The 142,031-nt window shown below is 52.9% G+C and overlaps 1 protein-coding gene across 1 annotated transcript; it reads right to left on the bottom strand.

The window, feature by feature from the left end:
• Nucleotides 1–84,137: 84,137 nt before the first annotated feature.
• Nucleotides 84,138–134,577, bottom strand: HS3ST4 (heparan sulfate-glucosamine 3-sulfotransferase 4). The gene is made up of 2 exons (XM_082064254.1): nt 133,731–134,577; nt 84,138–85,045 (listed from the first exon to the last, which is right to left on the bottom strand). The coding sequence occupies exons 1-2, from the start codon at nt 134,375–134,377 to the stop codon at nt 84,409–84,411; spliced, it is 1,284 nt and encodes a 427-aa protein (XP_081920380.1). The 5' UTR covers nt 134,378–134,577; the 3' UTR covers nt 84,138–84,408.
• Between the last annotated feature and the right edge of the window lie 7,454 nt (nt 134,578–142,031).

Genomic DNA, 142,031 nt, shown 5'->3' with positions numbered 1-142,031 from the left:
GCGGAACAGTTTCCGTGATGCGGGCCAGTGAAAGGCGGGAGGTGATGTAAATAGAGCTGTCGGTGTGTATTTAGAGGACCAGTCCTGCTGACCAGGCTCTGCTCCTGCCACCAGGCTCCTTGCAGACCTCACCCAGCAGTGCAGTGGGGCCACCGGGTTTCCCACCACGATTCCTCCCTTTGGAGGCTCCCAAAGCGGGTGGGATGTGTGGCAGGCAGGGCCCCTCCCCTCCAGGTAACAATTAATGGGAAATATCTTCAAGTGATTAAAAAATTTAAACAGGTTAATTATTTCCAAAAAGAGAAAAGAAGAATTAAAATGGTTTCTGTGAGTACATTTAAAATACAATCAATAATTTATCAGACAATTTTCATTCAACAATGAGGAATTAGGAGGTTTCAAACCCTCCAAAATTTTATCTGCCAGGGAAAATGTTTAAATTGCTGGTTTTCCTTCTCGTGGCTTGTGCCAGGGGAGCTGTCCCAGCAGCCGGCCCTGCCTGCCTGTGCAGGAGTCCCGGGGGCTGCAGGAGTGCAGCTGGGGTCTGGCCAAGGCGCGGGTGCTGCTGCAGGTGACGGTGCTACTGGTGGGGGCTCAGCGGGGCTCCGGGACAGGGTGCAGTTCCAGAGTGCTGTTCCAGGGGCTGTTCCAGGTGCAGTTCCAGGGTGCAGTTCCAGGTGCAGTTCCAGGTGCAGTTCCAGGTGCAGTTTCACAGTGCAGTTCCAGTTCCAGGTGTAGTTGCAGATGCAGTTCCAGGTACAGTTTCACAGTGCAGTTTCACAGTGCAGTTCCAGGGTGCAGTTCCAGGTGCAGTTCCAGGTGCAGTTTCACAGTGCAGTTCCAGGTGCAGTTCCAGGTGCAGTTTCACAGTGCAGTTCCAGGTGCAGTTTCACAGTGCTGTTCCCAGGCAGTGCATGGTTTTGGGCAGGCTGGGTGCCAACAGCAGCAAAGCAGCAGGAGCCCAGCCCTGGATGTAATTAACCCCTGGGGAATAGAGCAGAGCAGGGAATGGAAGAGAAGCCAGCTGGAGTTCATTGTCCACCCCATGAAAAAGCCTGTAACCATAAATACAGAAGGGGCACACAAGCTGCTGTGAAGAATCCTTCATCATCTCTAGAAATATGCCCGGTTTTACAGAAAAAACAAATATAGTGAATTGAAAATAAATGGCATTATTAACAGAAAGGGAGTCCCTAATTAACCAGAGATAGTCCATTACTGTAGCCTTCAATTCATTAAATTGCATAGTTACATAAAAATGCTGTTGACGTGCTATTCAGTATATCTGGTATTGTCTTTCTAATAATTAGCTCTATAATTGTCAGTTTGACAGAGTAATTAAAAATGTTTAAAGATGTTGTGTCAGCCTTTTCTCCTGTGCTGAGCTCAGTGGGATGTCTCTGGAAGATGATTTCCTACCTGACTCGACCACGGTTTTGTTTTGATTTATACCAATGTGCTACAGGAATGACCAGACTCATGGATTACTTTGATGTTCCTGCTAGGCTGATTTTTAAAAGTAGGAGAAAAATAACTCCTGATGTCATTTTAATTTACTTTTGGGAAATCTGTGGTCCCATCCCCCAGTTCATGCTACTGGTGCCGTGACTTTCTTCTGAGCAGTTTTACGGACAGACTGTTGTGAAATCTGACGTTTGTCGCCCTAAATCTCGGTTCTGTTTGCCGTGTAAAACCTTTCATCCCACATGCGTTTTTAATGAATGGGTTGAGAAGCGCAGGACATGGAGCCCGTGTCGGCGCATCGCGGGGCTGTGCCTGGAGCGGGGGTCGCTGGGCTGGGGGCTCATGTGGAGACGCTTCTTGCACCGGGGTGCAGGTGTGACAGGGAAACTGCTGTGGAGAACCTGGGACCAGGTCTGTGTGCCGGGGAGCCCCAGGACCAGGTCTGTGTGCTGGGGAGCCCTGGGACCAGGTCTGTGCGCGGGACCAGAGCCGGGACGTGCTGGGAGCCCAGAACGCACGCGGTTTGTGGGTCACTTTGTGGCCGCTGCTCTTGGTTTTCTTGTTTCAGGGCCATGATTGCCACTTTGCATGGTCAAAACCCTGACTTACTTCCATTTCAACAAAATAAACCCGAATATTCATAGCTCAGAAGTGATAAATAAATCTGTCCTTACACCCAGGAGCTTTGCCAGCTGGGTTTTGGCTGGATGGGAGTCTGTTTGTGAAAGCTTTCAAGGATGTTTGAAAATACACTGTTTGGAATCATTAAACGAACAAAGTGATCTGGTCTTCTGGAATAAACTTCTTTCCTGGCAAGATGATTTCCAACACTTCTCTCTTTCTTGTTTTCACATTTGTATTTGTGTTTATGTTTGTTCTTGGACACTGTTCCTTACACTCCATCATTTCTGCGTGGTGGGCTCTGTGAAGATCACACACCCAGGTACTCACTGCATTCAGCTCCCTCCCCTCGTAGCCAGCAGCGTCTCGAGTCCAGATGGCCCCGTTCCACTGCTCTCTAGCCATTAGTTTGTATTCAGTATTCATAATTGCTTCGCTAACTGAGAAACTTTACAATCTGTTGCAGGCCATTATATGCAAAACCATGCCCAAATAATTGATCCCCTGCCATCCAAATTGCAGAAGTGCTCGAGCGTTTTGCAATCTTACACACAAGGTTTGTATTCTGAGTATTTCAAACGTATATTAAAAGAAAATTGACAATGAGATAACAAGGCATGATTTCAGAGCAGCTCTGTCGTTAAGCGATCACACACCGTACCGGTGTGCCGAGGCGGGTCCTGCCGGGACCGTTATCTCCCTCACGTGCGATCTGGAGCTGAACTGATGCTGTTCGCTCTGTTGTGCCGCATTTGCCAGCCCCACCTCGCCACCGCTGCGGCATGCTCGCCCTTTCGCCATGAAGCCGGCGGAATATCCAACACTCGGGCGGGAGAGGGGCTGCAGCTCCGCCGAGCAGGCGGACGAGCTGAGAGCCGGGGGTTTTGGCCATCCCCCCGAGCCTGGGGACGCCAGCACCGTCGTGCCCTGCGATGTGGCAGCCACCGGTTTCAGGAGGGCGAGGGGCTGGCCCTGGAGAGGGGCAAAGCTTCGTTAGCGCATGTTGTGATCACCCAACGCCTGCCTAGGGCTCTGCCACCGCCAGCGCGGCGGCCGTGGCGCAGGAACAGCCTCGGTGCACAGCCCGTCACCCGCCGTGGCTGCGGTACGAGGCCCTGGCGGGGCTGACCTGCTGGGGCCCAGTTTCAGAACGCTTGTTTATAATGAGCAATTCACGTGGAATGAATCCTTAGGAGATGAAGGCAGGGAATGCAACATAAAGCCTAATAAAGATTTCCAAACAGAGAATCAGCAAGGTCTCTTGTAGGATGATAGATCTCTCCTTAAGTCATAGGAGGAAAGGCTCCTACAAAGAGTAATAAATTCATAAATTCCTCTAGTCACCAGGGTTATTTCCCACAAAAGAATTTATTGCATGGCATACATTTCTCTGCTCACAATAATGAGATCTGGGCTCCAACATGTGACATTTATGACTGGCATTATTAAAAAAAAAAAAAAGACATAGAGTCTTTGAGTAAAACATGTGGGACAAATCTCCAGTTCACACATTCAGTATATTCCTGTCCAGAACAGGGCAGGCTGGGCTGGGTTTCAACCAGGGAACCAGAAGCACAGGGAAGGAGCGTAGCAGAGCGCAGACCCTGGGTGCTCTCCAGCCTGCTGCGGTCCCTGCCGCACCCGAGCTCTGGGAGGTGTCCTGGCTCAGCCGTGCCACCAGCGATGTGCAGCTTGGACATGGGGATGCTCAGTCCCCTGTGCCGTATCTGTGTCTTCTGGGCAGCTTTCAGCGTGGGCCAGTGTCCTCCCTTTGGAGTGATGCTGGTGCCACCATGCTCTGTTTGGGACCGGGGCAGAGGTGACGGTTCCCTCCTTGTCCAGTGCTCCCGTCTCCCTCCCGGCAGCCCAGCAGTCCCTGGGGCACGGACTCCAGAGCCCTGCAGAGGGACAGGGCGGCTGGCAGCTCAGTGCGGGAGGCACGGGGCATCCCTGGCTTCTTCCAGCCAGCGGAACGGCTGACCCGCTGAGGAGGGCTTCAGGTGCTGGCCCAGTGCACCTCTGGCACTGCAGAGAAGCTGCGTGTGCTCTGCACTCCAGAGCTCCCCATGCATCTCCCTGACATCACACGGAAGGACACTTTGAGCTGCACTTTGCCTAATGGGGTAGTTTGGATGTTACAGCCTAAAATTAAAGAGCTCATTAATTACTATGCTGAAAGCCAGGCTCTCTTTAAGCCTGTTCTTTATCACGATTAATGAGGCAGCACCGTCTCCTTCCCCCTTTATGCAAAATCCTGTCCTGACAGAGTGGAATCCACAGTCCTGCCTCCCGCGGGTCCTCTCCTCCCTGCGTGGCAGTGAACGCGCGAGCCGAGCTCAGGGCTGAGCTTCCCCCCGAGCTCCACAGTGCTCATACTATAGAGCTTGGGCTGGTCCTTGCTTGTGCCAGTGCCCCTCAATCCTCCCACCTGCTGGAAATAGCGCTGAGCCCACCCTGGTCAGACAGAGGGACATCACCCACCTGCCAGGGCTGGTGGGGACACCCAACAGCCCTCGGGTACGCGCTGGCTCCCGGCCCACTGGTGCTGGCGTATTTTGTTGGCTTCATTTCATCTGGGACTCATGCAGCTCATTTCCCTGCGGGAGCTGGTGCTCACAGCAAGGCGCACGTACCAAGTCACCCATGCGGGGAGCAGGACCCACAACACTTCTCCTGGTGACACGGCGCTGGACAACTTGGAGCAGGGGAAGCGCTGCAGCTGCCACGAGCTGAGCTCCCTCCTGCTGTTCCTGAGGGTTCCCAGGGCTGCAGAAAAGGCGGTGCCAGAGCTGGGCATGCCTGTCTGCAGGATGGTCACTTACTACCTGGGAGCTTCCAGTTAGACTCATCTGCAGAAAGAAAGCAAAGACATTATTGCACAGCAGGGCTTGTTATGCAGCTTAAACCTGGAATAGTGTTTTTTCAATAAAATAGATGAAAACAATGTTGGTGGCAGCAGCATGCACAGCACAGTGCAGCTGCAGGAGCCCAAGCTGGATTATGCAGATGTGTCTGTTGGAGAAAGAAACCAGCCTGCCTTTGTGTCTTGTAATAAAACTTTACACTTGCTCAGTGCATTTTAATTAACTCTCTCAGCCCCTCCTGCCTGTGGGAGGCATCCAAACCCTCTGCATGGTGCTGGCAGGCTCCCGGCTTTTTGCAGCCTGCAGCAGCTGCATCAAATGCGCTCAGAACCGTGAGTGGAAAACATCTGCTTTAGTCCCTCTGCGCTACACACCCTGCGCCAGGGACATTGCTGCCCCGCGGCAGCCTCTGCCGCAGCGTCCCAAGGGCAGCAAGGGCTGGGGGAGCGGTCCTGGCCAGGAAATCACGCCAGACAAAGTTCCCTCTGCAAGCAGGATGGCAGCAGTGCGTGGGGAAGGTCATGCAGGGAAAACCTGGTTATGGGAGGACTTGAAAGTTTGACCTCCACTCTGCTCAGGTAGAGGATGCAACTGTCCATTTTTGGGCTGGGGGAAGGGAAACAAGAGGCTGCCCCCTCTCAACTTCGACTGTGTGCACACAATGCGACCCTTCCTTTACAGTGTGAGTCTGCAGAGAGGATAATCCACGGGACACTCCAGAAATTGTCAAATGTGCTCTCTGTGTTCATCTCTTCAGTTTATGTACCTTGGTTATATGGACCTCAGTAATGTCAGAAAAAAACCCTAGGAATTATACTGCAAAGTTGTTTGCAGGATAAATGCTTTTAATAGTAAAAGACTTATAAAATGCAATGATGGAACTTGGTGCGATGAAGCCCCTCCACGAGCACTTTGACTAGGAAAGGTCATACCTCCCAGGGGAGCACCGCATGCTCCGCTCACCTTCAGAAGGGACGTGTTCTTGGCTGTTAATCCTCTGATGACAAGGCTGTCAATAATTGATACTTCATGTGTAGCTTTTATACAAAGCTGGAGTTCTTCTGGAAGCCTTGAGATTAGCAGAATGATTGAATAATTGATATTACATGATTTATGTGATTTTGAAAAATTCACAGTGTATGTTATTTGGGGAGGAGTCCAATTATGGTTGCAATTCAGCCAACCCACCTCCCTCCTTGTTCTCCACCTCCTAAATCTGGGAGACAGGCAGGTACAGAGGGAGCACACACATCATTTGCATTGCAGAAAGAGTGAGCTTAATGACTACACTTCATTTGCATTTTTACTGAGCAGAATGGAGATAGGGACAGAAACAAGATAAACTTCCCCGCAGAAGCCTAAGGACATCTGTACTTTCCCACGTGTGCCAGGTAACCCAGACCATGGCGTGAGGTGCTTTCCTGTGCCGGGGCAGCGGTTCCTGGCGGTTCATCACCACGCAGGAGATGCAATCCCAATCCTGCCGCGCAGACGGTGCAAGTCTGCGCTCAGACCAGGCTGCGTGCGAGCAGCACGTTGAGGATGGGATCAGCAGCGGGAACGTGTCCTCTGTGGCCAGAGCAGCCAGAGCTGCCCCGTGTCTGCAGTGTCCCTGTGCCAGGGCCCGGAGGTGGCAGCTGGTAGCCCAGGATGGTGCTGCTGGGGCAGGGACGGTGTGACGGTGGGACAGGTTCTGATGTGACCCGCGCCAGCCCCTGGAGCGCCCCCAGCCCCAGTGCAGCTGCAGCGCCTTTGAAAAGGGGGGAGCCCGGAGCAGCGTTACTATAGTTACTGCAGGGCTGAGGGTAATGGGCAGAGAGATATTTAAAAATTGATTGTTCTAGCAACAGCTCATCCTTGTTTGGCAACATCAGGCACGCAATGTCAGCTTGCTGAGCCAGGGCCCCGCCGCCTCTGACAGCCTCTTGTCCACGGAGCGTGGGTGCTCAGGGAGCTCCTGGGCATGTGCTCAGGAGCTGCTGCAGACGCCGGGATGTGGAGGGGCTGCTGGGAACGCTGCGCTGCAGCTCTGAGCCCGTGCAGAGACCATAACTGCTGCTAGCCGATGCATGAGAAAAGAGCTTTTGTGGTCCCTCTTGATGGTTTACCAGTATGGAGTCTGAGCGGACACTCCAGCAGCTTTCAAGGGTTGGCACAGCAGCTGCCTCCTGCGGATGTGGCCTCGTGCTCTCCTCTGTCCCTGTGGGGCTCTGGCAAAGAGGAGAACAGGGACAAAAGAGCTGGGCTGTGGTGGAGACGCTGGAGCTGCCTTCCCAGCCAGGACCCATCCTGCGAGACCCTGACCTCGAGAGATGGGCAGGGGGCGGGAGCCTCCCACCAGCCTCCTGTTGAGAGAGCACCCGTGTCCGTCTGGTCACGGAACCAGCAACACCCATGTCTGTCTGGTCACAGAGCCAGCAGCACCCGTGTCTGTCTGGTCACAGAGCCAGCAGCACCCATGTCCGTCTGGTCACAGAATCATCAGCACCCATGTCCATCTGGTTGTGGAACCAGCAGCACCCGTGTCCATCTGGTCACAGAACCAGCAGCACCCGTGTCTGTCTGGTCATAGAGCCAGGAGCACCCATGTCTGTCTGGTCACAGAACCAGCAGCACCCGTGTCCATCTGGTTGTGGAACCAGCAGCACCCGTGTCCATCTGGTCGCGGCTCTGCCCGTGATGCCGGAGCAGCGTTTCGGGGTCGCCTGGCCGGGGTTTGCCGTTGCCCATAGCGGCTGCTGAGGCTCAGGAAGCCAACACGTGCCGTGCAGCGCTGCGAGGGTGGCACCTCGGGCGCTGGCCCACCCGGCTGGGCCCAGCAGGGACCTCCATTTAAATGTCCCTGTGGAGAGGACGCTTCAGCAGCCACGAGTAATTTCTCAGCACAGGGGATGCCTAAGAGCACTTCAGAACTGTTTCTAGGGCAGGAACAGCCTGGTTGAAAGAACAACAAATATTGGATTTGTTTTGTGTAGAGAAAATGGCTGCCACAGTGTCAGGACATTGTGTAGAAAGTGTTTTCATTCCTTGTAAATTAGCCCAAGGGCTTGTCCTCCTCCTGTACTTCCTGCAGAGCTCCGAGCTGGCTTTATTCACAGCACTGAGCGCTGTTGCTAGGTGCTGGAGAAAAGCACGAGTATTTTGCCTGTTTTCTTTTCCAGACACCAAAAACGAAAGCTGCCCATGTAGGCTGACCTCTGGGTAGATGTCACCTGGAAAAAAAAATAGCTTTCACTAGGCAGATTCAGAGTTAATTTTCTCCATGTCACGTGGCAGCGTTGGTGCCTTGGTCTGGGATGACAAATACATGTTTCTGTCCGTTTTTCTTTCGCAGTGGTTCTTCCTGGGGCTGTCCACCATCCCACGAAAAGCAGTGTTCCCAGGGGGGAGCGAAGCAGCATCCGCCAGCAGAACCCTTCAGGAGATCTGGGTAAGCCAGGCTCAGAGCAGCCGCAGGAGGTGTCGTGCCAAGGGGAGCTTCATCAGAAGCGCGGAGGCAGGAGGGGGCTGTGCCTTGCCCGGCAGACCCTGCCCGCGGTGTGGGGAACCCCCGGCAGGGTCACCCCAGCCCTGCTGCTGCCTGTGCTCCAGAGCAGCTCCTGGGCCTCACCAGCCCATTCTGCAGGTGTCACTGGGAACAGGTGTTGTCCTCATCATGGCCTCACCGCTGTGCCCTTTGCACCCCTCCTAACACCTGTGACCAATTGTTTGTGAGGAGTTTGGGGTAGTTTTTCCTCCTTCCACAAGAAGAGATAAAGGGAGGTAGGAGAGCAGAGGCTCAGGTGGTGCTGGTGACTGGGTAGTGCACGTGGGGAGGAGGTGAGTGTGCAGAGACTGTCCTGCTGGAGCCAGGGATGATCTGGAACCAGCCAGCAGCGGCGATGGACCAGCCACTGCTCAGATCCGTGAGTCACGGAGCCCTGCAGAACAGAACATGTCGATTATTTGCATTTTATGTGTGAGGAGGTTAATTACAATGATGGTAAAGACAGTCATTGGCATGACGATTTGATTAGAAGGGAACTTTGGTTCTCAAAGAGCTCTTGCTGGGGGCAACGTCTCTCTCTGAAGTGGCAGGTTTTTATCCCAGAGGCTGCAGCCGCCTGTTGGGGGGACTGGGGAGAGCTTTGCTATGATTTCATGCACCAGTTGGAATATCTTTATCTGAGTCACTGCCTGTGCTTATAAATCCCTGACTGTGAGGAGGGATGATAAGATCTTGAGGCATTCCTGTCTGTGCAGTAAGGAATTAGGAAAGATACATTAACAAAGTTATTTAATTGCTATGCATCAGTGCCAGGAGCTTGGATAATAAACAAGAAGATTCAGAATTGCTCATTTATGAGAGCTAATTTGAACTATTTGTTGCTGCTGAGACCTGCTGGGAAAGTTAACTGGAAGGTGAACACTGGAGAACCTCTAACCAGAAAAGTGTTGGGATGCGCGTCCCTGGGGGACAGCGGGGACAAAGGTGGGGAAGGTCGGGTTCTGTCACACGTGGCACTTCTGCTGCTGGCAGCTCAGCAGCTGCTGATCGCAGGCATGTAGCGATGCGTGTCCTGGGGTGCAGAGCACAAGGTGGGGTGGTGGCGGGTGTTTGCTGTGAAAAATGGAACATAGTGGAATGGGAGAATCAGTTCCATGCAAATCTATGGAAAGAGAGAGGAGAAAAGACCAGGTTTGCATGGGATATTTTGCTTGGAGTGATGTGTGCTGGAGGTTCCATGTTACCAGAACTAAAATGGCCTTGACATTTCCAAAAACCGTACACGATAGTTCACTGACTGAGGAGCTGGATCCAAGAGTTCTGCATTAGCCCTCGTTTGGACGGAGGGGGATGGGTCCCTGAACTGAGGGGGTTGTGACTCAACTGTATTTCTTGTTTATGAACACAATAAAATCCACATCCATATATGGAGGTACACTTGGTGTTTTAAGGGGGCTAATTTCACAAAGTTGAAAATAATTACGAAGCGTATCGTTTGGGAGGAAGTGTTTTAGGAGAAAGATGTAAAAGAGTGGAAGAAAATGAAAATGTAAAGAGAATGTAAATGAGAAGCCAAGTCTTACAGAATGTTGATAAAGGAGGAGCAAGCTTTGCTGGGAGGATGGGGAGCTGGACAGGCGGGCTGGCATCTGTCCCGGGTGCTGAGAGCGGGTCGAGGTCGGTGGTGTCTCCTGCCCATGAGGCTGGAGCAGCGTCCCTGGTTCTGCCGCTGTGCCCAGCTAGAGGAGTTTGGGAGATGATTACACAGAGTGAAATCATGCCGTAAGGTGAGAGCCTGCAAGAGAGAGATCTCTTATTTTCTATCAGACAGGCTGCAGAAGCAACTTGTGCTCACAGTACTTGCGTAGGGAAGGGCACTGATCGCAGACAGCTCTGTTGTCTGCAGACAAAGGTCTGTCTAACTAGATACAGCTGAAGACAGACAGGTTCAGATTAGAAAGAAGCTACACAATGGGAACTGTGAGTGTAATTAAGCACTGGAGCAATGCACCTAGGGTCTCTTCCTCGCTAGAAATACTGCAGTGAGGATCAAATATTTTCTTGCTAAAAAGACTTGTGATTGTTCAAATTGGAATTAATCCAAGGCAGTCTGGTGGCCTGTTCTTGGCACAAGGTCAGGCTGGGTGATCGTCAGGTCCCTCCTGGCCTTATTACCCACAAATGTATATGCAGATAGGACACAGATGGTTCTCTGAAAACCAGCTTGGCCAGGGCTGAGCACGTGGAAGCTGCAGACAGGCAGCTGGAGCAGGGCTGTGTTGGTGTGGAATGGCTTGGCAAGCACAGCCAAGCCGCTCAGTCCTGCTGGTGGCTCCGGAGGGATCTGGGGGGCAGGAGACAGCCCAAGGTCAAAGCCAGGTGCAAGGGGGTAGCGGGTCCCTCTGAGCTCGGGGTGATGCGCAGGGGCAGCTCGCCCGGCTGCGGGAAGGCTCTTCCTTGGGAGGTGTGCCCTTGTAGAGCTGCTCTTCGAGAGGACTCCAGCTCTGCTTCAGATGGCATCCCTTCTTGGCTTCATTTTTCCTCTGGCAACTTCTTTTGGAGAGAAGGAACTAAAATGCTGACACTCTGACCTGCTCACTGAGCCCTAGAGCTGTTTCACCATTTCATTTGCCTTCGAGTGCCCAGAGGACTTTCCCCCCATTCCCAGGGCTGGCTCCTATTGCGTTGCACTTTGCAGTGAAGTGTTGGGATCATGTGTTTGTTGTGCCCATGGCAGTATCCCCCAGTTTTTAGTTGCTGTCAGTTTAAGTTATGGCTGCCTAGAATGGATTGTATAGAGTCTGATTTGCATGGAAGAAATATTTGAATACATCAACATGTCTTGAATGTTAAGATTTAAATCACATGGGTGTGCAGGTTCAGTGTATGGGAATAAGGAGGAAGGAAAGCAGCATCACTGCCAGGCAGCTCGTTCAGCTGTGTACAGCAGAGCTGAGCCTGGGGATGCTCGTGGAGGTTCCCACGTGCTCGCGTTGCCCCCGGCACTGACGGAGCTCCGAGTGTTCCCTCGGTTCTCTTGCCTTGGCAGGTCCCAGCAGAGCAAACACGGGGGTTTCTCTGACGCGGTAGGAAGCAGAGCCAGGGTCGCGAGGGGGGATGCTGGGGCAGGGGCTGTCCCAACAGCTGTGCTTCTTGCTGGCTCGACGCTGTCCTGTGCTGCCTGAAATCCCTGCGGGCTCTCGCTCTGTCCTGGCAGTCCCTCGATGCATCAGAAAGGATGACGATTGTTTCAGCATTGCTCTTAGCTTTGGGAAGCAGTACTTTGTGTTCCTGTGGCCCCTCTGCTCCCTGAGATCATGTGTTCTAAATAAATCACAGCCTGGCCTTGTCCTCCAGGTCAGGACATGCTGTGACCCAGGGCTCCCTGCTCTCAGCACCATGAAGCTGAGCTCTCTGGAGCAACCTGTGGAGACCTGGGTTGGGTGCTGGGGTGTCCGAATAGCCAGTGCTTCCCAGGGGCCAGTCCTGCACTGTCCCTTTGTCTCTGCTGATACCAGCTGCCAATAGTCTCTTTTGACAGTCCTCTTGTACATCTTTGTCAGTATTTGCACATTTTGCCATTTCAGTTGTGTTGGACTATCCTCGCCTGTGGCACTGTCCTCTGAACCTGCGTGTGCTGCTCCTCCTGCTTCGGCAGGAGCGGAGGCAGTGAGGCTTACGGCGCTGTTAAACAAATTTGCCACTCCTCAAGAGCCTTGTTTAGTTCTTTGTGCATTTTTGTTCCCTGCACATAAATGCACAGACATCTGGGTCAGTCAGTGCCGTCCTTCTGTTCCAGCTAGTGCACAGCATCTGCCTTCTTACCAGTTGATAAAAACTTCCTCTCCTTTTGTCTCTTACATGCAGTTCTTCATCCTGAAGCAGCTGATAGACTTGTTAGTTCTGGAAGTGCTTAGCACCTGCTCCATGCTCTGTCTCTGCCCAGGTTTCTGAGTGGTTACACTTATGGTATATTAAACTTTTCAACCCTAAGCGTACAGTTACTTTAGAGGATAAATCAACCCTATAGCAATGCCATAGACAGCAGTTTCTTTCTGGCCACTTCTCTTGCTGTGATGCCGCAGTTAATGTTGTTGCCCTGCAGCCCATCCCACCTGGACGCTGCGGCCGCAGCCTCGTAGCACAGAGCAAACCCCTCACGTTCCTCATCCACCTGAGCTGCTCACCTTCCGCACGGGCCTGTCTGGAGACCTCTGATAAATCTGCAAGGATTGCTTTACATTGACAAATACAAAATATGGTACCATGTGCAAATGGCTTTTCTCCAGACTAAATAACTCCTTTTGTCAGATTTTCCTGCTGCATAATCCCCCGTACTCAATTCTCTTTTTGTTTGACCTATATTATTCAAGCTCCAATTCAGTTCTACCATTGTGCAAATCAGGTGACCAGGTACTCTTCTCTGCTGATTCATAGCTGGCACCACAATACCCTCTGACATATGTAAAACATTCCTCTCTGCATGAGCCAGGTTCTCGCTAACCTTCTACGCAGTGCTTGTGGCTCAGAATACAGAGGTGCCGCGTCTGACACAGCCGCTCCTTCTACACTGCGCCGGCTTCTGCAGTGGCATTTAGGCTGTCCTTAGTATCAACATTATTCCTAGCCACATGTACAATGTCTTATTGCTGATAAATGGCAATGTCTTCACAGCTCTTTGCCTTTTCCCGGAGCTACTGAGGCTGGAGGAGTTGATCCAGACAGCCAAGTTTTTGTGCAGAAAAGCTGCTGGGGGGGTTGGAGCGAGCACAGAGCTGTCAGCACCAGTGACTGAGCCCCCACTTTGGCTGCCGGGCAGCCTGCAAAGGTCTCTGCTCCAAGCCTGCCCTGGTGGGGATGGTCCCTCCTGCCCCCCTGGAGAGGGCTCGTTGCTGCCTGCTCCGAGCAGGCCCCCCCAGTGCTGGAGATGCTCTGAACAGGAATGAGCTGTTTGAACACTTCGGGGGCTGTAGCTGCGGAGCTGGCTGGAGACTGAGGCATGAGGACGCTGCACGGAGCAGCCTGCGTTACTGGTGCCGGGACCATGGGGTGTCAGGGACAGACAGATGGAGACGTGTCACCCGGATGGGTCAGCTGGTCCGTGACCAGGGAGAGGAGCTTCTGGAGTGGGGGGTTTCTCCTGCATCTGTTTGCAGGGATGTCTGCAGGCTTTTCAGTTTGTGTTGTCATTAGGACTTACATGAAAAAAACTTGTGACTGTAACGGGGAGGTGAAAGCAAACAGCTTGTCTCGACTATTATTATATGTGCCAGAAGCAGTAATGATTAAAGGGACTGCACTGTGAGGTAAAAAGATGGCATCCTGGAACCAGATGACTGGGTGATACAATTAAGATAAAGAAATCACATATTGTTGGCAATAGGGAAGCAGAAGTGATGAAATGTGTGATTGGAAAGTGTGGGGAACAAGATGAAATTAAAGAAAAATCACAATAAGGAGCAGAAAACGAGCAGGACTTGGAACAAGAGATGCAGTTGTTGAGAAGATAAGAAAAGCAGAAATAAATTGAGAGCAAACATTCTTGGAGTAGAAGAGAAGACATATGAAAAAATCTTTCCAAACTCTATTAAAAATAAGTTGCTGTGCTAAAATGAGAGCATTACAGTCTAAAGGAAGTAACAATATTAAACCGTTGGCCTCTACAGTCAATGCACAAGGAAGGATGGGGCAAAAACCCCTCACAGGCTGAGCTGTGGAAGTGTGAGACGTTCTCCGGAGACCCAAACCTGTGTGGTTATTGCACCTTTCAGGAGTGGAGCAGCTGGGGATTGTTAACAGGGTGTGGTTGTGACGGACCCCCCAGTAAGGGCTTGGTGACTGCCAGTAAAACAGCCAAATGCTCCTCATGCCCACCCGTTCCCAAATGGAGGGGTCTGTGGTGATGAGCAGTGGGGGGTGACCAGGACCAAGGAGTGGGTGGGTGACCAGGCCAGGCACTACAGCCCTGAAAACCTGGGAACACCTGGCCTGGCTCTGCAGACTGCTGTGCAGTCAGAGTTCCTGCTTCTGGTTAAAACAGGTGATGGCGAGTGGTGTAGTTACATAGCTCTGTACCACCAGGAAAGGACTGAGCAGTGCTGTGGAGTGACCCGGAGCAGGCTGAAAGCTCAAAGGGTGCGATGGCACCGTGGGGGGCAGGCGGCTGGGGGTGAAGTGCCCGTCCCCTCGGTACAGCCGCTCATCTGAACAGCCGTGCTCTGCACTGCCTTCTGCTCCTGGATGGCAGAGGCATTGGCCCCGGCTTGCTGGCGGCCCCCCCGGCTCAGCAGCACTGATGCAGCCAGCAGGATGCTGTTGCACACAGGGGACAGGACTGTCACTGGCCTGGAGTCCGGGCTGCGCTCAGAATGTAAAACATCCTTGGCACAGCTTCCCCCAGCAGGATACACGTGTATAGGTATGCACAGTCTCAGGAAACTCCTGTACAAGAGGAAGAAAAAGTACAAGGCCTCGTGAGTGCTATTTCTAAATCCTGGGGAGGCTCTGGGACGTGCTGTGACAGGGCTGCATAAGCAGGTCGGCAGCACTGAGATGTGTGAAAGGAATTAGGTTCTTGTGCTGAGTACAAGATGTCTGTGCTGAGTTGCAGCTCCCAAACCTGTCACAGCAATGGGAAATTGGCTGTCGGCAGAAGGCAAAGGGAGCTGCTGCTGGCAACAGCTTCAGCGGGTGCCTGAGCAGGAAAACGCACTCGCTTTCCCGGAGCCACGGCGGGCAGGGCAGGACGGGGGTGGCAGCACTGGTGGGTGCCAGGAGCCCGAGGGCTGCGGGATGCAGCACCTGGTGCACACAAGCACCGTCAGCCTGGTCCCCCCAGCGTCCCTCCTGGGGACAGCCCCAGTGGTGGCAGCTCTCTTCTCGGAGTCGGGATGCCCCGTTGCTTCAGTGATGTGCTCCCTCCTGGTTTGTGTCTCTCCGTGGCCAAAGGGTGTACCTGCCTGTTCAGCAGATAATTGACATGGTGGTTGGGGAGCCTCCTGCTCCGCCTGCCACAGGAAAGAGTCTGGGCTGTGTGAGGGTGACAAGTGATGGTGTGTCAGGTCCAGGGTGCTGGCGCAGCCCTGGGGGCAATGTGAATTCACCCTGGCAAGCCAGGTCCTGCCAGGTACCTTCACTGCACCAGAGCAGCCTGTGTGTGCCCAGGGATGCTGCCTGGATTCCACAGCACCGGCCCTCGGGATTCCTCCCGCAGGTCCGCGTGGGTCAGCGCGCCATGTCCTCCTGTGTGCTCCTCCCTGCGCCTCCCCCCCCTTACAAATCGCTCATTCAGAGATACTGTCTTACTGGTAAAAACTGAGGCAAAGTAGGTATTAAGTACCTCAGCTTTCTCCTCATCTTTGTTAACTATATTTCCCTCAAAGTCCAACAGAGAATGGAGGTTTTCCTTACATCCCCTAGTCGTGTGCAGGGGGAAAGTTTTATCAAATTACTGAAATGAAAACTTTTGACCTTGGTAAGTCTCCAAGACGGATAAGTGAATTCAAGATTACAGTCCTCAGAAACTTGAACTGCAACCTCCTGTTCTGTTCACACAGAAAATGGGTGTCAGTGGGTGCCGGGCAGCCCTGGAGCAGCCGCAGCCAGCCCGGGGGCTCTGTGCAGAGAGCGGGTCCCAGCCCGGGGCCGCATGGGCCTTCTGGGGACAGTGGGTGGCCCTGGGCTGCTGCTGGGCTGAGCTTTGCTTGCCAGAATGCTCTGGTTGGACAATGAAACTGAGCTTTCTCCATAATGTTAAAAAGTAGGTTTAAACTGGAGTGTTTTTAGCCTGGCAGGTGGAGCTGTGCCACCCGCTGCCGTCCTGGCAGGCTGTGCCTGCTGTTCGCACCCGGCGCCATCGATCCAGCTGGCGAGTCCCGCTCGTCTCCTCTTGCTGTCTGCAGTAACGCGCTTCGGAAATGAATCTTCTTAAACCTCCAGCTGGTGATGCCAAGATACATTTTTCCACCTGTCATTTTGTCCTTGACCTCTGCAGAGAGTTATGGGATAGATGTGAGATTCAAATCGGGCGACTGCTTTATCTGCTCACCCTGCATTTTCTTCCTCGCCAAAGTAAAAATGAGAAAGTACTGACACCTGCACAGATGGATTGAGTCAGGGTGAAGATTTTAAACTTTATTCAATAAAGTGTTAGAGATAACCAGGAAAATATTATTTTATCTCTTTAACACATGTGCTCTGAGCTGCTCAGGGCCTCCCAGCGATAGATCTTCCCTGGGCGGCGCAGGCGTTTGCCGTTCTGCCCGGCAGGAGCCGTGCGACATCGCGGTGCTGGCTGAGCGTGGCAATGCCGGGGCCCGGCGGTGCAGGGCACAGACCAGCCCGGCTCTGCGGCTTCTGCCTCTGCACCGTTTGCTGGGAATCAGCAGAAATGCGGAGGGATGGAAGTGTCTTGGGTAGGGTGGATGAAATCTTTCTCTCCTTTAGTGGTCTCTGTCAACTCCAGCAGTTCCTCCTAGTGAACGATGTTCTGTGTAGAGTACAGAAACCAGAACTAGCTCCATAAGAACTAGCTCAATAAGAATAGCCTCTTGCATATTAAGATCTAAACCGGGGGTGTCACTGTGTGAATGTAGGAGTAGTTACATTTATACAGTCCTAAAATCACATTTGGCCCTTTGAAGGCACCTGTGAGGTTGATGGTGGCCCCTGGTGAAAATGAGGTTGCCACCCCTGGTCTAAACCAAAGCCTGGCTGTGGTGAAGCCAGTTCCCTCTCTGATGGCTTGTAGTGTGGACAGGACTGTTCCTGTGGCTCTGGGAATCACTGCCATTGTCCTGGGCATTTTGTGCCCACAAAAGCTCACAGACAGATGACTGCACTGTTAGTAGCACAATTGCAAACACACAGGGCTTGTCTAATTCTCCTTTTTTTCTCAGTTAGTCGTGCATTACCGCATTTTCTGGCACTGTTTTTGGGAATCCCCCTTGTCTCGTAGGTGACCACACAGCATTAGTACTTGTGACCCAGCACTCTGAGGCTGTTTTTAAGAACAACAGTAAAGTCTGCCAAACAGCAGAGAATGGAAATCCAGTGACCCTCATTCAAGGATCATGTGTTGAATGGGGAATTCAGAGTGATGCTGAATGGGGAAATGTAAATGCCAGAGCAAGGACTTGCACTTCTTTGGGGTTTTTGCTGGGGAAGGAAGTCCAGCAATGTCAAGTGTGCCTAAAAAGCGCTGTGGCTGAGCCTCCTCCTTGTGACTTTGTCCTGCCAGTGCCTCAGGTTCAAATCATTACTATTAGCGAGCTGCTGTAAAGTGCCAGAGCGCAATTCTATTTTCTGCAGTGTCAGAATTACTAAGCAAGTGTCTGTGGATCACAGGGCTGCAGCCTTGCCCCAGGCTGAGCTCAGTGGGACAAGGCTGCTCTTGAGAATGTCCCCGAGCTGTTCGCTGTGCTGGCGGCTCCGGAGCCCTGAGCAAGAGCCAGTCTCAGGTCAGCACATCCCGCTGCACCGATCTCACTGCTCCGACAGACGGGCACACTGGCACAGGGGAGTTGCTGCCAGTCCTCCCTGTCTGTGGGCAGCACGGTGACTGGGGATGGAGGTACAGATCCTCGTGTCCCCATCTCCAGAGGTCCTGGGTACAGCAGCGTTACACCAGCGCTGTGCTGCCTGTGTCCCTCGGTGGGCACTGAGGACCTGTCACCATGCGTGCTGCTTTCCTTGTGGGAGGGATGGGGCTGCTGCCTCTCTGGGGCAATTACAGCCTGGTAGTGTCAGCAGCTCAGACCCAGAAATTGCCTCCAAATGCTGTGGAGAAGGGCAGGGCGGGTGGTGCTGTGCCAGGCTGGCGGGCAGGGGCGGTGCAGCCCCGGTCAGGGTGGCCGGGGCAGCTCACCCGCGTCCTCCCGCCCTCCCTGGCGGCTCTTTCCTTTTCTGTCCTTTCTGAGCCTTTCTGCAGGTTTTGTGGCTGAAGTCAGCACTGAGTTTCCCTTCTTAGAATAATGGAATTTAATGGAATTGAGTTCCTGCCGTGCTAATTTCTGTGCAGCAAAAATAGCTGCAGTGGTGATGCATGTAATGTACATCTACTGCCACCTCCGCAAGGGGAAGTGTGGCTTAGTGGGGACAGAAACAAGGGGCATGGTGACAATTTTTGGCCCATTTTGGTCCTTCAGTTCTGTAGAAGTGCTCATGAGTCTGATTCCTGTGGGGGCAGCAGCCTTGGTGTGACAATGCAGGGTGAGCCGTGTCCCCAGGGCTGCAGCATGTCCTGTCCCTGTCCCATCGCCTGGCAGGCCCAGCTCAGCCAGCACTGCAGCCAGGTCCCAGAGAGGTGCTGCCCGTGGCAGGGGCTGTGCGGGGAGCTGCTGCTGCCAGGTGCTGCTGCCGGAGCCATCCTCCACATCTCCCTCCAGCCGTGGAGTTTCCCACAGCGATCAGCATGTGCCAGCAAAATAAACCTGCGCTCCTGCAAGGATCGTGCTGCTTCTGCTGTGCTGGGTGGACTGCTTGACACGAGTGGAGACAAGACGAAAGTAAAAAAAAGCAAATTATTGGAGAATTGGTTTGTTTAATATAGGAAATTGGGGGTGTCTGATGTGGGCATAGTCTATATGCCTATAAATCTTACCACTCTGGCCCACGCTGTGAAGATGAGTGTCCTGCATGGAGGGATGCAGCACCGCTCTGCTGGTGGCCCAGCCGGGAGCAGAGGTGTCCCCATTCTGCTGGGGCACTGCTGGCTGAGCCAGTGGCTGCGGTGCAGATGTGCAGGGGCTGAGATCTGCAATGCAGATGTGCATGGACAGACATCTGGTCTGCAACGCAGATGCGCAGGAGCAGATGTCTGTGATGCAGATGTGCAACAGGCACCAAGCAGGGGGTACAGCTGCTGGTGCAGTAGCCCCAGTAGCCCAAACTGGAATGAAGGTCTCCTGGAGAAGTTTTTGCTTCAGATGACTTTAAAGCTCTTTATGCAATATCCTCATGCTTTTTGTAGGTACAGTATAATTATTTCATTATGCTTTCCTGTGAAGTGTGAAAACTATCTTTACCAATCCTCCTAAATTAGTTAAATATAATATTCAGTGAGACAGGAGATAGAGAAATGTTAATTGAAACTGGAGAGGTGTTTATAGGGTGATACAGTGTGGCCAACTGTGACTAAAATTAATGTTCAGGGTCCTTGATAGTAATTCATATTCCAGACTTCATTAAATATTTTCAACAGCAGTCAAAGCCACATGGCATAGTCCACTACGTTTGTGAGCATCATCTGTGCAGGTATATAGCACTTGCTAGGAGCAGGCCAGCCAAAACAATTTTTAATTGGATCGGATTCTCCTCAGGCTGCTGCAAGGATGCTCTGGAGCGCTGTCTGTATTAGCTGGCTCGCAGGTCTGTCACACCCCGTGTGCCTTCTGGGGCCAGACCAAGTCCTTCCCAAACCATCCGTGCCATGAGCGGGGCTTCTGTGGGCTCTTTACATACAAATGGAGGCCCCGTTCTTCCCCAGAACAACGAGCCCCCTTTTGATGCTGCCAGGCAGTGAGGTCCCGGTTCCCCCTTGGCTCCGCTGCACGGGCTCAGCCATCCTTCCCTCTGCAGAAACCCATTTCTAATGTGCCGTGGGGCGGATCCCCCTCCTGCTCAGACCAGCCCCATCCCTGCCTCTCCCCCTGCTCCAGAGGGAGGGCCTGGGGACAGGCCAGCGTCCCCTGACACCTTGTTCCTGGCATGGGTGCTGCTGGGGATGCTGCACTGGACGGCAGGTGGAACCGTCAGCTCTGCTTCCCCAGGCTCTGAGTTGGGCTCTGGACGTGGCTGCAGGGGATGCTGCACTGCCTGGGGACATGTGAGGCTTTGCCAGGAGCAGGGACGTCTGTGTCCCCTGGCAGGTCGGAGGCGTCTGTGTGTGGGCAGGCATGTCACCCCACCTGTGGAGGTGTCCGGTTCCTTTAGGGTCATCAGTGACTCTCTAATTGAAGTGTGTCCCTTTCCCTGTACTCAGGTTGTTGTTGCCTCACCGGTCTGTCTCTGAACAGCAGAGCTGGGGCTGTCCTGACACGCGGTCACGCAGCCAGCGCTGGCCTGAGGTGCCGTCTGTAATTCACCGCTGCGGCTGGTCAGTGACACACGCTGCATGGAAAGGAAGAGGAAATGCAACTTAGCGGCTGATGAGTGACAATGATACATCACGGGCGACAGGCTCAGCATTTCTGCAAATCTTCTGCTTGCCTAAGGCACTTGAAAACATTTTAAACTATTGAACACTGCAGCCAATAAGAGGCTGCAGTAATATATTGATGTTCCCAGCTTGCCTTATTCCTTTCATCTATCTTTGTGCCTGCCCTGGAAGGCTGAAATAACTAATGTTGCTATTTTTTAATGAAGTTATGTGAGCTATTGACCTTTCACTTGGAGGACCTGAGCTCCTTTTTTAGGGCCCCAGCAGTAGTGAAGGTCAAGCAGTGTCCTTGCTCTGCCTGTCCTCGGTGCATCGCGTGGTGCAGACGCATCTTTGCAGGGGGAGCAGAGTGCTGGATGCAGGTGGGCTGGCCAGCCTTCCCGACCTGCTGCTGCGGTACTTGCTCATTGTGCGTTGCTATTACTTTCTGTTATGCATGCTGCTAAAAATCCCTCCCTGTCCTAGAAAGCCCATCTGCTCCAGGGATGCTCATCTTCTGTGGAAGCTGGACTTGGCCGCTCTGAAATATTGAAGATGTTCAGGCTCTGTGTGTCTTTTCCGCTTTAGCATAAGGCTTTGGGGCTCAGATCTCATTGCCTTTTCAGTTAAGTCCACGCATACTTGTGTTTCCAGCAAATGCCATTTCACACAGCTGCTGAAAACCGATGAAATGATTCTGCATAATCCCATCGGCAGCTTGTTAAACTGATCAGCACATCCCATCACCATGGAGAGAGCCAGCTTCCATTGGAGAGAATGTACTAAAGAAGAAATCAATTCCCCATACAGCACCATCACAGCTGACACTGAACAAACTCATGTTAGATCGATGCCCTTCTATGAACTTTAACTGGCAGGAGCTGCCAGGGCATGAAAACTCATTGCTGTTTGTGCTGGTTTTCCATCTCTGAGCCAGAATGCTGCTGTGCCCATGTACTGCTCAGGCCGTCTGCTCCTTGTTATTGTGCTGGTGTTTGCTTCTCTGATTTTGGACTGTCCTGCTTGTGCAAGGACTGGTTCATTTGCTTAAAAATAATAGAATGAATTATCCTTGTTGTCACTGCAGTAAATTGGGTGAGCCATGGTGGAAAGAAGTAGCATGAGCTTGGTGTGCCAGGGATTCCTGTCCTTCCAAATTCACAGGCACAGATTAAGTGTCTGCCTCCCTGGGCAGCGTCGGTACCCCTGGACCTCTGACAATGCAGATGCAATGGGATTGGGTTTTCTTTCATGAAGCATTTAAATTATCTGCATTTGAATTATTTTGCTGCTAATATTATGATGGTAAACACTGGCAAAAGGAACTGTCAGCAATTCTCAAATTCCAAAGCACTTGTCACTCACTAGAATATTTGCAAATTAGCTAATGATAGTCCTCAGAAATCAGTAATTATTTTCAGTGTTTCTTTTGAACTTGCCAATACTGGTGTAAGTTGCTGCCTGGTCCCAAGAGTGTCACGAGGAAACGAAATGTCTCCACTGCTGTTGTAGAGACAGTGAATGGGGAATCTCCCCCACGTTTGTTGTAAAGACAACTGTCTGCAAGGAGCCCTGGGACATTAAATGCTGTGATGTATGGTTTTCACACATCATTCTGTCTTCTGAGTTCTCTGCATTAATGCGCTGGGGGTAGAGGAGAAGAATCCCTTCATTACAGCCCATGAAACGTGCTTGTGCCTCTCCTGCCTCTGCAGGTGTGGATCCTGGCTTTGTCACACAAGGAAGCTGTCAGGACTTCTTCTAGGCTATAAGAGGTTAAAAAAAAATCAAGTCCTTCAGCACACAGAGAAAAATCTCAGCAGATAAATTAATTTTCAAGATTTCATGGCAGAACAAACAGCATCTTTGGATTTTCAACTTTGCTGCTTTTCTCTTAGAAAAACCTTTCATTCAATAGGTTGAGAGTTGGATAAATCTGTTTTGTCTGGAAAAGTGTTTTGGTGCAGGAATGAAATGTCACTTCCCCACTGGAAGATGAATCAGCAGAGCAGCTGGGTTGTTACTTTGACCCTTGTGCTAGTGCCCTCAAATTTCTGGACCCCGTGTCTTGATTCCCGACAGATCGGTGGGGCAGCCCCTGCTCCCTGTGCTGTGGCGCTGGGTGGCCGGTGGGGTCTGCGCTGGCCGCTCAGCACAGCTGCTGCCTCAGGACCTTCCCTGGACACGGCTGCAGCTGGGGACAGGGACGGGCATCTCCCATCTCGCGTCTGGGTGTTCCAGCCGCGTCCTGTGTTCCCCATGCAGAGGGACAGGCACGGCTGGGCCGCTCACAGATGTCCAGTTAGCCTTGCGCAACAGAAATTCCACAGATCTTTACAATTCTTAACTCTTGCCACATGTAGCACTTTCTTTTTGTGGTGCTCAGTGTTGTATAGACATACAATTTTACAGATAAAGCATCAAGGCATTGCTTTTGCAACAAGACAGACTACTGGAAATGTAACTTTACAAATTTGTGCAAAAGAAGTCTACTGATCGTTTCATGGCAGAGAATGGAAGACATTTAAACCACTTTCAGGAGAAGTCTTAGTCTGAATCTGAGTGCTGCCTTATGAATCAAGGTCAGTTGGCATAAGCTGTGCAAATGTTCCAAGTCTCTGGAGCTTCGGAAGGAATTTAGGAGGCTTTGAAGTGCTCTTGATCTTCAGAAGGACATCTGCAGCTAATGGTCTGTACAGCACGCCAAGAGCTGTAAGGTTACGCTGCTGCTGTCCTGAGCCTTCTCAGTCCCTGTAGGTTTCCTACAGGGCCCTTTAATTCAAGTTCAGAGAAAAGCAAGTTGTAAAAAAATGCACTCAGGCCAACAACTGATAATCTAGTGCTGGTTAAGTCAGGTGTAAAATGTCATACTGGGGTTTTAACTATGGTGTTTAAATGCCTGATAAAGTATGGTGGCACACAGTATTATAAGGATTTAAATGAAAAGTTAAATAAGCAGACACTCCTCACTCTTTGCTACATGAGTAAAGGTTCATTTTGTAATTGCACAGAATAGGCAAATATCTGTTTATTAGATATGCAAAGTAGCACAGTAGTTGGCCAGATTGTTTTAGTTCCAACCCTAATAAGCAGGAAAACAACAAGCTTTGCTGTGAATTCAGGATTGATCCACGTTTTCAGGAATAGCTTTTTCATCTGACTGCCTTCTCTCATTAGCTGGTGGTGCCAGGAAGGTCTTTGCTAATGAACGGCTGCGAAGTTCTGCTGGGCCTTCAGATGAGATCAGCCCCGCAGCGCAGACACAGTGTCCCCTCAGCGGGACGTGTGGGGCAGAAAGGCCTTGTCTGCCGGGCTTGGCCTAGAGCTAGAGCCGGGACCATCTCCTGGGCTGGGGAAGGCTCTGCCTTCCAGTCCTGGGACTCACAGGTCTACCCCGCGGTCCTGGACATGGTGTGGGGACACCGCTGGGTCTGTGTGACACAAACACCTTCACCCCCACCACAGCGTTGCTGTCCCGGGGTAGCTCTGAGGTGCGCAGCAGGGACATGTGCTGTGACAGAGACAACTTCCCAACCCCCGAATTCCAAAGTGGTGCTTTATTAACTAATGAGAATATTAAGAATGCACAGAGTCACTGGGCTGAGCATCAAGGTCTGTGACAGAAAGACAAATTGGACAACTAATAGGTTATGTGAGTGGCAAGTTTTGGTGACAAGCTGACAGCGTGACACAGCAGAGTGGGAGCAAACAGATTATTTGGTGGTTCCTGAAAGGTCATATTGTCAGTGTCTCTGTCAGCGGCCGTTCATCGCTGCCAAACAGGGCTTCTCTGCCTCGGATGTTAATGACGGGATCTTGTACGTGCTCCGAGCACTTGTGTGAATTACCACGTTTCTTGGTGACATCTCCAGCGGGCTGTCCCGGGTCAGCGGGTGCAGTGTGAGGAGGGGGCTGTGGCCGGTGCTTTGGGAGCAGAGGGGGTTTCGGCAGGCACGGTGAGTGCCATCGCCATCACCTGCTCCTCAGCTGCCGCTGCCTGCCCGCCGGGCCAGCACGCTGCTGCTTTCTGCTCGTGTTCAGCATCAACCACAAGCGACTGGGCAGGAGCCAGAGCCCGGCTGGCCAGGGGAGGGGAAGGGTCTCCACGTGCCAGTTGTCATCTCTGCCAGGACCCCCCCAGGAGGGATGGGCAGAGGACACAGAGCCCCATCTCTGCCCTGGGGCGCTCACAGGCACCATTCACCCGAATGCGAAGCGCTGAGACCGCGCCTGGCTGCCTCACCGCGGCACAGCTGGTGTCTGGCTGTGACCCTGCGCCGTGCAGGGAACAGATGATGGGAGCAGGAGGCAGAGGGGGCTTTGTGCTGGTGTTGGCAGAGCAGAGGGAACCAGGGGAGGCTCTTTGGTTGGAAACGAGAACAGTTTGTGAAGAATAAGGTGCTAGAGGCCACGATTTGGAGCGTGCCCAAAATCCTGCAGAGACAGATGCAAGGCTTTGGTTATCTGGCATTTCGTGGCTGGTTTTGACTGGGAATTGTGAGGAAACCACCAATCCAGCCACCCCGCAGAAATGGTGCAACTATGGAACAGAATAACTTTCTGTAGGCAAGAAGCAGTTACAGAAATAGTGGCCTTCTGAGGGCCCACCGGGGAGGCTCCTCAGCATCCCGGGCTGTGCTGGGGTCTCTGGGATGGGTGGGACACACCACCTGGCTCCACATCGCTGTGCAGCCAGCGAGACCTGGAGTTAGACTGTGCTTGCTTTGAGTCATCAAAAGTTTGAAATTGTTGTCTAATATCTCTTGGTAAATGCTCATTTCCATCCCATTTGGCCTGTTCATCTCACAGGTAAACATTTTCTCTTGGGAGGGACCAACACTGTGGTAGCACAGGGCGATCACCAGATGTGACTCTCGGTCTTGGGAAGCCACCGGCTGTGCTGTAGTTCACTGGGTCCAGGGTGGGTCAGGCAGCCTGGTGGCCTCACCGCAAAGGTCTGTCCCTGTTGTGCTGCCCCTGGCTGTGTCCTGCTGGCCAGGCGCCCGGCCCGCTCTGCTTGTCACCATTCATGCAGGGACAGTCACCAGGGCCCAGAGCTGGGTGCTCCCAGCACCAGAACGAACCTTCAAGCACGTTTGTTTTCCCAACCAGAGCAGGGGCCTGACTCGCTTGGCATCTGAAGGCTGAGAAGGACAGTCTTCCTTGGAGCTGCCGTCCCAATGGCGGTGGGGTGTGCAGACATATGCAAAAGCTGGACCGAGCGCACCAAGAAGAATCTGGCTGGGGAAAGAGCTCAGAGAACTCTCTAGATTCTTAATTTTTTGTCAAATGGTCACTGGAGGGTTAATGTAATTTTGGTTTTAATTACATTGCTGGAGGGCACACATACCCAAGGGAAAAGACATAATTACCAAGACATTTTATTAAGATATTATTTAATTTTATTGATGTGTCACAAGCAAAGGCACAGGAATGTTCCAATCAATATTTACTTGCATCGATGTTTAATCTACTTTCAGCATTTTTGCCTGTTCTATTTATGCAGTTACTAGTTGATAAATTAACTTCCTAGGAATACGTGGAAAATTAATGAATTTCCAGCAAAATCACGCCCTGTGTGTTTGTTTCGGCAGGAAACCAGAATATGAACAGGCTTTCATCTTCTTTCAACAGACTTTTTCGACTCCTCTCCTTTGCAGTTCGTCATTAGAAGGTTGTGTGCTCTGTTTTTTGGTCATCTTTTTTGGAGCAGGTTTTTGGAGCATGTGGGTCACAGCCCCGTGTGGGGCAGGTGGATGCGGGGCAGTGTCCCCTGTGGGGCAGGTGAGCGTTGGGCAGTGTTCCCTTTGGGGCAGGGGCGTGTGGGGCTGTGTCCCCTGTCCTCTGGTCACCGGGGTCTGTGTCCCGCGGAGGCCGGGGGGCTCTGTGGCTGTGCCGCCCATCCTCTCCCAGCACAACAAACACTTCGGGGTGTTTCGTGCAGCACCTGGCACTGCACTTTGCTTGTGGCAGAGAGGGATTTATGGAATGCAAGTGTACAGCTCCATTTGTCACTCATTCCAAGAGGCAAAGTCTGCTTGGGTCTTGTAGGAAACCCCGAGCAGCCCAGGGAAGAGCTGCCCAGGACCTGTCCCCGAGCAGCCCCTGGGTGTCCCCACCGCGGGGGTGACAGAACGTGAACCGTGCAGCCCACAGGGACAGGAGCAGGACGGGTTTGGAAGGAAAATGGAGTTATGGACCGGGCTGTGATACTGAATCCTGTTTGCTGCACTCTTGGTGCTGAGTCTGACGCAGCACAAGGTTACTTTCAGATACAAACAAATTCAAGTTCATGATGAATTACAGGGCAGTGAAATAAGAGCTTATTTTCACCCTGTGTTTGCAGCCAGGAGAAGAGTAAAAATAATCTGAGTGGTCAGAGATACACAGTCAGAAAGAAATGGATGTCTTCATCCTCCTGTGGTTTCTGATATTGCTTTCGCCTGCTCGGGCAGTCTGGCTTGCCTTCTCCAGCCCTGAGCTGCAGGGGGTGGTTAGCCAGCCCAGAGAAGGGACTTGCTGTGCGCCGGGTCTGCCTGCTGTTCCTCTCCTTGTGGAGGCCTTTCCACCCCTCACTTGCGGTTTTCCCAGGGCTGCTCCTACACACTTGCACCCTTCGGCACGTCTCCACTCACTGCTATTTGCATCCGATTGCCTCGTGGGTGAGAAATCTCTGATGTAATCTCTGATCCAGCCAGCTGCTGAATTACCCTGACTCCAAATGATTTGTCACCAGTGGAACGATTGATGTTGGGAAGCGCTTTCAAGATGCCTTATATCTTCCCACATGCACGGTGCTGCAGCACAATTCCTCCGTTGTCTTCATCTATCAGCTGCCCCAAGTCTCTATATTATTTCCTGGTTCAGCTGCTCCTGCTCTCGCTCCCCGCTGCTCTCCCAGGCGCTGCTGGCTCTTGGGTGACAGACTCAGTTTCAGGTTCCCTGTGTGTAGGTGGTGGGCGCTACCGGGACTGATTTCATTAATGCTTCCCAGATGCTTCCTCGTCTGGTCAGTTTTGCAGGAATCCTGGCCCTGGCCCTTCCCTCGCTTCCCTGCTGAATTGAGCCATCTTTTTTCCCAGGCAGTAGCTGCCATCTGCACCAGAAGGTTAATTTGTTCCTCTTCCCCATAAGTGCATTTATCATATGGAAGTGGCTGTTGTGGAAAATATTGATCAAACACCGGCTGTTCCCTGGCTGGACTGAAACTGAGTGTTACAGTTACTCAATTGCTTGGCATTTTGCTTGGTGAGGAACGTGTCTGCGTGTGTGCACGCGTGTGCATGTGGGGGGAGTGCGCAGCAGCTGCTGCAGCCCCTGTTCCACCCTCCAGTGTTCCCAGCGGCGAGGTTCTGGCATTGGGCTTCTGGCTGATCCCGTTCTCCTGCATCAGGCCAAGCTCCGGGCAGGGGCAGCTGTGGGTCCCTGCACACAGGGGAGGCAGGTGTGTGTTCAGAGGAAGGGATGCTGGGTGCTTTGGGTGTCTGTACCTCACCAGTGCCCCCCGCCACATTTGGAGCTGAGCATTTCTTGAGGTGTTTGGAGCCGTGACCTGGCCAGCTGGGATGCTCTGACTTGCTCTGCTCCAGACCTGAAGCTCAGCCCAGACCCCATGGCAGCCCTGGGCCATCATTCTCTCCCAGCTCCCTCCCGCTTCCCAGCACCGCCACAGACGATTGCTACCAGTCTGTGCACCGCAGCACGCTTGTCTCTCTATTAAAGAAAAATACAATAATAACAACTCCTTGTGGCAGCTGCACAAATATATGCTGTTTTGACAGCACCTTATTTCAGCACAGTGCTCTGGAAGGCTTGTGTGAACATTTCTTGCAGGCAGCTTCACGGTGGGAGAGCTGTGCCACAGTGAAAACGAGTCACCCATTGAAAAATCATAGCGCTTTAGAACCAGGACCCGTCTGTGGTCCTGGCCGTCTGCCAGTGATGACGCTCACCAGGGTGCTTTTCAGGCAGGTGTTTACCAAAGAAATAGTGGCTGGGGACCCCTGGTCCTCTGGCAACCTCTGCAGCACGTGCGCGGTCCCAGCCGCCTGCTTGCCAGGGCATGTCTGTGCGGGGGCTGCACACTGGCTGGGGTAGCCCGTGGCCCATGGTCCCCATCACATCACAAGATGCTGAGGGCATTTGGACAAGGGTTGGGGTTGTGGCAGGAGCAGCACAGGGGATCCAGGAGCAGTGAGGCTGTCCCCTGGGCAGAGAAGCCCACAGAGGAGTCAAGTCCTCAGCAAGCAAAAAAGAGCAGCACTACTAGGAAGGGAAAGGCACTTGGCTTCAGATGCACCCCATTAGCAAGCAACCGAGAATAAATAACAAACTCAAATGTGCACATGGTAGACCAGTGCCGTGCTAACCATCAGCCAGGTCCCTGGCTCCATCTCCACTCCTGAAAGCATTGTCCCTCCACTGTGCCATAGTCTTCTCCTTCAGCATCATGGTGCTTATGTCTTTTTTCCTGGTTGCTTTTGCAAACTCCCTCGGTGGTGCCTCCATGTGCAAATGGCAGCTCTGGGAGCTGTGACCCACAGTCCAGCCGGGAGCAGACACGGGTGGCCGCAGGCAGCTCCAGCCTCCTCTGCTGTGCAATCTGGTGCTGTCCAATACAGCTTCACAAGAAGAGCTGTACTCTGCCAGTATATTAAAATTTAATTAGGCAGTAAATGCCTCATGCTTCCAAGCCCTGAGGCTGAAGAAAGCCAGAATGTCTTTTGGTTTCTTAATGGGACAACTGTCCCCTCCAATAGGCTGTAAATGGTTTTAGTGACATTGGGCAAAGCCTGCCTTCTGTTTTACACTTGAGTAATTGCTGGCATGCCCTGTTCATCTCCACATTGCCTCTAGTGCAGCGGGGTGTGCTGGGGGCAACTGCCAAGCCCAACCTTCCCCATGGTCACCGGATACACGAGGCTGCTGTGGGTGACGAGCAGCAGATCACAGCAGCACCAGCTCCTGGGACTTTATCCCAGGCCAGAGCTGGGACCCGGGCAGCAAACCCCTTGTCCCTGCTGTGCCTCCCGTTTGTGCTAGAGCAGTGCTGCCCTCCCTGAGCTCCCGCTGCCAGAGCCCTGCTCTGCCTATGCTAAATCAGATACAGTCCTTTCCTCAGAAAACTCCAAGTTTACAATAAATTATAATGCAAAATAGCAGAGTCCTGTGATGTGGAGATCACAGGTCTGCTGGAGTCACAGCTGAAACTGCCCCCCGCTGCAGCTCGGACAGAAATCTGCTGCTGGCTCTGCCCCTTGATAGCTCAGCTCTGCTACTGAGCCTCCTCACCTGGAGAGCTGTTTGTATTATAAATTCTGAGTATTGATCCTGAAAATGCAGTTCCTCCTTGTAATTTAAAGAAATGAAGAGATGCTTAAGCACTGAGAAAGCTCCCAGTTATTTAAAACCCTTTCAGCTTAAAGTATTAAAAATGAAACAGTTTTTACACGTCTTGGTGTCCCTTTGGGTGAGGGCAGGGGAGGATTGTGCAAAGGCTTTCCACAGGAACCCAAGGGACGTATATGTATCGTGGTAAACTCATTAAAATGCATTTTCAGTATCAAAGGGCCACTCTTAATCACTCTGTGGCAACCTGCTGCTTCAAACAGTATTTCCAGCCTCCCGCTTCTGGAACAGCTCCTGCCCAGTTCAGCGCTTGTTCTCCTCCCTCTTTCTGGGGCAACGCAGCATTTACATCTTGTTCTGAAATGCAGCAAAAACTTCAGAAGCAGACGTTGAGCAAAAGGCTAATTGTGAGCAGCTGGGCTAATTGCGAGCAGTGAGATGTCTGTCTGTCATCTGCTGCTGCAGGATGTCTGTCTGTCTGCCTGCAGCGCCAGGCCAGGGCCATGAGCAGGGTGGTTCTCTCCCCAGCCTGGGGCAGCCCCAGCATGGCTGACACCGCGGGCCCCTGAAAGGAAGAAGCAGAGCCACCCTAAGCCCAGCCTTGAGTTGCGCTCTCAGATGATGAATACAAATTCCCGTTTCCTTCCAACTTTTTTGTATCTGAGATAAAAGGAAACAATCCACAAGTGTTTGGTGCAGCCAGCAGTGGCCTCTGGTAACTTTACCTACCACGCTGGGCTTGGAGAGGGTCCCTGGAATCCTGCTGGTGCTGGTGGGACAGTGCGGGTATTGCACCTCAGGGGCTGGCTGGGGGAACATCGCAGTCAGAGGCGGGAGCTGATGCACGCCAGGCTGGCAGCTGGAACATTGGCACTTCCTTCGTTGCAATGCAGAAAATATTTTGACCTTGGGGTAGCTGGTGGGCAAGGGGAAGTCTAACGGTGAGGGGACCTTGGGGACAACATGACTCTTCATTCTGAGCGTAGGCAGGACCATGCTCCCCCAACAGCATCTGCTCATGAACCTTCATTCATCGCTAAATATGGGGCCCACGAGGAACATCTGGAAAAGCCTGTGATCACTGTGCTCGGCTCTGACTGATCCTGGGCTCCTGGGGCTGTGCAGGTTGCTGCCGAGATCTCACTCCTTGCATCTATTCCCAAGACTTCGAAAAGAGCCTCCCCCAGCTTTTACTATCAACATTTGAGACACTTGTCACTTTAAGAAATGTCTTCATTATTTTAAAATGAGGCTTCTGAGAGAAGCTGTTGTTATTTGTAGTTTTCTATCTGCTATCAAAGCACTTATCACTGTCATATCCCAGAGCCTCCTACCAAATGCTGTGTTGATGGCCACTTTTCAGGTGTGGCTGTGCAGGGAGGACAGTGGCCTGTGCCCCCGCCGCAGCTGCAGCTCCACCAGAGCGGCTCGGTAATGCACTTGGGCTTCAGAGCTGCTCGCTGGGGACGGGGACACGTTCCCTGTGAGGCATCACTGCCACATCAGCAGTGGTGCACGCTGCATTGAGTGCTGCGGTGCACAGTGCACGTTGTGGTGCACCCTGCAGTGTGTGGTCCACGGTGCTCACTGCAGTGCATGCTGCGGCGTGTGGTGCGGTGCACGCTGCATTGTGCACTGCCATGTGCGGTGCACAGTGCTCACTGCAGTGCATGCTGCGCTGTGTGGTGCGGTGCACGCTGCATTGTGCACTGCCATGTGTGGTGTACAGTGCTCACTGCGGTGCATGCTGCGCTGTGTGGTGCGGTGCACGCTGCATTGTGCGCTGCCACATGCGGTGTACAGTGCTCACTGCAGTGCATGCTGCGCTGTGTGGTGTGGTGCACACTGCGGTGTACAGTGCCGTGGATGCTGCATTGCGCGCTGCAGCGTGCACTGGTGGGAGCACCTTGGGTGTAGCCTGGGATGGAGCTGGAGCCTGGGAGGTGCAGGGTGGTGAGCTCGAGCAGCTGTTTTTCATCCAGGGACAATCAATTCTCCTCATGAAACAGCCTGTTAGTCACTCATGCTCTGAAATGAACTGTGTGAGAGCGACTTGGGGGGGGTTGCTGCTGTGGTGCTGCCTTTGCCTGCATCTCATGGCAAAGTCTCCCCAGGGAATCCTTGTCTGACCATCGCAGCCCCATGCAAAGTGTTAACATATAATAAAGAGCAATAAGCATCCAGTGGCTATTATTTTCCATTTGCATGGTCAGCTGGAACAGACAGCAGCTTGGAGTTGGGTTTGATGTGCCTATATTGATTTTTCTTTATAGATTAGAGTGATTCAAGCAGTTATAAGGTTAATTTCAGATGATTAACTTCACCATATTGTAATATTTGATTTAGATTGGCTTTCAAACACTTTCCACTTATTGATTTTCAATATCGTACTTTTAGCACTGCAGCCAAATGTCATTTAAATAAAAAGGGTTGACACAGTAGAAAATAGTCACAGCAGGCCAGAAAATTCCACCACGTGGCAGCCCAGACCTGCCCGACCCAGCCAGCAAGGAGCAAAGTGCAGAGCAGCAGATCTGTGTCCAGACCCGGGCTCTGCTGCACCCGCGCGGGGCTCATGTTGACACTGGTCCCGTGGTCCCCGCGGGGCTGATGCGGCGCTGGGGTGTTGGTGACCCTGGTCCCGTGGTCCCCGTGGGGCTGATGCGGCGCTGGGGTGTTGGTGACCCTGGTCCCGTGGTCCCCGCGGGGCTGACGCGGCGCTGGGGTGATGGTGACCCTGGTCCCGTGGTCCCCACGGGGCTGACGCGGCGCTGGGGTGTTGGTGACCCTGGTCCCGTGGTCCCCACGGGGCTGACGCGGCGCTGGGGTGACGGTGACACTGGTCCCGTGGTCCCCGCGGGGCTGACGCGGTGCTGGGGTGATGGTGACCCTGGTCCCGTGGTCCTCGTGGCCGGACGGGTCCCAACAGCATCGCTGTTCCTTGGCCAGTGCTGCCCAACGCAGTTGCCGCCTGAGTCCCCTTCACACGAGCCATGGGGACCATGGCGTCACTGTTATTGGCAGGGTTGTTGCTGTTTTGTTTGTGACACTAAAACACCTTCTTTATAAAAATCAAACCATGAAATTTTTGGATATGAGGAGATGTTTGACCTGCAGATTTCTCCTCTTGGCTTCAGATAATCTTCCTGTCCTGGGGCGAGGTGCCAGAGTCTTCTGGGGTAAGCTGAATCAAAAGATATTATTTGCATCAGCTGAAGTGGCCGGGGATTTGGAGACTGCAGGAAAATTTACTTATGTGATTTCACAGGGAGCTTCCTCCTAAAATATGCAAATAGGCATTAACATCTCTTCTTGTCAAGGGATTCTCCCTTCCTTGAAAACCTCCCATCCCGAGAGGAGTTCATGGAGTTCATGTTTCTGATAATGACACCAGAGATGTGGCACAGGAACAAGCAGGACCCCGTTCCCAGAGCCCCTGTTCAGCAAATGCTTCTGTGCCAGCTGTCCCCACAGGACCATGCGTCACCTGCAAAATGCTCTTTTTTTTTTCTGATAATCTCATTATCTAATGATCCTGCAGGTTTATGGTGGCAGTGCCCACCTTACCCATCAATGTCACGTGGATCTGGGCTCCCACCAGCCATCAATCTCCCCACCAAGGTCTGACCTTCCCACCACAGGCTGCCCTGTTTGCCACGGCCACGTTCCTCATCCTCGCCATTGACAAGTCTTCCAGCCGCTCTGGTTAAACAAAGTGGCTTTTTGATCCTTGTGTGCTGGAGGATCTTCATCATCCCATCCTCACTAAGTCGTGTTCTTGCTCCAGCCTTTGGTTGTGGGGAAGGGGAGGGAAAGGCAGCGTGTCCAGCTGTTTTGGATGATGTTTCTCATGCTGCTATCGTGTAAAGGAAATGCTCTGTGATTCTTCACTGTTGAGTGTGATGTGGTGCCCTTTATATCCCTTGAGACCAGACTGTAAAAATAATAGAAAACTGACATTTAAGCTATTGGAGGCAAGCATTCGTTTTTTTCTATTGGATTGTTCCGAGCTAAAATGCACAAAGGAAAAGAAATCACAAAAAAAATGCTTCTTCTTGCCTATTTTACATTTCAGTCTGGATAATATGTGCACATCTCAGAGCAGATTATATTAATGTTTCTGAACGCTGATGAGTCCAAACCCAGTAAGAGCCGCACACAGCAGCGCGGGGCGTGGGAGTGACGCGGATACGGGCAGGGAGCTCGTTGCTTTTTTCGTGGCTTGTGTCTCCTCCTGTCTCTCATACTTTTATTTTCAGGAGCTATTTTCTTCCTCACATGTTGGCGATGTGCTGAATACAGATGAGGCACAATATACACGGAGCTATTAGAATGACATACAGTCATTTTGTGGTTTTAGAAAAAAAATAAGCCCAGGTTAGGCTGGCGTAGTTGAAGACGCTGTGAGCCCTGGGCAGCAGCATCCCTGGGCCGTGCTGGGCGCGATGCTCCGCGGCCGCTCAGCCTCCCGAACCCGCCGAACGACGCGCCAGAGCCTGAGGATTTATGATCTGGCCATTCTCTCTGTGCTTGCATGTCCTGAGGTGAAGTGATATTTCTTCCCATAAATTTCAAGGATTTTCATGTATTCAAGCAGCTCTCTTCACAGAGTGCCTGACTGGCCACAGTGGTTCAGGCAGAGCTGATCAAATTCTTATTTGTCAGATGAATTGTCTGATTAATTTTGTCATTTCAAATAATTTATTTATAAGTCATCTGCAATAACAAATATTTATATTGCCTCCTGACCAGCAATTATTTGCTCTTCCTGATTATAAACTGCTGTACACCCGTGGCAGCTGATGCTAGTGGTCCACACTTCGGAACAATAATCCAGGAATGTGAAGAACACTCTGTAATTCCCTCAGCAGTCTGCAGAACATTTGTATTGTCTTCAGCTCTTTTCCAGAGCTCTTCCACACACACTTTTTGACAAAAGGAGATTGCACGGAACCCATGAAGGTCAAAGCTATTACAAATATTTTCAGTGAGCAGTGCTGCAAACCTGCAAACACTTGCAGCTATCCAGGGTAAGTCTGAACTTGCTTTTTTCTCCCCTTTTCAGTCCTGTCCAGCACCCACCAAAAAAACAGTGTGGAAATCAACTTTCTGAAGCACCTGGGTCCATCAAACCAGGCTTGATGAAATACCTGTTGAACCCAGAGAGGTACAGACATCTGTTCAAATAAGTAATGTGGCTGGAAAATGTAGGGCATGCCAGATGTGAGACATTTTAAAATACAAAGGATCATTTGTTCAATATTTTCAGGTGTCTGTTGAATCTGTATCAATACAGAAAATCATGTGGCTTAACCGGGACTTGCAGTGGCTGCTCTGAGGCTGCACTTGTGTGGCAGGATTTTGCTGCCCGCTATCTTCACATTCCTTCACCTCCCTCTGGGACATACCAAGGAAGGTCCCTTCAGGCACTCTGCATCTCAATGGTGTGAACAGTGGTGTGATCTGTGTGCCGAGCTGAATTCTTATTCTGCCCACTGTCTCACTTGTTGGGACGTGTGTTAGATGAAGCTGGTTCCCATACAAGCCAGGATGGCACCCTGCTAATCGCCTTTGTCCTGCAAACACCCATGACTTGTATCTGCCTCCGCGGTGCAGCTGGGGTGGGTCTGGGGAACGCTGCAGGACTTTGCTGTGTGTGACCAGTAATGTCACCCTCATGCCTGCAACATTTCTGAGGTGATGTGAGAATGACATTGCCTGCAGCCTCTCTGTCTGAGCCAATTAAACAAAGAAATTAAACAATGTCTGAGTCAATTAAAAAGAGAAATTAAACAATGTGACAAACAGGAGACAACAGAGACAAAGCCCAGCGCTGCAGTACGTGTGGAGCAGCCAGTGTCGCCCAGAGCTGTGGGGCCTTCCCTGGGTCCCACGGATCGTCTCACCGGAGCGTGGGGACCATCGCGACGGGGCTGGTGGCTGCTCTGAGCCCCGTTCCCAGGAGATATCATCTGTTTGGTCACAAGATATCGTCTCCTTGGTCAGGAAACAGGGACTCCTTGCTCTGGTCTCTCTTCTCCCCCGCGCTGGCAGCGAGTCTGCAAAGCCCCTTCCTGCTGGGCAGATGTCGGGCTGGCCGCTCGGTGGGGACAGCGAGGGACTCGCTGGCTCTGGCCAGGCCAGCGTCCCCCGACTCACCGCAGTGCATTCCCAGGAGTAGGAGTAGTTACATTTATACAGTCCTAAAATCACATTCAGCCCTTTGAAGGCACCCACGAGGCTGATGAGGCCCACAGTGAAAATGAGTTTGACACCCTGGTCTATCGCGTGACTTTTCCAGAGCTGTTAATAGAAGCAACTAAGCCAGACTATGTTTTTGCTCTATCTAATTGGCACTTTCAACTGTAAGTGAAGTGATCTACTAATCATTTTGATCTCTGTTCAGTTCTTTGATCTAGCTGTTGTTCTCAGGTGCATATAGTGACAGCACAATTAATTAATTGCAAGTGTATAATTGTGCAGCTGCAGCACGCTCCAGTTCACACTTGGAGTTATACGAGTTGCGTTGCCAGGGTTTATCATTAATTCTGGCAAGAAACAGTGATCCAAAATACCATTCCTCGACCTTTTCAGTTCCCTCAGTGCACAAGCGGGGTGTGCGGCAGGACGAGCTCCGGGTTGCTGCCAGGGCTCCGTGCGGCAGCGCGGCCGCAGGGCAGGGGCACAGCTGCGGATCAGCCTCTCCTAGAGCTGTTTGATTATTTATTGGTAAGTGCTGTGTGAAGCACATAGTACATCTTACAGAAAAAGAGGAGAGAGCAGGAGAGCACTTAGGGAATAACCTAAAGACCTTTGCTAGCATTAACTATTCTCTATTCTTCAGTTTGAAAGGGAGTTAATTAAACCTCCTGCTGCAGGGTTTTGATCAGTCTCTGCTGCAGGACAAGATGAGACCGAGCAGAGTAGCGGGTTATCCTCCACTGGATACTCTTCTCTGAAACGGCTGGCAGGAAAGTAAAGCAGATGCATCACGAATGTGATTTGTTTGTGCTGCTCCTTTCGCTCCTCTGTTTTCCACACCTAAGAGGTGACGTTGCTCCTCTCACGCAGCTCCAGGGTGGCTGGCGTGTACCTGCATGGTGGGCAGAGATCTGCACGTACCTGTGTGAGGTAGGTCGTGTTGTGGGGAAGGGCAGGAGAACCTGGTTGCTGACACCGGTGGCTGCGGCACCTGCACGGCACCAGCTGCAGCCTTTGGGTGCCGCGCACGGTCCTGCCAGCGCCAGCTGTGCCGCGGTTCTGCTCTGACAGGGCTTGGTCAGCTTCGTGGGCTCGTGCTCCATGGGCTGGCACATCCCTTTGCCAGGAGAGCTGGTGGACAAAAGAGCCTCATCTATATATTTTGCCTCCCTTAAAACAAGGCAAATATTTCAGTATCTGTTGAAGAGTATTTGCATTTTTATGGATAAATTCAAGAAAAAAGGCACCACGCAATCCCAATTTGCATCCCTTATTTCCATAGAAACTACAGGAGCCTTGATTGCTTTCATGTGCTTTTGATGAAAATTGAGTGGGGTATCTTTATCCTGCCATAAGGTGGGAAGAAAAATTGGCATTCACAATAATATCTAATGGTTCAAAGGATACTTTTGCAAAACAACTTGCTGTGATTTATTAAATAACTTGGTGTTTTTCAAATAATTGGAAAAAATCTTTCTAGAAAACTTGTTGCAAGCCTTTGCTAAACCGCTGCTTGTGAGGAACAAGGATTGTTTACCAGTACATGACTGCAGCTTGTGAAATTGGGGTCATTCAGCTCCTAATCAAAGTTCAGGCACTAGCAGGGAGCAATAAAGAATTTAGATATCATCATCTCTCCAGGTGTTTTTAAACTGTAGGGGAACTGCCCAGTGAATGGTGTACGTGTGCAGCGGGAGCAGAGCGGGGGAGGATGGGGCAGCGCCAGGCACCGCTCCCCACCTGCCCACGGGCTGTGTCCATGTTCCAGGGCCATGTCCATGTTCCGGGGCCATGTCCATGTCATGGGGCCGTGTCCTTGTCGTGGGGCCATGTCCATGTCCTGGGAGCAGCTGGCGCAGGGGATGCAGTTCCAGCCCTGGGGCGGCCCAGCCAGCAGCCACTGACCCGCCATTGCTGCGGCTGGCTTTGCTCATGGTTTGTAAATATTGATTGGGCTTTAAAAACTATTGTTTTCCTCTTTTTTTTTGGTTTCCTCCAGCCACCCTCAGGCCCAGCACCAGTGGCACTGTCAGCAGCTCACTGGGGGCTATGGTGGGAAGGGGCTGGGGCTGCTCGCACACCGCTCGATCCTGTTGTTGTGTCCTGCTCGGGAGCCTCCTGGCACTGCTGTGGTCCCGATCTCATTAATGTGGCGAGCGGCTGCTCTGCAGTGTGTCTCCTGGAGCGGGATGGATTTGCTGTGCCTGTACTGCTCATCCTGACACAAGGGCATCTATATTTGATGGTGTTTGGATGAATTATGCACGTAGCCACTAAGAGAAATTTAATGATGGGTTTCGTCGCCTTTTTTATAGATTTCAGCCTTTGAATTAAGCACCAGTTCACTCTCAGTGCTACAGGGGATAAAGGGAATATTTCAGTCCCTGCATCCATCACAGCTGCTCTGCCAAGCGAAGTTAACAAGTAAACAGTAATCGCCCACAATTATTGCCCATTACGTGCTCTCTTCACCTGAGATCACACAACAAAGCCCGAGTGTAGAGTCACAGGAGGAGCTGGGTGGCAAGGAGCTGTCAAGATGAAATAACAGCAAAAAGACCTGTCAAATGCTGGCTCTGTGAAAGACCTAAATCCGCTCCCGATGGCCCCTTGGTACAAGGTACAAGAGCTACTTCTGTGTAATTATAAATTGTCTGCAGGGCTTATCTGAGAGGTTCAGAGTTGACATTACAATAATAGGGTGGGTGAGCTTTATTTAAGGGATAACGTTCCAGGCAGTGGTGTATACATGGCAATAAATGAGTGTGGCGGGTGATTAACACCCACACCGAGCCGGTGTGCTGCCTGGCAGGTCCCGTGGGTCTGGCAGGACACCGTGTGAGTGGCAGGAGCTCCTGTGGGCCTGGCGGGTCCCCAAGTGGCAGGAGGTCCCGTGGGTCCAGCAGGACACCATGTGCCAAGGCCTGTGGGTGACACGGGGCTGCGTGCATGGCCGTGGGGCTGCCCATTGAGAAGGGGCTCCGTGCCGGGGGCTGAGGTGCGTGCGTGCGGGACAGACACGGTCCCATCGAGAGGTGAGAGGGAGGATCCGTGCCGCCTCATGCTGGACAAGTGCCAGTGCCACGTCTCCGTGACACCTCTGCTCTGGAGCGTGGTTTGGAGCAGCAGCCCTGCAGTCTGCATGTGAACTGTTGGGTTGCAGTAAATGACAGGGATCCATTACTGTTTTAAGGGGAAAGGAAATGTCCCTGGTCCCAAACGCACCAGGCACGAGGGACAGGCGGAGACTTGCAGGATGAGCAGGTTCCCAGCTCCCCAGTGACAGGAACGCGGTGCAGAGGTGACATGTCCATTCGCTGAGCCCTGAGCCCGGCACCAGCCACAGGGACCGACTGCCGGGAGAGTTAGTGCTGATACTAACTGGAGGAGATTCTACAGAGTAAGTATTAGCCTTGTATTATGTAGAATTTTTAAGTGCTTCATTAATTTACAATTCCACTTTTTATTAAATTAATTTGCATTTTAATGAAAAAAATAAGTGGATCCCGCTCTCTTGTTGGAGTAGCAGTAACACGCAGCCCGTGTGCGAAGGAGCGTGCCTGAGCAAAGGGCGAGATGGCTCCGCAATCGCGTCCCGGGAGCCGCGACCCGTGCAAGGGGCTGCCCCGTCCCCCGCACCAGTGTCCCCTCTCCTCTCTGCGTCGGTCCAGCTCCTTCTGTGGGGACTGCAACGCAGACCCGGCCTCAGCTGAAGCGTGGGGTTAATGGCTCTGGGGAGATGCAGGAGCAGGACACAATGGTCCCATCTCACCCTGGAAAATGCCTCTGTGGCCAATGTGTAGCTGTGTCCCCCTTGACAGAACCAGCAGCCATCCTGCATCCCCATCAGGCTCTGCTCTTCTCCAAGAAATAGGGCTGTGACAGTGGAATGCGTTGGGACTGAAGAGCCCCCATGTCCCCTGGGCATGCTGGGCAAATGGAAGAGTTCAGCTGAAGGTAAAAAAATAAATGTCATTGACAGTCACCGTTTGAAACGCTGCCCTCTGACACGGGTCAGCCAGCGGCCCTGACAAATGCCCCCAAATCCTGGAGTCTGTTCCTAATTGGGGATCATTGCTCTCCAGGTGTCTGGGGACAGGACACCCTTGGACTGGCAGATATCAGTTGCAGTAAGGCAGAGCATACTTTTGTAAAGTAAATAGCAAGGATTACTCTGAAATCACCGGCACCGAGCAGCTTGACTGGTATTTGAAGTGTGACAAAGGTGGCGTGGTATGTTGTGCTGGTGGTTTTTGTTTGTTTCCTAGAGAGAATTTCAGACATGGTTACAGCCAGGGAAACTAAAAACAAAAAAATCCACCAGCCTCTTTGCCCCCTGGCCCTCAGATCGATAGGTAACATCTCCGGTGCCTCCACAGGCTCCTGAACTCGTTACTCACATACAGGCATTTCCTTCAAGGTCCTTCTGCACTGCTTCAGAGAGTAATAATTTAATGATTCTATTCTTCAGGGCTTTACTAACATAAGTTGACCGAAAATGAGATGCTGTCTACCAAACCGTCTTTGCTTCCAGTCTCTTTTATCATCAGATTTGCTGATAATCTCACAAGCAGCAATCCCACATGTTCCTTTGCCTTTTTAGACAGGTTAATTTAATAAGCCTCTTAATTTCATTTTTTTTCCAATAGCAGCCACATGTCTGCTATGGAGCTGTAACTCTTACCTCGTGGCTCACGTGCTGCGGTGACTTCAGGGGCTGAAAGCCCCAGACTTGGATCTTCTGACCGGAGCAGCTGGTAGTGACAGGAGCTCTGGGCTCCCAAGAGCACGAACCGGCTCCTTGCAGCTTCGCAGAGGAAACACCAGGGGCATTGTGTGTGTGTAGGGGTTTTTTTTAGAAAGGAAAATTGAGCAATAAACATCCAGAGAAATGAGACATTTAAACATTCAAAGTAATTGATACCAGGAAAAAAATATGATAGGATCAAATCTATTCCTGCAGTAAACTGTCCATTAGTTGGGCCATCAGCATAACCCTAATCTAAAGTTACGAGGATCCATACAGATATAATCAAATACAATTTTCTATATTCCATGAATCAAAAGCACCATATGTATTAAGAGCCTAGTTTGTCTTTTTGTTCCTGCCTTCTCCTGGAACAGTATATATCTGATTTCTTGTGTTATATTGCTCTGATGTCTGCTAAGGGCACCATGCCCTAGAAATTCACATTAAATAACTGAGCGTGAGCGCTAGAAATGAAAAAAGTGAAATACTATCTAGACAGCTGGAAGTAAAAATATGAAAAGTGTTGCACTTACAGAGGGAAAAAAAGCCCATTTTTATGACTTGAATAGACAGTTTGGTATAGAGAGAAATTCCTCACCCAAGATCAGACACACGGCTCCGCTGCAGCCCGCAACGCCGTGATCTGCAGTGTGCCCAGGCGGGCACAGACACCGGCTTCAGAACCACGCGGTGATGGGGATGTGGACAGAGAATGTGCAAGAGCGCAGAGGCTCCCAGACTGGCTGGGCTGATGATTGTTCCCATCCCAGGACGACTGTGGGATCCATAAGCACACGTACATTCAGCTTTTAATGGCAATGCTGCACCAGATGTGTCCTGCAGGCCACAGATGCGTGGTCTGAAACCGAAGGATGCTCCGTTGGTTCTCGGGGGTCTGACTTCCAGCTTGGCCTTTCTTTCCCTTTGTTTTGTATATTTTTCCATTTTTCTCCATTGACCAAAATGCCGTTCTTCAGCAGCCCCCCCCTTGCTGTCCTTGCTTCTGCTCGGTGAGGGATGGATGGGCTTGGGTGCCTGACAGATCCTGTCCTGCTCATGGACGTGTCCTAAGTCCGACTGAAGTCTCTGGCTCTCGGTACCCACATCACACCAACTGTCATCTTTGAAATATGGGGAAATCAACAGCTGGAGCGGCTTCTCCAGGTTTCAGGTCCACAGCGTGGACATTGCCCCTGGCCACCCTCTTTCCTTCAGCTCTGCACACAGCGAGGCGACCGCTGCACAGCCCTGCGGGTTTTGGTGTCCAGGAGCTTTGCTTTGACGTGAGATGCCTTTGCTGAGGACAGAGAAACCGGTGGCTAGGGGACACTTTATCAGAAGAGCCTAGAGGGCTTTGTCCTGGTTTGTAAGGGCTCATGCTTTCCGGCAGAAGTTCCCCACACCTTTGAACATAATTTTCTGTCTGTGTGACCTTCATGTGGGCAAGCACGGGGGTTTTGGGGTGGGTGGGTGCTTGATGTGTGGAGCGATCTCCTGTCATTGCCACCTCATCGCTTCTCCAGCTGTTCTCTAATCCCATCTGGAAAAAAACAAATCTCTTATGTCTCCCTAGCCCATCCCACTGATTCATCTGTCTCAGTTCTTCTCCATAGGTGCCTGTCTATAAAATGGGACACTTTAATTTATTTGTCATGCAGTACTTCTATGCCATCTCTTCCAGCTTGATATACGTACTTCCAATGCTGACCTGCATGATTTGGCTCTATACAACCTTTTGGGCAACACCCAGCAGCAAAGACCCCCCCAGAAGAGCCCCTGACACCGGTATTGCCGTGCTCAGTGTGCTCCCCCTGCTCCTCGGCTCCCTCGGGTGGGCACCCCGCGGGTACCGCTCGGTGTCCCCACTCCGAGGAGCCCTCATGCACCCCAGCTCCTGTTCCTGTCATCTGCGAGTTCCACCTCGCAACACCCTGCGGGGGCTGTGGGTTCCCCGGCACGGGCCGACCCTGCTCAGAGGACCGGTGGCGCCTGGCAGAGGTTTTCTCGGTGAAGCAGGAGCAGCAGTGGGCCTTTGCAGGGGTCAGCTTTCAGGGCATGCTGCAGGCTTGCTGCTGGATTCTAGGGCGAGGCGCAAAAGGTTACAAAAGAGTAATATTCTGTTGGTAATTAGGACACAGGTTAGTGGCCCTGTAGTCAGCCTGAGTCAATTAATGGATGTGAGATGCTGGGAGTGCTGGGGCAGGGATGGGGAGTGAAGCCCGCTGAGGGCATCGGGTGGGAGCGGGATCGCATCCCTCGGCTGAGCGGGATGCTGCTTGCAGCCGAGATGAGAGCAGGAGAGGCGAGAGGGGATGAAACCCGGGTTGTGGATTTCTTTGCCTGAGAGCTGGGAATCAGCCAGATAATGAGGCAGCAAGTTCTGAGGGCAAAGGCAGAGCTTGGGATGCAGGTAGCTGCTCATTAGCAGCCCGAGACGCAGGCGCGCTCAGCACAGCTGCGAGCTCTGCTCCGGCCAGGTCTTGGTCCCTGCAAGGGGGGCTGGCACGCTGCGCGGCGGCGCCCGCAGCCGCTCCTGCGCGCACAGCGGCAGCTCGGAAGCTGCCGTGCTAAAGGCTTGAGAAATTAATTTTGCCTGTCAGAGATTCAGATGTAAGTGTGTGAAGTGAGGTTCAGCAAGGTAAGTTAACCCATCTGGCTGCACTCCAGCTCCGGGAACGCTGCTCACCGCAGGGAAGGGGAGGCCAACAAGTACCTGCCTGTGTAAGCTGGTATTGTCTTCCACATAAAACATGCCCTTAATTAATAGCTAGCGTGAACCTAAGCCACTATCTCTGTTATCAATTTGTGGATGTGGTTGGATTGTCTGTCTCCCAGGACAGTAATATCCCTTCATCTTACTGCAAATTGCTCGCAGCATCCTTCTATTACACAGGCTTAATGCTTGAAAAATAGAGATTTAATACTCCCCCATATCAGACTAAGTGAGGTCAAAGCAATTCATATTCGTGATCCCGCAGAGCTCCCTGATAGTGTTTCCTGTGAAAATGTGGATGTGGAGCTGGCAGACGGGGAGCTCGTGCCCTGCCCCAGCTGTACCACCCGCAGGGACCTGCTGGCCCCCATGCTGGGTCGGTCTCTGGGACAGCGAGTGGATTTGCTGGGTCCCGGCTGTGGTGGATGGGGACTGGGGGTCCCGCTGCTGGGCTGTGCCTCCCCGACATGCACCCCCTGAGCCCGCGCTGCTGCCACCCCTTCCTGCCTTTTCTGTTTTGCTGTGTTTTTCTAGACCTGGATGGTGGCAGCGTGTGTGTTTTCAGTGTGTGATCCTGTCGGAGTTGCTGTGCGTGTTTCCAGGGCGCTTCTGTTCCCCAGGACTTGGATGGTCGGTGTGTTTTTAATAAGCTGTTTGCAAGTAAGTTGTGTGCAAGTTTCCTGTAAGCTGCCAGTTGTCACCTTGCCTCCTGAACAGAGAGCCTAGGAGTAACACCTCCTGTATTTACATGTTTATTTTTGTCCTGAAACGTATCTATTTTGAGATAAATTAATAGATGGTGTGTGTGCAAGCATTGAGGGTTTCCTCCCCAGCAAGAACAGATTTATCTCCAGGCATAATGCATATATTGCCAGGACACATTCCTTCTGCATTTGCTTTTATGTGTGTGCCAGGACATGGATTTCACCTGCAACTCAGGAGGAAATATCTAAGCACGTAAAATAAATGGGAGGTTTAGGTTCAGAGGGGTTTATGTGCAGAAATTAAACATGGGTTAGGAGAAATATCCCTTTGCTTGCACAAAACCAGTGTAAGAGACATAATTCTCCTGGTGTGAGCTGAGTAGACCTGCAGCTCCCTCCCTCCCTCCCTCCCTCCCCAAGCTGCTGTGACCAGCCTGGCTGCTGCACCTCCCGGCAGGAGGAACCGCTGGAGGCTCCAACGGCACCAGCCAGGCTGGTCCTGGAAGGCGTGAGGGCTGGTGGGGGCCGCTCAGGGCACCCAAGTGCAGGGGTTGTTCCCGGATTTTGGGCCAAGGCGGCCAGCAGGGATGTGACACATGAGTCTCCGGCGAGGGGACCGGGGCAGAGCCCAGAGGTACCAGCAGCAAGTGCATCAGAGGAGATGGACTGTCCTGGGACACGTGAGGGTTTTTTCCTGTTCCACACACATTGCTGTGTTAGGACTGTTGCAGTGAGTGGCTTCTGGTGACCGGACCCGTCCCAGGGCTGTGGCCATGCCTGGGGGGCTGTGCTCTGCGGGAGGGACACCTGCAGAGGTCCTGGCAGCCGGGTCCCCCTGGGCAGCCGGGTCCCCCCAGCTCATCCCCACCCACGGGACCACGGTGTGATGCCAGGGGCGGTACAGCAAAGGCTCTGCGCATCTTTCCTGCCCTGAAGAAGCTCCCTCTATAAGGGAATGTGCCGCTGACCTTGGGAAAGGGACCTCTGACATGTATCTTCTTATGAGTGGGCAACAGGAGGAAAGGTTTATATCTGTGTCTTCAAGACCTGCAGGAGTCCCAAGAATCCTTTTAGAAAAAGAGACTAAAGATGATCGTTATCATAGACTGTATTTCACTTGGACAAAAGCTATAGACTATATAGAAAGACTATATTTTGCTTCAACACTGAAAAAGTAGGATTTTTGGAATCGTGGAGATAATGAGGCTGTGATAGGGCTGTACTGGATGACTGTCACAAGGACACCTGAAGGTTTGTCAGCAAGACATCGGCTGTCCCATTGGGAACATCAGTGCTGCCGTCCTGCAGGCTTCTTGTCCTGCAGGTGCTTGGCAGCAGCGCTGTCACTAAAAACACTGCTGGTCACAAAAAAAGAGTGTTTCCAAGTTGGAGGAATTCTTAGAATGAAACTGCTGAACTAAAATTAACTGGCTCAGCTCACAGTGATGTCTACAAAAACACCCTGGTGACGGCAGGAGCGGTGGCTGCAGGGAGCCACGGGGGCGTTCCCGCTGGGACCAGCCTGCTGGTGACCGTGGGTTCCACCAGCGCGGTGGGGAACGGCTCCTCTGCAGCAGACGTGTCCACCAAGGAGCCGTCAGGAGCGCATGGTGTCCTCTGTGGCACCCTGACACGGTGACGAGCTCTGATTGATGGCTAATTGCTCAGGGCAGGCTGACATGACAGAGCAGTTCCGAGAGCACCTCGGCTGCACAGGTCAGCGGTGACGCAGAAGGCATGATTTTTCATATTGTGCTCCTTGTATCCTACAACTCCTTCTGTAATGGACTAGCAAATTACCACACTATTTAAAAGGTAGCAATTCATAGCATTTTGATAACTGCATGCTCCTGAGGCTATATCATCTGTACCTGTGGAGAGAACGAATGAGAGTGCTCCCTTCACCACAACAAGGGCATGAGCATGTAGAAATACAACCGCAGCTGAGCCTCTGCCATGCCAACACCTCCCCTGGGTGCAGAGCAGGGTTCGTCAGGCAGGATGCTCCCTCTCAGGCATGGGCCGTCTCTCTCCCATTCCTGCTCATTTCAAGGTGTTTCTAGTTTGGGGACCTGCTGAGCTTCCAGTGCTCACCCATTCTTACCGTTTCCTCGCGCAGTCCCCGGAGCCCGGGTGGGCATTTTTTGTCTGAGTGCCCTCGGCAGCTCTTGTTTCTGCACGGTCACACAGAATTACTTTAGTCCCCAGGAGGGGTCTGGGTGGTTGCTCCCACAGAGACACTGCGATGGTGACAAAGCAGCAGGGCTCACTGAACCACACTGACCCTATCACAAAGCCCCAGAGACAGCAGGAAAGTTTTCCGAAGTTCTCTCCTTACCTCTTGGTGGGAATGCACCTTGGGGCTCCATCCCACGTGCAGCTGCCCTCGTGTCTGTATGCTGTCTGCAAACACACTCTGGCCAGCGTGCACACATCTGGATTGCTCATTCACCACATTTTAACTACGAGCTGCCCCTCTGCTGCTGTTCTGCTCTGATGGCTCCTTTGCTGCATGGGAGAAACCTCCCTTCATTGCCAAGAGTAGTCTGAAGAATTGAGCGCCTGAAGATTTTGCATGGAAACATTCATTCATCTCTCTCAAGTCAATGAACTGTCACCCCAGGTGATGGCAGCAGCTCAGCTCTTCCTGCACAAGCTGCCCTGTGCAGTGTCCTTTCCCTTCAGCAGAGCTGCCAGGACCGTGTCCTGGGGACGGGAGCGGCAGGACCAGAGCGCAGGTCTGGAGTCCGGGCAGCAGCGAGTGTCCCCATCACACAGCAGTGATGGCAGAGCGGGAAGGTGCTGGTCCAGCCGCACGGGGCTGCAGCTGCCTGGGGACGGTGGGATGGGGGGTCACTGGTGCAGCCCCAGCACTGCACGTTCTCATCCCCCGCAGAGCTGCTGGGAGCAAAGTCCCAAGAAGCCAGGAAAATGGGAGGATAGTACTGGACTTGGAGGGTATGTCTCCTCCAGATGCTGATGCTGCAAAATGTGTAAGCCACAGCAATTAATTCTATCCAAGAGCAAGTGTGTGTGCCTGCTAAGTGTACTTGGCTGCACGTGTGCAGGTTAAGACATGCAACTGTGTTTGAGCAGACATTTGCAGCAAGTGTGCATGTGAGCATACGTGTTTGATAGCGAAGTGTTCCTGCATTAGTACCACAGCAACATTTTTTATTAGCTGTCTGCTTTCCCTCTGGAGTGATGTAACTCTGCTCCATGCAGCAGAGATGGGTCCAATTAATCGGATGGATAAAAGTGGTTAATGCACCTTGGAGAAGTATAGTTTAATTGGAAATGATTATTGCATGCTGCTCCTATGTAAAGAGTGTAAGAATCTGCACTAATGACTTTATTACGAGCATGACTTTTAATTGCTATATGGTTCTGTGATATAAGTATTTTTCTGGATATGCTTTTGTTTCCCAGAGATGTGAGGTGGGATGCTGGCTGCAGTGACACACTGGGGACGAATGACGCGCATGCCAGTGAGCTGGGGCACTTTGTGAGTCAGTCCTGTTTGTGCTGGGTCTGGGGTGGAACTAGAATCACTGATTTGCCTTTGAAATCTGCAGAAATCAGCTCTGTTTGCAGCGTGCCAAGGCCTGCTGGGCAGCAGCACTCACGGCTGGCACAGCGGCCCACACCCCGGCTCCTCGCTCACCCCGGTTCCCCAAGGTTTGCTTTCCTGCAGCCGATGGAGGCTGACGCTGTTCTCTGCTGCGGTTTGCCTCGCGGTTTGGCGTCGCCTTTCTCACCACGTCTCTGCTGATTTGAACGCAACCCGTAGGACGCGGCTCCTTCCCTCGCTGTGTGCAGCGGGGCTGCAGGCGCACGGGCAGGTTGTGCCGAGCGGCACACGCACTGCAGCGGCTCTTGGTTACACCGCGAGGGCTGTGGGTGCCGCGGGGCGAGAGCCGGTGACATTGGCTGTAGTCACAAAGCTCCTGTGCAGGGATGTTCGCCCATGGAGCTAATGAGCAACAAATGGATGAGAGATGGAAAATTAAGCCTCGATAAGCTGCAAAGAAGACGGCAAATGGAGGGAAACTTTCTCCCCCCACAGAGCGGTGAAATGCTCCCAGTTCACAGGCCACTTGTGGAGTGGTTTACAGCCCCTTGGGTTTTGCTGCAACACAGGAAGGGTGCTTACACAGGTGGTGAAGATATGGTTTTTAAAGGCGTGGAAAATGCCTGTGAGTAGACAAGATATCAGGCTGTCATCAGCACAGACATATCTGTGCATTGTTTTCCTGTTTTCCAGGCTCACGGACAGGTGCCGCTACAACCAACAATTTTCCCGTCCTTTTTTCCTTTGCTTTTACAAGTATCTTAAACTGAACTCCTCCTTCCCAGTAGGAACAGAATGCATGGTGGGGTATAGAATAAAAAAAGATCAGGATTTTGAATACACCAAGGAGAAACAAGTTTCTGTTGGATGTAAACCCAAGCAATCCCACTGAGCTCCCTGTATCCCCCTGCCTGTGCCGGGAAGCTGGGGGGGCCGTTCCCCTTCACCGGGAGCAGCAGCTCAGGAGCCCTGCACCTACATTTCAGTGAACTAAAATACACAGTTGAGAGAGAGAAGAGAAATTTGATTTTTAAGTCATTTTAAGCCCAACCACCAGCTCATCCTGGTCAGGGCAGGGCAGGCAGCGCAGAGCAGGCAGAAGTGCAGGCAGCGGGGCAGGCAGTGCAGAGCAGGCAGAAGGGCAGGCAGCAGGGCAGGCAGCGGGGCAGGCAGAAGTGCAGGCAGCGGGGCAGGCAGTGCAGAGCAGGCAGAAGGGCAGGCAGTGCAGAGCAGGCAGAAGTGCAGGCAGCGGGGCAGGCAGTGCAGAGCAGGCAGAAGGGCAGGCAGCAGGGCAGGCAGTGCAGAGCAGGCAGAAGGGCAGGCAGCGGGGCAGGCAGTGCAGAGCAGGCAGAAGGGCAGGCAGCGGGGCAGGCAGAAGTGCAGGGAGCGGGGCAGGCAGTGCAGAGCAGGCAGAAGGGCAGGCAGTGCAGAGCAGGCAGAAGTGCAGGCAGCGGGGCAGGCAGTGCAGAGCAGGCAGAAGGGCAGGCAGCAGGGCAGGCAGCAGCAGAGGACACGGTGACCAGCCTGGTGCTGCCCGTGGGGCTGCCGGTGCCTCAGTGGAGCTGCTGGGATCCCCACGTGCTGCCTGACCACACTGCAGATGCTCGAGTCCAGTGCTATCGTGCCCCTGTTTAGGAGCTCTAGATTTGTTCATTAATCTGAAAGGAAACAAAAGGTGCTTTTTTAAAGTAAAAAGGCCATTCACAAGTTCTGTAATACGTATTCTATTTGAACTTACTTTAAAAAGTAACCTTCAAGCATTTAGTTCACTCACTTCGATGTTAGATGCAATTTTCTCCAATAAATCTTGTTTTAGCTGTTGCTTTAAATTAAGTAAATTCTCCACCTGCAGGGCTGGTAACCAGCAGCCACATCTTCCAGAGATTTTCTGGCTGTTGAGCGGGAGCGTGATGTGCAGATCTGTGGATCTCATTCAGCAGCTCTGAGCTTCGCTGCGCCGTGAACCCCGACGTCCTGCTGTGTTTGCTGTGCTATTTCAACTCGGATCCATCTTCCCAGGGAATGTGGTTTGTTCTGCCTGTGTGGGAAGCATTTATCATTATTTCCCAACTATGTGCAGATGTTCCTCTTTAGTTCATTTAAAATTGATAAAAAATCATAATCAATAGTGGAGTCGTGGCCCTTATAAACGTGATCTCAGTGTCTTTGCTACTGAGTCCAGAAAGATTGAGGCTTTGCAAGAAGCGTTTCCTGTCTTGTTTCTTAAAGATGGAGCAGCATATTGCCAAAAAAGACACACAACACAGCTCAGCTGTTCCCTGTACCTAAAAAGTGAGAAATACAGAGTATGGAGAGCCAGTGTTGCCTGGGTCAGAGGGACTAAACTTGGAAAGGTGCTCAAGACAGGGTCCTGCCGCAGCCGAAATCAGATCAGAACCCGGGTTTTGTGCAACAGAAGCTGGAGAGGCAGAGGAGGGTGCAGAGCCCAGGCCAGGGCGTCCCAGACCCCTGCTCCAAAACGCTCGTCCCAGAGCTTGCCAGGTTTGTCCTGGCTCTCCAGTTCTGTAGCCCTGCCCAGAGCGGCAGGCCCGGGGATGGAGGTGGAGGCTCCTGTTTGGGAAAGGGCTCTCGGTACCACCAGCACAGTGACGCCGTGCCCGGGCGCTGCTGTTGCCCCTGCGAGCAGCCCCTGGCTCTCCAGGGGGACAGCAGCACCTGCTCCGCTTCCCGGGCAGCTCAGCCGTGCGGAGGAGCCGGGTGACCCGCCAGCCGTGCCCAAACCGCAGGGGCAGGGAGCAGCGAGCAGGGCAGAGACAATGCTGGGGTGACCGAGGAGGAGACACTCTGGAGGTGACAAAGGCAGAAACCTCAGCACCATCCAAGGGGTAACAGCAGCCCCAGGAGGGCACTAGTACCAGCATGGTAGTTCAGGTTTTGTTTCAAATGTGTGTGTTGTGGAGGAGTCAGTGCAGACAGAGGGGCAGAGGGGACAGTGGATCCAAAACAGTCCATGGCTCTGTGTTTGAATTCTGTGGTTTTTTTAAATTGGTCCAGAACCTGTCAAAGGAATTAGGAAAGACACAACCTGTAAATAAGGAAGCCCAAGACACCCTACGTAAATTTAAACACAAAAGGAAGAAGTCCGTATGGGTTCACAATTTTCCTTGACAGACTCTGCTTTGCACCTTAAATTTCAGAACCCTTATTTTCCTGTCTGGTAGTGAAGCACAGCAAAGGCAGAGCGAGCAGGCTGCCAGGGATCACAGGCAGCTCTCAAAGCTGCAGCTTTGCCGTGCAGAATCAAAACCCAGCGTTTGTTATTTATTCACCACAGAGAAAAAGGAATGCTGAAGCGCTGCGGGGAGGAAGAAAGAAAGAGGGAGGGTGTGTGTACGTGTGTGTGTTCACACATGCGTGTGTGTGTTCACACATGTGTGCATGCACGGGAGGTGGGGAGCACCCACAGCTGCTCTCCCAGGGCTGCCGAGCGGGTCCCTTGGTGTCAGCCCAGGATCAGGCCAAGCTCGCCAATGAGGCCCTGGCAGCCCCAGCAGCTCTGCCCTTGCTTTGCACAGCCCGTGCTCCAGCCTGAGGAGCTGATTTTTTATTTAAGTGCATTTGCAATGCTGATAGACGATGCCCCCAGGTCCAAGACGTGCTGGCGGTGCCGGGGGGTCCAGCTGAGGCCAGGGGCTCTGGGGGGGTGGGCTGTGCGTGGCTGTGCCTCCCGCGGGGTGACGGGCAATGCGGAGGGGCACGTCCCCCCGGGCAGCCCTCCCTTGCAGAGCTCCGGGCTGGGCTGTGGTGCTGCCAACACACCCTCTGCCCCTGCACCTCTGTGGTTTTGCTTTTGGCTTAGTCTGAAGCGAGGAGTTGGTCATGCCTGTGAAAACCAAACGAGCCAGCCCGCAGAGACACTGCAGCCTCTGCTGGAGGTTTCACTGGAGCGCAGCACATCTCATCCTTCCAGCAATCCTTTCACTTGCGCTCTGCACCCCTGCCCGGGCCGGCGCCGCTCCTGGCGCTCACGGTGTGCGGGAGGCTCCGGCTGCCCGGGCCCCGCTGAGCTCCATGGACGGGAGCTGGCGAGCGGCGGCTCTGTGCAGCTCCGTTTGTTTCCCACAGCAGGTCAAAGCAAGTGTTATTCTCCCGGCTGCACATCGATCCAGCTCCCTCGGGCCCATGTGCAAATAGAGGCGGGAGGGACGGCGGCTGCCGAGCATGTTTTCATGCTGTCCTCGCGGCGCTGGGGAGAAGGGCAGGCGAGACAGGCACAGCGGTGGGGAGTTTACCGAGGGACACACTAATTGTGTCTCCAGGTCTGTCTGTTCCCCAGCGGGTGCCCAGAGCTTTCCAGCCAGTCTCTCCATCAACAGAGATTCCTTTAAAAACCTGTTCCAGGAGCCCCTGCAGCGAAGCTGTAACCCTGGGCGCTACAAGCCCAAGGAAGCAGAAGAGTCTGTGTGTCCGTCTGCGTGTCCGTCTGCGTGTCCGTCTGCAGCCGGGGCAGGACCAGGGTCTGTGGGGCTCCCACTCCCATCCTGCCAGCAAACGGGTCAGGTGCTCGTGGTGCTGCTCGTCTGAGTGCACTTACAAACTGAGCTTATTTAATAAACAACACGAGTGTTTTCCCGGACCACATGCTGAGCTGTATTCAAAATACATTTGTACGAACATCAATTTTTAATGCAATTTATGCCAAATGTTGTTGCAAAAAGCAGCCGTTAACATGACATTAATTCAATCACTGGAAATACAGTACGTGCTGCTAAATGAAAACATGTTATTAGTCAATTAGATTAACTGGATGTAACTCCTCCAAACGCAATGTATTATGGTTTCTACATGGTTAATTACGTTGTACAAATTACATGGCAATAAGGCTTAGCACTGGACACACACATACAATTAATACATAAGCAGAAAAACAGCTTGTGATTCACAGTTGAACTCTGTAAAAAATATTTGAAATAGAATATCTTGCAAGCTTGAAATAAAGGCACAGAATTATTGATATTATAATGGGAACAGGGCAATTTCTAAAAGAGCCAGGAAAGTCTTTGCTATGAGATCGCAGATGTTCATGGTTGCTTTCATAATGAGTTTTAATCTGCTTTAAAAAAACCCACGTTTTAATTTTAAACAGAAATACTCCTGGCCCTGGTGAAGTCCCTCCCTGCGCAGGAATCTCTCAGCGCCCACGCAAGTGACAACTTTGCTGCCTCCTCCTTTGTTTGTGTTTTGGGATGAATTTGTGCCCACTTGTGGGGAACCGTGCCAGACTTTGGCACCGGGAGCGAGCACGGTGCCTGGCAGCCTCACATTGCGCCGCGGGCACCGCAACCCACCGCACAGCGTCTGTGCCGCCGCCAGCGGGGGCGGCAGGCGGGGGACACGGCTGCTGGGGGTCCCGCAGCTCTGACCCCCTGGGGACCCGGGGGTTCCACAGTGCCAACCTAAGGCCCCTGGAAGGAGGAGGCCTATGGGGATTGGGGACATGCGCTGGTGGCTCCCCCTCCTCTGAGACCCTGTGCTACAGAAGCACCCAGCTGCCCTTCATCCTGCAGACAGAGCGTACACAGGCAGGTGGGGGAGCTCTGGAAATGCTGCTGTTGCAGTAATTATCACAGTTCATGGAAACGGGACCCTCTCCTCCTCAGCTGCTCACTCAGCACCTCGGCAGTGCCGCAGGGCTCTCGAGAGCCGGGCCCAGGAGAGCTGCACCGGGAACCCGGCACCGCAGTGCTGAGGAGGCGACCAGGAGTGTGAGTAGGGGAAAGAGGAGAAGTCAAATGTGGATGAGGAAAGCACGAGGCACTACACAAGCAGGCGGTGCTCACAGGCTGCTGGAGGTGTGTGCACTGGCTGGGGAGGACAGGCCAGCTCCTGCTCACAGGCCTGGTACCCGTGCAGAGCCGGGGCAGGTGGAGATGCTGGGGTGCTAATGGAGGTGCTGGGCACAGTCTTGCAGCAGCGCCTGTGCAGACAGGCCCATGCCCAGCGCAGGTCTTGCATCATGGTGTATGGCTGGTGGGGCTGGCTGCACAGGGTGTGTGGTCACTGGGGTGTGCAGAGAGACCACATCACCTTTGCAGGAGCCAGCCCCCCCCCATGCACACAGCTGCCCAACCTGTGCTCTCAGGCCCCTGCACTGGCACTGGTGGCCGGGCTGGGAGGTGAGAGGTGCTGGTGGTCGGCACCCAGTGACCTACAGCTCCTGCAGCCCTGGCCCCACTGGCGGGGGTGGGTGGCTGCAGCTGCAGCCCCGGCTCCCGGGGTGCCCAAGGATGTACCGATATTGGCAGCCTGCCAGCGAAGGGCTGAGATTTAATTTGACACAACCAGGGGCCGGTTCGGGAGCCGAGGCGGTGCAGCGGAGTATAGCTTATTGGTTTCAGCGGGAGCGCAGAACGATTTGAGCAGCCTCTGTTCTGCCGGTCCAGACACACACCACCGCTCTGTTGACTTAGCAGCCGCCACTGACAGAAAAGTGATAAAGCTCTTGGAGATATTCCTGTCTCATCTGTCTCGGGTAAATCAGAGGAAGGCTGGAAACATCAGAGGAGGCAAAATGCAAAAGCAATAAAAACTCCTGACTCTCATTGAAGGCAGAAGCTGGTCCAACATGACCACTGGCAACACAGAGATTTCACATGGTCAGGGGTTGCTTACTTGAGGAATTGTTGATTATTTAGTGGCTGCTTAAGGGGCTGGGGGAAAAAAAAAAATCAAAGCTCCTGCTGTTTGCAGGTTGATGAAAGGACTGCATGCTGCCCCTCCGCAGCCCTTGTTTACCGCCAGCCTCACCTGCTCACAGTAGCTGGAGAGATTTCTGACTGCTTGCTCAGAAATAAAAGGAGCCTGAGAATCAATCATTTGTTTACATTGTATAACTTGTTGAAAATCAATTGGCTCCACATGTTGCAGATCTGATTGCATTTTGTTAGCGGTCACAGGGAATGGTTTTCCCTTGACATGCCTGTGCTTGTGGTTTCTCCAATGCATCAATTGTACCAAGCTTTTAGGATAATTGAGACTGAGCAACAATCCGCTTTATAAATATTAACTCTGATATGCTTGGGAAAGTCTGCCTCTCTTGGATGAATTTTTAACTAGCTTTTTAATCTATTGCTTCTTGTTAGAGAAGCAGGAGCGTTCCTTGGTGCTTGTTTTTGTCTCTCCAGCTCCAGGAGAGCAGCGTCCCTGCAGCCGCCGCTCCCGGGCAGGGACCCCGCTCCTGCCGCTGGGCTGACCCGTGGGTGCTGCGGGCAGGGGGCTGCACCGGCCGGGGGGCACGGGATGGGAGATGCTCCGGCTCAGCAGGGCCGCCGGGGCTCCCACCACCCTGAGCTCTGCCAGGGCAGGCTGCCCGGGCCCGGCACAGTGACCGGCAGCGCTGGCGGGGGCTGGTCCTCCCTGCGCCATCAGTGCCAAACCCGGGGCTGCTCCGCTCTGCCGTTGCTGGGTGTTTTCTGTGCTCCTGAGTCTGCTGTTCAGGTTGCCCCGTGGGGAACTGGAGGCTGAGGAGCAGAGAGTGCTCTGGGTACAGCCCGTCAGCAGCACCGCTGTGCCCAGGTCTGGACGTGGCAATGGGCAATTCCCAGCAGCACGGCACGCGCAGGGCTGCTGGTGTGTCCCTGTGCCCTGCCTGCCCCTGTGTCCCCGTGCCCTGGCTGCCCTCACACGAGGGTCTGCAGAGCAGAATGACCCTGTGCAGCGTGGCGGGTCTGTGTGCTATATTCAGCACTGGCAGATGGCGACTTCGTGCTGTGGGGAGATTGGTAGTTGTCCTGATTGTTTGGCACTTCGGCTCAGGCCTGGGAGAAGCGCTGCTGGATGGGTGGTGTGTGATGGGACGGTGGTGTGTGATGGGATGGCGGGTGTGTGATGGGACAGTGGTGTGCAATGGGATGGCGGGTGTGTGATGGGACGGCGGTGTGTGATGGGGATGGCTGGTGTGTGATGGAACAGCAGTGTGTGATGGGGATGGCTGGTGTGTGATGGAACAGCAGTGTGTGATGGGGATGGCTGGTGTGTGATGGGACGGTGGGTGTGTGATGGGACGGCGGTGTGTGATGGGACGGCGGTGTGTGATGGGGATGGCTGGTGTGTGATGGGGATGGCTGGTGTGTGATGGGACGGCGGTGTGTGATGGGGATGGTTGGTGTGTGATGGGGACAGCAGTGTGTGATGAGGATGGCTGGTGTGTGATGGGGATGGCTGGTGTGTGATGGGGACGGCTGGTGTGTGATGGGACGGCGGGTGTGTGGTTGGGATGGCTGGTGTGCGGTTGGGATGGCTGGTGTGTGCTGGGGATGGCTGGTGTGTGCTGGGGATGGCTGGTGTGTGATGGGACGGTGGTGTGTGATGGGACGGCGGTGTGTGATGGGGATGGCTGGTGTGTGATGGGGATGGCTGGTGTGTGATGGGACGGCGGTGTGTGATGGGACGGCGGTGTGTGCTGGGGATGGCTGGTGTGTGATGGGCTCCCCTAGCACAGGTTACAGCAGCACCGGTGCCCTCAAGTTTTTCCGTCAGCATTTGTCTGTCTGGTTCTGCAAAGCAGCAGGTCAGAGTCCAACAGCTCCAGCCTGTCTCAATTAAACTGTTTCTTTTCCCTCACAATCAGATGTTGTCTTCTTTAATATCATCTGAAAGTCTGTCAAACTGTGTATATTCTTGTGAAACCTCTATACAGAAGGAGACAAAAGGAATCAGGGATGCTGTTAAAATGAAAGCCCTACTTTACATTTCAAATACTTTAACAGATTTTTCTCTTTTTTTTTTTTTTTTTAATCTTTAAGAAAAGCTTTTAAAATACTTTTTTTTTTTTTTTTTTAGTGATGATTGCTTGCCAAGGGACGTGTCTATGGGGATGTGAGGAAGACGGTGCAGTCAGAGGTTGCACAAGTTGCTACCACACACCAGGCTCAACTCTGGGCTGGTGCTCCCCTGTTCGGCTGAGCTGCCCGTGCGGCGGGGCAGACGGTTCCCCGCACAGCCCGGCATCGCGCCAGCATTTGCCTAATAGGCGCCTCAGAGACGCGCCCTGGGAGCCGTGCTGCTTCCTGAGCAGCAGCTGCTTCTCCCCGGTAAGTGTGTAAATCCCAGCGCGTCCCCACGTGCAGGAGGTTCCTGTTGGGCTCCGGAGCTGCTCAGTGCCACGGCGGCTGGGAGACCCCAGAGGAACCTCTGGTGCATCACGATAGGAGCAGCGCTAGCTGAAATAGCTCTTGGGTGCTTGCTTGTGTATTACAGGGTAATACTTTTATTTTTTAAAGAACAACCTGTATCATGCTGTGAATATTATTAAAATGTTCTACTATTCAGTAAAAGTGCAGCTCACTCTGAAGAGTCTGCAGAAATTAAAGTACAAGAAACACGTTGGATGTTCTTGCAGACCATGCAGGGCAGGCGACGTTTATTCCACGCAGAGGGACAGGCCCTGTCACAGCTTTGCAGGGTCCCTGCTCTCTGCAGGGTGCACCGTCCACCCTCCCACCCGCATGCAGAGGGGCTGTGGGTGGCAGAGGCGGGTCAGACCGTGCCCAGGACCCTTCTGAACATCATCAACCCTGTGTGGATGGTGGGTGCTGTGCTGCCGGCGGCTGTTGTGGTCCCTCCACCTCTGGCCGGGGTCAAACCCACTGTGGGAACGTGGGCTGGAGCAGGCGGTGGGGACGTGCCCTCCGTGGGGCAGGGACCTCCCCGAGCTGTGTCCCCGCTCACTCTGTCCTGGGCAGCTCTGGGGCTTCTCCTGCATTTCCTCCCCGATGCCTTCGAGTCCCCTCGGCTGGCAGGGGCCGGAGCGGCCCCAGGCGATGGGACCCTGGGCGGTGGCTGGGCGGGAGCAGGTGCCATCTGAAGGTGCTCAGGTGTGTCGTCCCTGGTGTGTCCCTGCAGCACTGGGATGTCCCCAGCCCCCCGGGCAGTGTCCTGGCTGGCAGCAAGGGGGTCACCGCCTTAATGAGGGGACAGTGTGGCTCCAGTGAAGCGCTGGCTGCAGAGCTGTGTGCCCCCTGTCCCTTGCTTGGCACCAGTTGGGGAGCCACTCACTGGCGGTCACACCGACAGCCTCACCCCTATTTCACCACTGGGGAGGGCAGGTTATTGCCTGGCTGCTGGCATGGCTGCAAAATTTAGTGGAAAAGCTAAAACAAACAGACTGTGGAGTGTCACATTTTGTTAGCGTGATGCGGGGAAGGGTTGTCAAACCTGCAAACAAGACATGGGAGAAGTCTGAGCTCGACACAAACACTGACGTCTGGCTCTACCAAAAACGCTGTGCTGCGAGCGGACGCCGGAGCCAGGCTGGCACACCTTCGCTTGCTGCCAAACTTAGTGCTAAAGTCTGGAGCACTAACCAAAGCTGATGGAAGTGTGTTTATTTAAATTGCCAGGATAAATTAACTTTTAAAGCCACAGTGAAAAAGTCTTAAAAGTCTGTGCCGCGAATCAGGAGCATGAATATTCAGGCACATGCACTCATTGAATTAGTTTGTTGCAAACATATTTGGAGGCAGCTGTTCATTTAATAATCAGGGATAATCACAGAAATAGACGACCAGTTACTCCATCTAAATTGCATGGTTAAAATTATAATTTTATAACTCTATCTCAGCGATTAGATTTAATAGCTATGAAAATCCAGCGAAACCCAGTTGAGGGAAAGCTGTTATTCTTTTAATGCGGAAAAACCAAGGTCAGCTTGGGGCTGCCCCAAGCCGAACCAGCAGTGTCTCAGTCATTCCTGACACCGCTCACAGTGCAGAGCTGAGACTTCTGGGACAAATGGTCCGATGCTAAAACCAGTCCAGGCAGGGGTTAATTTTCCTGGCATTTCCTGTCTTCATTACAATATTTGTCCCAGGAACAGATTAATTCCTCTCATTCTTTCTGCCTTTCCAGCCCTTTGTCACAGGAATGCATTTCACAGGACTGTAATGTTTGATACTTGCTCTGAGTTATGGCTGTGCCGTACGCTGTAAAAGTTTGACTCTCTCAGTATTGTACATTTTGATTCTACCCCTGCAGGCTATAAACAACCCAAATTACCTCTTTCTTTAGCTTCCAAGAGGACTAATCCCCTGTCTAGTGCTTTATCAGTCAGTTGAGAAAGAGAGAGACCAACCTGCCAATCCAAACAGAATATATTGAAAAAATCATATTACCACAATGCAGAACCTTGCTGTAATTCACCGAGCGGCTCAGCCGCTAAAAGCCTGACGCTGTGGCTGTCTCCGTTGGTGTGATGAGCCCTGCAGGGATGCACCGTCCACCCTCCCACCCGCATGCAGAGGGGCTGTGGGTGGCAGAGGCGGGTCAGACCGTGCCCAGGACCCTTCTGAACATCATCAACGCTGTGTGGATGGTGGGTGCTGTGCTGCCGGCGGCTGTTGTGGTCCCTCCACCTCCGGCCGGGGTCAAACCCACTGTGGGAACGTGGGCTGGAGCAGGCGGTGGGGACATGCCCTCCGTGGGGCAGGGCCCTCCCCGAGCTGTGTCCCCGCTTACTCTGTCCTGGGCAGCTCTGGGGCTTCTGCTGCGTTTCCTCCCCGATGCCTTTGATCCCATCTCGGCTGGCAGGGGCCGGAGCGGCCCCAGGCGATGCCTCTCGCTCTGCTGGGGCTGTTCTGTCCCTGCCGGGGTGAGCTGGTCACCCCTCATTGAGCAGGGGAGGCTTTTCCCTAAGTCGCCGTCCCGGCACCTCTGCCAGCCCAGCTGGGGTGCGGTGCTGCTGGGGAGGGCAGGGGCTGCCTCTTCTGGGGAGGGGGCTCTTGTCAGGAGAGAAGGAAAACCAGAGTTCATCAGAGCCCACACCGCTGCCCTCCAGCCCGCGGCGAGCGGCTCCTCGGTGCAGCTGAAACTCCTTTCGAGCACCGAGGTCAGTGCCGGTTGCTCCAAGGTTTAACGCTTTATTAGAAAATGAGAGGTTAGAGCATGTTCCAGAGGAGAAGGAAATTTATTGTTGCCCTGGCCTGCAGCAAAGCAAAACTCAAATAACCCAGGTGCGGGAAGGACTATAAATCCCCCGATGGCAATCACACTGCTAAAAGGATGGTGACAGCCACAGCAAAGTTTGACCAGTTAATATTTCTCATATCTGAGTGAGAAAAATAGCAATATTTAAAATGATATCTCTACTGAATTAAGGAAGAAAAAAAAGGTAAGCTGCAAGCCCTTTTCGCCCCTGGCTGCCGGAGGTGCGGGTCTGCAGGGGCTCCCTGGGAGCAGCAGAGGGTCCTGGGCTCTCCTCCCCATCGCCCGCCCCTGCGCGGTACCTTTGCTGCCTCCAGGCAGCCCTGGGGGTGGCAGGTTCCTGCCCAGCCCAGGCAGGATTGCCTGCCTTGTGCTGGGTGAGGCTGCCTCAGCCAGGTCTGATCATTTTGTGAACAGGAGAGTGAGACGAGGAGAGAAACGGGGAAGGGGTGAGCGCTCCAGCATCCCCAGGCAGGTGTTAAAGCACCTGAGGGATGCGGAAGGTGGTGTTGCCATGGTGTGATGGGCAGCGAGTGTCGGCTCAGTGAGCACCTCAGCATCCCTCGCCACCGGGACCGCTGTGTGGGCAGCGGCACCTCACAGCCCCTCAGCGCAGGGACCGAGTGACCAGGGGCTCTCACAGGTGCGTTTCTTTCCAGCTGTGGCTGGTACCTCTGCTGTGGGGTGCAGAGGGTTGTCATCATCCTACAAGCTCTAACTCTTCTTTCCATTTAAAGATTTGACTATTTACTTTTAATTTTTATTTCCAGGAGGTCATTGAAGTCATACTTGTGCACAGATTTAAGGTCCTTGGCTGATGGTCCTGGGAATGGCAGGAAACATGTAGCAAAGGAAGCATTTCAGCTTGATAGATGCTATAAATTTCCAGCGTATGTTTTTGTTTTACGCTGCAGGTGAAGAGAGCAGAAGCCATCAATTCTTCCTCCTGGCTGACCCTGAATTGCTCACGCTGCAGGCAGGCCAGGCAGCATCTGTCTGGGACACCCCTGGTGGGGATGAAGGTCAGTGGAGATCCTGGGCTGGTTTGGTCTGACAGGTTTGCCTTTAAAAATGCACACCGCCGAGGGCATGCCAGGAGGGGATGTGCAGATCTTATAGGTCTGACATCTGAAATAACTCGCCATTAGCCTTAGAAACACTCCGGCATGGGTGTCGGCGTGGCCCCCCCGGCACGGCTGCCTGCTCCCCCCCCAGCCGCACGATTCATGAGCTTTCACATCTCTGTCATTAGCCCGTTAATCCAACACCTTGCCCAGCCTCGCATCGTGGTGAGGATTTATGGTTCTCACAGACCAATTTCATTATCCCAGGGGGAAAATCAGCATCTTGTTATGGATAAAATGACAATAAATGAAACGGCCATTAATTTACGATCTTGCCACACAGTGGCACTCAAACAGATTCCTATTAATGGCTTGTTATTATCACCTCCCATACTGGGCTAATAACAGTTCATGGGAAAAACTGCACCTGAGCCCAGGGAAGGTGCTGGCTGCTGGGGCGTGCAGGACCCCTGTCCCCGTGCCATGGTGGCAGGGTGACTCCTGTCCCCGTCCCATGGTGGCAATGGAGTGGAGCAGCTGCCCCGCAGCAGAGATTGATCAGACGGGAGTGGAGGCTGCTGCACAAAATGGGGAGGAACAGCTGCCAGCTGGGGGAGCTTCCGGGGAGGGTATAAAAAGCTGATTTTTCTGTTTGCTTGCGGCTCAAAAAGCCCAGAAACATTGGCTTGGCATTAAAGAACTTCTCAAAAACTTCAGCACTGCAAAAAGCACTGTAAAACATGAAACAAACACTAACCTTTCTATGTGGTCAAAGAACTTAATTTGGTTCAAAAAAGAAAGATTGTACTTTTTAAGAACATTAAATGGCGTAAGATGTAAAAGCCCCGAAACTTCTGCTTAAAATACTGTCCTTTTTAAAGTGAAATAAATTGGCAAAACCAAACTCAATCCGAGAGAAGTTTCAGTGTCATAAAATTTGCTTCTTTGCCATAAAATGTTTCATCTGAAGAGCCTCTCCTGGCTGCTTTCTCACGCCTGGGTGGGTCCCGCGCTTGGAGCTTGCTGAGGGTCCCCAGCTGGGACGCAATGCTGGAGATGCTCACGGCTCCCCTGTGCTGCCCTCGCACCTCCGAACGCTGCTGCAGCCCCGGCGCTGTGCTGGGGATGGGGGCCCAGGGGTGCGCGGTGGGGGACGGGAGAGCCCCGTGTGCCGGGGCTGAGGGCAGCGCGGCTCCGGTAACCGCGCTCTCAACAGCCCAACCCGCTGCTTCTGCTCGGGGTGAATTTTGTCTAACGTGTGTTTTGCTAAACACATTTTTTTGTGTGACAAGTGAACATGCTAGGAATTGGTCTTCATAAACACATTTTTACAGTAATATAACAGTATAAATAAATGCTCCAGCATATCTCCCAGTGTCACTTTTATTTACATTTTAAGTGACCTGTTATTACTGACCCCTCTGCCATAAACACCTAATAGAGAGGAGACCACTGGGCAAACAAGGCCGATGTGGAAGTGCATTATGCTAAATAATTCATAACAAGCACCGTGGTTGTTGCAGTGATATATGTAAATAGAGGATCCTTATTTTTCAACTTACAGTCTGTGTTGGTTTATGAATTTTAAAAGGAGAAAGTCTTCATTTTCTAGTGCAGAACTGAAGAGTGTTTCTTGTTCCCTGAAGTCCCATACCCAGTAGCCAGCTTCACAGGACCGACTGTGATGGGAAGAGTGTGCTCATGGAACTCTTTCTGCATTAGCACGTTTTAAATCTGTTTATTCATGTGTTCTATGTGTGGCTTGGTGACAGTCCCTGTGGGTGCCACCTGCAGACCCAGAGGATGGAAACTGGCACCAGGGGTGGGGTGCGCGGGGCAGCAGAGGCGGTTTGTGGCGTGGAGGAGCTGTGCGGGACAGCCGGTGAGGGGAAACACAGCTGCTGCGTGCGGGAACGGCGGGAGGAACTCGGAGAAGAATTTGCCTTTGTTTTAGCTGTTCTTAATGGCACCTGCAAGTTTTCCTGGGGTTCAGGTTCCACTCAGTCAGGTCTCTGTGCTCCCTGCAAGCACGGCAATGAAATTCAGGTGACGATCAGGGCGCGCATCACTTCGATACAGCAAAAGTGTTGACAAAGTCATTAACTGTGTGACCTGAGTGTGCAGCGTGGCCTCTGCAGCTGCAGCTGGGCTCCTTGATGGGGTGGCAGCTGGAGCAGACATGGCGCTGCAGCTGCAGCCCATCAGGTCATGGAGCTGCCGGGCTTGGCTTTAAAAGGGGAGGGACACCCCCCATCTCAGTGCTGTTACTGGGCTGCTGCTGGGCTGTTACTGGGCTTACTGAACTGCTGCTGGGCTTCCCCCTGGTGGCCAGCGACGCTGGACACTCGCTTGCCAGGTGAGTCCCATCCACGCAGGTCGGGGGTCCTGGTTGCTGGGGGGTCCTGGTCACTGGGGGCTCCATGGGGACATGGTCCTGCCGGGCCCTCCGCTGCTCCCTTGCCTTGTTCTGGAGCAAAGCCCAAATGGCAGCGCTTGAGATGGTGCGGGCTTTGCAGGCGGCGCTTCCTGAGCTCTGACCTGAGGATACTTGAAGAAGAATAAATTTCACTTGTTTGGTATCGCACGAGAAGAGGGAGGCTGGAAAACTTGCCTTAAAATAACATAGAAAGTCAGTCTCTTTGCTCCTGCAGCAGAGGAGTAATTACCACTTTGTAAAGCTTTTAATTTTTTTAACATTGCATATAAATACTGCTGCTCAAGAGTTCAGAGGCAAGGATTTTAAATCTAATCCACATTTAACAAGGCTATTAAAGAAAATGTTTAAGCTGCCGGAATTTAACTGATTACAATATTTAATAAATCTTACCCCAAAAAAGATGTCTTGAAAAAAAGAAAAAAAAAGCAGCAAGGAGCCAAGATCACATGGCTTTTATATATGCGCTACTGAGAATGCTTTAATGGGAAATGGAAACCCAAAAGATGCAATAATCCTGCCAAAAAGGCCCAAATGTATTATAAAAATGTTTAAAGCTCCATTTGAGTTTTTCTAATTAACTTGATAATGACACCAGCATCCTCTCCCTATCAGTCTCCTGGAGATCAGATGTTTCTCAATTGTTAGAGCAATGTTAAGAGCAGGAGGAAAAGCAGGGACGCTTTTCCCTTTCCCCAGGAGGTCAGGCCACTGCTTTTAGGGTGATGCTGGGGCTGTGTGTGCTGCAGGTGCTGGGCTCAGGGTGGGCCGAGCCCCCGGGGCTGGGCTGAGCGGGGCTCAGGGTGGGCCGAGCCCCCGGGGCTGGGCTGAGCGGGGCTCAGGGTGGGCCGAGCCCCCGGGGCTGGGCTGAGCGGGGCTCAGGGTGGGCCGAGCCCCCGGGGCTGGGCTGAGCGGGGCTCAGGGTGGGCCGAGCCCCCGGAGCGGTGCTGACCCTGCAGCCCCAGTGCAGGACCTGCCCACCCACAGCCGTGTCCTGCCGCTGGCAGCCAGGAGAAGGCAAAGGGGAAGAGCTGCTGCTCCCAGGAGCCCTGCACGGGGCCAGCAGCGCTTGGTGCTGTTCGGTGACCCGCTGAGAGGCTGCAGAGTGTGAGGGCTCAGCTGTGGTGCTGAGGCTGCTCAGAAAAGGGGGAAAGGCATCCCAGTGAATTAGCAGAGATCCACATTTTGAGACTGCATTTCTTGTTGGCCGTGTCAGAGAAATGCCCCCCAGCTGTAGTGTATATTCTGTAGGAGATATTAACTGTAGAAAATCTGAGGTCAAGGTAGAGTCACATAATTTCATGGTTGAAGACTCTGGGCTGAGCAGGAACATCACTGATAAGGCGTTTGGTGTTGCAGGGAAATGCTGCTGAAGGAGTGTGGAATGCACTGGGGCAGAGGCTCAGCCCAAACACCTGGCGGTGTCCTGAGCTCTGGGAGCGGTGGGGCCGGACCTGCCGCTGCTCCAGGGATCCCCTCTGGAGAACCGCGCTGGGCTCACGGCTCTGCAGTGCATGGCTGACACTCGTGGCTGCTGCCCCTCCTGGACAGCACGCCTGGGCAGGAAAGGATGGTGCTGAAGCAGTGCCAGATGTCCACCAGAATGGACCTGAGATAATGAGCTGACTTCCGTGGCTGCTGTTGCTGTTTGCTTCTCTTTGCTAATCTGGTTCGGGCTTGGCTGCTCAATTGCAGGCGTCTTCTTGAGCCTTTCAACTGTGTTTTGTGGCTCTTGTTGCCTCTCTACAACTTTCACACCTCATTGCAGTGTGGGAGAGGAACAGATGTGATATTCCCGCCACACGTCCCCGAAGCTGCGTGCAGAAGTCCTCCTGGCTGCTCCTGACCGGCGCCGCTGCACATCAGCCCTTTGGCCTCCAGCTCACGCTGGGGCCTCACTCCATGTTGATTGTCAGTGCATCTCGAGTCTCCGCAAGCTCAGTGTTGAAAAGGAGGCAGCTCCTCAGGCAGGAGCCGGCCCTGTGTTGGCTCCCAGTGTCCCGGTCCTGTGCAGCGGGGCTGCCCAGTGCATCTGTGCTGGTGATGTGGCTGAGCAGTGTCTGAGCTGTGCTTGTCCCTGACAGGCAACTCCTTGGTGGAGATTCCTCAGTGACAGATGCTTCAGCTGCTGCTTAATCCATTTAGCAGGGGCTCTGTTGTGGAGCACGGTTTTTCACTCAGGATGGCAAGTGATACAGTGCCATGTGCCTCACAGAAGCCCGTTACATCACTGTAATTGCCTTCGTCAGCCCAACTTGTCACCTCATGGATGAAGGAGGTGGGATTGTTTGACAAGGCCAGTTTTTTTCTCCGTGCCAGCTGGACTGATCCTCACCTATTAAATCTTTATGGGTCCTCCCATGGTCCTGTTATTTTCCTGTGAGGCTGTAGTGTCTGTAGCTGTGCAGCTCCTGGTGGGTAACTCTTCCTTTCAGCTCTTCTGGTATTGTGCTCCTTGTTTGTCCTCATGCAGCTGCTTGAGTGCAGCCAGAGCAGGGCTGTGGGAGTGAAGGGCTGCGGGGGGTTTGGGACCAGACATCCTCACTGTGGTGGCAGCAGCGTATGGTGTGTTTACAGAAGGTGCCTGCAGAACATGTGGATGTACCTGTAACAAAGGTGGGATGTGCTGGGTGTGTGGTCACAGCGCTCCTGTACAGCAATTTAGTGACAAGTGTTCAGACACATTTCTGTACTGTACAAATTGTCTGATGCTTGAAGCTGTCAGACACAAATTCGTTAGCTAGGTATATTTTGAAGATACAATCCCTGGGACCAGCAGTGCTGCCTCCTGTCTCTGACAGTGGTGACACAGATTCCTTGACACTCTATGGCCACTGTGCCATTGCTATGAACCCGCTCACAGCTGCAGCCCCCCAGCCCAGAGCTGTTGCCTTGTGATATGGTTTTATTTCACTACTTTCTGCTCCAGATCAGCGAAATTTGATTTGCTCTGCCATATCTCTCAGTAGTGTTAATCTGCATTATTAAAACTGAGATTTATTACTAAAAGTTTTAATTCCGAAGCATTTTCTAGGGTTATAGATCTGTTTCCTTGCTGTGTTTCAGCCCTTCAATCCTACAGCACAGTGTGCCTGGCTTAGGGCTGTTGTGGGAAGAGTTTGTGGCGTGATGCCCCTGTGCCCAGAGCAGCGTTGATGTGTGGGCTGGTGGGGCTCCCTTTGGGAAGGGTTTGACCAGGCAGTGTCCAGGTGCTGGAGCTTCTGATGGGGCTTGGGAGGCACCTTTGTGGCATCTCTGCAGCCATTCAGCTGCTGCCCCCAAAGAGAGCCCGGGCACATGGCTCTGGGTCAGCAGCACGTGTTGCCATAGGCTATAGGTGAGATCCACAGACAGTGGAGGGTTAGTGCTGAAAGCAGCAGAGAAAATGACTGCTATTTATGAGCATCTGCTGTCTCTGGTCTGGGCAATGTAAAGCAGCTCTGACAGCACGTGGCTGACTTGACAACCATTGAGGTATTCGCCTAATGCAGCAATTCCACAGCTTCAGTGGAATTCATAAAATGTGCCTCGACAGATTCCCTGAATCATCGCAGCAGGATGCCTAACCCCCGCGGAGACCGGGAGCGCGGGCGTTCCCCTTACAATAATAATTGTATTTCTGAAGCGTGTCTCTCCTGCCACGCCGCATGGGGCCCGGCAGAGACGGTTTCACAAGTCAAACCTGTGGAGGAGCAGCCTGTGCCCACTGTGCCCCGCAAACGGGGAGCAGAACTGCTGGGGACCCCTCGCTCTGCAGCAGCTGCTGTGTGCTGGGGCAGCAGCTGAGGGGAGCGGGGTCCCCGCGTGCAGGGGGTCCCCGCGTGCAGGGGGTCCCCGCGTGCAGGGGGTCCCCGCGTGCAGGGGGTCCCCGCGTGCAGGGGGTCCCCGCGTGCAGGGGGTCCCCGCCAGGCACCCCCTTCTCCCGCTGAGCAGGTCGGTGTCCCCAGGGAGCGATCGGGGCTGCAGAGTGTAGAAGGGCAGCGCTTCTGCAATGGACTCTGTGCCTGCTGCTCATCCCCTCCTGCAGAGAAGAGCCCTGTTAACTGTTCCTCCTGGAGGAGAAATCAGCCTTTGAGAGATCTATAAAATGCTGTCAGCTTGTAAAGAGCGGGGGGTGAAGCTGCTGTGTGCCGTCTCGCCCTCCGCTGGTACTGATGCCCTGGAAGCAGCAAGTCATGGCACAAAAGGGCTTTTTTTTTTGCCGGGGGTCAGCACCTGAGCTGGGAAATGAATGGACTGTGCTCCTTTCCTGGGGACGTGTGAGATCCGCTGCCAATGGCTCTCCTGCCGCTGCTGTGGGTTAATCACTCAGCAGCAGCACCGTGCTGCTCTGAGACAAAGATTTGACTTGTGCTGAAAAACGATAAAAGACCAACAGAGGAAGGCGTTTTTGAAAACAGGAGGCAAAGAAAAATGATAGCAATTTTGCATATAAAAATAAAATAAAACCACCAGTTTTTAACTGGGTTCCAATAGCTGTCTGTGGAAAATGGCTGTGGAAGCTGCTTCCTTGTTCTGAATTTTGCCTTAAATAAAATCAAACAAATATTGCAGGAAGTCTAAAAACACCCAGCCTTTTCTAAAAAGCAGGGTTTTTTAAATCTGTGTCCCCTGCAGTGTGGCTGCCTGTGCAGGGCCGGCCAGCGGGAGCTCTGGGGGCTGGACGTGGGTCTGTGTCCTGGGCAATGACCATGGCTCTGTGCATCCAGCTCCTCTGCAGGGCTGAGCCCCCGGGGTGTCCCTGGCCCTGTTGGGGAACAGGGAGTCCCCTTGCTGTGGGGTCTGCAGGCTCTCCAGCCCCCCTGGACCTTGGCTGTGGCGTTCCCCACCTCAGCGTTACCTCCTGAGGGGTTTCAAACCATGCTTGCATGGTTAAAGAGGCTTCATGTATTGTACAGGGATAGATATTTTGAAAAACAAGATATTGATGCAAGTGTTGAGCCACTTTATTGGCTCATTCACTTATTAGCGGACGTGGCTCCCTTCCTGCTGTTTGTGCTCAGAATGGATTTTTATTGCTTAATTCTCTGTAAGTGAAGTGCTAGCAAATTGTAAAATCCTATTGCTTAACATGTAGCATTAAGTATTGAACTAGCAAAAGAATCAATTACAGGTTTGGTCACTGATTAGCTTGACTTTTTATGGAATTTAATGTCAAGTCTCATTATAATTCTGCTCTTTAATTCAGGAAATAAAGCATGTGTGGGGGATAATGGCTGTGGGTGGCTCAGTTCCAGCTCTCCTGCTGGTGGGATGCTCAGCGCCGTGTTGCCGGGAGGAGCTGCAGAGCTGGTGGTCAGAGGTGACAACCAAACCTGCTGCCTCTGGATCCCGCTGCCCATCCCATGGGGACGGGGCCAGCCCTGGGGCTCGGCGGGGTCCCCAGTCCTGCACGAGACGTGTCTGAGGTGGCAGGTCTGGCTCCGTGCCTCTGTCCTCGTTGCCTTGCCTGTGAAGGGCCCAGGAGCTGCTCCATCAGCCTGATGCCCTTTCATGTGTGTCCTTCCCCTCGCTGGTGGTTCCCGGCCAAGCTGGCACTGTCCTCGGTGAGGGGCCTTGTCACCTGTTGCCCAAACACGGGCAGCATCCCACCTTCAACAGCCCGTGTCCTGGGCTTTGAAGTCAGACTTTGATTATTTCACCACTGCCAAAGCCTGATGCAAAGTAACTTATATCTGGCATCTGAAATACTGATCGGCCCTCTAAGCCTCCTGCCCTGGGGGGAACCGGGTAGGAAATGGCTGTGAGTGGTTTCAGGAGCCTCCCAGCGAAGGGCTGAGCCGGAGCCGTGCAGCAGGAGACGCGGGTCCCACTCGGATCACCGGAGTCCATTAAGGACCTTAAAAACTCTGTCCAGCTTCTGGTAAAATATCAACGTAATGACTCAGGGCAAGTGAAATATGAGGAGGTATCTGAGCCCAAGTTAAAAATTCTAGCAGAAACATTTAAATCAGTTGTGATCAGTGTCTGGTCTTTCCTGGAAAACCTCCAGGGAAGGAGGTGCGGGGAAAGCCGAGGTTTTCTCTGGGGGCCGGGGTGCTGGTGCCCAGCAGAGCCGGTGGGTGAGCTGCTTTCCCCCCGCTCCTCCTCGCAGCAGCACTGGTCCTGACACGGCTCCTGTGCTCCTGTCTCGGTCTGTACAACCCTCTGGGAAGGGGCTGTGGGCCACAGTGGGGCTCAGAGGTTTGCTCTGTCCTCGTGCCCCGTGCGGGCTGGGGTCCCCTGGGGCTGTGCCCCCCACCCAGTTCTGGGGGCTCAGACCCCCACAGCCTCCCGCTCCCCTCACCAGTTGCCGCCTTTGCTGATGGACAAGTGCAATTGGATTTCCAAATTACACCAGCTCAGATTAGATTCAATATCCCTTTTCTCTAGCCAGGCAGCCCTTTAATTCCTTTTCTTTCGATTGTGTGGGGACCCTTCTGTGCATCTCAGACCCTTCGGCGGGAAATGCTGGCTGTGCGGAGGCTGCTGCGCGCTGCTGCTGCAATAAACTGGAGACATGGAGCTCCCGCACAAATAGTAGGAGACCAGCAAGTTTTCCCTCCCAGCACTGAGATTTCTGGAGGCTCTTTCTTGTCTGGCTGAGCTGATCCCCCTTCCAGGAGCAGCTCTGCTGGCATGCTAATTTATAGCGCACTTGAGCAGTCCCCCTACATCCTGAGCGAGGATGGTTTGGGAAATTAAAGTTTGTAGGAAATGCATCAAAAATCTGATGTCCTCAAGCCAGACATCTGTTTTCCCAGCCACCAAAAGGGAGGCTGCAACTCACTGCAGCGGCGCGGGGTCAGCAGAGCGGGGGGACGTTCCGGGGGTGCTGCTGGGGCTTGGGGTGCAGGGGACGTGGTGCTGGAACCGCGGTGAGGGTCGGTTTGGTCAGTGCCTGGGAGCCGTGCTGTGCCTGTGCCGTGCTGGGCACGTTCCTGGTGCTGGCAAATAATAAATAACGATAATGATTATGAAAGCTCTGTGCATCCGCCCCTAGGGCTCTGCAAAAAAACTTTTACATCAAAATCCAACCGGAACATTTTCCCCCTTGTCTAATTCACAAAATATGCCCATAAAAACGGTAACTTATCTGTGCGGGGGCAATTCCCAAGGCATTTAAACCAAGATTGATAGCTGCTGACTGTAGCCTGTCCTAGCAGAGAGTGAGACCCAGCGGAATTCCTTGGGACTTTGAGCAAATGCAGAAGCATTTTGGGTTCACGTATTCAAAAATCATAAAATGACATGATATGTACTACTTGGGGTTAAACCCTGGGATAGGTCTGGTCCTACCCCCAGCCATGTCTCTGAACTTGCTGTGACATCCCTGGGCTGACATCCCTGGGCCTGGCTCAGCTCCCAATTTTCAGGCCGGGAGCTGAGAGCAAGTGCCTCTCCTGGACTCCAGGTTTGACTTTCATATCATGGCTTTTCAATGTACTTAAATCTGCATGCTGTTTAAAATTCAGCTATGTTTGTCGGAATTCAATTACCCCTGAAGATTACACAAAGATTATCAAAGTTGTAAACAGCAGAATATGCTCAGAGATCAATGAAGCGCAACAAAGACCATATTTAACAGGAGAAATAAAAGTAAGAGCATGCTGGCAAACTCTGACAGTGGAGCGTAATGTCGCATCATCACGCTGAAGGTTGGAAAGTAATTGAAATCTATGTTATAGCACAATATATCCCGGCACAGATTTGCAGTCATGGAACACAATTTCAGCTCTAATATCCGAGCGCTTCATTTGGTTTAAGCAGACCCAGACTTGGAGGTGTTCTCACTGGGCATCGGTGCGGAGCAGCCTCAGGGTGGTCGTGGTGCTGCTGCCCCGCGTGTCCCCGCATTCCCGGCCACACGCCCTCCCAGCAGCGTCCCTGCTCACCAGGGGAAACTCCAGGTTCTGGGGGTGGGATGATTACCCTTAATGCCAATGAAGCATCTTGCCATTTTTGGTTGAGTTTTGTTGGTAGGAAGGTGTTTTTGGCTCTGCAGACATGCCCATGGGGCATCACTGTGGTCAGAGGTGTGTGGGTGCCTCTGTGGCTGTCCTGGGGTGACAGCTGCCCTGGAGCAGAGCCCTGTCTGGGCACAGGACCTGCTGCATGGGGAGCTGGGGGTGGCTGAGGCGACCGGGGACCAGCAGCCCCCAGCCCGCAGTGTGACTGTCCCTCTGCGCCTGTGTGCCGTGGGGCAGTGCCCCATGCCCCATGGGACTCCTTCCCCACAAACACCCTTCCTGGCCGCCCAGCAGCGATCTCCCCAGCCGGCCACCCCTCCATCATGTTTTGTGGCTTCTCATTGTCATTCTGGAGGCAAGGCAGCCAGCTGATTTTTCTTTTCTGTAATATATTGCCACTATAATACCAAGTCTAGCAGAACAATGAACTCTGGAGGATGGAGATACCTTCCTCCTGTTTTGCAAACTAAACATAATTTTTATTTGTGCTCAGATTTGTGGCTGGTGCAGGGGCTGAGGAGGGGCCGGGTGCTGGGCAGGGGCTGCTGCTCCATCCCCGGTCCTGCCCTGGGGACCCAGTGCTCCCGCTCATGTCCCCGCGGGTCCCCTGCAGTATTGAGATTCAGGGGAGGACGCCTCCTTTTGTCAGACACCGCGGGGTTTCAGAGAAACCCTTCAACCCACGTTAATTACTGTTATCTGTACCCGCTGGGGCCTGGTCCACCTGCCTGTCTGCTGCAGCCAGAATGTGCTGAAATTCTCATTCCCTTTCTGCCTTTCTTTCTCTCTTTTTTTTTTTTCTTTTCCTATTTACTTCTGCTTTAATCTGCATATTATCATCAGTGCAAAGACCTCTGAAATAACATCTGACAAATGATGCCTATTAAAAAAAACTCTGCACTGTCCTCTTTCACCGCCTTCCAATTTGGACTAGCACTATAACTATGCATCAATAGACAAGCAATATTATGTTAAGAACATGATAAAATACCAGCAGCTTCATAATGGCAGCAGCCAAATGGTAATTTCTGCTTCAGAAATTGGTCATTTATTTTGCTGGTCTGTTCTTACGTTCAAATTAGATGAAGTTTAATATACTGTAAAATTGAATGTATTCTATCCTTTTCAACAAATATGGCATGTATGAAATGATTTATGGGTCTTACAAACCTTAAAATGTTAAATAATGTCCTTTATCCTGTGCCTTAAGTCCGTGATGCCAAGTAGTTTAAGTACAGAGAAGCAAAACTTTATTAGCTCCCATCCTTATCATCACTTTATTTTGCTGCATTTACAGAGGCAGGAGCAGTATTTAACATATTAGACTGAGTTTTAGAAGCAGCCGTATTAATTGGTACATTAATTTTACCCTATTAACTGTAATTGGTAGGAAAGCGATTCTTCCCCACTGAATGTTGTAATTTCTGGTTTAAATTTTTAATGAAGCCATGCTGACGCTGCAGATGCCCAAATGAGGGGACTCCTCTCGGCTCAAGCCTCTGGCCAGGGCTGGGCTCCCCACATGGTGACTGTGGGTGCCCCACGGTGTCGGGAGCACCAGCCTGCGGCTTCGTCTCTGCCTGGTGTCCTCCGTGGCCTCTGCCCCCTGCCCAGGGACGCCTCGGGCCCCTGGTGACAGGCTCTGGTGGTCCCGTGTCAGCTCAGTCTTGTCCCAACATGCCTCCCTCTGTGCTTCCCTGACCAGGAGCCTCCTACAAGGCTGGTGATGGCAGCTCCTCCAAAGCGCGGGGAGGCTGGTTTGGTGAAGGTTGCCCTTTGCTGCAGGGGATCTGCTTGGCTACGGGTCAGAACAATTCCCCTTCCCCAGCCTGACAGTACATTAAACCCTCTGCTAAAGTCCAGCCCCAGATCCCAGGGAAATCACCGGGTCGCCTGCCCTGGCCGTAGGGGAGCGATGGATGGTGCGGTATCAGCTGAGAAGCAGAATCAGGGTGACTCCCTCCTGGCTGGTAGTTATTTAAAAACAACTTGTCTCCTTGCCCTTAGCCCTTTCTCTGTTTCCTGATGAGCAGCTTGTCCCTGAGGATAAGCCTCAGAGCGGCACAATCTCCTTCAGTCCCCTGGAGCTGCAGCCCTATGCACCAGGGTAATAGAGAAGCCTTTTATTCTGTTTATTTGCTCTATATAATTTTTCCTGCTCTTGCTGACCCTTCTGGGAAGCGTTCCACCCTTCAGTCTCTCTGCTGGATGCCAGAATTGTTGAGCTTAGGCTATATTTGCATTTCAGATCCTAGTTAAACCAACATCATCAAGGTCAGGACACTCTGTTGAATTGGAATAGGCTACAAGACAGCATCTCCCTTCGTGGCGCAGGGGCAGTGCAGAAATGCAGCTGTCCTTGCCCCAGCCCGCTCCAGCAGAGCAATGGGGTTTCTGCCCATGGGGCCGCGCAGGGGCAGCTGCACTTTGCACCCTCAGGCTCCGCTCACAGGCGTGAGGCAGGGGCTCAGCTCCGGGTTTCTGCCCTGGCACGTGGGTCCAAAGGAAGGCCTTGGCTCAGCCCTGCTCCAGGGAAGATGTGAGGGGGACGTGGGGGTTTTAGGGGAGAGTAGCCTGGCTGGCTCCCCCAGGCAGGGCTGGCAGTTCCAGCAGCGTCCCCTCTCCACGGGGTCTCCATGGCACTTGGGCACACGGTCAGACGTCCATTCCCCACCAGCTCCGAGCTCTGCTCAACCAGCACATCCCCGTCACTGCCTCCTCCTCGCCGCCTGCCGTCCCCGTCAGCCAGGGAGGTTTCTCCTCTTGGGCCGCCCTTGCTGCACCCAACCTGACCTGCAGACCCGCGGCTCAGCAGGGCTGCAGCTGTGGGTGACGGTCCCACGGGGGAAGCGCAGGGCCCACATTTAAATGCTTCTGTAAAGGCATATGAGGAGAAATAGGCAGAACAGGAGAGAAAATTCCAGAAAAGTAGGAAGTAACTCTCCTGCTCCCCAAAGGTAGCTGGAATTTATGCCCCATTTCAGAGGATAACCTCAATGCAGAGATGCTGATGTGCATCTCGACATGTGCACGTGTGTTGGTACAAACAGGCTTTAAAAGACAGCAGCTATATAGAGCACAGGGCTACACTATAGTGATTTTTACATCCGTGCACACAGTCTGTCTTTCCGTTCATTAAGGAACATTTCTTATGGAAAAGTAGCTGAATTTCTGATGTGAAAAAACAATTCTGCTCAAGACTGAGAGCTGTTTAGAATAAATGCCAGACACTGTGATGGAGACATTGCATGGAGACTTAATGCTGGTCACATCTCTCTGCCAGTAAGTCAAGGATGTGTCTTTGCTATTGTATTTGGTGACTCATCTTTCAAATAATCATCTCTGGAAGAGTTTTGTGCCAAGATGAAAAAACGGCTGGATTCCAGAAGTGTGTGTGCTTTTCCGTGAGCACAGCCTGGCTGGGAGCTGAGGGAGCTCTGCTCATCGTCCCCTGCGGGAACTGGGGTGTGGGGACACAGGCTGGCATGGTCCCCTTGTGGGGCAGCACCTGCTTTGGGCACAGGCTGGGGAGGGACAAATTCTGTCAGGAGGTAGTGCTGCCTCGGGCAGGTGATTTGGCTGGAGAACAGGGTCGGGCACCCCCAGCCCCTGTGTGTGCCCACAGCTCCGGGGCTGAGCCGCGGCTGCACAAACCTCCTGCCAGCACCTGGAGGGTTCCTGCATCCTCAGAGCAGAATATGCAGATTAGCTGAGTAAGTGAAGTGCTGTAAGCTAATTAATTCAACAGACTCACTGTTCCATAACATTAAACCTACACAAGGAGGATGTGCTGGAATTAGCTTCCCCTGGAAAACATTTCCTTGCTGCTTAACAAAAAGTTACACAAACTTATTAAAGACTTAACAAGAAGGTGAATAGCAGAGGAGATGTAGGTGCTGTGTGGGCCGAATTGGAGCAGCTGTGCCCATGGAAAGCGTAGGATTCCTCAGTGGCTCCAGCAGCAGATGTGAACCTGGTGATGCTGGAACATGCCAACCCATAAGAAACCCATAGTGTAAATGGCCCAGAAAGCAGCGCTGCTTGGCCCCACAGCTGCGAGCAGCCCCTCGATCCCCGCCGTGTCTCAGCGGGTGGCAGCCACGTGCCCGGTGCCGTCCGCACGCCCGGGGCTGGTAGAGCTGTCCTTCTGCAGGGTTTGTGCCTGAGTCCGCCGCCTGCTCCGCGTGACATGTGTGCCGGGGTGAATGCGCCCAGTTCTGAAGTGAAACCCAGCCCTGAATCGTGTCTGTCTGTGCTGCTCTGTGATTTAGCAGGGATAAAGCAGCCTTTAAAGTGAGAGAGGAGATAACGTGTGTTGGTTAGTGGTGGAAGTGCACTCAGCTGACCCTGCATTGCACGGGGGCTGTCCGGACCCACACTGCCCAGTGCTTGCCAAGGGAATCCAAATATCACCGGAGAGCACCACCAAAGTGACTGATGGGCACACAGGAATGTCCTAAAACCACTGATGTTCTTGCAGGGCATGGGCTTTAATGGGAAGGCTGTCTCTCTAGGTGTAGTGTTCTCCGAAAGCTGCAGTTCAGCTGGTTCGCCCCCAGCATGGGAGGATGAGGCTCCTCTGCTGCAGGGTCTGTCCCAACACCGCGTCTGTCCCTCTGCCTGTGTGCGCTGGTTTGTACCCAGCACCCTTGGGAATGCCTGACCTGTGGTGTCACAGTCATGACTTCAGCTCGTATTGCTGTGTAGCTCTTGTTTTCTGTGTTTAAAATAATAAAGTGGATGGTGCAGTTTTGGCCAGGACCAAAAGCTGACTTTCTGGTTTGAGCTCTGCTGCTGCAAACAGAGCAAGGCAGATGGACAAGCCAGTGGCTTAGGGCATTCCCTTTCTGAGTTGCCTGAAAAGACATTTTCCCTAATAGAATGGGGATAAAACTCACAGTTTTCTGGGCAGTAGAGTATTTCTAATGTACATTTTTGGGAACATGGGCTTGGTGTTTTGTTTGGGTTTCGTTTTTTTGCTTGTTTGTTGTTTCCTTTCTGAGAGTGATTCTCTTATTGTAAATCTAATAAACCTACTTTGCCACATTAGTTGTCATACCTGGAAGGAAAGCACCAGACATATGGTTTTATTATTAAATCTTGCTCGTGGAAAATGTTAGTTAAGCTATTATTCTATTTTTCAGCATCGAGGTGGCCCCCGACCGAACGGATGAGCCGTGTTTGCTGTTGTGTGTGCGCTCCAGCTGCCGCGCCGCTCAGCAGGATCTCCCCTTCTGTGAACTCTGACAGACTGTGTGAACTGGAAACTGGCCAAATCACAGCCTTTTTTCGTAGTCACTAATGAACGATCTTTGCAGACTGGTATCACGCTAGGTGGAGGCTGCTGCGGTGCCAGTGTTTAGGACTAAGAAATGGCTGCGGTTCTCAGGAGATGCAGTGGGCTTTTAAGACAAAGCAAACTTCTGAACTGTGAACCTTTGCTAGACACTAAGCCTTTGGTAGACAAATGGGTCAGCCCACAAAGGGCAGCCAAAATCGTTGGTGCTTGGGCAAAACACCATAAATGGCTCGACCTCCTTCAAGGAGATGAGCTGCTGAGAGTGGCCTGTCTTCGTCTGCCAGGGTTTGTAGTCGCGCAGCTCCAGCAGCGCCCATTGCTCACAAGTGCTTTCGAAGCCATGGGGCAGTGTAGACAGTGTGGAGCTGAGAGTCGTAGTTCTGAGAGATTAGATGAGATGATCAGGAGCTACCCGTGATGAGACACTCTTCCCAGGTGAGCTGGGAACCCTGGGGCTGGGTGCTGAGCACAGGGAAGATGCCGACCCCCCTTTCCCTCCCTGCTCTGCGCTGGAGGTTGGGTGCCAAGGACGTATCGTGGTGCCATCTAGTGCCAGACCAGCCTGGCCCTGCGGGACCCTGGGGACACGGGTGCTGCTGCCTCAGGACAGGGCAAGAGCATCACTGCAGGAGATTCCCCTGAGAGAACACACCGCTGGGCTCTGGCCAGTGAAACTAAAGGCTGCAGGTCACAGACACAGTGAAAACATTACAAGTATTACTCAGAGAGACTGATGTCCAGGGAATTGTCATGTGAATGGAAAGATTCCCTGAAAAAAGCTGATATTGTCGGAGGACTTGCTCTGAGCTGCTTATTCTGCTCAGACGAAATCCTTAAAGAAGGGAGTGTGGTCACCTTTGGTGACCCACATATTCCTCACTCCTTTCATTAACTGTAGCTTATTTTGCAGGTAGCTTTTGAAAGTAAAGGCAAAAATCATCCATTAGCTTTCCCTTGTTAAACCAGGGCTGAGGCTCAGCTGAGTCCATCTGCTCAGCAAGGCTGGGCACTGTGCAGGGGCCCTGGGGAGGGGACAGGACGTTGGTCCCAGGGAGGGACACCGGAGCACGGGCTGACCTGTCCCGGTGACGGGCACAGCCGGGGGTGCAGGTGCCACCCTGTGCACTTGTGCCTTTGTAACCCTTGCCTCCTGGGAAGCGTCTCTGCCACGGCCGCGCATCACTCGCCTCTGCTAACGAGGGGCTGGCAGCGCTGCTGGACCTGCTGCTGGGGTGCCCGGCCGAGCTCAGCCCGCTGGCCCCACAGGCACTCCAGACGAGCTTTGAAGGATTCTTACACTATTAGTGGGGTATATTTATAACTGTTTATCTCTGCCAGTTGGGTGGAAAATTGCCAGATGTGTCATTTGCCTTCATTACACAGACATCTCTCGTGTTATCTGGATCAGTGCGTTTAAGCGGTGTGTCACTGCCGGGGAAAAGCTCATTTCTCCTGAGTGGTAGTGACGTTAGTGGGATCCGCATATGGAGAGTGACACCCTGGAGTTGAGTCCCGGTACAGGACAGGTCTGTCCTCTGCTGCTTGGGGTGTTCGTCTCGGGTGCTGTGCTCTGGCCATGGGACCGTCCCAGGTCACACACGATGGTAGTGCCCACCACTGGTTGAGGTTACGGGATTAATTACCCTTCTTGACAGCTGTGAGGTGCCACCCAGCACCGCACTGGGAACCCTGAATGGGGCTGTTTGCCTGAGAGGTGCTCAGGAGTGGTGAGGGGGTCCCGGCTGGGCAGGGGTCTGCAGAGCACAGACATCCCTGCCCACACACAGCAAGGGGGAAAGATAAGAATGGCTTAAATAGGAAGAAATTGTCTCCAAATAAAATGTTTTCCCTTGTTTCTCATGATACAGTGAATTTCCTTCACGGACAGATAGTCAGAGTCAAGTCCATTACACTCCCCGCTTTTTGCCTTCAAACATAAATAGCTGCATATCATATAAGTGTTTGTTATGAGGAAATGTGTATGCTAGGAAAAGTTAGACATTAAATCATTATATCATGCAGAAAGATATTGCTAAAGGGAGAGGATTACTTACTATATTAATTCTGTCCTTCAGCTACCCATACGTCTCTCTGCACATAATGACTTTAGTCACAAAATGCGTTGTTGCAACAATCCCGGTTCGTCTCATTTCTGATTTCTCGGAGCCTGTGCCCACGGTGTGTCCTCCCTTCCTCCCTCCCTCCCAGGGCACAGCCGGGCTCTGGCAGCCGCTGGCCTTGCAGGGGTGCATGTGGCAAGTGCTCATATTGCTGGGGCTACTAGACATTGTTACACCTAACAATTTCCAAAGTGTCCCTGTTGGTGGTAAAGTAACAGCGAAGTAACCCTCAAATTATTTATTCTGATTTCAAGTATTTTACCTGAAGTCAGAAGTGCTCCTTAAAAGGTATCAAGAATATTTTAATCAGATTTTGTTTTTCCAGTGAGTGACTCACAGTTTCTGAGATCAGCAAAACCAAAAAAAACCCCAAGCAAAAGGCACTACAAAAGCTGGGGAGGTGCGAATGGGCTTGTTTTGATGTTTTTGCCTGGAAGAACTGGGACGTCACAGCCCAGTGGCACAGCAGCCACCGCGCTGCACCTCGGGTCACAGGCACCACCGCCGTGCCATGGGGGCGGTGGAGGGCAGGGAGCCGGGAAGAGGAGATTATTTGTGCTGACAAAGCTGTAACAGGTGGTTGTGGGTTTGCAGCCTGGCCAGCTAAATAATCCCGGTGTTGCTCTCCTCACAGGCTCTGGTGTCAGAGAAAAACTCTTTGTTCAGTCTGTGAAAGCTGATGCTGGAGCACTTGCCTGATGCTCTGGTTTCCTGTATTTGCTGATGTAGGTGCAGAAAGCTCAGTGCTACACACAGGACAGGGAAAAGCAGCAAGCAACAGGGTCTTATATCACCATCTAGTATGTCATGCTTATTCAAAGGGCTCTGTTTGAAACCTGGCATCGGCACATACTGAACATGTTGCTTCTTCGCTGGTACCTCTTCAATCTGGTTTGCAAGACATCCTGGAGGATGTGACCTTGGAAGGCAGGCGGAATATCGAACCTGCATAATAAGAGCATCTCCGCATCGGTGGCAGCCTGTTGGGTACAGGGCAGTTAATAAATAATGAGGATGTCAAAGATAACAGCAGGGAAGTGGGAGCAGGTAGCAGCTTTGCAGCCAGCTTTCTGACAGCCGCCTGGCAACGGCCAATTAAGAGGCTGCCGCTGCCGCTCAGCCCGCGCGGAGCGTGTCCAGCCGGGGGACGTGGCCGCGGGGGGAGCAGGACGAGGCTCTGCAGAGCTGCCCGGGAGCAGATCTGGGGCAGCGAAGGGTGAGCCCACCCGCAGCAGCCGCCCCGGGAGCGACGCTCCGGCCCGGCGTGAAGGGACGTTCCAAGGGACGGCGGGACAGATGAACACAGGACTTGTGTTCTTGGGGCACAGCAGCCCTGGCCCCGTGCGAGGGGCAGCTCCTGGGCATGACGGGCCCTGCCACACAGGTGTTTGTTTCAAGGCTTGAATTCACATAATTACAGAATGTCAGGGGTTGGAAGGGACCTGGAAAGCTCATCCAGTGCAATCCCCCCATGGAGCAGGAACACCCAGATGAGGTTACACAGGAAGGTGTCCAGGGGGTTGGAATGTCTGCACAGAAGGAGACTCCACAACCCCCCTGGGCAGCCTGGGCCAGGCTCTGCCACCCTCACCAGGAAGAAGTTTCTTCTCATATTTAAGTGGAACATCCTATGTTCCAGTTTGTACCCACTGCCCCTTGTCCTGTCATTGGTTGTCACCGAGAAGAGCCTGGCTCCATCCTCGTGAATTATATTGTCACAACTCAAATCTTAGGAATCTGACTACATTTGAGGTGTAATTGATCTTCTGACGACTTTTTAAACATCTGCTAAGAGGGGACAGCTTTCCAAACAGCAAAAGCTGCACCAAAATGATCTTGATTTGAATAATAAGTATTCCGTCCTTGTTTGGTAAATATACCCAGTGTTAATGGTGCTTAATGGTGCCTGTAATTGGTGTCTAAAGTTATTTAAAAGTAAATTTACTAGAAAATAATTAGCAATTTTATAGTTCACTACTTCCTAATTTTGTTGATAAAAGTTTTTCAGTGTTTTTATCAGATGACACAATAGGGCCGTGCTGTGAAATAGCTTTTTTCAAACTAGCAGGAAATTATGCACACAAAATAAGATAAAAAAATTGTCACCCTCCTTCCTTTGCCTGGCAGCCAGCCCTCTCCTTCTATTATCCACTGATTTATCCTTCAGCAGCAGCAAGTGAAGCCTCGCAGGCATTGCTCCGGAATTTGTTCTTTGTGACCTTGCGAGATGCGCCCTGAGCTGCGAGGCCAGTGAGGAAAGGTGTCCCCTCCGCAGGGACCATCCTGCTGTCCCCACCGCAGGGACAATCCTGCTGTCCCCACTGCAGGGACCATCCTGCTGTCCCCACCGCAGGGACCATCCTGCTGTCCCCAGTGCCGGGTCAGGAGCTGGTGGCTGGTCCTGGTTGTGGCACGCACTGTCCCCCAGCCCTCGTGGGCCCGTGTCCCGTGATGTGGTTCGGGGTGACCGGCTGACAGGGGGTCTGCACTCAGGGGTGCTGGTGCTGCCGGGAGAAATGGAGCGGAGAAATGCAGCTGCTACAACATTTTATTATTTAGTGCTGTGGGTTCAAGTGTTCAGTTCAGGATTTTCATATCGTTCAGGTACAGAGTGACACCGACAAACAGAGACGTGTTTGGGAGGAGGTGACAGCACAGCAGTTTGGTTTCAGAAAACACTAACTCTCCATTTCCAGTCTCTGAACCATAAAGTACCAGCTTTTCCAGAACAATGAATCACCCAGACTGTGTATAAAATTAAATATAATTTATGCTTTGCTAATTGAAATCAAATACAAAATTCAATTTCCTGTGTATTCTAATGCTGACATTTGAATAGTTTTAAAAAAAAAGTGTTATTAACCTGACTCTCTCATTTGGCAGGCCACGCTCTGGCCAGATAGAAAATAATTCCCGTCAGGCCCCTGCACGGGCACGGCACACGGCGGGGACACGGGGCGCAATTCAGAAAACAGAATAACCCACCCGCAGAGCCCCCGGTGCTGCCCGTGTCCCGGCCTGGCTGGCGCGTCCCCGTCCTGCCCAGCGCGGCGCAGGAGCCGGTGGCTCCGCAGGGCACGGGGAGGCCGGGGGTCCCGACCCACGCGGGGCGGTCGGTGTCTGTGGGGCAGCTCGGAGCGGGGCCACTTGGTGGCTCATCCCGAGCTGGAGATTGCAGCCAATATAAAAAAATAAACCTCTGAATATATGGCAGAAAGAACGGGAGCAAGAGCCAGGGCAGGGCCAAGGCATGGGCAGGCCCAGCACCTCCCACGGCCCCTCCCCGGCTCTGTAAACCATCGGTGGCCTCTCAGGTGCAGGGGGGTCGTGCTGGGAGCCCTGTCCCCATCCCTGCTCCACGGTCCAGCTGCAGGACTGAGCCCAGACGCGACTGTGCTTTGTACGGCCACTCTTGCCCAGCCGCACGCTGTGACCTCCCCAACAGGACACTTAGCTGGGCTGTAACGCTCAGACGTGGATGCATTTTTTGGATCTCCTGTCCCTCCAGCGATGGCATGATGAGAAGCGTGATGGTGGCTTGATGATGGTTGGGGACCAAAGGCTCTTCCCAGCAGACCCCAGCCTGGGCTGCCCAGGAGCAAGGGGGCAGCGCTGGGACCAGAGCAGGGCTGGGGTATCAAGTAGACTTGCTGGGGGATGGGGGCACCTGGGGGCTCGTTCAAGCTCGAGCAGACCTTGCTGGGAGGAAAGCTGCTCCTTGTTAAGCTGGCGATGGGAGCTGAGAGTCCAAGATTTGGCCATGGAGGCCCAATGGTCACACAGAGACACCAACCTGTCAGGTCCTGGCAACTTGCACCAAATTGTCCAACACCAGTTTTCACTTAGGAGCTGATCTGACATTCTAATAACATGAGAAACACTGTAAAATTATGCATATTACATATTTCCAATTTTCATGTAATAATTTTGGGATTTGTGGGTCTGTGAAAAACTGTGTTATGTCAGGAGCTGTTTTAAACCTCATCAAACTAATCGAAACTGACGTGACGTTCGCAGGGACTTGCGATGCCCCTCCAGCATGGCCCACAGTGTAAATTTTCCAAATAACTTCAGCTCTTCTTTCATCCAATCCAAGGCACCAGCACCACTTCATGGTGTAATGAACCACACAACAGACCATGAAACCCAGAGCAGGTTCAGCTTGTTACCCAACCTAAGAGCGATTTCATCTGGTTAGCTGCATCAGTAGGGATTTCTTGCCACCTTAATCAAAACTGAGTCCCGGTCCTCCCAGAGTCATGCGATGCTACATCTCTGCTGGTTCCCAGCAGCCAGGGGCCGGGGATTCGCACGCAGCACCATCCTTACCCCTCGTTAAACGAGGCAAGCAGCCAGCAATATCCAAGTGCCCTTATAAATCACTCCTGTGAAGGGAACATTTCAGGAATGGTAGCTCTGCGGTTTTCCCTTTGGTCCCTCTCTCACTGTGTTTCTCTCAGTGATGGAGGTGCAAACGGTGCAGCTGTGTCGCGGTGCAGCTGTGTCGCGGTGCTGCTGTGTCGCGGTGCTGCTGTCCTGCTCTCCCCGGTTCCAGTGTGCAGCTCTTGTCACATGGCTGGAGGATCCAGTTGGGATACGGGTTTATTCTACAGTTTCTATCAGGATTTGCAAATTTGGTTGAGTGTTTGGCTTGGTCATTTCCACTAGAAATAACACATTTTTTGTGCAGAGCAGTGCTCACCCTGGGAATTAATTGCTTTTTTGTAATTCTGAAGTAGAGACGAAGGCTGCTTCCCCATTTTGCAAACCCAGCTGTCAACAGCAAGCAGTGGAGCTCTCATGTCCAAGGTGCAAATGAAGGGCAGTGCCAGGGCCCCGACAGTCGGGCTGGGGCTGTCCCACCACCTCTGCCCTGCAATCCCCCCCCGGTTCCCACCAGGAATGCCCGGCTCCAAACCGCAGAGCTGGCACAGCCTGGCCAAGGGTGCTCCCCGGGCACACGGCTCTGCACCACGGCTCACAGAGACCCCAGCTCACTCCAGCAGCTGCCTCGGTGGGGCTTCACGGCTTCCAGGAGGAGCAGGGGCTCTGATCTCCCAGGGCATCCCAGCAGAGCAGGAACACCTCTCCAGCAGCAGGTACACCATCCGTCAGGGGAGAATTGGGCCCAGGTGTTTTGTGGCACTTGGTAAATACTAGTTTTAGTGCAACAAGTAATTGAAACATCTGGTGCAAAAGAAGTTTCTGTACATAGTCCCTTTGCAGCATAACTGGCTTTATTCCTTCCACACACAAATACCAGTGTGCATGTAAATGCACGTCCTGAATTTACCAGATCTGATGCTGCTGTTGGGCAAAACTAAAAGCCAGGCAGGAGAAATCAAATCTACTGGTTTTTCTCGATGCTGCTGGGTTTTGTGTGCCACCCATGAGCCTAACCATGGCAGGAGCTGCTGGTCCTGCCCGCCTGGCTGTGCGGGGACACCAGCAGCGGAATGTCAACACAAAGCATCCCACCGCCCTGGGGAGCCCCACGGCCCTGCCTCTTCCTCCTCCCACCCACCCCAGAGCCCTCAGTGTCATGGGGGGAGAGCCCAAGTGAACCCGAGGTGATGTCCCGCTGAGGTTTCAGAGCTGGAAACGCAGGACAGCTTTGGCTGCAACCCTGACAGCGCAAGAGTCTTGCGCTCCAAGGCTGAGCCACCAGCCCGGAGCAAGTCTTGGGTCTCTAACAATGACTTGCATCTCAGAAGAAAAAAGCTTTTTTCCTGATTTTGTGGTTCTACTTATCACTTTCTTCCTGCTCCCACTGGAAATCTTGGCCCGTCATTTGGTAAAACATGACATTGAATGGTTTGTAAAACTTCCGCAGTCTGTGGATGACATCTGGGTCTATTTGGGGGTGAGTTCGACCTTTGGACTTGCCCAGGCACCTGGGAGCACTGCTGTCCTCTGGCTTCTTTAGACAGGGGAACCCCTTGGTTTTATTAAAATAAAAATGTTTCTCTGTCACAATCCTCTTGAGGCCTAAGAAGTCCTGGACCTTGGCCATTTCCCCAGCCGGGTCAGTGATAAGCCTCTCACCACTGACAAAAAGGATCTGGGAGAGGGGGAAGTACTGGAGCCAGTTCTCCAGGTGCAGGGCATAGATCCCGATGCGGATCGCGCTCCAGGAGGCATCGATCAGCCCCAGGGTCCGGTTCTTGAAGGCCAGCACTTCAAAGGTGGGGATCTCCGGCTTCTTGGAGAGGGTCTGCGTGTAGTCCGAGATGGCGCGGGTGACCGGGTTCCTCACCACCACGATCAGCTTTGTGTCCTTGGCCATGGAGTGGATGCGCCTGGGGGCCTCGTTGGTCACAAAGTAGCTGGGGGTCTTCTCCATGGTGATCTGGCCATCCAGTGTCTTGGGCATCACGTTCCTGTGCAGAAGCAGAGGAGGGGAGTTAGAGAGGGGACAGGGACACCCCGGGGCTGCTGGGGAGCAGGGATGCTGCCACCGCTGCAGGCCCCGAACCAAAGCACTTCTGGCTTTGTTTCTTCTCGGACCCTGGACATGGTGAGCACCCAAAGTGTTAAATCAGCCTTGGTAACACATTATACAGTCAATTCGCCATAGGCGTATGTAGACAAAAGTTAATTGACAATAAACCTGTACAATACCTGTCTGTTCAGCAAGCCATCTGCTTCCATTTGCTCAATTAAGCCCATTCACTTCAGAGCCTTGTACCAGAGTGGTGCAGTTAGGATTACACAAGACCTTTTTGTTATGATGACATGCTTTTAAATGTCTCAGCTAATAAAACTTAATACAGAATAAGATCCCTTGCTTCTAGTACAATAATTAAATTTATTTACTATCTTGTGTGTGAGAAAGAATGACTTTTCTTTTATCTCTAATTCACATGCTCTGTCAATAATTAATTGCTGCTGGGTTTTGAGCTTCCTGTGCAAGCACTTTTATTAGCCAAAAGGAATTTGCCTACTGGATAAATTAGCATGTAGCAAGACTTTCCTGGATAGTGCATTACCATATTGTAAAACGAGACTGCAGCGAGATAGCATTTACATCTAAGAAAATGAAGAAGTAAATGCTTGTCCCAGCTGCCCCCAGTAAAGATTATCATAGCAAGCTGGGAGGTGTTAAATGATGTCACCTGTAAGAGCGTTTGGCCCCTTCACACCCCCTCGGCTGATGGAGCGGTGGGAGGGCAGCACCAGGCAGAGCCCACCTGTGCCATGGTGAGCCCTGGTGCCCTCCCGGTGCCCTCCCGGTGTCCTCCCGGTGTCCTCCCGGTGCCCCCGGTGCCCCCGGCACGGCGGGTGAGCTGAGACCATGCAGGCGGCTGTGGAGCTGCCATGTCTGCCAGAGGGTTTCTGTACCTGCAGCGTTATCTGGTCAGAGGGTTCACAGGCACAGTACTGACTGCTTAACTGTCTTTTAACAATATTTTTATCTTAAGCCTTTCAAATACTCATGCCTAGACACACCCACACCAAGGGTATGTTGTTTAACCTGTTGTTGGCTAATTTGCCCCAAAGACACAGTGCCTGGTGGTGCTGCTGCCTGCAAGGCAGGAGGAGGAGTGGTGCCACTGCTCCTAGTGTCACAACTCCTGGTGTCACTGCTCTCAGGAAGCGCTTTGCAGGGCCAGCCAAGTCTCCAGCACCAGACACGGAGGACGGGGATGCTCAGGGTCTTAGCTCTTCACACTGCAATTGTTTTTACTACAAACATATGGTGAGGAAACAATGTGAACAGGCTGGCGATGGGTGTGTGAGAGCACTTTGGGCACCACAGAGATGCTGGTGTCAGCCCGCCAGCCCCAGAACAGCCACGTCAGGACTCAGGGTGTGTGAGCAGAAGTGGACTTGTCTGTCAGTGTTGCCTCCTGTTTGTGACTGCTAAATGCATCGGCTTGCTTTAAAGCTCCCCGTAATTTGTGTGTTTATCGCTGGTGTGATCCACCGGGCTGGGCTGGTTTTGCCGAGGTGCTGCTGGAGGAGGTGCTGGGTCTCTTGGCAAGAGCAAAGGTGGGTTTGGTGCTGCCACAGCAGCGCTTGGAGCCCGGAGGGTCCAGCAGGCCCACGGTTGCAGTGTGCCCGTGGGATGCGGCACCACGGGGAGCGGGAAGAGGCAGCTCCGGTTTCCGAGTGGAGAGAACATCTGCTGAGGGAGCCGTGGCCTGGATAACAGGAGAAGCAGCAGCATGGAAAATCCTTCTACCTTGCAAATCGTGATGGATGGCCAGGCAAGCACAGAACCCCTGCCCCGCGGTGTTCAGTTACCCTGACGCCCACGCAGCAGCACTGCATGCTGCTCTGTGCTGTTTCCGACAGGATAAGCTGTTTTCCTGCACAATTGTCTGAGCAGAAGGAGGGACCAACAGAGGCAGAATTGGCTGGTGTGAGCTCCTCTGAGTCAGACACCCTGGCAGCATGCGGCAGGCTGTCAAATGTCAAAACGTGGTGATTATGAGATGCTAAAAGCTCTGCTGGACTCCGAGCAATGGACTCTCAGACAATAGGGCTCGAGGGAACCATTGCCATCATCTGCACTGACCCTCTGCATCGCGCAGCAGAGCCCTGTCCCGGCTCAGCCGGCGCGGTGCCGCCACCGGCACATCTGCCGTGCCGCCGAGAGCTCGGGGCGCTCGGGGTCAGCTAATGGCACTGCTGCTTAGCACCTCGGCTGCAGTGCGAACTGCTCCAGCCACCGCCACCAGCTTATTGGTTTTTTGCACTACATCTTTGTATTGGGTCTCTCTCCCAGCTGACAAGACGCTTTTCTGCAACTAAGAGCCTGTGGACGATAGTCTTGCCTTTCATATTATACTTACGTAGCTTTTACTTTAATTTATGGCTTCAATAAGCTGTTGCAAGACAAAAAAACAAAACAAAAAAAAAACCAAACCAAACCAAACCTCTAAGCCTTTCCTCTGTGGTGGGGATGCTTCAGACAACACACTGGAAGCAAGTTGTAGTGGCTGATGTTCAAGTATAAAATAGACACACCAGGGGTTTATAAAAGAAGCACGAACAAACTATTAATTACAACAGCCCCTTCAGATGATGTTATCACAATAAACAGGAGCCAAGAAATTGCAGAGCTAATAATCTGAAAGCATTCACATTTAAGGGCTGTGTTTAATTCCATGCACAATAAAGACAAATGGAGAGATAGGCTGGCACTGAGGAGAGACAGCAGGGAAGTAGCGATCAAGGAAAAAAGGAGGAAAAGCAGATTCAGCTTTTGCTGTACAGATTTAAGGATAACACTGGGACCTGCAGCGTGTCATCGAGACACCCCTGGCCCTGCAGGGCACTAGAACTGCTGCTGCTGGGTGCACACACAGAATCGCTTTTCCCAGTCTCTTGCTTCCGAGTTCCTATCTAGGTGCTGCCTTCCCTGGGCAGGTGTGCGACTGCCCGGCTGAGCTCCCGCCCCGCGCAGGCAGCGGAGGCGGCCTGAGCCATCAGCCCCCGAGCCAGCACGTCCTGCATCTGTCCTGCACGTGACGGCTGTCACCGAGAGAGCGACACACGGCCCCGCCGCTCCTGCCACTGAGAACAACCCGCTGTTAAACCTGGAGCAGCCGGGGCTGTGTCACCGCAGGGACACTCCTCGGAGCAGCTCACGTGCACGGAGCCGCTCCGTGTGCTCTGCCCCAACCGCACGTGCCGACAGAATGCAAACCAGCTCGGTGCTCACGCAGGATGTGACGCTGCCATCACTCTGCCACGCTGGGCCAGGCTTTGCTCCCGGGCAGGACTGCGTAGCCTCTTGGACACGCTTTGGCTTTTCTTGCAGTGGTTTTGTCCCTTTCGATGCCAGGCTGGGTGAGGAAGAGGCAGTGCTGCACTGCTGAGCGTGCCTGACGTGCTCCGCAGAGCAGCCCGGGAGGTGAAGCTGCAGCAGGACCCGTCTGCTCTTGGCTCTGCGCTGGTCCCTCCTCATCTCCCACCCTGCTCTGCCTCCATCTGCCCACCTGGGAAAGGGACAATGACAACGGGCCACCTCCCCCTGGAGGGAGCCCCACCCGGTGCTAAGGACCCTTCACTCCCTCACGGGACATCACTTCTTCACGCTTCTCGGTAGCAGCATCTCTGCTGTGCAATGTCAAAATGAAACTTTTATTGCTGTTTCCGGGCTTGGACCCAGGAATCACCTGGTCCTTCCAGCAGACGATCAAATGCGTATTACTGGGCGCTAGCTTGGGCTTTGGATATTTCTCTCCTCTCCTCCTCCTTGCGCAGGGCATGGCTGGCAGGCTGGGGGTCCCAGCTGCCCCGTGTGCCCCAGCTCCCCCTCTGGCAGGGGCCGCGCTGCCCGTGCTGCCCCCGGGCTCCGCTCGGTGCTGACACCGCAGCGCGGCCGCTGCGCCACGGGAGGACATCTGGCTGCCGCTGCCCGGCTCGGGGCCACAGCCAGCGCTGAGCCCTCATTGGGAAAATGTGCTGCAGTAATTGTTCCTAACTGCTGGCTTCAGACAAGCTCTTTATTTTCAAAGGATACATTTTATATATTTGTGAATTTGCATGTTGCCAAAATCCCCTTGTGGTTTATTTAAATCCAGATTATCTTGTTTATTCCTTCAGTCACAGCTGTCATTTATCTGTGTGTAGGCAGCTTGTTCACGATGTTGCAGGTTTCCTGCAATCCCACTCAAAAGGAGTCTTTGTTAACTGTATTTTCATGTTCTCAACAAGAGAAAAAAGTTCACAGCACCTCCCAGGGCTCAAAGAACCACAGAGCAGGACGTGGATTTGCAGGATTCTGTGCTGAAGAGGCAATGGCCAGGTGTGCAACAGTGTCACCTGGCCACGGAGCTCCTGTCTGCTGCTCCTTGGTGTGGAGCAAACATCTGCTTTTGTCTTCTGAAAAGACAAACATGAAGTCGTTTTCCTTTTTATTATTAACACATTCCAGTATAATTGCTTGAGCTGTCAACTGTGACCTGCCAGTAATTCAGCAGGCGTGGGACTGTCAAGGGGAGAAGAGCGTTGCAACTCAAGACTGCAATAGGCATTAAAAGCAGAACCTATTTGCTGTAAGTCCCCAAGTCAAATCTCTTGTTGAATTTGTTCAAACATAAATTTACAGCTGAATTTACATAGGTTTAATGTTTTATAATCTTTTTGGTCTGTGAATCTGTATTCAAGACTGAGTGCATTAGCTTAGAAATATTGTGCTTAACGCTGAAAATAATTTTAATCTCTCCAAAGTCCAATCCTTTGCACATCACTAAACCTCAGAATCCAATCCCTTCTAATAAGAGACACAAAACTTGCATCTGTCGCTGCCTAATAGATTCATACTGCTCTAATTCAAATGGCTTGTACATGTCTGTTAAAAAACATTAAACGCAAATTGTAAAGCACTTTCAGAGAAGCGAGTGCCAGTTCAGACTGGGGCTAAAGCAAAACAAATCTCCCCCAGGAGGCTCACGGAAACAGTTTCACAGTTTGGAAGCTGGTGACTGCAGGAGAAGGGGCTGAACCACCTCTGTGGGCTGGGCTCTGCTCTTGCAGGACCCAGTGCCCATAATTTACGGCTGCCTGGGACGGTTGGTTTCCCTCTGCAAGGTAAACAGCTTTCCCTTGTCCCCAGGTTTGCAAAGCCATTTGGTGCCCATGCAAAACACTCTCACAAGGGGCAGTTTGAGATGGCGAGGACCCTGTTTGCTTTGTGCAGCCACCTTCCCAGCCACGTCCCTGTTGAGCTCCTTGGGCTGGGCAGGACCAGGAGACCCAGACACACAGCCGGACCCGGGGGGTCTCACTGCACCCGTGTCCCCCGTGGGACCGCCTGGAGCTGCGGCAGGCGGGATGGAGAACGGTCCTGCGTTGCCATATCAACACCGGCTGTTGACTAACTGTGAGCTGATCTGATCAGAGAATGGCAGCATCGAGTTGCTACGGTAACCGAAATGCCAAATTGGCAATTGTGTCAATAGCAAAGTTATCAGAGAGGAGGCCAGCCTGCGCAGCGGGCCCGATCCTGCCCCGGCCACCCGCAGCTCCTGCTTGATGCGCAGCTCCAGACACAGCACAGGCTCAGCTGCATCCCTGGTGCCGGCCCCAGGACCTCCATCTCCTGGGCTCCCCTGCTCCCTCCTTCCCTTTCCTGCTCCTCCACCCCTCAGACGGGGCTGGGGGACAGTGCCTCTCTCTGCACCAAGCCCCAGGGACAGGGCTCCCCCGCGGTGACGGGTCGGGCAGCCTGGGCTGGTGGGGACACGCTGCAGGAAGGATGCTGCCTGCAAGCATCGTTCAAGCTGCTCTCCCAGACGCCAAGGAAAATGCCTTTGGAGTACAGACTATTTCTAATGTGATTTTTCATCATCTGGCTCAGTCTAGAGTCCAACAATCGCAATGAAAGGGATTCTGTGTCTCCACAAAATGCAAAATCTTTAACAGCTCATTGGCATGTGCTTAAGTTGGCCTGGATAAGAAGTTACTCCTGAGAGCCCGCTATTGATTCTGTCAGGGATTCAGAGATTTTATAGGCATCGCTCAGCATCTCTTTAGTATTTGTACCTTCTTAATGGCTCTCATCACCCATAGAACTCAAAACATCCCCCTGCACACTGGGAAGCAGCTGAATCCGTGCCAGGAGACGGTGCCGCTGCTGCCAGGGAGCGCGGCCGCCCTGGGACACAACCCTCCGGGTTCCTCTGGTGTGTTTGAGGAGGTGGGGAAGATACCGGGACGAGGAAAAGAGGTGGGTGAACTTCACCCAGGAAGGCTCCTCTCCTCCTACCACTCTGCAACAAAATCAGTGGGCAGCTGGCTGAGTAGCAGACAAAAATATAAATATGCTCTGATTTCACTGGGACCATCTGGCTCATGCATGATAGGCGGGTAAGAATGCTATAATCATGGAGCAGAGAACTAAGCCGATCCATTAAAATCTTTTAGCAGAATCAACTATGGAACCTGTATTAATCCAGCAACGCTTTGTGAACAGACATCACAAGGTTAGATCCATTCAGTTGCAATTAAAAATAACCCTCGCTGTTCAGGCTGCTTAGATAGCTGTTACAGCATTGTGTTCCCAAAGGCTCTCATGTATATAGATTGTTGATGCTTGCACAATGCAATCTGAAATTATGATCTTAATGCTAAATCTTGCTTTCTTCTGTTCTTTCCTCCAGTGGATCTCCTCTGGGATCCGGCTGCTGCCTCCACAGCTCGCACACACACCGGACAGTCCCAGCTGGGGCAGCGCTGCTGTGGTGTCACTGCCCGAATGCTGGGGGTGCCCTGACCCCCCGCCTGCCTCGCCAGCAGCCCCGCCGAGCTCACAGGCTGCGCCAGCCCCGAGGAACCGGCCCCCGCGCCGCTGGCACAGCCGCGCCGGCACCGTCTGCGGGGGCTCCCGGCACGCGGCGCCGCTTGGCTTCGCCTGCTCAAAGCAATTTCAGTCCTGGGCACGGAGATGTGTGTTCAGTGTGACATCGTTTCACCAGGGATAAATTTGGCCCCATCTCTCCAATTTTAGTGTAAGATTTATTGTTGGTCAGTGCTCAGCCATGAAAAAGGTTGTGAAAAAGGCTGGAAATGCATATTTCTAACCCCAGTGCAGTCAAAATTGTTTTGACTAAGCCTCACTACCATTCTCTACAGAAGCACTGCGATGCTGTTCACTGGGAGTATCTCAGTGTCGTCTCCCAGCTGTAATTACAGCATTAATCACGGGCAGAGCGAAGCAGCGCCAGCCCGAGCGCCCCGTCTCACGGGCTGCACAGGCGGCCAGCGGCGGCGCCGAGTCCGCCTCTCCCTCCCAGGATGCTCAAGTGAAGGTGGCCTGTTCCCAGCCCAGGTTTCCCTCAACATACGGGTACAAGTCACCTGAGTGCTACAACAGCCCATTCATCTCCCACTGGCATAGGAGGGAGGGAAACGAGACTGCACAGGCACCTGTGCAAAGTGTTTCCATCCAGCTCTGCCTTGCTGAGTGCTGAGTAATATCTATGGAAGTTTTTATGACTGCCAATAATACATGCTATTGATATTGCAGGCTATGGTTCCTGGAAAAGCCAGTTTGATACGGAAAGAGGAAGAGAGTGCCGTACACACAGCCCAGTTCACCTTAAATACTGATTTGATTCAACTGGGCTGTTCAAACCATTCCCGTTTCCCAAAGATGGGCCCTTCCTGAGAAGGAAGACCATGAACACAGAATATTAAAATGTACTAGTATGGAGCTGAGCTACACATAGTGAGGAGTCCTTTTGCACCTTCCAGAAAATTTACTTCTACCTGTAAAAAAACCCTGACAATAATGCCAGTCCAAGTGAAAGCACTGCTGCTGTATCATGCTAAAAGCTTTTCAGGGTAGAACAGTAAATAAATTCCACTCTTCAGATGTATCTGGATGTTATCCTAACAGTGCCGGAGTAATAGGCAAGCCATCAACAGCTAAAAGGCTGGGAATTGTCACAGAGGGACAACAGAGGAGCGATATCTGCAGCAGAGATTGAACACCAGCAGTAATTGTGCACATCCCGCTGCTGAGCTCTGGCACTGCGGGCGGTGGGGAAGGAGCTGGACTTGCCCCATGGCACAGAGCGGTTTGGCACGAGGAGCTGGGCCCTCCTGCCACCCAGACCCCTGCAGCCGCCTGCTGGAGATCTGTCTGGGGATGGGACAGGTCTGTGCAGACCCACGGGTGCCACAGACAGAGGCTGACCCAGGGGAGGGGAACAGGACGAGGACACGCTCCTGGGGGACAGCAGATGCTGGAGGTAGCCACGCCAGTCCCAGATCCCTCCATATAGACATTGGGTAGCCAGATCTTCCCAACTGCATCAACCTCTCAGCTGTCCAAAACACAGTATCAGAGTTTTCAATGCACAGTGAGGCAGCGTGTGCATCCGGGCGCAGAGCCCAGCAGCTGCCCTGGGCAGAGCCCGGCTGCGGGCACAGCGATCCCCGACTGCCCCGTCCCCCCTGCTCCCTGCAACGCCCGTCCCCCCGCTCAGCACCACAGACAAGCCGGCTGCAGCAGCGCCCACGTCCCCACGGCACCAAGAGGTGACACTGCACCATGGTGGCCCCAGCGTCACACCAGCCCTGTGGTGGCCGAGGGCTCCCCAAGTCCCTGCGCGGCTGCCCCGGCCGGACTCCCTGCTGCTATCCCAGAGCTGCTCTGCTGCCCGGGGGGAGGTATGCCAGCCAGGCTGTTGCCAAGGGCACAGCTATTTATCATGTGCTTCTGTCGATTATTTTGGGGTTTAAGTTCATTTATTATGTATGCAAAAATGGTAATACACTGGCATCTGAATGTCTTTTAGGCATACAATATCCTTATTATTCAAAATGTTTTTTCCTCCATAATTGAATGGTTTACCTTATTATTACTTTATGTTAATGACCCTGCATTTCCATTTTTCTATAGGATGCTTAATTGTAAGCAAAGTGCAATCAGAATCAAAGATGCCATCTGTAATTGACAGCATCATAATAACAGCCAGCATCGCAGGAACAAAGTACCAAAATAAATGGCAGTGGGGAGAAAGCTGCCTCTGAAACACCCAGGAAGCTGCTCTGGGCTGGGACAGAGCCCATCCACGCAGGAGCCTCCCCCTGAGCAGTGACAGTTCGGGCATTAACACAGATAGAGTGCTATTTATATCAGTTTGTACATTTAATCAGGTTTTTTTGCAGTTTTCAGCGAGATGTGAACTATATCCCTGTCCAAGGCATTTGGTTCAAATCAGCTGAGACAGAGAATAATCAAGATTTATGATTCTCATTCTGACTCGGATCACACAGTCAGTGCGATCGGTACAGCAGAGCTTCCTCTCCGAGCCCCAGTGACAGACCTTCACTATCCCCTGCACAAGTGATTTAACGTCCATCTCGGGACCTGTCACAACGCGACTGCAGCTCCAGATAACAGCGACTCTGGGCTTCCCCCCTCCCCTCCCGGGCGGCGGCGCTGGGGGCACCACGACCGAGCTGGGGGTTGTTTGGCAGAAATCAATAAAATAGCACTTTGCAAAATAAAAGGGATTTCGTCTTGTTCTGCCTCTCAGTGCAGCTGAGAGCAGCCAGGAGGAGCAGCCTGTGGTGTCTGACCCTCACACACAGCGGGGGAAGCAACACCGCAGGTTCTGCACAACCCGCAGGTTCTGCACAACCCGCAGGTTCTGCACAACCCGCAGGTTCTGCACGTCAGAGCTGCCCCGTGGTGAGGGGCTTTGGAGCAGCGAGCGGGGTCTGCAGCGGGAAGGGCCCTGGGAACGGCTCGGGAGGCAGCTCCCAGCCCAGAACGGGTCGGCAGCGCTTCCAGCAGACACCCCCATTTCCAGGGGCTCAGCGCCGGCTCGGGGGACCAGATCCGTGCTCCCCGAGGGCTCAGCTGGGAAGCAAATGTTCAGATAAAAATTAAATGATCCAAAAGCAACTCTATTAAAAACGAGCCAGGTGATGGGAGCGCAGCAGTGGCGAGGCTGTTCCAAGCCATTTTGTGGGTTGGCCTCGGTGCGGGCTCTCGGATGCTCCCGCGGCTCTTCCCCAGACACCTGCTCCCGTCAGCACGAGGCGGCCGCGGGCCCGGCCACGCGGCTCAGCCACAGCTGCGGAGGAGGCAGAAAGACCCACAGGCCGCATCCCCAGGCAGGACCCCCCTTGGGCAGCACAGCTCCAGCCATAAACCCCGTCTCCTGTGTCTGGTCCACAAGCAGAGTGCTGTGGCCCCAGCGCTGCGGGTCTGCGGGTCCAGCCCACAAACAGGGCTGACGGGAGCTCTGGGGAGCTGGGGAGGCGAGCACGGGCTCCTCTTCCCTTATGCACACTGAAGGCAAAGGAATGTGCCAGCCACAAAGAAAAAACAAACGCTGTTTACTTGCAACTATGAAGTCTCCACACAGTAACTTTGTCAGCACAGGTGCCTGTTACTGTTTTGTTTTCTGCAGGGTTTGTTTAGCCATCTTTTCCCCATATACACTATGGGCAGCACAGCTTAGGTTTAGCCAGGACCCTCTGTTAAATTCACACATGCAGTATAACATTCAAGTAAGTGAAAACACAGACTGATGCCACTCCAGTCAATAGAGTAAACAATTCCTGGTTTGGATAAACAGAATTACTAGTGCTGAAGAGCCCTGGGCAGCACTGCACACTCTGATTAGTGTAAATGCTAAACACAAACCAATTAACACTCTCTAAGTCTGCTTATCTCATGTCACTTAGTGTTAAAATAAAGCATAACACTAAATACACATATTGATTTAGCCATTAAATCTACCATCACTCAAAATAGCTCATTATATTACTGAGAAACAAATAAAGTCACCTTAATTTTCAGAACCTACTGTATTATGAACAATTACTTAATTGCTCCATCCAGAGAACAGAGTGATACTGCTTACCCTAAAAATTAAACTTAGTAGGATCACAGGCAGAGGTGGCAAGAGAGCACCTGTGTCACCCCATGTCACCCCGGGCGGCCTCACTGCAGCACCTGTCCCTGTGCTGCGCCATCAGCTTTCAGAGCCAGGACATCAATTCACCATCACTGAGAAACTGTCACTCTGCTGGCACCAGCCACACGTCACGGGCATCAATGAGCTCCTCAAAGGGAGAGGACGACTCACCGCGCTGTCCCGGCAAACGCTTCTGCTCCCCTTTTCCAGAGCACAACCAGCACCAACACGCACCGGTCTTAGTCCTTGAAGAACCAAAGCTACTTTTGGTTTGATTTGGGTTTTATGTGCGTGTTCATTTAGGAACCACTGGAAGCTGGTGTGTGGGAGGCTGAGGATGGGAAGAGCCCGGCTGGAGGCACCGTGCCCTAACGAGCAGCGGGAGCAGGCGGGGATGGGACATGTGGCTGTTAGCAGGCAGTGTGATGTTTACATTCCTAATTACAAGAGCTAATTCTTCAGTTTGGCCAGGTGTCCCTTCTGCAGACAAGGTTAATGGGATGTGAGAGGCCACAGCTGCCACAGCACCAAGTGAGGAGGACAGGCAAGGGACAGCAGTATTAATCAGCCAGGAGCGATGCAAAACTGGTTATCTCAAGCTGTTTGGAGGCACGGATTAAAAATAAATCTCCCTGAGTTTAATATTCTGCCAGTCAGCTCCTTTTTGTAGGTGGAATCTATTAAAAATTATCTTTCTGCTAAAATGCTAAAGTATTTTTGACATTTAACAGCTTGCTTCAAGCAAAAAAGTGCAATAAATACATGGGAGAGCTAATTGGCTCCAGTACACCCAACATCCAGCCCGCCATGAATCCGCAGAGCGGTGCCAGCAAACTGATGGCTCCAGCAGACCCCGGAGCCTCCTGAGCAGCTGCTCCCGCCACCCCTGCTCACCCCGGGCAGCCCCACCGGGACCGTCCAGCACAACAAAACCAGCTGCACACCGAATGTTCAGACCCGAGGGGACCGGGCGCGGGGAGCACGTGCTGTGATTTGGCCTTACCCAAGTCTGTACTTCAAGGTACTTAGTTTGCTGCAAGACGCAGAAGGAGCTGCTTGGCACTGTAGTCTTCTCAATAAAAATTAATGCTTTAACAAGAAGCCAAATAGCTACAGCTAATGTACTTCTGAATGAGATCTAAATTTTATTCATAAGCATCAGTGTCAGGACTAAAATAACAGTTTTATGGACACTATGAGCATAAACAGCTCCACTGATACAAAAACAGAAACTGCACTTCTGAATGAATCAACTCATTCATTTGGAACAAAAGCATCATTTTAAATACATGCTTCAAATAGAAAGCCAGAAACTATATTCTCCTTGTGAGCGTGCTTCCAAGAAATGCTCTGCAGAGAATGGAGAGCAGCTCCTGGAGAGGGGATGGTGATTGGGAACGTGCTGGGGAAAAGGAGAAGAGATCGCTCGGAAGCTGCTGGGCCATGGGGTGGGATGGCGTTCCCACCTCCTGCATCACCTGTGTGTGGAAAAGATCCCCGGTGGGAAAGAAGAGTTGTATGGCGCTGCAGAAACCCCTGCCGAGCTCCTGCACTCTGGATGCGCTGGCTCTGGTACCTGTTGAAATGGCTTCGTTTCTTTGGGCTGGACTGCAGCACCCTCTGCTCTCACACATATGCCGCAAGTGGGAACAGCACCGAGCACTTGCAGTCGCTATTGCAACACCCCGGGCGCAGCAGCCCTCACCCAGCCCGAGCAGCCAGAGCTCCGGCTGGGACAGGCCGAGCCGACCCGCTCCCCGGCAGCACTGCACAGCACAGTCAGACAGACCCGCCAGCTCTCGGTGCCGCGGGGCAGCTCCCCCACGCTGGGCTGCGAGCACAAGCAGCCCAGCCCTCCCCACTGCCACGCTTCCCGTAACCGGGGTAATATATCTGTGGCCACAAATGAAAGATCAATATTTATTTAACACACACACACTACCCTTTAGAGGCCGTTAATTGTAAATTAATCATCATTAACTGACAGTAATTGAACATGCCGAAAGCTAGGATGGCAGTGTTCCCCCACAGCGGGAGGCCCCGGCGTAGCCGCAGCGGGGGGAGCGGGATGGGGGGCACGAGAGGGACTGAATGGAGGCACCGCAGCCCTGCACAACACCCCCCAGGGCACTAAGCTTTGCTCAGCTTGTGGCAATCCTGCGCCAGAGGGACCCTGACAGACTGAGGGGGTGTCCCCAGAGCAGGCCGGTGCCTCTCGCCCACTGCAGCCCCGGAGCCTCAGCAGGACACACTCGTGCTGCAGCCCCAACCTCGCCTCCCATGGGGAAAGGCAGCACCTCTGGAGTGGACAAACTGCCATGGCCCATGTGTCCCGCATGGGGTCTGAGGAGAGGGGACTGTCACAGAAGGAGAGGGGACTGTCATCGGCTGAGGGGGCTGCGGGCAGCCCCAGGCAGGGGACGCACGCTCGGCACCCACCAGCTCACCGCGGGAGGCTGCAGGAGGCACGGCTGTCACGGGCTGTAAGGCCGGGGATGCCTTTCCCTTGGGAGGGAGAAGCCGCTGTTTGTGATTTCACAGCCATATAAAGCAGAGGTGTGAGTGCCAGCTCCTCCTCCCCTGGCTCTAGGGCACATCAGGCAGGAGCAGCTGGGCAGGCTGGGGACAGGCAGGGCACCAGCAGAAGCGCTTCGGAGAGCACGGCTTTTTCAGATGAACTCGTACATCAGAGGGCTTTTGAGATGCTAGTGTGCTCTCTAGTCTGGGGCTTAGAGCAGCTCTACCCTGCATTTCTCGTGTTAGAGTGATTAAGCAACAAAACGTAAGTTAGTCCTTGGTGGGGAGCGCAGGAGAGCGCGCTGGTCTCCAGAGCCAGCCGGCTGTGAGAGCGCCTGGCAGAAAGAAGTGCAAATTCCCCTTCTGTAAGGATGACAGTGGCACGAACGCTGACTTTATTAAAATGCAGAATTATTTCAGGGCCCTTTGTTTAGCTCAGAGCCTGGAGGTAATTTATGTGCGAGGATGGAGCAGCGAGGCTGTGCTGGCTGCCTGGCGCTGCCAGCATTTCTTGGCTGGTGCTGCTGGTGGGAAGGCTTTCCAGCTCCGGAAGGAAGGTCTGCGAAGCCCACAGCCTCCCAGCTTGTTCTTGCTGAAGTTTTTCTGTCCCTACATCTCCTACGTACAGCTCCTGAGGACTGGGCCTTTGATGAAGTGCTCACTTATTAAGTAAGCTGGGCTGCTGCTCCTCCAGACTTCCCCTCAGCCCGCCCTTCTGCAGCCCGATTGTACCTGGGGCCTGGAGGCTGCTGTGCCGAGATGCCATCCCTGAATGCTAGTGCACGGCGTCCCCATGTGCCATCCCGGCAGCTCCATGGGACAGGGACAGTCGCGTTGGCTCCCGCAGCCTGGCGCAGCAGCCGCTGGAGCGGTGGGCAGCGGGGGTACCAGCTCCCCGCCCCACGCCGCGGGTGCAGCTGCAGCTCCCCATGGAAGGGCAGGAGCGCTGGCCCCACAGCCACCGCACTCGGCATCACCGGCTGACCTGCTCCAGGCACCCTCAGGCTGGGCAGTTCAGCAGCTTTGCACCCCATGAATGCTGTTTGGATTCGGAGACTTGTAGCTGGCAATCTGAGTCACTGCAAGTTCTGATCAAATTTTGGGGCTTGGCTGGCTCTTCCACAGCTTTGGCCTCTATGCTGAAGGGAAGCGGGTAGGATTTGGCAGAAGAAACCCCTGAATCTGGCACAGAGATGACAATTAGTTTCTTATGACAAAATACTAAAACTCAGAGGGATGCGGTTCATTCGCCCAAGTCAGGACTCCAGCACGGCTCAGAAAGAACACCCTGGTCCACAGCAGACAGACAGGCGGGTTCCTGGAAAGGAACCGGCAGAGCATGACACAGGTTTCCCCCGAACCATGAGGTGGACAGAAGAGAGAGGGAAATGCCGCCCCAGGTCTCTGAAGGCAGCAGCACAGACACTCACTCATGAACACCACCATGGGAGAGGGTCCAGCCCAGTCACTGGCCACCCAGAGCAGCGGCAGGAGGCTCAGGCCGGTGCATTGCGGAGGAGCGGGTTTGGCTGGGGGTGCTGGCGGTGAAGTGGCACAGCCTGCGGCACGGAGCGATGCTGGGGCAGAGGCACCGCAGCGGAGATGCTCTCGGGCGCAGGGACCTGTGCCAAGCACGTCACCTCTGCCTGAACATCATTGCTAAGGGAAACAAAGGCTCCTGGAGCTTGCTTGTTGAAAGGGAGGTTTATTGAGATGAAATCTTTGCATCAGGTTATGTATTCTTGTTTCAAGGAGCTTAAACTATGTCCAAGATCAGGCTAGATTAAATCCTTGACTTCCACTGCTGTTCAGGAAGTCTCATCTAGGCTGATTTGCATTTTCATCTGCATACTAATGCTGGGCTTTTAATGAGCAAGAAAACCTTCCCAGTTCATTGGTCCAAAGGTAAAAGTCTGCAACGGAAAGTAACGGAAGGTTCCTGCCGCAGAGCTGCTCCAGCAGAGCCCCCATGCTGCACGCATGGGATTTGCCGTGTCCTGACCGATGGGACATCGGGGGCTCTGCCGCCTCATCCCGAGAGCTGCACGTCCGCCGTTCGGATGTGCGCTGCTGGGGCTGTGTTTCCAGAATATTACACTGTGTTTGACACAAAGTCAGGCTTCGCTGAGCCAGGTTTATCACCTGATAAAAGCCCATACACCCAGACATTACAGGCAGAGCAGAAGGAAGGAATAAATCCAGGACCTCTACTTCTGCGCAGGTGGGTGCAGTTATAGGCTGAAGGAGAAGAGCTGTGCTCTGTGTGACTCCCAAGTCTCACCAAGGCCCTGCACACATCCATCACCTGGCAGGTCACCGTCCCCCGGTGCAGCTCCGCAGCGCCAGCTCCAGCAGCGATCCTCTGCTGGGCAGCACCGACCGTGGTGCATCCGCGGCTGCTGCGAGCAGCAAACCTTCAGCCTGCGACGGGTCCGCCCTTCGCAGCCCAGTTATCAGTTACGCCTCCTACACATCTTCTCTCTATTTACAGACATAAATCCTCGGCATATCACAAGAAAAGGCTCAGCTCTGCCAGCCAGACTTGTAAACCACTTTACAGTAGCCCACGACTCTGACACAGACATTTCAATGTGGCGCCGTTTGTGTGCCGACGCTTCGCCTGAGTCAGGAATCGCCAGGGCTTGTTCCAGGGGTGCAGCGCCCTGGCTCTGCCGGCGCCCCGATGCGGCTGGGGGGCTGCAGCCAACCCGGGATCTGCCCCGTTCTCCCGAGGAGCTCGGGCCACGTGGGCAGGAGCAGCCAGGGAACCTCCCGGGGCTTTCACCCTGCCCAGGGGAGGGAAAGAGCAACTTTTAATAGTCAATTAGCTCTTTGTCAATTAGCTTACACTGAAGAAGGTAATTAATTACCTTATCACTACAGTACTCTCGAACTCCTGGAGAAGGCAAACATTCAAACATTCCTCCTCCCTGCCTGGCACAAGTGATCCACCTCACGCGCTGCCCGGGGGGGACGATGGCCAGAGCTGCTGATTTTGGGGCCCCTGGCCCCAGGCACAGCACCGACGTGTCCTGACCCTCACTGCTCCCTGGCAGCTCAGGCACTCGCAACAGTCGGGAAAAGAGAGAACACCAGAACTGCTGCACAATCCCTGCTCTGCTCCATGGCAGCACCGACTGTGCCGGCTCAGGACAGGTCGGGTGCTGAGCCCCTCGCCGCTGTGCCCGTTCTGCTCTGTGCCTGTGCTCTCCTGCTTTGCTACTGGTGCTTCTCCATAGCCTTCCCAAGGGCTGTCCCACAGCCGGTGGCTCAGCAGGTGCCAGGTGACAGGGAGGGATGCGCCAGGTGACAGGGACAGATGCACTGTGTGACAAGGAAGGATGCACTGGGTGACAAGGAGGGACATGCTGGGTGACAGGGAGGGACACGCTGGGTGCTCCAGGTCCCAGCGGGATGCAGCACCACGTCCTGGTCAGCAGCGCCTGGTGAGCCCTTTGGTGTCTGGCAGACGCCGCTGTTTCCCAGGCTGTTCGTGAAGCGGGCTGTTCCTTGGCAGACCCACCGCAGAAACAGCCCCAAGTTCATGGGCTCCATCTCCTGAGGAAGGTGTTCTCCTCACGGCAGCTGCCTTGTCCGGGGCCAAGCAGCGTGTTGCAGCTGTGTCAGGATAGGAAATCTCCATTAAAAGTCTCCAGAAAAAAAAAAGCAAAATAAAAAGGTTCCATTGTAATCCTATTAATGCATCTCCACACAGGTTGGTATCTCATGAAGAACACTTCCCATTAAAGAAATCAATTTAGTATTCGGCTTTCTTCCTGTGGTGCATATTGAAGTGGGATTTGACAATGATGGAAAACAGATTTGTGTTAAATACTGCCAATAATGTCTCATAGCTCAAGGTTACAGCTTCTTGTGAGCGACAGACGCTCGTAATCCAACGCGTTGAAAACACTGCACTCCACTATCAATTATCTGGAGTTATTAGGTTTTAAAATAAACTGCACATCCAGACTTGAGGCCACATGTTTATTTTCCTCGCAGTTGCTTCACCCTGTTCTGGGCATTCTGAGGCCGTCGCTGTCAGCACCAGCCCCGCACGGCCCGGGTGCTCCGGCGCAGCGGGTCCGGCTCTGCCGCAGACCCAGCGCGGGGTCCCGACCCGCCGGGTGCAGAGGCCGCGTCCTCGGTGCCCCTGCACCCAGACCCAGATGGGGCTCCAGACCCCAGACAGGATCACAGCACACACATCATTTCTTGAGCCTCTTTGGTTCGGCTGAACACAAACTGCAGGTTTCGGATTCACCAGTTTAGTTGGTCATCTCAAACGAGTGTTTTTCTTCCTCTGGTTTCTCAGAAGCCCACAGCAAAGCAGTTTGCTTCATGTCCTAAATCCTGTCTTTGATGCTTGACAAAAGCTTTTTTTTCTTTGATAAACAGAAATGAAGCTAAACATTAATGGATCCTTTTCTTCTCACTTGAGAAGGCAGGGGAGCCTTGCAGGGGGGTCAGAAGACCTTTCGGAGCATCTTTTTGTTTTGCGGCTGTGGAAGTATCAGCTGAGCCAGCGTCTGCCCCCGTGAGCTCCTTCTGCCAGGGAGACGCTGGGCAGAGCACGAAGCGACACGGATGTCAGGCAGCCCGGTGCCAGCATCGCCCGCCTGCTGCTGGTCCCAGCGATGCCACAAAACGGGACAACCTGGGAAACACACAGCGGGCTGGATTTCACCCCCGCTCGGGGAGGCACAGCGTTACGTGTCTGTGGAGGAGGTGCTGCCGAGTGCCAGGGCGCAAAAAAACCAGCCGGAGCTGGAAAAACAGACACAACTGCCAGGTTCAGCTGACAGGTAGGAGTGCAAATGCAGGCACACCGGGGGTAGTGGGGCCAAGGAGCCTGCACCCCATGCACTCACTGCTCGGCAGCTTCCCAGTGATTTTTTACCCTAATTTGCAGGTCGGTAAAGCCACACAGAAGCCCTGCCCCATTTCACAGTATCACAGTATGTTTGGGATTGGAAGGGACCTCAAAAGATCATCTAGTCCAATCCCCCTGCTGGAGCAGGAACGCCTGGGTGAGGTCTCACAGGAACATGTCCAGGTGGGTTTGAATGTCTCCAGAGAAGGAGACTCCACAACCTCCCTGGGCAGCCTGTTCCAGTGTCTGTCACCCTTACTGAGAAGAAGTATTTCTCAAATTTAAGTGGAACCTCTTGTGTTCCAGCTTGATCCCATTACCCCTTGTCCTATCATTGTTTGCCACCGAGAAGAGCCTGGCTCCATCCTCGTGGCACTCACCCTTTATATATTAATAAAAACATTAATAAGGTCACCCCTCAGTCTCCTCTTCTCCAAACTAAAGAGACCCAGTTCCCTCAGCCGTTCTTCATAAGGGAGGTGCTCCACTCCCTTAATCATCTTTGTTGCCCTACGCTGGACCCTCTCCAGCAGTTCCCTGTCCTTCTGGAACTGCGGGCCCCAGAACTGGACACAATATTCCAGATGTGGTCTCACCAGGTCGCAGTAGAGGGGAAGGAGGACCTCTCTCGATCTACTAACCACCCCCCTTCTAATACACCCCAGGATGCCATTGGCCTTCCTGGCCACAAGGGCACAGTGCTGGTTTTTTTTTTTTTTTATTTTAATTTTTTTCTTGCATTTTTGCAGCAGTGTTTCCTGGGACAAGGGAACATCCTTCTGGACGTCACTTTGCTCAGGCAATGGCAGCAAAGTCAACCTGCGGAGGAGACGAGGGGAGCAGGAGGCTGGTGCCAGGGCAGCCAGGCTGCGCGGGGACCATCAACCGGGACACAGCTGCACCTGCTGCAGACCACAGAGACAGACACAGGCTCTGCAAAACCCAGGATAACAGCGAATAATCTTGATTCCCATCTAACAGCACTTCATTAAGCAATTACAGATCTACAGACATTTCTCTTCTATGAAGTGTTCCTGCATCAATGGCAACAGCGTGCAAATATTCTAGAGGCATAAACAGAGTAATTAATCAGAGTACTGTAATGGCAAGAAATTAACATAAGGAAAACACAGACTGAATATGTGAGAAAGTTTTCTGGCAGCAAACCGCGTTAATCAGAGAATTGCCATCCCAGGAAAGGGGGAAACTCCCCGGCGTGACACAGGTCAGAGATCCCTGGCAAACATCCCAGAGGGAACACACAAATGCTGGCTCATGAGATGGACAGGATGACTCAGTATGTGACTTGCTTTTCCTAATGTCAATCACTGAGCGATTTTTAATGATGATGCACTACTCTGGGTCAAGGCACACTCCTTCACAGCTTGCCTGACAAGGCAGCAACGTACTCACCAAGGTCTCCCTCCTTGGTGAGAGCATTTGCTACCGAGGTCCCTCCCTCCATGCTCATTCTGCTGCTCTGCCACAGGCTGGGCTCTGCAGCGGGTTGTTCCTTTGCAGTGGCTGTTCCTTTGCAGCGGGTTGTTCCTTTGCAGTGGCTGTTCCTTTGCAGTGGCTGTTCCTTTGCAGCAAGTTGTTCCTTTGCAGCAAGTTGTTCCTTTGCAGTGGCTGTTCCTTTGCAGCAGGTTGTCCCTCTGCAGCAGGTTGTCCCTTTGCAGCACAGTCTTTGTGCACATGCCAAGGGCCTGCAGACTCTCCGGGCGGGCAGGAGCAGCACGGCGAGTGCTGACCACTGTTTGCCGAACCCCAGAGGAGTGAGGCGTTGCCAGCACTGGTTTCTGGTGGTCTGGCTGCTGCCAGGTATGGCAGATGCCGTCTGTAGCTGAGTGCTGGACCTTGCACCCACTGCAGCCCCTCACATTGCAGCCCTTGTGCAGCACGGGGAGCTGCTGGGGGGCACTGGAACCAGCTGCACGGGGCCCTCAGAATTGCCAGTCCCACAAAATAAAAACAGTTGAAGGGTTGGATTGTTCTTTGCACATGTTAACATTTTGGGGCAGAAACAGTGGTAATCGCAATTCTGCAGAGGAGTTCCAGCTGCCTGGGAGCAAAGGCTCTCAGCAAGTGCGGCGGGACAGGAGCAGTTCCAGACAAATCACTGCACAGTGATCCCGAGCATCCCGCAGCTCCCAGAGACCCGCTCCTGCACAGCAGCTGCAGCAGGAATGCTGGGCTCCAGCCAGCCTCTGAATGACCAAAAACTGCAAGGTAAAGGAATAAAATCACCCCAAATAATAAATTCTGTTTTTACAGCAGCTATTCCAGAAACGTGGGTGCACTGCAGTAAGTGCAAAAGCAGTGCTGGGCCTGCACTGACCTCCTCCCCAGAGCCCTGGGACACGGTAACCCCAGTGCTGAACCCACAGGTCTCTGAGGGTGAAACCCGCCGGCCGTGGTCCCTGCTTGTGGCACCCGTACTGCTCTGCCCGGCTGTGCACAGCCTGCTTGCCACACGCCACCATGCGCTTTGTGCATTTTTCAAGATGACAAAACATGCCCAGTGTTCCTCCCAGCCTCCCTTCAGCCACGGAGACTCTGCTGCCCTGTGCCCCTCTGCAATCACAGGAACCAAAAAGCTCTCTACAGCTGTGGCAAACAAATTCTACCCAAAGGGCTGGGACATATTCAGCTGCTGCTGGCTGCTCCCTCCACACCTCCAGAGCCTGTGCCCTGCCTGTTGTGATGCTGGAAGTCAAAACCAGAGAAGACATCGGCTGATTTTACAGCACATGCCGGGTACTCGGTGCAGTAACAAGTGTCGCTAACACAGTCTTGGAGTGCGACTTATGCCGTGGCGATGGATGCAAGGTTACCTTTACCTGCCAGCGCAGGGCAGCCAGCCGCTTGTAGGACATGTCCCCTTGAACGCTGACAGATCATTTGCTCTGTGCGTCCTGTTGCAAACAGATGTCTCTGTGCAACAGAGCAGCCACCCGAATGCTAAAGCAGTTTGTTCCCGGCGCTCCATAAAGATGTTATATTTGTTCCCAGAAGTTAATCTTTAAAGATTTTCAGAGCGATCAATAACCAGTGGATGTATGCAGAGCAGTCTGGAGCAGCATCCAAGAGCACCTCCCAGTGCAACGAGCCCCTGTGCTGAGCACAGTGCCGAGTGGTGGTGACCATCCCCCCAGCTTGGGACTGGGGGGCACTGGAGAGCTCACGGGACTGCGATGCTGAGCCCTGGCACAGGGGGCTCTTGACACCGTTGGGGGACCTGAGCAGCGCTGAAGCAGGCCAGCAGCAGCGGGGCATCCCAGGGAGCAGCAGGACCTGCTGGCACAGGCTGCAGCTGGGCACCCCGAACCCAGGGCACCGGGACTCTGCACGTCCATCGTGAGCCGCAGGCTCGGCTGCTGCCTGTGTCCCGGGTAGGCTGCAGCACACGGGCATCTGTGTGGAGCAAGGGGAATGTCAGCTGCAATCTGGCAGGCAGATGAGCAGGGAGAAGAGTGTTCAACACCAAGAAACTGGGAAACCACTTCATTTGTGTTGGGCAAACTGTGCTGGGCTGTGCTGTTGGGCTGTGCTGCTGGCAGGGACGACACATGCTGAACAGGACAGGCCTGTTCCTGCAGACCACGGGTCCACCCCAGCCCCACAGCGATTGCTGGAAAACCGGGTGCCTTTGCGCAGGCACAGGCAATGCCTCGTTGCTGTCACAGAGCTCCCCAGGCACCTCCATGGGCCCCGGCTTTGCTCTGGAGAAGCAACCGGCCCTACCGTGTCTCAGTCCCTGTTCCAGCTGCACTGGCTCCCAGACCTGGCCAGGGCGCTTGCCCAGGGGCTGTTTCGGACCCAACCTGCCCATCACTTCAGCACATGGTGTTTGAAGAAAACCAGGACGTGCGCATTCCAGGAGAACACCCAGGTCCCAGCAAACCCCCTTCCACCCTCTGAGAATAATTTCCATATTCATGAGCCTTATCACTCCCCTCAAGCTGCCGTGTGAATGCAAGCAATTCAAAAAGCAGCACCACACAAAGACAGATTTGAAGCCGTTGGGGAATCAGTAATATAGTTTCTCAAAGACTCGTTCTCCCTGTGCCTGTCCTGCCTGATTTAAGCTTGTGTTCCAGCACTACCGGTCCCAAGGCTGTAAGTTAGCCCCGGCAAGGCCAGTGCAGGTCTAACATCACTCGTTAGTCCCCATTGAGCACTGGCAGCAGGACAAGTCCTTGTGTCACCTGCGGCGTGGGGCACCGGGACCTCCCACAGCACCGCACCCCAGCACTGGCTCCGTGCTGGGCAGTGGGAGCTGCTCCCAGGGAGGTGCTGGTGGTGATAGTGCCAGTGGTGACGGTGATGGTGGTGACGGTGGTGACGGTGACGGCTGCAGCAGCACTGGGGAAGCCTCCAGGTGCCCAGACCAGCGCTGGGACCAGAAACCAGCTGCTGCAACCGCCCGGCCCATGGCTGCCCGGGCAGCACTCCCGGGCTGTGACGGCCACACAGCCTTTTCCGTTTGCTGCTTCCAGCCCTGCCGGAGTGTTGCATTTAGCATTTTATTAAGGAGAGCCATTATCATTTGAAAAAACATTCCAGACTTTCTCAGTGCTTATCCTTGTCTGACTCCACAAAGCTTGTTCGCGCTTTTATCTCCTTCAGACTAGATTACAGTAATGCCTTGCAGCTTCCAGCTTGCCAGGAGAACAGCTTACCAGCCCTCTGCCCCGTTGGGCACAGCCGCACTGAGCATGGCCACCACCACCTCACCGGGGCTGGTCCCGGGTGGTTCTCCCTCTTGGAAAGGTCTTGGAAGAAAAGTGCTCCAGGTCACCGGCTCTAACGAGCACTCTGCACAATTAGCTCTCCCAGTGCCCCAGCCGTGAAGGACTGCTGTAAAACTGGACTGGTGTAAAACTGCCCGGGGAGCAACCACCAGAAACCTCCCAAGAACGGTCCAAAACGCCACTTAACGTCTTCAACCAACAACCACAGCCGGGGGTGCCGGGGCCAGCGGCGCTGCCTGACCCTGTCCCTGCACGTGCCCACAGAGAAAGGAACCAGAGGTGCGGAGATGGAGGGGAGCGGGAAGCAGGGGCAGAGCGCAGCAGGAATGCAGGGGACCAGGGACGGAGGGGACCAGGGACGGAGGGGACCAGGGACGGAGGGGACCAGGGGTGCCGGCAAGACTTGCACTCACGGGCTCCTCCACTCATGGTGCTGACAGCTCCCCTTCCCATCACATGCCAGCTCCTGCACAAGCCGTGCTGCTCTCCCGGTGCCGTTCTGCTGCAGGCTAAATTAATTATTTCTAATGAACCCATGTTTAAATTACAGAACCAGGCAGGGGCCAGCTGCTTTGAGGGCTTTTCACTCCATTAGCCTCACTGCAGTCAGCTGCGGGCCAGGCAAAGCCCTTGACTGCACTCCGGTGATCGGCTGGGACAGGGCCCCGCAGCCCCCCCACCTTCCTCTGCCGGGTGGGCTGTCGCACCTGGGGATCCCGGTCACCTCTTTGGGCCTGGGGACAGCCTGAAGGGGGTCACCACACACCAGGGCACACGCCTCAGCTCTAGGAGACCAGGAGCAAATACCTTGTCTGGTTTGTGCAGTGATGGAGATGTCCTGGGCAACAGGGAGATGGGGATGAGCTGGCAGCCCTCTGATCAGGGCTTGCAGCTCCTGTTTTGGGGAAAATGCAATAATAATACATGCTAAGGAAAGAAAGTGAATTTATAGCCAGCATTGCTTAATGAGCAGGTGTTTCCACCAGGCAGCTACAGTCAGCAGGATCTGCAGAGGCAATGCTGCTTTGCAAAAGCAGATGCTGGGACAGAGGACACTCCACAGGGAAAAGGCTGAAGCACCTGGGTGGGATTTGGGCTGCCCAGCCCTGGGTATCGCGGCTTTATCAGCCTGAACCTGGGGGGGAAGCAGAAACACTTGCAGGCAGCACATTGCAGTCAGCACATCTGAGCTTCTCTGGCTCCCCCACAACTTATCTGAACTCTTCCCAGATGGCTTTTATCTTTAAACTACTGTACAGCAACACAAAAAAGACAACAATAATTTAAGATCCTCTTTGACTGCAGGCTAATACCAATTCATTTGCTGAAGGATGGTACTTTCCCTTCTTTATACAGCCTCTGTGATTTTTTTCAGCGTATGCAGATAATCTCATGCTCCTCATAAATGCAGCCATAAACTTTCCTCCCTCTGCCCCCTCGGGAGTGCATAAAACCTGTGGATAACCAGCATCATCCCAGGAGCCACAGCTCACAAGGGGCAGCAGCCCGGCAGGTCTCAGGGCAGCTCCAGAACTGCCCGCATCACAAGCCCCAGCAGAGACAGGATGACAAACACGAAGCAACAAACCCCAAATTCCTGCTTGTCCAGGTGCTCCCCACAGCCACAGCTGCCTCTGGGAAGGTCTCCATGAGCAACGCTCCTGGCTGGACGTGTGCTGGGAACACGGGACCTGGGACAGGGCTGGAGAGCTGGAAATCAGCCCCTGCTCTATCCCCGGGCTGGAAACCAGCTCCTGCTCTATCCCTGGGCTGGAAACCAGCCCCTTCTCTGTCCTCAGGCTGGAAATCAGCTCCTGCTGTACCCCCAGCCCGCCCGGTCCGTCCAGCACCTCTCCAGGCTGTCTGTGGGAAATCCTGCTCACAGACCAACCAGAAATGGTTCTCTCCTCCTGGAGAGACTTTGAAACATCAAAAGCTCTTGCCATATGGATGAAAGATCAACTTCTTGGAAAATGTTGTGATCTCTCAGTGAATTATTTGGGGTTCAGAAAAATACAGCCTTCCTAGATTTCAGCCCTATTAGTGGTATTTTTCTTTCTTTCTTCTTTTTTTTTTCTCCCCACATGCTAGGTCTGAATTAATTAAGCCTTCAAATTCTGACTCATTTTCAAACCTGCTCACTAGAGCAGCTGAAAGAAGGTGTTCTGTCAACAATCAAACTTTTCCTCCAAACACTTTAAAATCTGAAGGTTCATCAAAATCAACTTTAGTTTGCAAACTGTTTAGGTTTTTACTTAGCAGCTTTTTTTTGTGGCAAAAAGAACGGTTAAGAAATGCTCCCAGGGATCTCTGCTGCAGATTCTGGGAGAGCAAAGGGGGCTGGCACAGATCTCTGATCCTCAGCCAATTTCTCCAGCACCGGATTAGAAGCATCCTTCTTCCTCTTGCTGGAGCGCAGACAAAAACTGCATGTTCTTGTAAAAGCCTCCAGCCATAAAGAAGACAAAATGGTGCAATGTTTACCAGAGCATGGTCTCCCGGCTGCGGCGCGGTGTCCTCAGCAGGGGCAGCGTGGGCTGCTCCTGGTCCCCATCACCCTGGGTACCCCCGTGGGAGCACGTCAGCTGAGCGGCGGGAAAAGCCACCATGGGCATCAGGGTGCATCATCCCCACACAGCAAATAGACCTCTCCATGTGGGCAAATCAAAGCAAGCCCCTTCCCAGACAGAAGAAACCTCCTGTCCCTCCACTGGCTGCTCCTTCTCGCTCCTTCATGTCACGCGTGACAGTCCCTGTCCCAGGGACGGCCGGGTCCTGCGGGCTCGGGGCTGCACACACAGCTCCTGCAGCAAACGCTCCCGGCAAAAAGCAGCATCTCGTTTTTCCAGGAGTCGTCTTGCTCATTCCAGGTGGCTCCATCCTGCAGATGACAAATCACTCCCTGAATGTACGGGCTGCACAGCATGTCTCTGGTTGAGCTGAGATTTCACCCAGAACCACATCCTCAAGAGTTATTACCAGTTTCATTAGATTAATGATTGCAGAACCACCAGCAGCATCACAGATGAGGCATTTACTTTTGCATTCGCGTACAGTAGCAACCAGTTGCATGGTTTTGCTTAAATCAGGACAAGCAACTGACTGGAGACTGACACGGCGATGCGTGATTTCTTGCTGGCTTTAGCAGCAAGGAGACAGATTTATGGTGCTTAAAAAATACAGAGTGGACTGGGAAACGGACAGAAATCTTCTTGGTTTGTGCATAATGACACACAAAACTTTAACCCCTTCCATACTATAAACTTCTTGCCAGTCTACTCTCAGATTAGACTGGTGGTAGCAGCTGCCCGAATATAAGGGGGTGAGGAAAGCAAATTAGGAAACATCCTCTTGCTGCCTAGTCTCTCATCTGCGCTGCTAATAGCCATGAGTAAAGCACATGGTGGGCATGCTGAGATAAAAGAAAGCTAAGAGATTGTTTGTACCGTTAATACATCTCATGATAAATGACAGGTAAAGTTTTACTGCAAGGTCTTGAGGAGGCTGTGAGCAGGGAACACCAGCCTAGGGAATGCCAGTCTGGGGGAAAGGCTAAAAGGCAAATCTGGGGAGACTGGGAAAGGGCTGGGAGCAGCAGCAGGGAAGGTTTATCCCATCTCCTCCAGGTGATAGCCCGGAGCCAGACACAAGATGCTGAGATGCCAGATCTGATGGGGATGAGGGAGGCTGGGACACCTCACCGCACCAGGGAGGTGCTGCTGCAGACTGAGCCACTGAGGCAGCCCAACTAATCCTGGTAGCTAAATCTACTCTTAGTGGGCTTTCTTGGTTTAGCTTTTTAAACTTTTTCCTATGCTATGAACCAGTGTTAAATGGAATAAAGTTGTTTTTCATCGTGAAACCTTCTCTGAGATCTCTGGACCCTCCTTGTCTCTGGCAGCAGAGAATTATTACAGAGGTGTCCCTCTGCAGAGCCTCAGGGGCTGTTCAGAGTCCCCGAGCATGGGGGCACGGGGCAGGGTGGGCTCCCCACATCACCCACATGGCAACTGCTGAGGCACTGACCTTTGGAAACCACTTGACTTCTCCTTAACAAACGCCTGCGGAACTCAGGGCTGGTCCCAGTGTCTGCCCAGGTGCTCCTGAAGCAGCAGTCGTGTAGCAGCACAAGAGATGCTGGCACAGCCTCCGCTTTTCATGCTCGCTCAGGCTCTTGGTGCTCTGTCCTTGGCTGGTGCCTGCTGAGACCAAAGGGCAGGTCACCATGTCCGGGGAGCTGGAGCAAGCTGGTCCCTGTGCCCGGGGCCGGAGCCTGCGTTTGAGACTCAGCACCTCTCCTGGAACAAACCCCAGCGTCCCGGGCAGCTGCCGCCCACCCACAGCCGCCCGTCCGCGCGGCATCTCCTGGCACCAGGTCCCGCCCGGCAGACCCCGTGTCGGCAGGAGACCGCGGCACTGCCAGCCCCTCGGCTGGGCTTGGTGAGGTTCCAAGGCAGAGGGATTAATGCCGTGGCTATCTCATAAATGCCATGCAAACACGAAGAGAATTGAGCAAATGACAAAATGGAGATGAATTTTGGGAGCAGAGATATTGAATAAAGAAACAAGGCATAAAAATATGCAGTTTATGCACAGGAAAGATAGATCTTGACAAGGACTAATATTTTATGTGGAGCAAATAACTCACTAGTAACAGATATGCACATTTTAAAATGTGGTATTAAGAAGTCCTGGTTTCCTCTCCTTCTTGTCAGAGTCCCTGACAAGTGCAACCTCCTCGCCCTGCACTTGTCACTGCCCTGTGTTTAAACCCGCTGCACTCCCTGTCTGCACTGAGCCGGGCTTGGGGCTCTGCTTCCCACCCAGACGAGCACGTTCTCCCGGTGACCAGCAGCCCCATGCCCGGCCTGCAGCTCCAACCGCCCTACATGGTACTGCGCCCATGTCCCCTTTGCCAGGGGCATCTCCCCCTCCACAGGGATGCTCTCCAGCCTCGCAGCCCCCGTGATCTCTGCTGCGTGGTCACCACACGCTGAGACCCTCTGAGCCCAGCCTAAAGCAGACAGAGAGCAGAGAACCCTGAGCTGGGGCAGTGGGATCAGCCCGCAGTGCTGGGACTCCTGTCACTCTCACCTTCGTGTCTTTAAAGGGCTCTGACACAGGCAACCAGAACGCCTTTCAGAGCGTGTGCTTTAGCAGGCTCCCAGCGAGCTTTATGTGCCAGACCATCTGTCTATGCTCCCCATCTCTCCTTGCCACAGCCAGAGATTTGCACAATCAAGCACATTTAACTGTCACTGGAATCTTCCTACCTGGCGCGAGGGCTCTAAGCCTTATCTGCATTTAGGAATTGCACTAAACCTGCAGATCTCCTGCATCCTCGCTCTTTGAAACCATGCTATGAAGAGCTTCGGCAGGAGGGCCACATAAAGGGAAAGCCCTACATCTCCAGCCTACAGATAAAGCTTTGCACCATACAAGATATTTTGATATTTTATACCACAATTTGGCATTGCTCCAGAAGAGCTCTGAGTTATCTTAAGCTTCATAAATGCAGAGCTAAAGCATTAGCATGGAATTGTTCCTAAATCAAGGGTTAGAGGCGTGCAGCAAAAAGGGTTCTTATGGGGTACTCTCCCACCGGCTTTGGGGGGATAATGCATATTTACACCCCCACCCTGGGGAACCACAACACACTCACCAGCGCTAAGCTGAAGAGCTTACTGAAAAACTATAGCAAAACAATTCATCCAAGCTCCTAAGTACATAAAAGCATCAAAAAGTAAAAACGTATTTTGAACTACAGTGATTAATTAGGATGATGGACGGGGACACAAAACTGCTTACATTGCCTCCTTTGCACAGATGCAGAAGCTGTTCTGAGCGTAGGAACCCAAGATGTTCAGAACAAGATGTTGCACTGGATGGTCACAGCTCGTGGCAGGACACGAGACCGCGGCCACCAAGAATGTGCCAGAGGCTCCTGCCCACACTATTGCGGCTGGAAAGGCGCACGAGAGCCAGGGCTGCACTCCTGCCCAGCCTGGGCTGCCCATTCTGCAGGAGCGGATGGTAGGAGCTGAGCAGCTAAAATAGTCGGTCTTGAAATAATCTCAAAGGAGAGAAGCGAGGCAGCTGCTCAGAGGCGTGTGCCAGCCGGGAGCTGAATCGCGCTCAGGGAAGGTGCCGCAGCAAAGGGGACCCGGCGTCTGATCGCGAGGCTCAGTCAAGAGCTGGAGTGTTTAAACAGCAACAGCAAAGGGGCTGGGAAACAGAAAACAGGAAAGAGCAAACAGCTTTTAAACAGTGGAAATGTTCTGCTATGGAGGAGGAGGAGGACTGAAGAGGGAGGATTAGCCATCTATAAATACAAGCGGCACTGAGTTAAAAGGCTAATTAGAATAGCAAAAAGAAATACAGCAGCACATTTCAGAGACTATTTCAACTAACAAAGAGTTCTTCAAATCTGTTTGCAGGAGTGAATATGAATGAGAAAATTGGATCCCTGTGAAATGATTCAAGAATTGGAGGAGGAAAAAGGTAATGGCAGATCTGTTAAACAGCTAGTCAGGCTCCCTGACATCTTCATCTGCTGTGAAGGTAAAAGATGACAGGCCCCAGTCTTCATGTCTGGGGAGGGAAAAGAAGCTGGAAACAAAGGTTGGGTTTGTGAAGAGAGGGGGCACAATGGGAAAGGCCAGGCTTTCTTCCCTGGCAGCCTGGAGAGAAGCAAGAAATCAAATTATTTCAGGTCTCACTGGAAGGGCTGAGCCCCCTCGGGGCTGCGCACGGGGGCTCTGCCTGTCGCCACGGCTGTCCCCACCCTTTGGGACACAGGAGCAGCTCAGCCCTACCAAGAGCTTGGAGCTCGCCTGAGACAGATTGTCCCACACATCTGCTGGCCAGAGGTAACACAGGCAAAAGAGACTGTCACCGGAGCAGGGGCTGGATGCCCATCTTTCACCTGCGCCATGGTATGAGGGTGTCATCCAGCTCCTCTGCAGCTGGAGAGCAGGGATCAGCATCCCCAGAGCTCACATCGAGGTAGGCAGCCAGGATAAATGCAATGACTTTTATTCTTCATCTGTTCATGAAATCACTAGTGGCTGCTGTGACCAGCGCCACAGGTCACGATGACATCAGGCCATTAATGGGACACAAGGGTGACAACAGGGGATGACTCAAGAACAGGGAGGGGCAGTGGAAGAGACGGTCACACGGGGCAGACCCGAGTGCTGCTGTCTCCCCCGGGCAGACAGTGTGAGCTGTTTGTGCACATGGCAGCGTGCAGACAGGGACAGGGACGGCGCGGCGGCTGGGGACAGGGCTGCCTGGCTGACGACTCTCTGAAATTAAACTAATTGCATTGCCTAGCAAATCATAACAGCAGCTATGATACTTTGCTCTTCTCCAAGGATGCCGAGTGGCTTTATGAGCGTTAATTAACTCAGACTTGCACCGCACGCCCGTGAGGCAGGTACAATTGGATCCTCCGAGGGGATGGCGGCAGCCCCAGTCCCACGGCAGCGCAGAGGCAGCGCACACAACCTGGGGGATCAACCTGGGGGATCTTGCAGCCCCCCAGGACCCGCTCCCTCCCTGGGGAGCGATTACAGCCCAGGAGCTCCCACTCCCAGGGCTCCGCTCTAATTACCCATCCTAGCTTCTTGCACACTTGCATCCATATTCATCGTGACTTCCTAGAGCAAACACAAAGCAAACCCAGGAGGAGTAGTTCTGCTAATATAGAGCCGTAGCGCTCTGTCCTGCCTGGGCCCAGAGTCCACCCGTCCCCTCCTCCTGACCCCATGTCCATCCCCCTGTCCCACCTGGTGCACCCCCAGAGCAGCCTGTTCACCGGAGACAGCGCGTGGTCCTGGGTGCTCTGTGCCCTTGGCTGTGTCCCTGTCCTGTCCCCACTAAGAACCACGGGCTCCAACCAGACAGTGTTCTCTGTGCTGTGGAGCAAGGGGGAGAGAAGCAGAATAATTCACAGACATGCACCTAAATAAAATATTTTAAAATGAGTTTCCCTGAGGTGCCAGTAGCTCTTCAATGTTACGCTGCCTTTGCTGGCTGATCATGTCGCCGCTCCAGCTGGCAGGGAGCACGGCTGCCAGCTGCCTACAGGAAAGGGAAGGCAGCGACGTCCCTCTGGCTGGCAGACCCACGCTGGCTCATCCTCAAGCACCACTCTTGACTCTCCAAAAGAATGGCTTCTTGCAGTGGGCAGCAGGATGGCAGCAAGAGGGTCAGCAGCAAACGTGTGCAGCCACAGATTGCTGCCCTGTCCCCAATGGGGAGTGGAGCAGCTGGTCCCAGCCACAAGGTACACTGGATTCTGCTCAGAAATGAAGAGCTTTGTTGGTCTCTAAAGGATGGAGCTGGATGCAGCCTTCTGCATCACACCAGCCCTCCAGCCCTGCCCCGCTGGCAGGCTGGGATGGCTGCCCTGGCCCTGGGGATCTCGTTCTTCCACCAAGCACCAGCAGGAAGCAAAGGACAAAGCCACACATCTGCAGGCAGCCCTGCTCTGTGTGCCGGACCGGCCTCTGTCCTGGTCCTTGGGCTGAGGATGTTTGAGATTATCCGGGAGAAATACCATATATATTAGGGAGAAATACCTTACACACAGTGGGATGGTATGCCCTGTCTGCATCCCTAGGCATCCGCCCACGGTTGCCGTCAGGCGGGATGCTGGGCTCGGTGACCTGCCCCACAGTCACAACTTGTAAGGCACGGTGCTCTCCCAGTGCTCTGTCACTGCTGCCACTCCAGCAGGTGGGAGGCTCTGTACAGAGTGGCGATGACTGCTACAAATGTCAGCTTTAATGGCAGGCTTCACCTTAGCTGGACAAAAAACCTCTTTGCCCTGTGGCAAAGCCAATGCAGCTGAGCTGCACAAACTCACCAGGTCAAATCTGGCCATTTGCAATTTGCACTTTCTTAGCATGGGACAGAAATAGTTATTTCCCCTAATTACAAGTTAAATGCCAAATAAATGCCCTATCCTGTATGGTAATTGCAATGTCACTGAGTGATTAATGCCTGCTCTACAAGCCGAGAATCCGCACAACATTTGCAAACGGTAATAACCCAGCTCCCCCGAGTCACCGAGCTCTGCGTGGCCTTTCTGTCACCGGTCATTCGCTGGGCTCTGGTGAGCCAACACCAAGGGTGGTCCCAGACCTGCCAGAACACGACTGCAGCAGGACACAAGCGGACAATGAGAGGCTGTTCTGCACCTGTCTCAAGGGCTGTGGCTACGTCTGACTTACCACCCGGCCCAAAAGTACGCCTGGTCTCGGTGCTGGGCCCAGGGCTGAGCCCAGGGCTCACACAGGCTCCTGGCAGTGCCAGCCAGCACCTGCAGCTCTGTGTCCCTGGGCCAGGCAGTGCCCGCACCCGTCCCACAGCCGAGGCTCCTTGAAGCTGCCGGTGCCACAGCCAAGAGACCCATCGCAGTGCTGATCGATACCAGGCTGAGCATTAAAATTGATCCTGCAGCCGATCTCATGCTCCAGCAGCGAGCAGCACCCTCGTCCCAGTGATTTCTGCAGAGCTGCCATTATGATTCGTACCCCAGAACACGGCCCTGGGACACGGGGGCTCTGGCCCCATCGCAGCCCCAGCTGGGCCGGGGGCTGAGCCGCCTCCCGCCTGCGCCCGCTCCCACCAGGGACAAGGAAAGGCTTCCAAGTTCAGTCTATATGTATATGAGGGTCTCAAACGGTGATGCTTGCTAATTACATTTTAGAAAATAACAAAAAGGAAATTCTAGAGAAAAGCTCAGCAATTAGTCTTCCAACCCGCCCCCCACACAGTCTTTTTCCCTTTTTTAAAGAAATAATCTTTTAAGCATTAAAAAACTCCCCAGTGCTGCTGGTACAAATGCAGTGTAACCTTGAATTATATGTAGCAGGGCTGGCTTTCATTATTTATTAGCAAGATCAATTAGAATATTCTGTTTGCAGAGGAATATAATCCAATATGTACTTCAAGCACTAACAGCTAAATATATGCTTATTTAAAAATCAATCTAAAAGTCAAGGTTTCCTTTGTAAATCCTTACTACAGATTAAAAAAAAAAGCTTTGAGTGTTACCACCTGCTGAATGCTGTAGTCTCAAGGAGACAGTTATACATTTTAAAACATCTCAAAAGGGAATTGATTGTAAGAGGCAAACAATTGCTGAAACCCCCAGCACAGAGGGCTCAGGGCGAGCTCTGCGTGTGCTCAGGGTGGGCAGCAGGGACAAGCATCCCCCCCAGGTGGTGACGGCCACCCACGTCCCTGCATGGGGGGGCTCCAGCAGCACCCGGCTCCCCGGCACCCGCGTGTGCCAGCTGAGCCAGTGACTCAGTGCCGCCCGGCAGTGCTCGGCACAGGCTGGGTTCTCATTGACTCGCTGGGCTGACTGGGAGCCAAGCATCCGCCTGCAGCCCGGCCCGGATCCGCAGTGTCCTCGCCTTCCTCCCCTGAGTCGCAGGCTTCTAAGATTAATTGTCATGTATTATTTATTGACCTCAGCCACGACCTTGGCCCAGCGCGGTTTCCTTCGCCAGCGCCTCCGCACCGCGGCAATGGCGGCGGCAGGGTGGGCAGGGGGACAGGCATGGTGGCACCAGCAGCTCAGGGCAGTTGGCACTCCCAGCCCTGGCCATGCCATGGGGCTGCCCCACGGTCCTGAGTGCCCCCATCACTCCGCTCGGCCATGCCCCGGCAGTGCCAGCGCTCGCTTTCATCTCTCCCCTGGCACAAGCCCGGCGCGAGCGTCCTCGGCGAGCTTCCAGGTTTTCCTGCTTTCTTAAGCTCTTTCTCTTTGGTCTTTAATTTTTAAATCTTATCTCCAGGTAAAGAGGGTATTTGGCAGGATCAAAAGGTGACCTTTAACAAGGTTAGCAGAGCCTCAAACGACATCCCTGCAAGTTCACGCACACTCGAGCGTTAAAGGGAACAGTTCTCTGATCTCCCGTTCCTCAGTGGAAAAGTTGTTTCACAAAGATCTCTGCCAAAAGTCCATGCAGCAGGCTGAGAAAACTTTCTTAAAAACCCAACACCTAGAGTTAGGCACAGGTTGCCCTCCAGCTTCTGAGAGAGCAATCATTAAAAACTTCTGAAGTATTTCTCTCTCTGAGTTCAAGTTCCCAGTCTCTTGCCAATTCCCTGGGTCTAACAGATTCCCGACTATCACTTCACTAAATAAAATCACTCAAATGCCTCTTAGGAGAAGCATTACCGCAGCGGAGGGAGGTCGGACAGAAGCAATCAGAATGATTAGAGAATGATTAGTGGGCCGGAAATGCATCCAAACAGAGCAAGGCTGGAGATCCTGTGGTGTCTGCTGGGCACAGACACGGTGCTGCCGGGACCCTCAAACACCCTGTCACCCCAAGGTCCCCAGGGCCCCCAGCAGCGCTGTGTCCTGCATGGGCCTCGGGTCCCCTGGTCACACGGAGAGTAACGCAGGGAGGGACCAGCAGCATGAGCTGGTGGGTGGCAAAGCCCGTCTTTCACCTACTAGCCCGGGGTCTCTCAGCCTTGGCCGAGACCCGCAGAGCTCTTCTAAGCACCTTGTGGATAAATTCCAGGTGACGAAGAACACCCTGGCCAAAGGGATGATGTGTGCGCTGGTGACGTGGCTGCTGAGCTCCCACAGTGCTGTGGGGTCAGCTGGCCTGGCAGATGAGGAGGGGAGCGAGGGGCCAGCGACCGGGCTGTGCCCATCAGGACAGCAACCCCGCGCTTCCTGGGGCAGCCGGGAGCTGGCACTGGCAGTGCCGGGACCCCGCGCTGCTGGCGGGGCGAGGGCCGTACGCAGGCTCCCCCGGCCGCAGCGGAGCTCGCCGGTGCCTCCGGGCGCCCGAAGCAAACAGACGGGAGCGGGTGGGCAGGCAGGAATGATACCAGCGTTAATCATTTCCGTGCCACTGTACCCAAACGCAGCACAGCCTGTGCCGCTCTGCTGCCAAGCGCTGGGCACGGCAGGCAAAGGCGCCAGGAAGGGGCTCCGCACCAGAGCTGCCCCTTCAGGACGGCCAACCCACCGCGGCTGCGATGGCTGAGAGCGGGTCCCCCCGTGTCCCCACCGCGCTGGGGACGGGGTCGCAAGGCAGCAGCTCTGGGCGCGTGGGGGGACGCGCAGAGCGGCGCTGCCCATCCAGCCCTGCAGCACCGCCCCAGGCAGCCCGGCAGCCCAGGGGTTACAGCGCCTTGTTATTCCGTTCAGACCGCGCTCCACTTATTTGCAGACTGAATTTCCCAGAAGCCAAGGCTTTTTACTAGTGGATCTGCTGTAGAACCATGTTATTATAGATTGCAAGTTCCTTAAAGGTCAGATAACACAATACAATTGAATCATATTAGTGAGCATAGCGACTTGGTATTTTACTAACAAAACCCATAAAACAGATTGTTTGTTGCAGGGAAACATACGTTGTATAATAAAGTCATGGTAATTGTCTCCAGAAACAAACAATCAGTTTATGAGAAAAAAACTCCTGTAATTGTGGGTCCTCGGTGCAGCCGCCGCCAGGGCGGGCGCTGGCAGTGGATCCAGCGCAGATATTGCCAGTCAGTATTTTACAGTTTGGGTTACAGTACCTAAATGCATCGCAGAAGGCCTAGTAGGGAAATAAACAATTTCCAAGTGTATTGTTGAGAGACAAATATTCAATACTTCATTTAATGTATGGTTTGCAGTTAGTGGTTAATCTAAGACAATGCAGAGCCAGCCGTGTTTCACACTGCTATTAAGGAAATGCAGAATTGATTGTGAGGATGATTGAAGATTTCTGAAGAGCACAATTCCCAAGTCCGTAATGACCCCTCCTTTTTTTTTTCTAATTTGCCTGTAATCTACTCAGACAAATCCTTTTATCACGTTTATTTCCTTTCCAAGTTACAGCCAGTGTGATTAATTACTTAACTTTGCAGTCCTGCTCACCCTGCTGTACACTCTAATTTTTCTTCCTTTTAAAATGGTTCTCCATCCCAAACAGACGTAGTTCCTTTGTAAGCTCCTGTACTTTGTGCACTGAAACCCGCTGCTAAGGATGGATCCTGTGGGCAAGAGGTGCCCAGGACCTGCCCAGGACCCACACGGCCCCGTCCCATCCCCGTGGTCCCCTGGGGGTAGCAGCACGTTCACCCCCTGTACAGGGGTTGGGGCCTTTCACGGGGAGAGGAAAAGCACCAACCTCGTTCTACAGAAACCTGGGGCTTGTCAGACGAGTGGGGGCTGGAGCTGCTCTGCCAGCCTGGAAATCTCATTTGGTTCTAGATTTAATCTCATAGTGAAAGAAAAAAAAAAACAATTGGAACCAGTGCAACTGTTTTAACCTCCCCTAGTCACAGAAAGAGAAGAAAAAGTAATTAAAAAAAAAAAAAATCACAAAAAAACCACAAAGCACAACGATAACAAAGAATTGACTACACAAAGCCAGGTCTCCTCTCATCACCCTTCCCACCGTGCGGGTTCTCGGCCCCCCGGCTCCCACCTCCTGCTCGTGCCATTGCATCCCAGCCACACAGCGAAACACATGTGGAAAAGCAATTAGATTTGAATCTAGTTTCCTCTTTCTACCTTGCCTTTCTCTTTTCTCGACTTAGATGCTCTTCAGTGTTGTAACTAATATGATTTGTGTTTAGCACAGTGTGAAACGAGAATGATTTATGGGGCTGTTAGCACTACACGGCTACCTGACGCCATCCCAGCCCCCCGAAAGGGCACTCCAAGAGCAGATTGCTGAGAGATTTCTGGCATTACATGTAATTATTTGTATACCCTGCCCACAAAAGTACTGTTACTCTGATTCTCACGACGCCTATGTTTTCCTTACACCACGCTGGGCTCTGCTTTGGCAGAAAATGGGACCGGGACCCTTGACCAGCTCTGGCCCCAACACCACGCACTGGCCGCTGCCCACGCCGCTTCCATGAACTCATCTGCTGGGTTTAAATTGATGTTTCAGCCCAGATTAACTTGTGCCTTAGCTAAAACAAATACAGGCTCAGTCTCTGCATTTCATTACCGGCAGCTCATGCACAGGCTCTGTGTGCTGGGGAACCACCAGACGCAGCTCCTTGAACGTGTCCAGCAGCCTGGTGCGTTTGCGCCTGGCTCAGCGACTCCCGTGACAAAGTCCTATTCAAAGTCTCTGTGATCGGACAAATCTTCCCCGTGACTGTGAGAGCAGCTCTGCCAGGGAGGATCCTGCGCCTCTGCGCCAGCAAGTGCCCTTCATTAATTCTTCATGCTGCCCCAAGAACATGCAGCGTCCTCCTCGCCCTGGCAGCCGCCCCTGCACGCGGGGCACACAATAACGGAGCCCCCTCCCTTGCCTTCAACTTATAACAAGAAGCCAAATGAAATAATAAAAGAAACTCATTTTAATGCCACAGAGGGAATTGTTTTATTGCTAAAGCAGCAAATAGAACTAATTGAATTGCTGGAAAAAAAAAGGAGCGAAGGAAAGGAAAGGATAGGTGCAGTGCACAGAAAGAAAGGGCGAACTGGTGCCTGAATATTCATGGGCCTGGAAACTGCAAACCCTTGAATGCAAAATATCTTCATAACTGATAATACTGCCAATGGCGATGCATGCACGGTGCTCGGAGAGAGGGAGTTGGGAATGCTTGCATTTACAATATACTTTTAAAAAGTAATATTATGGAACAGATTCTCTGGCTCATTAAGCTGCTTTGCACCTCCCTGATCAAACAGAGCAGCCTGGGAGCGAACACGGCGGCCGGCGCGATTCCCACCCGCGGCCGAGCACGGGGCGCTGCCTGCATCCTGCCTGCAACAGGCAGCAGCACCCGGGAGCTGCACCAGCCCTGCAGTGCCCTGCTCGGGGCAGCAGGCACCCAGACAGCCCTGCTACCTGCTGGGGACAGGCAGGGGACAGGCCATGCACAGGCAGGGCACAGGCAGGGGCCCAGTGGCTGCAATGCTCCATCCTGGGCTGCAGAGCCAGGACACTTCACCCCAAATTGCTTCCCATTTCACACACTGACAGTTAAACCTGCCATAAGCTTTTAAACGTACCGTTTTCAGTGAGCCTTAATTTTCAGTAGCAACATATATATGAATGCAGGGGGCTGCATTTTAATTAAGGCAGCGTCCACGCTCTTCATTACAACACTAAGCCAGCAAGAAACACCAAGGATATAAATCCCATTAATGAAGAAGGAGCTACACATTGTGCTACTTAACTACTTTAACTACAGAGACACCAATATACAAAACGATTGTTACCTAAAGTGCAACAGGGTGCTCAGGGACAAAAACTGGATTAGAAATGCAGGTTACGCTCCAAGGGGCCACCCAACATCCATTTGGCACCACCGCAGATGCAGCCCCTGCCCCTGCACCCCAAAGGCACAGCAAACAGCCTCTCGTAGCTCAACTACTGTCCCCCCAGAACAAACCAAGTCCCATGGGGCTGCAGAGCACCCAGGCTGCTCCCGGCAGTTCCCGCGGGGACAACGGGACCCCCGCTCTGGAGACATCACCCCAACTACGGTCAGCAGCTCTGAACTGAAACCACGATACATGAGCTCCTTAAACACTGAGACAACTGGAAAGCACTTTCTCACCATTGCCTACTGCAAAAAATGGCTCAAGAATTTCTGTTCAGGTTTCCCAAATGAAATAGCTGTGGTAGAGACACGGTCGGTTTCCCACAGAGACAACCAGGTCCCAAGACAAGAGTGTGGGAACAGGGTAATAATAAACCACCTAGATGTAACTTTACCAGCAGTGGCTCTGGCAGAAAAGCCTGTAGTGATCTAATAACAAATTTCCCCTTCTGCCACTCCAGCCTTGAGAAATCCAGGGTAGTTTGAGCCTTAAATCCATCCTGGCTCTTCCTTTGTCATTAATTGTCAGGCTATTTGTATTACACTTTTTACATACCAAATAGACTCCAATTTCATGGCGGGCTAGACTGCATAAATGCCTCTTTTAATCTTTTTAATTCTGAAGTAGTATAAAACTTTAATATTTTCTAATACAGTATACATTTACTCACATCTAACAATATCACTACAATTTAGGAGCAATAAAAGTCAAGCTCCCGTCTGTATGATAAGCTTGCAGCTTTATTTCCAAAGTTCAATCAGTTAACCTAGGAGAGCAATAGCTTCCCCACAATGAGTAATGATGCAGAATAATATTTAGATAGAGATAAACCTTTTTAGCATAGGAAATTGCATTACGATTTGCTGGGTCTTAGAAATTTGAAGCGAGATGCGTTAGTTTACCGATGAAGTTATTGCCTGAGGCATTTTTCCACAGTGCTTTGATTTTCTTCAGGGGTTTCTAGAGGATTTTGAGCTGAGTAAGGAACCTTTGCCGTTCCTGGCCCCGGCGTGCAGCAGATCCCGTGGTGTGAAGAGCATCCCCACGTGCGGCAGCAGGAGGGGACCGGAGCCCCAGTTAGGGTTGGACTGTGCAGCCCCCCTGGGGGCGGTCTGCCCACGCCAGACCATGGGGGCTCACAGGCTGTGCTGGCTCCTGGCCCCGCTGAGTACTTGCCCCATCAGGTCCAGCTCCCGGGGGACACATGGACACAACAGCCATGGCAGCAGCTGCCTGGTGACCTTGGACTGCTCTCCTTTGGCCAGACATCGAATTGACCTTGGTAGCTACTAAGGAAGGCTGGCAAGCAAGAATGCTGCCCAGAGCCCCCCATCCACTGCTGGGTTTGATCCCTCCTGCCCATGCAGAGCTCAGCACCAGCTCACACCAGCTCCAGCACCTTCCCCATCACCCACCAGCTCCCCCGGAGCCTCTCGAGGTCCTGCAGGCTGTTGACTGCACCAGTTTGCCTTTCTGTACATTTTAACAACTCTGGTAAAACAGGCAGAGCCTTTCGTGGGGCAGCTCTGTCCCCGGCCATTGCCCTGGCTCTGCAGGGCCCTCATGCCATGGAGCAGAGGTTGGCGATTTGGAATTCACACAGTTCAAATAAATAGCCGAGAAATGAGCTTGGAGGTGTGAGTGCTGACAGTGCAGGCAAGCGGCAGTGGGATCAATGCTGGTGCTCCCCAGGGGACAGACCGAACGGGGATGAACCAAAGGCCAATTAACGACCTCCAACAGCAACAACGTCAGGATCCATGGCCGGACATTGGCACCTCCTGAGTCAGCGCTTCGCATGGAAAAGGGTTGGGCAGCACTGGAACTGAGTAATTCCCAATTAATAACCCACCCAAGTGATGCAGTCCCTTCCACTCAGAAGTGAGGCAGGGGGTGACTCCCCCAACACATTTGGGGGCTCAGATATGGGTCCTGGACACAGGGTGGCAGCTGAGCCCCCCCGGGCATGGGGGCACCCACAGGAGCTGCTGCCTCCTTGTTGCTGGCGTTAACAAAGCGGGTGGATTTGTCTTTTCCTTGGCTGGGGGAGGGCAGCTCACACCGTCAGCTGCTGAATCCAAATGCGAATTTAACGCGGCCTCCGACGCTGACGTTGGCTTTCCACAGGCGTCCTCGCTGCTCAGCTTAATTATATGAATGGCCATCAAGAACAAATACTGAAAGGGCAGAGCTGAGGCTGGAATAAAGTTATTTGCAGATGTGGATGAGCACTAATAGAAAGTATATTATATTACTGTACCCATCTCAATGCAAGATGAAGGGAAATATGCTCTAAAATAAAGGAGGGCTGCAAATTTGGGCTACCAGAACCACTTTGCTCTGCTCAGATCCAAAATGACTACCCACTAATAAAGGAGGAGGGCAAGTCCAGTCCAGCCTGGCTCTGGAGGGAACGGAAATCGGGTTTTGGCTTGAAATGTGTTACAGCAATCTCCATAATACAAAATAAAGTCTGGCAGATGGAGTTATTTTTATCCAAAGCCACTTCTGTTTAGTAGGTCCGTGGCTATTACTGATGTCCCTTTGCTATTTCCTCTTCCCCCGCCTCAGTTTCTCCGAGGCACTGACAAGATTGGAGCAGACAGCCACGGGTATATTTTGGGAGGATCCTACATTACTTAGCTGTAAAATCAATTGCGAATTTTGCATCCACCCTCAGCGTTTGGCCTGTTTATATTGCCAAATAAATTCCTTAAAGAAGTACTGTACTTCACAGGAGAGCTTGTCAAGGTAAATACCTTCATTTACATAAAATGTGACTAGCAATTGAAATGTTAAAGCCATAAAGAGCAAGTTTATGATCCATCCTTGATGCTTGGATGTATAATATGACAAGAGGGAAAATAGTGCGCCTTGCAACATTTACTAAATTGGTGTGTTGACTCTGGGGATGGAAATGGGAGATTTGAAAAAAAAAAAACAGGTCAGACAGGATTTTTTAGTGTTGTGGGGTTTTTTCTTGTTCTTTTTTTCCCGTGAATATGAATCCTTTTCACAGTCTTCAAACAGTTGGCTTTTAAATACTCTCCTTCAGCTGGGAAAGCAGCAGCCGCCTGAGCAAAGACCAGGCGGGCGGGCAGGGACCGCGCAGGCAGGCGGTGCCACCGCCGGGACACTCGGGGACACGCGCCGGCGTCCCCGCCACCGCGGCAGCAGAAAGCGGCGCCACGCACCGGTTAGTGCCGCGGTCGGGGCAGCAGCTCTGGTGGGGCTGGCGCGGGGCTGAGCTGCTCCCAGCACCAGGACCAATCCTGCCCAGGCCCCAGGAGCAAAGCCAGGCTTTGCTAGGGCTGGCCCAGCCTTCCATCTAAACGGGAATTTCTCACCATGACTGAAAAGATTCTTGTAATCTAGGGTTTTCTTTTAAATTTTTTAAAAGGGAGGGAAAACCAATTTAAACCACTTTGAATCCTAAATAAAAGGATAAAATGGACTGCTGCCTACATACATACCACAGTGAAATTATAATATCCACACTTAATGCTCTGGAAAGTTTGATAGTGCATGTTCCTCACCTGAACTCAGTACGAACATTTCAGCCATTCATTCATACTCGTACCCTCTCAATTCATTGAAACCACTTCAAGCAAAAATCATTTGAAAGAAATTACCTCTGTGTATTACACCACAGCAATGAGAAATGTCCCACATGAGCCTCTCCAGCCCCCAAAGCAATAAAATTTCTGCTGAAGTGGATGATATAATGACTCAGGGAAAAGAAGTCCCCATGACAACAAGAGGTAAGAGAAATCCATGAAAAGCAAAAGACTCCGACCTCTCTTGATACAAGGTGTCACCAATTTGTGCTGGCATTTTCACTTTGAAAATCAAAAGCCTTTGTCTGTAACTTTCTCCGAGAACCTGTTGTTCCTTCTTTGCTGGTCTGGGCTTCGCGCAGAGCAGAACGAGCCTCACTAAATCAGAAACCGAGCAGGGGTCAGGCTCATCATTTAAACCCGTGAACGCAGCCAACTGACTCTTCGCCTTTCTCTTTTCCAAAGGGGCTGTTTTTCCCCAGGCCTATTTTTGTATTTTTTGTACCACGTACATGCTCGAGCGATACTGCATTCACACACAGAGCGAAGCTCACAAACTTTGACACTACCAGTAACACTAAAACCATTAGCAGCAAAGCACTGTAGTGTTTACTTAGTGGATTATTAAGCAAAATCCTAGAGAAAGAGCGTTTCAGAAAATACAGGGCAACATCAGATTATTTCAGGCCTGGTAACATATGACAGTTCCCTAAATGCCCCAAGGGTTATTGGAAGAGCCATCTCTGCCTTGCTGGGCTGGTCTTCTGAGCCCGGGGTTCACAACCAGCCCCAGTGCCGCTGCTGGGACATGGTGCTGGTGCTCCCCGCCTCGCGCTGCCGAGCCGGCGGTGCAGCCGTGGCCCTGCCAGGGCTGAGCTGGGCCAGGCATGGGGGCTGCCGAGGGGTCAGTGCACAGCCCCCCTGCACTAGGTGTCCCCCATCGCCTGCAAACAAACCCATTTTACCCAGAGGCAGCAGCAGCCCCGCGGGCGCCCCGCAGCTCTCCCCGCTGCGCTGCCCCACGCGTCTCTCACTCGGTTTGCAGGAAGAGCGAGCGCAGCATGGCGGGGCTGCGGGCGCGAAAGCAGCTGCCATTCCCATGGCTACAACGGAGTAGCCTGTGGATAGCCATCATCAGGTGATAAAATGCTGCCAAGAGCCCTGACTCATGCCTGCATCCCACCCCTTGAGCTGAAACTGTGCAGAAAGGCCCAGAGAAGATGCTGCCAGCGAGGGCAGAGCCCAGGAGAGCCCCAGCTCTGCAACAGTGCATTCACTCCAGCAGCTCTGGCTACAGAAGAAAATCCATGTGTGATGCTGCAGTGGCCCCTCTCCAGCCCCACATGGGTGAAACTCAGGGACTGACCAGTACAGAGCCTGGCCCCTACTCAGCCCAGACCCTCCGCCGGCTTCACCGAGAGCCAGACCATGGCATCAGTGGGAGTCGGTGCTGCACGCGTGTGCCGGCTCTGCATGGAAGAACTGGGCTAGAAAAAACAGTGCACCTGTAGGATCTAACCCAGGTTTAGGAAAGGTGAAGCGGACAAGGTATTTTAAGAGCTATGTTACATGGAAATACTTGTACAGTCTTCAACCCAGATTAATCCCAATGCATCAGATCCACAGAGGGAGGGCAGCTGAGTCACTACATTTCAGCAAAAGCCAACTCACAGCAGGTCCCAGAAAAAAAAAAATCAATACCCTTTCCCTAAGTTACCAGAAGTGCAGAGGGCACAGTACACTGGGAAGGCCTTTTGCAGAGAAATACAGCAGCTACCAGGCATCTGCAGCAGTGCCCGTCATTAGCAGCAAACCCTGATCTATCCATCCGCTGTAGGTGTTCCTGCCGTGCCCATCAGCACAGCCTCACAGCGCTGATGGAACTGGCTTGATTTTCTGAGTATCCGGAGCTGACGGGAGGGGCACAAGCATTACCCGCAATGCAATTACATCTCACAGTGAGGGTCACACTGTGTGGGACCAAGGCTGCAATGGCCCCAAGATATTGCTGTCCAACAGCTGTTAAGGGAAGCTGCAGGGGGGGCTCAATGCACATCCCCAGACACGACCGGCACTGGTTCCACCGGCAGCCGCAGGAGCTGGGCCGTGGCAATGGGACAATCCTGGTGACAGCCCTGCCACCCCCAGCACGGCATGGGGGTGGGACGGTGAGTGGTGCTGGGGGAACAGAGCCCATCACAGCAACAACAGCACATGACAGCTGCTTCCCCAGAACAGACCAGTCGGGCATCCAGGGACATGACTGGGAGGCGCTGGCTCCGTAGCCACAGCCAGCTGCTCCCTGGAACCACCGGCTCGAGAGCACGTGTTTATTACTGCGAGAAGAGCTCCCTGTCATGGTATTATTCATTATTTGTATGAGGGCAGCAGCTCACAGAATAACACACAGGCCTGGCTGTTAGGGAGAATGCTCCAAAAAACCCAGACGGGCAGTGAAAATGGCATTAGTCAATGCAAACCATTTCATTGCCTCTCATGGTGCTTGCTCCTGCAGCAGCTGCACCAGGACGGCTCCACGCACAGAGCTGCGCCCGTGTGAGTGCTCAACGTGTGGGGCCAGGGCAGAGCGGGGTCTGATGACAGACACGCTGCTGCAGCTTCTCTGTGAATGCTCCGCCGAGAGGGAGGCAAGGAGTAAAGCAGTGTGCACGTACACATAGAATTTAACCATGGAGTAATCTTCAAATCAGTGAACTTTAAAACTCCAAGTAAAGACACCACTATCAGATACCCTCTTTGCATTGTGAAGAACATATTTTTCTTAAAACTGCAAATGTCTTTTCGAGATACTGTTATGAATCCTCACTTTTCTGCTAGACATAGGATGTTGAAAGAGCCTTGAAAGCACGAACGGACAAAGCCAAAGCAGCTCACCGCACTGAGCTGGCGGCGGCTGGGAGCCCTGTGCTGTTCCACTCAGCTCAGGGAGCTACAGAAAGTCAAAGTGCTGAGGTCTATTGTGCTGGGCATTCACACAAGCAGAAGGACCCACCTAAAGCACCGTTGTTCCAGTGCTGTGAGCCCCCGCTCCCTTCACAAACCACCCAAAAGTGATTCTCCTCCAACACCTCCCGACCAGTCACCAGTTTTGCACTGGTAACAAGCATTTGTGGGTGTCAGCTGAATTCCTTCGATGCTCAGGGGCCTCCAAAGTCTCTCCATGTTCTGCTGTCCTCGCTGCACTCTCAGAACAGCTCTCACAGTTTGTTTCCAACCGCAGGGTAGCTCGGGGCAGAGCTCCCGGCATGGGCCATGCCCGCTGAGGCGCGAGCGCTGCGGAGCTCGTCGCCCGCGCAAACGCCTCCGGTCCAGCCCGGCCACGGGTCTGGGGGCTCACCCTGTGCCTGGGCAGCGAGAGCTGCCCCGGGCGTGCGAGGGAGCAGAAGGACACTCAGTGCTCGCTAAAAACCAGCAGCAGTTCCTACCGGTAACAAGGGTGTACCCTGTGGTTTAGGAGGAACAAGCAGGTGAAAGAAAGCAGCCAGTGACTTGCAAAGGGAAGGCAGGTATCTGCAACCTTCAGCCACAGTGGGACTAAGTGCTGGCATATTGTAAGGGATGAAGTCAGCAAAGTTCATCACCAAAGGTAATATTTACTGCCGGGTATCAGTGTCCCGGACTTAACAGAGACACAAAGATACACAAGCAACACATACACCAGAGAGAAGTATTGCCTCACTGTTAACTGAAGGAAAGGTTAAAAGTCACATCCCCCTCAGCCTTTAACACACTGTTTAACAGTAACCAAGTGACATTCTGCATTAAGAAAAAAAAACAAAACAAAAACAAAACACAAGCTAGGGAATTTATCAACAAAAGTCAATGTACATGGGGTATTACGTGCAGTTCAAGGAAAGCTGCATCATTGAACTTGTCCTTCAGACAGCAGGACATTAGGACATACGGAATCACAAATTACAATTACACAAACAATTCTGTCAGCATAACACCAACCAACTGGAACAAGCCTTCGAGCCAGTTCACATCTGTACACGTGTAGGAAGACCTCAGCTCAGTAATTTCTACTTAAACTTTGAGTGCACAGCTAAAGCAACCGCGGACAGCACAGCTTTCCCTAAAGGTTACCGGGCCAGCATGGCCGGCAGCGCTGGTGGAACAGGCTTGCCACATGGCTCCAGCCCGCGGCAAAAGCTGTTTGCAGAACCTTCAGCCCCGATGAACATCCCGGGCAGCGGGAGAGGTGTCTGACCTCAGGGTAGCAAAGACGTGCACAGCACAGCATGGGACACACACAGAAGAAATGGCAGCATTTAGGTACTGTCTCCATTTCACAGGTAGAAAAACTAAGGTGGGGAAACTGTTGCTCTTCCCTACAACGCTGCTGGACTAGAAGATGCTGTCAGTATTGAACGACAAAGCAAGGAATCCTGAGGGTCTGACGTTGCCTTATTTCACTACATGAGAAAAAACTTGACAGTATTAAAAACTAACAGTTTATCATGCATAAAAAGAAGTGTTATATGCAAAATATAAACAAGTGATAGAAGTCACTGTAAAGATATGCTGGTATAAACACTTTAATAGTTACTTCTTTGCTTAAAGAAAATTGACATTTGTGTGGGTAGGAAAAATCTCCAATTACTGTACCTGGGCCACAGCTGCAGGCAGTCACCTCCCGGTGCACTCAATCAGATCAGCTCAGAGAGGGGCAGGAAGAAACAGCTGCTGGTGTGGGTGGCGCTTTCCCTGGTTCTGTTCAGTGTTTGTACAGCACCAGCCCCTGGGCTGGGACAGCGGTGGGTCCAGCACAGCACCGGGAACCCAGAGCAGAACCTGTCCCAGCGGCCAGGCCCAACCAGTAGGCAGGAGCAGCAAGCCGTTGGGGTTGGGCAGGTGTGAAAGTGGCTTTAGGTTAAACAATCAGGGCAAATCATCAGGGCCACAAAGGCAGTTAAGCAGCAGTGTCATTTATTTATCTCATGACCAGCATCCATCCCCCAGGCTGCCCTGCGGGACCCTCACAAATAAGCTCTGACCCCCTTTCCTTCTCCCACCTCTCCCACACAGCTCCAGGGCTGGAAATTGGCTACACAAACCCCAGAGCTACTGCGGGGGGGAACAATTTCAAAATGCATGCTGCAAATGAAAACCTGTGTGTGCCTTTCACTACACCAGAGGAGTTACACCCACTCTCTAGCCCTTTTCTTGTAGCTTGACTTTAAAGATGAAAAAGCCCCTGCTTGCCATATTCAGTGCTTGATCTTCTTCTGCCTGTTTTGAATAAAACCAAACCTTTTTACATGCTGCTTTCTGCCCTTTTCCAGCAAGTTTCTAAACTTATTTTCAAGGCAAGCCTTTCTTGCAGGAAAATTCAGTAAAATAAGAGACTGTGTCTGAAATAATATATACAAACACAACAACTGCAGTCAATCCTTTATTCCTTCCCCACGTTGGTACAGCACACCAAAAACACTCTGAGACAAATGCACTTTCTCAGTGCTGATCTCCACTTTATTGAAGTCCCTCAAGAAAATCCCTCAGCATTTCCACAAAGCCGAGTGGATGGTACACCAAATAAGTGCTATGAAGACTTTGCTTCCACAATTGCCACAGAAAGTTTCCTGGAGTTCCTCTTATTTAAATGCGATTGACAGGAAGGCTGTGTACCTATTTTAATAAAAACTGACCAGATAATCCAAGCTGTAACTAACTTGCTGCCTCTGTTTTTTTCATTAATTTTCAGAGCAGTTAACAACTACCACATTAGCAAAAAAACCCCAACAACACAACTTTATCAGCTTAGTTACAGGCTATTCCTTATAAAGAAAATAGTATGGGTTGTGTTTAACCGTAAACTACAGAACTACGAGTAATTTGCAAGTTCTATTGATGTACTGCATTATTTTTAGTTTCCAGATTTTTAAAGACAAAGGAAAAAAAACCCGGAGCCATCACAATTCACTGATTTGCTAAACCTGCCAAGGCACTAAACACTTCATTACTGCAGTCCAGTATTTTCTAATAATCAGAACTTTTAGCATAAGATTCCCTTAGAATGTTACAATATGCCAGGCAATAACATTTGGAGACATCTTCACGAATAGAATTAGATCTTGTCGGTGGAAAAAAAAACCCAACTTTCTGACATAGAACTTGTTGAATAAAGAGTAAATCCTATCTGTGCTGAACCATGCAGCCTGTATGAAAGCCGGCATCCTTCCTCACCTCACAGCTCCTAGCATCACCTGCAACAACTTGCAATCTTCTTTATTTCTGCAATTATTAGTTACCGACCTATTCAGACGTGTTTTACACCAAGTGAAGCCGAACTGCTATAGTCTGCTCAAGCACTCTGTGCACGGAGTTACAGAAAAGGGATGTTTTCACTCATTTTCCGCCTTCCCATCAGAACCCCGCATTTGAAGCTACCGCAGGTTATCAGGCGGCACCCCGCACCTGCCGGCCTGCCCCCGAGCACGGTTCGGTCCTCGTGTCCGACCCGCCGCGGCCCCCCCAGCCCCCCATCACTGGCCGTAGCTCCCACCGCCCAGCGAGCTGCCGGGGCCGAGCGGGGACACCCCCCACTGCCCCCCGGGACCCCGCCCGGCACACACGGACACACATCGCCCCATCGCGGGTGGCGCCCGGAGCCTCGCGCCCTCACCTGTACCACTCCAGCCCCTTCTCGTAGTTCCTGTCAAAGAAGTGGGGCTCGGTGCCTACGGCGCGCACGTCGGGGTGCGCCCGGATGGCCTCCAGCAGTGCTCGCGTCCCCCCCTTCTTCACCCCGATGATGAGGGCTTGCGGCAGCCGCTTCTCCCCGTAGTCCGGCGTGGTGCTGCCGCCGCCCCGGCTCCCCGGGCTGCCGGCCCGGCTCAGCTCCTCGTCCGTGGTGCTCGACTCCTGCGGGTCCCTCTCGAACGCTCCGCTCTGCGCCGTGATCACCTCCCCGGGGGCCAGCGGCGTCCGCAGCCAAGCGCCCGCCGCTCCTTCCCGGCTGCCGTTGGCGGCCCGCGTCGGAGCCGCGGATGGGGCCGGGGTAACGGAGCTGCCCGGCGGGCTGGAGGGGGAGCGCGGGGCCCCGGGGACCGCCGTGCCGGGGACGGCGGCGGGGGAGCGCGGGGCCCCCGGGGCTGCCGTGCCGGGGACGGCGGCGGGGGAGCGCAGGACGCCCGGACCGGTGCCCCCCATGAGGCTGTAGCACAGGTAGGTGAGGCAGAGGGAGAGGCTGCACATGCAGAGGAGCTTCCGCGCCGGAGGCACCTTAGAGCCGCGCCCGCCCGGCACCCCTGGCTGGGCGGGGGGGGCCATGGCTGCTCCCCGCTCCTCGCCCCGGGCACCGGGCGCACATGGTGTCAGCCGCCGCCCGGCCGCCCCGGCCGCATGGGGCGCCGCTGCCCCCCCGCCCCGCCGCTGCCGGGGGGGAGCCCCGCATGGCACGGTCGGTGCCGGCCCCCGCCGGGCACCGGTCCGCCTGGGCTCAGCGCTGCCGCCGGCTCCGCACTGTTGCCGCCTGAGTTCCTGCTGCTAAACTTTGTGCCGGGTGGGAGGCGGGAGCGCGCTCCCGGCGCGGGGAGGGCCCGCCCCCGCCGCCGCCGAGAGCGCGGGAGCGCGCCGGGCCTCGCCGAGCGCCGGCACCGCGGGCTGGAGGGGCAGCACGGGGGCGAACCGGGAGCCCTGCGGCGGCAGCGCTGGGCAGGGCAGGCCCCGACTACCGGCAGCCCTGCGGGCCCCCGGTGTGCTGGGGACAGCCCCGGCAACCTCATCTGCTCCATCCCAGCCGCCAGCGCTCACGGCCGCAGCGGGGGCGCGGGTCCCCGGGGCAGCAGGCGGTGCCCGCTGTCCTCTGCAAATCCCTCTCCCTCGCCAGAAATTACCGTACAACAGCTCCCTGACCCCTCGTCCCGGCCTGCTCCCCCCTTCTGCCTTCTACAGAGCACATTCGGTATTGTTACCTGCTCACCCCACTGCCCCCAGACCATGGGTACTGCCCAAATCCTCCAGCTCCCCAAAGAGGAACATGCAGGTAGGTCCCCTGGGACAGCCCGGTACAGTAGGGACAAGGTGTCCTGGCTCTGTCCCCTAAGGATGTGGAGCAGAGTGGACAGGTTCCACAGGGCAGCCTGCTGTCCCCGGGAGCTTGGGGAGCAGTGACAAGCTGTGGGCTGGGGCAGGCAGCAGCTTCTTTGTAGGTACAGCAGAGCTAAGGGCCATTTAGAGCATGGAGCATTCCCAGTTTAGCTGCCAGGAGCTGCACTAGTAGGTAGGGCCAATGACACCCTGGCACAATGTTCTTCAGGAACTCTGTCCCAGCCTTGGTGGAGCAGACAGCAGCTAGGAACCTCCCTCCTCACCATTTTTCCAGAGCAGGCACTTCTTCCCAGCTCCACATTTTGGCACTTCCTACCTCCAGTTCTCAGCTTTGGTTTTAGCAAGGATTTTGCAAGGGGAAGAAATGCTTCAGTGTGCCTCAGCTTCCTCCCGTCCCTCACCCTGGAGTCTCCCAGGAGTCACTCCCTCACACATGTTGCCCTATGGCATTGGAGCATGTCACAGTTCTTAGCATCCTGGCCACCGTGATCCCCATCAGTAGAACATCACTGACTTCACTGTGGTACACAGCTCAACCGAGGAACACAGTCATTTGCTGAAGCCCTTGCAGGTGAAGGAGCAGCAATCTAACCTTTTGCACCTGAACTGCTACCCCCAGAACACCAGCACCACCTGAATGCTGTAAATCACCCAACAAGCCACCACCTGATCCGGGTGGCAGAAGCTGCAGAGCAGCTGCCTGTTAATGCACACGAGGGCCACGGCTGGGCTTCTGAGCACGTGCTGCAAAAACGCAGCGTGTGTTTCCAGCCTCATGTGGCCGTGAGTGCTGGGTGCCTCATCCTGCCTGCGAGCAGGACGAGTGTTTGGAGGCAGTGACCCTTCTCACCAGCCTTCACTGTGGGAAACGGCAGAGCTGTGCGTCCCATCAGGCAGAGGTACTCTGGGCAAGGGCTGCGCAGGACAGCTGGTGGAACTCCCTCCTGCCCCCCAGCCACGAGTCCTGGCCTGGATTTCACAGGGAAGTCCAGGGATTGCTCCAAATGTTGCTGTTATGGTGTGAAGCTCAGCAGGGAACATCTTAGAGCAGCATGCCATTGGAGTGTCAGCTATGCTTGGTCTCATGGAAAAAGCAACATTTGAAAAAAAAATTAAGTACCAGTATTAACTAGATAACCAGAGGTGAGAAAAATATTGATCAAAAAAAAAAAAAGGAAGAGCACAGACTTTTCCTATAATGAACAAAAGCTCAATGCTGCTCTCAGCTGGACATGTGTTCTCTCTGTGCAGCTCTAGTTCCGATAGAGATTATTCCTTCATAATATATTTTTTATGGTACACATGAGACCTCTGAAATGCAGTGTCTTGTGTCCTGTAAATCATTTCCTGTAACTCGTGGATTCCTTTTCAACTGCATTACGGTAATGTGACTGTTAAGGGACTAACACGAAGTGACAGCAGCAAAGCCTCACGTCCCTCGCTCGCAGCGTCCGCCCCACGGCTCCAAGAGCTGGCACAGCCCATGCCTGGTGGCCACGCTGGCCTGGGGTGTCCCTGAGTGCCAGGATCCCACCAGGGACGCAGCTGGCCCTGCCCAGACACACTGCATCTTCAGAAAGGTTCCTGCAGATTCAGTGATCAGACTTGAACCTCACATGAAAATCCCGAGTGGGCGCAGTTTGGGTCATGTGGGGGGGCACGTGCTGCAGGACTGGGGACAGATGGATATTCTCAGGAAGCCCTGAGCAGAGTGGGTTCGCTCTGCTTAGCTCATATATATGTCCTTTCACGTAACTGTTATCATACGTATAGATCTACCTTGAGAGAGATGAATCCTCCTCATACATGGCGATACCTTTATTCCAAACTGGAGAACCTGCAAAGAGTCTGCTGGTATCAACAAGCCTGCTTTCGAGTTTCCAGACATCACACCAAAAAAAAAAAAAAAAAAAAAAAAAAAAAAAATTGTTTTCAGTTCCAAAAATATAAGAGAAACCTCAAAATAGACACCATTTAATGAAGAGTCGCAGTGCTTTGGTCTTTCTTACAGCAAGCACACATCTCAACTGCAGTACTTAGCAAAATGCCCTGGCCTGACATCCTTGAGTCTCTGCTCCTGTGATGTGCTGCACAGAAGACTAATAGGATTTGCAGGCAAATCATACATAACGGAAAGACATTTCTTCTTGGGCACCAGCTTCCAGCCCAGAGGAAATTTTACAGCCAGAATGTAAAGCCCTCTAAAACAAATGGTTTAGCCTTAAATGCCTGCTGCGGGGGCTCTGACTTTTTATTCATCACAGGACGTGTATTTCTCCTGCATGGGTGTCAAACGCATCCATGAGCAGATCGGAGTGTTTTCCAAGCGGCTGGTGGTGTTCAGCCGGTGGATGCAATAGGAGCTGATGGAGTGTAACACTTTATTTGACAGTTGTGCTTTTAAAGGCATATGTATTTACACTGCATACCTGCACGCTTGCCGTTCCTCAGCAGTAGAAGTGCCTCCCGAGCACCCAGTCGGTGTCCGCTCTAGCGAGGCCAACTGGTGCTGCTCGCCCTGCGTGGGAATTGCCAGGGTTGGTCAGTCTGGTGGATCAGCCAGTTCATGCCTCAGATTTTGGCAGGGATCAAGACCAGTTGCTTTGGAGAAATGTGGAGGAACTCTGCAGTGAGCAGCTGTGGAGCAGGCTCCCCTCAGATGCAGTTTAAGTCCCCATCATTCAGTGTGCTGTGTGGCTGTCCCAACCGGGGGGACATGCCTGTGACGACGCTCTCATCTCCAAAGGGACAGCAGCGCTGAGGATTGTGCCAGACTCTTGGTTATGGGGATGTGTGACAGTTAAGTCACGGCAGGCAGCTGGGAGCCTTTCCCTGCACGTACTGAGCAGTTTTTCCCACATAATAGACTGGAAAGCCCTTTCTGAGCTGTTCCTGCACCCCAGCAGCACAAGGGTCTCTCACCCCGGTTGTTGCCATGCCAAGGCTGGTGTCCTGGCTCAGGGGGGGAAGCAGAACTCCGCCCCAAGGCAGGGACAGGTGAGGGCAGGCTCATTCTCTATTCAGACATGGGAACATCCACCATTCCCATCACCTCTGCTTCAGGAACATTAACTGGGAGAGGGCAAGGGCAGAGCCGGCTCCAAGGACAACCTCCAGCTGAGGAGCCTGTCTGGGGGCACTGGGCACGTTCCCCCAAAAGCAGGGCTGGGGAGCCCTGAGCACACAGCTGAGCAGCAGGGAAGGAGGAACACGGCCTCAGACAGCAGGCAGGGCTGGCACGAAACCAAAGAGGCACAAAATGTGTCGGCACAAATACATTTTGGCTGAAAACCAAATAGTTTCTAACTATGGGAGAAATGTTGTTCTGGAACAGATTCCTGAGAGGAGGACCGGGAGCAAGGCATGCAATTAGTTCTAAGACTGAGTTTGAAATTGACTTTATGACATGGTTGCCAGCGATTGCAGGGAAATGGCATTTGGTGGCCCAAGCTGTCCCTTCCAGTTCTACATTGACCTTGTGGTTCACAAGCTCCGGTCTGGGAAGACCTGAGACAGGAAAAGCTCTTTATCTGACAAAGGCTTAGCCCATTCATGGGAAGCTGGAATTGGGCACATGTGAGTGAAATGAAAAGCGCGTATTTCAACAGGGACGGTCATCTCCTGTTGTAATAATTTGTGAAGGGATGTTGCAGGTTGCCTCTCTCGGAAGGCTTTACACTACCAGTGAAGTCTTTTGAACAAAATCGTCCTACTGGGCCAGGCTGTAAGCTGGGGATGTGTCCCTTCCATGTGAATCTTTACATGGTGCTATCCCAATTATTGCTTCTGCCAAGAGGTGAGCTTCCAGAGATTATCGCCTTATTTCCTGACTTCTACAAACACCAGAAATATATTTTTCAGAAAATTTCAGAGATGAACCTCCTGTAATTCCTCCTCATTATTTACTTGCCATCAGAAGCAGTGAAATACCTTGAAAAGAGGCAGGTTAATTCACATGGTGCTCTACCGCCTTCAGGGAACAGATGAAGTTTATAAATGTATACTGAATAGAAAATAAACAGTAAAAATGCAATGACATTTAAACTCTAGTCCAAGAAGGCACTCACGATGTTTTTCAGTAGCATTTCACACTGTCAAAGCATTTTCCCATTCATGAAGACAGCTTCAGGTTTAGAATGTTTGTTCTGGTGGCTTTTAGTAGTGTCTCCTGTGATCTAAACTGCACAGCCCAGGAACCCACAGTCACCTTCCTTGCTCAAAATTAACAAAAGGTAGGAGAAGAGCAATACTGGCAAACTGCTCAGAAATCACTCTCCCCATTTCACTGGTGCGTTGTTCACAGTTGCTATGAAAAAGGGAACGGCTCTTCGACTTGGAAAAGCCTGTGTGCCAGAAATACAGTGAATATGCTGAAAGTGCAGCCGGAGGGAAAGCCATTCAGCTGGAGGTGCATCCTGGCATGGGTGACAGAAGAGGTTAGACAAGGGGTGGCCACAGGTGGCACAGGAATGAACCAGATGGTCCCTCAAGGTCCCACCAGCCCTTAAAGTCCATTTGTTTGCATTCCCCTGGCCAAAGGCCAGGAGGTTTCCTTCCATTGCTGAACACCTGAATCTACTCCCTGTCATCCTCCCCATGCTTGCAGTGCTGGGGCTCTCCCTCCTCCTCCTCACTTCTGTGAGCAGCCCAAACCTGGGTCCGTGCGGCACCATGGGGACAGCCAGCCCCCTTCTCCTGGGGAGGAGCCTGTCCGCAGAGATGTGGTGGAGCAACATGAACGCTGCAGCCAGCACACTGGGGACAAGTCCAGCCCGGGGCTGCTGACACCCCTGGGACATGGCCCGAGCAGCGAGGCCGCATGGGCTCAGCCCAACGCTGTCCCAGCGAGGGGGGACACTCTGCAGTGGGCAGGGGCTCAGCCCTGGGTGCTCCGGAGCAACCTCTCCTGCTCTGTGAGCCCTGTCCCTGCCCAGGACCGGAGCCCTCGGTTCCCCACAGCTGCCCTGGGACCCATGCAGGACGGGTCTGCTCTCCCTTGGATAGGGCACTGCAGGACCTGTCCCATCTGCCATGTACCTACTCCCTGTAAGCAGGTGAGTGGCTCTATCTGCACATTATCAGGAGATAATCTCCTGTTCTAATCTCAGCTCCTGCAGAATGAGGACCTGGGCTTGCAAAGCAAGTTCTTTGTTGATTGCTTGCAGGATGACATGGCATCGCACACTGATGCTTTGGCCATGGAGCAATGACCCTGTCACCATGCTCACTCATCCCTGCTTTGTGGAAGATCTGGTACCCAGCAATTCTGCCAGTTTAAACTGTATCAGTATCAGAGCCTGATTCTGCATCATAATCCGTGAATCCCCAGCTTTGTGCCCATCATGGCTCAGCACCTGGTGCCTCTGATCTCGTGGTGCGGGACAGCCACAGGGACCTCCTGGTGTCTGCTGCCATTGGCGTGAGCCTCAGTGCTGCCACGGGACAGAGCTGACCTCTCCCGAACCACCATCGGGTTAGACGGGACCCAGCATCGCGGCTTCCCAGGCCTGCCCATCAGCCACTGCCCTTCGCTGGCAGGAGTGATGCCCTGTGTGAGTCTGTAAATCATCCTTCTTACTCATCCTTTCCTTTCCCTGCACATTTCCTCCTCCCCTCCTCACTGCCACTCAGCCAAGCCCTGCCAATTTCAATAATTTAATTTCTGCTCATTAGATGGATCCTCCACCTCCCTCATCATTTCTGCAGCTCTTCTGTGAGCTGCCTAATTTATCACTCTGCCTGGTAACGAGGTACCCAGCATGTTCCCACTAAGATTTATTCTTCAGAAACACCCATGCCACCTACTCTGCGGGGCTCTGCTCTCTTGACTGCTTAGGGACTCTTTCTTTTAGGATTTTGAATGATTTTACTTGGGATTGAAATAGGTTTGATAAGTGATCAAGACTACTCATTTACTAGATTTTGATGACACATCTGTCTTCCTTGATTCTGGTATCTTCTATAGTCTAGAAAAAGAAACCTCTGCTGATGTATCCCTAACCACTGTGATGCAAATAATACCTGAATTGCAAGTGGGAAAATGAACTATTGTCCATGCCTTACACAACCAATGAGACAGCGGGCTCTGAGCAAGACAGCAGTTAACGTAGCCTCGAATGGCATTTAGCCAAGCCTGAAGTAATTTCTTCTCTATCAAAAATAAGAAGTTCTCTCGTGTTAGAAATGTTGTTGAGATGTTAAATTTTACACCTGTCTGTTGTGTCATCATCATCATCCAGCCACCAGCTGGCACAGGATCAGAGCCCAGCTGGGCCAGCAGCACCGCAGACGCAGCCCGGACCCTGGCAGCCGCGATACAGAACCGTTCCCGTTCCCCCTCCTTCACCTTGCTCTTCCCTGGCAGGTGGTGACACTGCCAGTGCTCGCGGAGTGGGAGGGGGACGCAGTCCTCCCCCCCAGCCCGAGCATCCCCAGAGGTGATGCTGCACTCCTGGGGTGTCCCTGAGCATCTGAGGCTCTGTTGGAGGCAGCAGAGAGGAGCAGGAAGGGAGCCAGAGCTTTTCGGATAGTTCAGTTTGAATGAAACTGTTATTGCCCACAGGACTCCTGCCTCTGAAAGTGTTCCCTGGGGATGACAATTCACACCCCATAGCTGCAAATGACAGAGCAGTCCTGCTCTGGGGTACAGACCAGCAAGGGATGAAGGAAAGGAGAAGCAAACAAAATGGGCGTTTGGCACCCATTCACCAATTTGCACGCAGCCTTCTCCAACAAATTCTGCAACCTGAGCTTGTCCTCTGCTGTGCCAGAACACAGTAAATCTATTCAGCCCCTAATTTAGACCAGCTGTAGGTGTGATTGCTAGGTAGAACTGACTCATGTAAAACATTCGGCTTCGTTGGGGAGCAGAAAG

This window comes from Streptopelia decaocto, assembly GCF_964273445.1.
Source record: "Streptopelia decaocto genome assembly, chromosome: 13".
NCBI classification, from domain to species: Eukaryota; Metazoa; Chordata; class Aves; order Columbiformes; family Columbidae; genus Streptopelia; species Streptopelia decaocto.
The sequence above is the reverse complement of the archived record's forward strand: the minus strand, read 5'-3'. Positions and strand labels throughout refer to the sequence as shown.

Excerpts from the sequence above, each read along its gene's own strand:
- HS3ST4 (XM_082064254.1), bottom strand. The coding sequence starts at position 134,377 with ATGGCCCCCCCCGCCCAGCCAGGGGTGCCGGGCGGGCGCGGCTCTAAG. Across the intron at positions 85,046-133,730 it reads AAGGGGCTGGAGTGGTACAG|GAACGTGATGCCCAAGACAC; the intron begins GTGAGGGCGCGA and ends GCTTCTGCACAG.